The sequence below is a fragment of the Pseudophryne corroboree genome, chromosome 9 (genome assembly GCF_028390025.1).
Source record: "Pseudophryne corroboree isolate aPseCor3 chromosome 9, aPseCor3.hap2, whole genome shotgun sequence".
NCBI classification, from domain to species: Eukaryota; Metazoa; Chordata; class Amphibia; order Anura; family Myobatrachidae; genus Pseudophryne; species Pseudophryne corroboree.
The window spans coordinates 104,714,555-104,858,733 of NC_086452.1; positions in this window are offsets into that span (position 1 = coordinate 104,714,555).

Here is a 144,179-nt window from a genome sequence, read left to right on the forward strand (position 1 = left end):
GATACACATTGCCCCACAGTGCCAGATACAGAAATGCCCCCAGAGTGCCATACATTGCCTCACAGTGTCAGATACACATTGCCCCACAGTGCTAGATACACAAATGCCCCCACTGTGTCAGATATACATTGCCCCCCGTGCCAGATACAGAAATGCCCCTACAGTGCCAGATATGCCCCCAGTGCCAGATATCCTCCAGTGCCAGCTATACATGCCCCCCTGTGCCAGATATCCCCCAGTGCCAGGTATATATGCCCCCCTGTGCCAGATATGCCCCCAGTGCCAGATATCCCCCAGTGCCAGGTATACATGCCCCCCCCAGTGCCAGATATCCCCCAGTGCTAGAGATGAGCGCCGGAAATTTTTCGGGTTTTGTGTTTTGGTTTTGGGTTCGGTTCCGCGGCCGTGTTTTGGGTTCGACCGCGTTTTGGCAAAACCTCACCGAATTTTTTTTGTCGGATTCGGGTGTGTTTTGGATTCGGGTGTTTTTTTAAAAAACACTAAAAAACAGCTTAAATCATAGAATTTGGGGGTCATTTTGATCCCAAAGTATTATTAACCTCAAAAACCATAATTTACACTCATTTTCAGTCTATTCTGAATACCTCACACCTCACAATATTATTTTTAGTCCTAAAATTTGCACCTAGGTCGCTGGATGACTAAGCTAAGCGACCCTAGTGGCCGACACAAACACCGGGCCCATCTAGGAGTGTCACTGCAGTGTCACGCAGGATGTCCCTTCCAAAAAACCCTCCCCAAACAGCACATGACGCAAAGAAAAAAAGAGGCGCAATGAGGTAGCTGTGTGAGTAAGATAAGCGACCCTAGTGGCCGACACAAACACCGGGCCCATCTGTCACTGCAGTGTCACGCAGGATGTCCCTTCCAAAAAACCCTCCCCAAACAGCACATGACGCAAAGAAAAAAAGAGGCGCAATGAGGTAGCTGTGTGAGTAAGATAAGCGACCCTAGTGGCCGACACAAACACCGGGCCCATCTAGGAGTGTCACTGCAGTGTCACGCAGGATGTCCCTTCCAAAAAACCCTCCCCAAACAGCACATGACGCAAAGAAAAAAAGAGGCGCAATGAGGTAGCTGTGTGAGTAAGATAAGCGACCCTAGTGGCCGACACAAACATCGGGCCCATCTAGGATTGTCACTGCAGTGTCACGCAGGATGTCCCTTCCAAAAAACCCTCCCCAAACAGCACATGACGCAAAGAAAAAAAGAGGCGCAATGAGGTAGCTGTGTGAGTAAGATAAGCGACCCTAGTGGCCGACACAAACACCGGGCCCATCTAGGAGTGTCACTGCAGTGTCACGCAGGATGTCCCTTCCAAAAAACCCTCCCCAAACAGCACATGACGCAAAGAAAAAAAGAGGCGCAATGAGGTAGCTGTGTGAGTAAGATAAGCGACCCTAGTGGCCGACACAAACACCGGGCCCATCTAGGAGTGTCACTGCAGTGTCACGCAGGATGTCCCTTCCAAAAAACCCTCCCCAAACAGCACATGACGCAAAGAAAAAAAGAGGCGCAATGAGGTAGCTGTGTGAGTAAGATAAGCGACCCTAGTGGCCGACACAAACACCGGGCCCATCTAGGAGTGTCACTGCAGTGTCACGCAGGATGTCCCTTCCAAAAAACCCTCCCCAAACAGCACATGACGCAAAGAAAAAAAGAGGCGCAATGAGGTAGCTGTGTGAGTAAGATAAGCGACCCTAGTGGCCGACACAAACACCGGGCCCATCTAGGAGTGTCACTGCAGTGTCACGCAGGATGTCCCTTCCAAAAAACCCTCCCCAAACAGCACATGACGCAAAGAAAAAAAGAGGCGCAATGAGGTAGCCGTGTGAGTAAGATAAGCGACCCTAGTGGCCGACACAAACACCGGGCCCATCTAGGAGTGGCACTGCAGTGTCACGCAGGATGTCCCTTCCAAAAAACCCTCCCCAAACAGCACATGACGCAAAGAAAAATTAAAGAAAAAAGAGGTGCAAGATGGAATTGTCCTTGGGCCCTCCCACCCTTATGTTGTATAAACAGGACATGCACACTTTAACCAACCCATCATTTCAGTGACAGGGTCTGCCACACGACTGTGACTGAAATGACGGGTTGGTTTGGACCCCCACCAAAAAAGAAGCAATTAATCTCTCCTTGCACAAACTGGCTCTACAGAGGCAAGATGTCCACCTCATCATCATCCTCCGATATATCACCGTGTACATCCCCCTCCTCACAGATTATCAATTCGTCCCCACTGGAATCCACCATCTCAGCTCCCTGTGTACTTTGTGGAGGCAATTGCTGCTGGTCAATGTCTCCACGGAGGAATTGATTATAATTCATTTTAATGAACATCATCTTCTCCACATTTTCTGGATGTAACCTCGTACGCCGATTGCTGACAAGGTGAGCGGCGGCACTAAACACTCTTTCGGAGTACACACTTGTGGGAGGGCAACTTAGGTAGAATAAAGCCAGTTTGTGCAAGGGCCTCCAAATTGCCTCTTTTTCCTGCCAGTATAAGTACGGACTGTGTGACGTGCCTACTTGGATGCGGTCACTCATATAATCCTCCACCATTCTTTCAATGGTGAGAGAATCATATGCAGTGACAGTAGACGACATGTCCGTAATCGTTGTCAGGTCCTTCAGTCCGGACCAGATGTCAGCATCAGCAGTCGCTCCAGACTGCCCTGCATCACCGCCAGCGGGTGGGCTCGGAATTCTGAGCCTTTTCCTCGCACCCCCAGTTGCGGGAGAATGTGAAGGAGGAGATGTTGACAGGTCGCGTTCCGCTTGACTTGACAATTTTCTCATCAGCAGGTCTTTCAACCCCAGCAGACTTGTGTCTGCCGGAAAGAGAGATCCAAGGTAGGCTTTAAATCTAGGATCGAGCACGGTGGCCAAAATGTAGTGCTCTGATTTCAACAGATTGACCACCCGTGAATCCTTGTTAAGCGAATTAAGGGCTCCATCCACAAGTCCCACATGCCTAGCGGAATCGCTCCGTGTTAGCTCCTCCTTCAATGTCTCCAGCTTCTTCTGCAAAAGCCTGATGAGGGGAATGACCTGACTCAGGCTGGCAGTGTCTGAACTGACTTCACGTGTGGCAAGTTCAAAGGGCATCAGAACCTTGCACAACGTTGAAATCATTCTCCACTGCACTTGAGACAGGTGCATTCCACCTCCTATATCGTGCTCAATTGTATAGGCTTGAATGGCCTTTTGCTGCTCCTCCAACCTCTGAAGCATATAGAGGGTTGAATTCCACCTCGTTACCACTTCTTGCTTCAGATGATGGCAGGGCAGGTTCAGTAGTTTTTGGTGGTGCTCCAGTCTTCTGTACGTGGTGCCTGTACGCCGAAAGTGTCCCGCAATTCTTCTGGCCACCGACAGCATCTCTTGCACGCCCCTGTCGTTTTTTAAAAAATTCTGCACCACCAAATTCAAGGTATGTGCAAAACATGGGACGTGCTGGAATTTGCCCATATTTAATGCACACACAATATTGCTGGCGTTGTCCGATGCCACAAATCCACAGGAGAGTCCAATTGGGGTAAGCCATTCCGCGATGATCTTCCTCAGTTGCCGTAAGAGGTTTTCAGCTGTGTGCGTATTCTGGAAAGCGGTGATACAAAGCGTAGCCTGCCTAGGAAAGAGTTGGCGTTTGCGAGATGCTGCTACTGGTGCCGCCGCTGCTGTTCTTGCGGCGGGAGTCCATACATCTACCCAGTGGGCTGTCACAGTCATATAGTCCTGACCCTGCCCTGCTCCACTTGTCCACATGTCCGTGGTTAAGTGGACATTGGGTACAACTGCATTTTTTAGGACACTGGTGAGTCTTTTTCTGACGTCCGTGTACATTCTCGGTATCGCCTGCCTAGAGAAGTGGAACCTAGATGGTATTTGGTAACGGGGGCACACTGCCTCAATAAATTGTCTAGTTCCCTGTGAACTAACGGCGGATACCAGACGCACGTCTAACACCAACATAGTTGTCAAGGCCTCAGTTATCCGCTTTGCAGCAGGATGACTGCTGTGATATTTCATCTTCCTCGCAAAGGACTGTTGGACAGTCAATTGCTTACTGGAAGTAGTACAAGTGGGCTTACGACTTCCCCTCTGAGATGACCATCGACTCCCAGCAGCAACAACAGCAGCGCCAGCAGCAGTAGGCGTTACACGCAAGGATGCATCGGAGGAATCCCAGGCAGGAGAGGACTCGTCAGAATTGCCAGTGACATGGCCTGCAGGACTATTGGCATTCCTGGGGAAGGAGGAAATTGACACTGAGGGAGTTGGTGGGGTGGTTTGCGTGAGCTTGGTTACAAGAGGAAGGGATTTACTGGTCAGTGGACTGCTTCCGCTGTCGCCCAAAGTTTTTGAACTTGTCACTGACTTATTATGAATGCGCTGCAGGTGACGTATAAGGGAGGATGTTCCGAGGTGGTTAACGTCCTTACCCCTACTTATTACAGCTTGACAAAGGCAACACACGGCTTGACACCTGTTGTCCGCTTTTCTGTTGAAATACCTCCACACTGAAGAGCTGATTTTTTTGGTATTTTCACCAGGCATGTCAACGGCCATATTCCTCCCACGGACAACAGGTGTCTCCCCGGGTGCCTGACTTAAACAAACCACCTCACCATCAGAATCCTCCTGGTCAATTTCCTCCCCAGCGCCAGCAACACCCATATCCTCCTCATCCTGGTGTACTTCAACACTGACATCTTCAATCTGACTATCAGGAACTGGACTGCGGGTGCTCCTTCCAGCACTTGCAGGGGGCGTGCAAATGGTGGAAGGCGCATGCTCTTCACGTCCAGTGTTGGGAAGGTCAGGCATCGCAACCGACACAATTGGACTCTCCTTGTGGATTTGGGATTTCGAAGAACGCACAGTTCTTTGCGGTGCTTTTGCCAGCTTGAGTCTTTTCAGTTTTCTAGCGAGAGGCTGAGTGCTTCCATCCTCATGTGAAGCTGAACCACTAGCCATGAACATAGGCCAGGGCCTCAGCCGTTCCTTGCCACTCCGTGTGGTAAATGGCATATTGGCAAGTTTACGCTTCTCCTCCGACAATTTTATTTTAGGTTTTGGAGTCCTTTTTTTACTGATATTTGGTGTTTTGGATTTGACATGCTCTGTACTATGACATTGGGCATCGGCCTTGGCAGACGACGTTGCTGGCATTTCATCGTCTCGGCCATGACTAGTGGCAGCAGCTTCAGCACGAGGTGGAAGTGGATCTTGATCTTTCCCTAATTTTGGAACCTCAACATTTTTGTTCTCCATATTTTAATAGGCACAACTAAAAGGCACCTCAGGTAAACAATGGAGATGGATGGATACTAGTATACTTATGGATGGACTGCCGAGTGCCGACACAGAGGTAGCTACAGCCGTGGACTACCGTACTGTACTGTGTCTGCTGCTAATATAGACTGGATGATAATGAGATGTAGTATGTATAAAGAAGAAAGAAAAAAAAAAACCACGGGTAGGTGGTATACAATTATGGATGGACTGCCGAGTGCCGACACAGAGGTAGCTACAGCCGTGGACTACCGTACTGTACTGTGTCTGCTGCTAATATAGACTGGTTGATAATGAGATGTAGTATGTATAAAGAAGAAAGAAAAAAAAACCACGGGTAGGTGGTATACAATTATGGATGGACTGCCGAGTGCCGAGTGCCAACACAGAGGTAGCTACAGCCGTGGACTACCGTACTGTACTGTGTCTGCTGCTAATATAGACTGGATGATAATGAGATGTAGTATGTATAAAGAAGAAAGAAAAAAAAAACCACGGGTAGGTGGTATACAATTATGGATGGACTGCCGAGTGCCGACACAGAGGTAGCTACAGCCATGGACTACCGTACTGTACTGTGTCTGCTGCTAATATAGACTGGATGATAATGAGATGTAGTATGTATGTATAAAGAAGAAAGAAAAAAAAAACACGGGTAGGTGGTATACAATTATGGATGGACTGCCGAGTGCTGACACAGAGGTAGCTACAGCCGTGAACTACCGTACTGTGTCTGCTGCTAATATAGACTGGATGATAATGAGATGTAGTATGTATGTATAAAGAAGAAAGAAAAAAAAAAACACGGGTTGGTGGTATACAATTATGGATGGACTGCCGAGTGCCGACACAGAGGTAGCTACAGCCGTGAACTACCGTACTGTGTCTTCTGCTAATATAGACTGGTTGATAATGAGATGTAGTATGTATAAAGAAGAAAGAAAAAAAAAACCACGGGTAGGTGGTATACAATTATGGATGGACTGCCGAGTGCCGACACAGAGGTAGCTACAGCCGTGGACTACCGTACTGTACTGTGTCTGCTGCTAATATAGACTGGTTGATAATGAGATGTAGTATGTATAAAGAAGAAAGAAAAAAAAAACCACGGGTAGGTGGTATACAATTATGGATGGACTGCCGAGTGCCGAGTGCCGACACAGAGGTAGCTACAGCCGTGGACTACCGTACTGTACTGTGTCTGCTGCTAATATAGACTGGATGATAATGAGATGTAGTATGTATAAAGAAGAAAGAAAAAAAAACCCACGGGTAGGTGGTATACAATTATGGATGGACTGCCGAGTGCCGACACAGAGGTAGCTACAGCCGTGGACTACCGTACTGTACTGTGTCTGCTGCTAATATAGACTGGATGATAATGAGATGTAGTATGTATGTATAAAGAAGAAAGAAAAAAAAACCACGGGTAGGTGGTATACAATTATGGATGGACTGCCGAGTGCCGACACAGAGGTAGCTACAGCCGTGAACTACCGTACTGTGTCTGCTGCTAATATAGACTGGTTGATAATGAGATGTAGTATGTATAAAGAAGAAAGAAAAAAAAAACACGGGTAGGTGGTATACAATTATGGATGGACTGCCGAGTGCCGACACAGAGGTAGCTACAGCCGTGGACTACCGTACTGTACTATGTCTGCTGCTAATATAGACTGGATGATAATGAGATGTAGTATGTATAAAGAAGAAAGAAAAAAAAAACCACGGGTAGGTGGTATACAATTATGGATGGACTGCCGAGTGCCGACACAGAGGTAGCTACAGCCGTGAACTACCGTACTGTGTCTGCTGCTAGTAGACTGGATGATAAATAATGATATAAAAAATATATATATATCACTACTGCAGCCGGACAGGTATATATTATATAATGACGGACCTGCTGGAGTGGACACTGTCTGTCAGCAGAATGAGTTTTTTAATTTTTATAGAATAAAAAAACACCACACAAGTCACACGACGAGCGTACTTTTTCAGGCAGACATTCAATCACAATATACTATACTGGTGGTCAGTGTGGTCAGGTCACTGGTCACAGTGGTCAGTGGTCAGTCACACTGGCAGTGGCACTCTGGCAGCAAAAGTGTGCACTGTTTAATATGTACTCCTGGCCCCTGCTATAACCTATAACTGCTCCCCAGTCTCCCCCACAATTAAGCTGTGTGAGCACAGTCAGATATTATACATAGATGATGCAGCACACTGGGCTGAGCACAGATATGGTATGTGAGTGTGACTGAGTCACTGTGTATCGTTTTTTTCAGGCAGAGAACAAGAACAGAACGGATTATTAAATAATAATAAATTATAAAACTGCACTGGTGGTCAGGTCACTGGTCATCAGTCACTAGTATAACTCCTCCTAAGCTCCAGTAAGTAAATGAAGTGTCTCACTCTCACTCTCCTATCTATTTTAATTTCTAAACGGAGAGGACGCCAGCCACGTCCTCTCCCTATCAATCTCAATGCACGTGTGAAAATGGCCGCGACGCGCGGCTCCTTATATAGAATCCGAGTCTCGCGATAGAATCCGAGCCTCGCGAGAATCCGACAGCGCGATTATGACGTTCGGGCGCGCTCGGGTTAACCGAGCAAGGCGGGAAGATCCGAGTCGCTCGGACCCGTGTAAAAAAACATGAAGTTCGGGCGGGTTCGGATTCAGAGAAACCGAACCCGCTCATCTCTACCCAGTGCCAGGTATAACATGCCCCCCCCAGTGCCAGATATCCCCCAGTGCCAGGTATATATGCCCCCCTGTGCCAGATATGCCCCCAGTGCCAGGTATACATGCCCCCCCAGTGTCAGGTATAACATGCCCCCCTCCCCTACTCACCGCTGCCGCTGCCGTCGCTGTCCTCCTGTCTGTCATGTGAGGGAAGGAGAGTGCAGCCTGCGCCTCTCGTTCCCCTCAGTCTCCGGCGGGTGTCTCAGTTTAATTCAGCGCCGATCCATGAGCCAATCAGAGCTCGCGGGTGCGAGCTCTGATTGGCTCACGGATCGGCGCTGAAGTAAACTGAAACACCCACCGGAGACTGAGGGGAACGAGAGGCGCAGGCTGCACTCTCCTGCCCTCACATCAGCGGCGGTGCGGCGTGTGCGGCGGTGCGGCGTGGGGGAGGGAGGGAAGGAAGAGGAGCGGCGGCCCGTCGGTGTGGGTACGGCGTACCCACGACTAAATTCTTACGGGTACGCCGTACCCACCCGTACCCGCCCACTTGCACCACTGAACAGCAGGGTATTTCTATCTGTGGGTTTCGAGAACACTTTTGTTCGCAATCTTTGAGCCTCTACAGTGACCAAAACATCAAATAATGAATAGGCATTTTACTGTACATGCATGTAACCCTAATTGTCGATGATCTAGAATCAATGTAATTATTCATACGTAATAGGGTGATTTCATCCCCTGTCCATAATATAAAGAGGTCGTCAATGAAGCGCATGTACATTTTAATGAACTGTGAGAATTCTGGAAATTCAAAGAACATAGCTTCCTCTTCCATGAAAATAAAAATTTTGCGTAGCTGGGCGCTATGTTACTTCCCATCGCGCACCCCGCTAGTTGTTTGTAAAACTCGCCATTGTAGATTAAATAATTTCGTGTGAGAGTCAATTCTAGCAGTTTCATAAATAGGTCAATGTCCAAATCCTTGATCCCCTCTTTCACATAAAATGATCTGACCGCTGCCAGACCCTGGTTGTGTGGTATAGATGTGTAGAGGCTATTGATGTCCAGTGTTCACCGGATGCTGTCCCGTGGGATCTCCTCCAAAGTTGAAGGCGAGTAAGAAAACTGGTCGTATCTTTAGTAAATCTAGAATGCTTGATGATATAGGGTTGAAGAATACTGTCGACCAGTGGCGGAACTAGCGAGCGGTGGGCCCAGGTGCGACAAAATGCTTTGGGCCCTCCCCCACATCCCATCCAAGTCCAACCCCTCACCCCTGGAGAGGATCTGGTGAGGGGGACCTGCTCAGGGCCAGAGAAATGGATACCTAGCAACAGTGCCGTAACTAGACATTTTAGCACTGTGTGCAAGAAATGGCATCGGTGCCCCACCCCTGCATGCAAAACAGGGGCAGTGCGCGGCGTAGGCGCGCGCAAAAATACATAGTGGCGTGGCTTCGTGGGGAAGGGGTGTGGCCACAAAATAATACCAATTCATAAAACGGTGCACAGTAGTCTCCATTATTCAAATTAACGCCGCACAGTAGCACCACTATACCAGGTAGAGACCCTTTTACACCTTACGGCAGACAGATTCCTCTTTTTACACATTACGGCAGACAGCATCCCCTTTTTACACATTACGGCAGACAGCGTCCCCTTTTTACACATAACGGCAGACAGCGTGCCCTTGTTACACATAGCGGCAGACAGCGCACACTTTTTACACATAACGACAGACAGCGTGCCCTTGTTAAACATAGCGGTAGACATTGTACACTTTTAACACATAACGGCAGACAGCGTCCCCCTTTTTGCACATTACGACAGACAGCGTGCCCTTGTTAAACATTACGGCAGACAGCATCCCCCTTTTTACACATTACGGCAGACAGATTCCCCCTATTTACACATTGCGGCAGGCAGATTCCCCCTTTTTACACATCACGTCAGGCAGATTCCCCCTTTTTACACATTGCGGCAAAGATTTCCTCTTTTTACACATTACGGCAAAGATTCCCCATTTTTACACATTACATCAGGCAGATTCCCCCTTCTTACACATTACATCAGGCAGATTCCCCCTTCTTACACATTACATCAGGCAGATTCCCCCTTTTTACACATTGCGGCAGGCAGATTCCCCATTTTTACACATTGCGGCAGGCAGATTCCCCCTTTTTACACATTGCGGCAGGCAGTCCCAAGAAAGAAAGAAAGAAAGAAAGAAAGAAAGAAAGAAAGAAAGAAAGAAAGAAAGAATGAATTATACTTACCCTCTCCGCTGGCTCAGGCTCCTCGGTGCAGCTTCTGGTCACGATTCCCGGGCAGGAGAGAAGGAGGAGGAGGGAGGTGGAGGAGGGAGCCGCAGCAGCGCTGTGTTATTGGTGGAGGCACTGCTGCTGCTGCCTCTCTGCTTCACTATAGGCTGTTCTCGGAAGACAGCCTATAGTGAAGCAGAGGGACAGCAGCAGCGCCTCCACCAGTAATAAAGCGCTGCTGCGGCTCCCTCCTCCACCTCCCTCCTCCTCCTTACCCCCGTGGCCGCTGCAGTGCACTCCTCTCCTCTCCGGGCAGCTGTGTGCTGCGGGAAACGGTTGCCCGCAGCACATAGCGGCATGTAATGAGTCAGTTTGACTCATTACATGCTTTGGGCCCCTGGACAGAGGCGGGCCCCAGTGCAACGCACTGGTTGCACTGGCGGTAGTTCCGCCTCTGCTGTCGACGTACATAGCGATGGGTTGATAAAGTGAGTTCCGGTAGCACATCATTTTCCACCCTTTAGCATCATTAAGATATATGCTAATAGACCATATCCCAACATCACTACGTGGAGGAGATCGTTTTGGTAAATTGTTACGCTATAAAGGCAAGTGGATATACCATCTGAACACTGTACATCCAGCAGGTGTCAATGAGCGTCATAATTGGAATGCCTTCTTGTGAATATCTGTGGTGTGACATACTGATCTAATATCTTCAGCACCTATGTTCCAGCAATATTGGCTGGGACAGGGAGATAATATTCATTAGAGCTAGATTGAGGCTGTAGACCATGAGGTAATTTTCAATGTCTGTAGACCATGGGGTAATATTCAATGTCATAGTGGAATTCTGTTGCTCTAGAATTTCTTCTCTGTATTTTTCTCCTTATAGTTTTTTCATTTGGTGAATTTATGCTCCATGTAATGGCCATGACCATTCTATAGATTGGAGGTCAGGCTCCTAATTAATGTGACCCTACATTTATGCTGTATTTATGTTTAATACGTTCAAGGTGTTAAACGTGTTAGTAAGTTTTGTGATTGCAACAGCTTTTTGTAGTTAGTGTTTACATTATATTGTACTGTCCCTTTGTCTGCAGCGGGGGCCGGGGAGGCTGTAGAGCGTCGGAGTGCGGTACCCTAGCAACATAGGACTCATTGCCATGGAGAGGCCGGCACCAGCGGACTGACGTCACTGGAAGTGGCGCCCGCAACCGGAAATCCCGGGAGACGCGTGTCAGGCTCCGGAGCCTTAACTCCGGCGGGTGCTCCGGCGGGTTACCATCCCGCTGGTTGGCGCGGCTGCGGCGGCGGGTCCTTCTGGACGGTTGTGCGGCTGCCAAGGGCCGGGGGCCGAGGGTCTTGAGAGCCGGGCGCTGTGGCGGGGATCGCTGCGGTAAGGTCCTCTAGTGGTTACACAGTATAGTGTGTCAGAGACAGAAGCTGGCTAAAGCTGTGTGCTAACAGCTAAGTATGTCTCCTGTGCTGGGGGCAGCCATGTTGGAGACCAGAGTATTACCAATGAAGTTCCCAATCTGTCCAGCCAATCCTGCGTGTTCTCCCCTTACAAAAGGGGGCTGGCTCAGAGGGAGAGTGCCAGTGCTTCATGTTACCTCCTTGTGAAAGGTTCTCCAGCTCTGTGCTCCCAGGTTACTTCTGGTTCCCTGGTCCTGGTTGCTCTCATCCATCGGTTACCTAAACGTTGCTCCAGTCCTGCTTAGTCCATTGCCACTCGTGGAAGCGCTCACGGGGGACCCAGGTCGTAGAGGAGCTCCAGGTGCTCACGGCGGTTCCCGCAGACGTCTTCATTTCTTCAAAGTCCAAGTTCTTCAGCCTCGTCTTTCAATCACAAACCACAGTCTTCATTTCTTCAAATTCCATGTTCTTCAGCCTTGTCTTTCAATCACAAACCACAGTCTTCATTTCTTCAAAGTCCAAGTTCTTCAGCCTCGTCTTTCAATCACAAACCACAGCCTTTATTTCTTCAAAGACCAAGTTCTTCAGCCTCGTCTTTTAATCATAAAACACAGTCTTCAGTTCTTCTTTACCGGAGTTCTTCAGCTTCACTCTTCAAGCCATTTAACCATAGACTCTAATTCTTCCAGTTTCTTCAATTGCTCCAATATTCATGTACAGCCGGATCATTTATTAAAACTACAGTTATCTTCCTCCGAAGTCCTCCTTTTCTTTACGCTCTCTGGCCAACGATAACACTTAGTTTGGCTTCCACCCCATGAGGAGGAATTACATTCAGCCACCTCGTTTACTCTCCTCACAGGTAGCTGTCCCTTCAGCCAAAACTCGGTTGTCGGAATTCCAATTTACGCCGAGCGTGACAACGCGATCCTGACCCGGCTCCCGCGGCAGACAGCGGCCCTTTTGCTATTTAGGTAAGTTTTACTGACATTGTTCAAGTTGATACATATACTTGTCTGCTTTGAAAAAGGTGCTCTAGTGGCACCGAAACGTCAGCTTTGACTGAGCTGTAATGTAGTCTGTCCACTAAAGATTGTTATCATATTTTGGAGTGCCGCAGTCCTCTTTCCTTACTGCATCCATTATTCACTGAAGGCACCCTGCACACAAAGAAGGAAGCAACGAGTACTGGTTCATTCCAACACAAATTATATATATATATATAGATATTTAGCAATATGTTAAAGTTAATACAGTAAGGTATTTTATTTGGAAAACAAGGGTGAGAACAGCTCCTCCTAGTGCATTAAACAAGACTCATACGTAGGTACCTTTACCAAATCCCAAAACACCATTAGATGAAGCAAGTACCATGTAAAGTGGAAAACATCCACTTGTAATTCGCTTTAGCTTAGGATCATACAGGTGAGTTCAGCAGTCTTGACAAATCAGCTCAACAGCAGGTCAAACCACATATTAATTTCAGTCACACAGACCATATATAGGGGAAGAGAGAAATCCAACAATCGTGTAATACAATTTAACACAATTTATTTGCCAGAAAACTAACAATAAAACCCGTACATCAAAAAGAAGTACTAAAGCAGGTACTAAAGCAGTACTAAAGTAAAGTACTAAAGCAGATAGATAGCAGGTAAGTAGTCCCGCGTTTCATCCATATGGCAGTACATGCCGGACTTCCTCAGTAGGTATTTTATTTGTTTAAACCACAAAACATTTTTTTTAAATGTCCCCAAAATTGTCAAGTTTATCTTTAATCCTTCTAATTATAATATTATGTAAGTAATAGTTATTTAAACTTGATTTGCATTTTTTGTTAAAAACGTATATTGAATTAGGCTTAAATAGTCATTATTTACCTAATTTGATAATAAATAAAATCAACCATTTTGGGGACATTTTTTGAAAAAATATTTGCCAGTTAAGTAGAAAGAATGAGAGAAAGAGTGATGTGGGCGCTCGGAGGGGATAGTAGTACAACGGCTGCTGGTTTTATAAATATAGAGTTTAGTTTATTGGTAAGAAAATTCTAACAAATAGACACTAAATGGCTAGAGTGCCGTTTACAATACATATACACAGTTAAATGAAAAATAAAAAACAAATTAAAACAATGATTAAAAATAATGACTGTGTCCTGGGCCTCAGAACTTGTTAGTGTTTAGGCACCAACCCTAATTAGTGTTAGTTCTCTTGCATGCATAAGCCAGCTGTTAATGGCAATAAGGGTTAGTGCATAATAAGCTCAAACTGCACTTTGAGGGAGAAGAGGCTGGTTAATATTTGATAGAGCCTGTTGATACTTCACCAGAAGGAGCTGATGGACGTAGTATTCAATGGTGTGGCTAGGTGTTAAACGAGCCAATCCCGCATCTGTCTCATGTCCGTGAGGCTTATTTGATCCACTCACTGGTTTGGTGGCTGGCCGCTCAGCGGCGGTTCTCTTAAGCAGTGCCTGCTGTGGATGGTGCGGTGTGATGTCTGCTAGCACTGAGCCCGAGTAGGGACGGAGACAGGGAGTCGCACGTGCAAGTCCTGGGTAGCAGGAATAGTAGAAAGAATAAAATTATTTCTACATGTTTTCATTTAGCCTGTAGCCCGCTATTGCGCACTCTGTGGTTTAATTATTTAGGTGCGAATCACATCACGGAAAACACATTGCACCTATATCACAGATCTTCAGTCATCCCCATAGAGTTGCACATAAAATCTATGATTTTGCTGTAATGCCTGTGGTACTGTATGTGGCAAATACATTTACTGTATACAGTATGTGCCCCCCCTAGAACAGGGAGGGACTGGAACAGGCATGTACATGACACAATTAGATGTGGGCGCATAACCAGATATGTCATTTAGGAAGAGTAGCTCTTGTGGGTGCTGGTGCAATGACATACAATTATGATGATGACTGTTTTGTAGCCACTTCTGATTGGCTGACTGCATATCAACCTCTCCACCTCATAACACTGAAATCATTACTAATATTATATTATATAAAGTCCTGGCCATTTATTTGCATTGCTTAATTGACGTTTGCAATTGGACGACTGCAGGAAAAAAACAAACGTATTGGATTTTAAAAGATGAAAACAGCACATGTATGGAATACAGGGGCTCATTTATCAATAAGTGCTAAAACTCATTGTGCATGATAAAACTTGTTGTGTATGATAAATGGTGCTCCTGCCAATAACTCCTAACTTTTCTGTGTTCAGCTCCTAAATGTCTTGTATTTGAAAAATGACAATTGGGAGCTGATTGGCTGGAGCACCATTTATCATACGCAATGAGTTTTATCATTCGCAATGAGTTTTAACGCTTGATGATAAATGGGCCCAATAATTTGCTTTTGTATTTGTGTTTAGATTTAATAAGATTTTTTTTTTTATGGAGAATGCACGTTTTGCAGTGGTTCTTAAACTCTGTCCTCAGGACCCCACACAGTACACGTTTTGCAGGTAACCCAGCAGGTGCACAGGTGTATTCATTACTCACTGACACATTTTAAAACATCCACAGGTGGAGCTAATTATTTAACTTGTGATTCTGTGAGGAGACCTGGAAAACATGAACTGTTTGGGGTCAAGAGGATCCAGTTTGAGAACCTGTGATGTACAAATGGAGCCACGCTCATTGAGCGTGGCTGCATTGCAGGCGCAGGAGAGCGGTGTGCCCAGGCGCACCTGCGCCTTGGCCTGCCGCGGAGCGTACACAGACGCTCCCATTCAAAGTGCATATGCTGCGTGCACATCTACGATGCACGCACGTCCCATTTGTTCCCGGCGGTGCGCCCAGTGGGGCGCACCTAGTCGCAGACGGAGCCACGATTAGCGTGGCTCCATCTGTATAGTAACACTCAAGTCTAGACACTATTCTCTCTTGTGTATATGACACTTCAGTACATTGTTATTTTACATAGAATATTTAACCATTTACACTAGTCCCTGTCCCAGTGGAGCTTACAATCTAGGATACTGCCTTGAGGAAGAGACTATGGAACTCATTTATCAACAGGTGTTAAAAGTCATTGTGAATGATAAAACTCGTTGCGCATAATAAATGTTGCTCCAGCCAATCAGCTCATGTCATGTGCTCACCTCCTAATTGTCATGTGTTTGAAAAATTACAGTTGGAATCTCCAACTTACTTGCTCTTTTTTTACCGAATGTTTTGAATTTTTTAATGGAATAATAATGTTCTGTGACATATTACACTATGGGCCATATGTACTAAGCCAGGGGTAGTAAACCCTGGTTCTCAAGAGCTACCAACAGTTCACATTTTCCAGGTCTCCTCACAGAATCACAAGTTAAGTAATTAGCTTTACCTGTGGATCTTTTAATATGTGTCAGTGAGTAATGAATACACCTGTGCACCTGCTAGGTGAGCTGGAAAATGTGACCTGTTGGTAGCTCTCGAGGACCAGGGTTGGCTACCACTGTACTAAGCCATGGAGAGTGATATAGTGCAGAGAGATAAAGTACCAGCCAATCTTCTCCTAACTGGCAATGTTTTCTTAACTGTGTCTAAAAATGACAGGAGCTGGTTGGTTGGTACTTTATCTCTCTCCACTTTATCCCTATCCAAGGCTTAGTACGTCTGGCCGTGTAAGTCTCTAATGTGCATACAGATGTGTCTCGCTACACCTTTGCTGCGTATAGCAGTTTGCTGTATAGTGGGGGTCATTCCGAGTTGTTCGCTCGCTAGCTGCTTTTAGCAGCTTTGCACACGCTAAGCCGCCGCCTACTGGGAGTGTATCTTAGCTTATCAAAATTGCGAACAAAAGATTAGCAGAATTGCGAATAGACACTTCTTAGCAGTTTCTGAGTAGCTCCACACTTACTCGCCATCTGCGATCAGTTCAGTGCTTGTCGTTCCTGGTTTGACGTCACAAACACACCCAGCGTTCGCCCAGACACTCCTCCGTTTCTCCAGCCACTCCCGCGTTTTTCCCAGAAACGGCAGCGTTTTTTCACACACACCCATAAAACGACCAGTTTCCGCCCAGAAACACCCACTTCCTGTCAATCACATTACGATCACCAGAACGAAGAAAAATCCTCGTAATGCCGTGAGTAAAATACCTAACTGCATAGCAAATTTACTTGGCGCAGTCGCACTGCGGACATTGCGCATGCGCATTAGCGACTAATCGCTCCGTTGCGAAAAAAAAATAACAACCGAACAACTCGGAATGACCCCCAGGGATCGCAATGCTAACGTATTGTAGCATTCCACGTGTGTACACATTGCTGCTGGCTCCCTTTACACTCAATGGGCGTACACCCTGCTATGCCGAGATCAGTGTGCTGGCAAAACTGCAAGAAGACACATCTGTATATCCTAATATCTATACATATGTTGAGAATTTCTAGGGGCACTATTGGGACAGACCAAGACTTCCTAGAGTAGTACCTTCTCATTATATTTTTACTTTGTGTATTATCAGCGAACCCATCAGGTTTAAATATACACAAGGGTTCATTTTTATTATTGGGAGCCAATTAACCTACTGTACTAGAAAATGTTTGGAATGTGGAAGGAAACTGGAGTACCCAGAGGAAACCCACACAAGTATGGTGGAAATATATACACGTCACTCTATATACAGTCTTACAGCAGGTCTAGCCATCTCTAAATGACCCCCTGTATGTTTACAGCCTACTGCATGATTAGTTTAATTAAATGAAACATGGCATGCGTTTTGTTTCTGACATTTTTTAATTATCCTAATAACCTTATCTCAGGCATTTTGCTGACGCGTTTCATCTAAGAGATATCAGTATGCTCCTGACTGAGATGTCAGTACTAAGTTCAAATCCCTCAGATGAAATAAGTCAGGTTGATGTCTCATCAATATGCATATAGCGTGTGATAATGAGTACCTACAAGAAAATTTGCATGCATTTATTTTACTATTTCCTGTGACCCTTATGGATGGGTTATAGAATCACTGAGCCTCGTTAACACTTAGGGGCAAAAAATGTAATTTCAAATATAAAATTTTTATTCTCGATTTTTTCTATATAAGACTTACAAAGTTATAATGTACAAGCACCACAATAATGGATGGTGATGAATTCCTTGCGAGAAAAAACATTTATCAGACCAACTATGTTTAGATGTGATTTATATATACAGTACGTATGTCATCAATCTCCAGGCTGCTCTAATTAGCCGAACATCGGAGTACCAGACAATAGAAATCACTGCATTGTACCAGGAGTGAGCACAGACGTCTGTGTGGTTGATAATCAGAAATAGTCCTATCGCATAAATGTTCTATCATATAAATGGAAAATGCAATAAATACAAGGGTGAGACAATGTAAAAACAATTTAGTCTTCACTTATCGCACTGTTTCAGAACCCAGTGGGATTATAGTGTGTGTAGGAAGAAAGCATTTCAAATCAATGGCCCTGAATATGTGTGGATGATGTATGCAGTATACACAAATACACGCGCGTACACACACACACACACACACACACACACACACACACACACACACACACACACACACACACACACACACACACACACACACACACACACACACACACACACACACACACACACACACACACTAAGGGTACTGGGGTAAAACTGATGAACCCAATTAGGGAGATGAAGCAATTTTGTTCTAGAGAGTCTGCTGGGATTCTACTCAGTATTTGAAAGCAATAAAATAACAAGGGGGTTTTGGTGTTACAGATCTCTGTTGAACAATTGAAATTCATTCCTATGTGTGCTGAAAATGAACATACTGTACTTTGATAAATCCTATTTAGTGATTATAGGCTGAGGGCTGCTCGTATACTAGAATTGCTGAAAGGTGCAAAGTTGCATTAAATCTACACCAACCAATCAGATATTTGTTTTTGTTTGTTTTATTGATAATTTGCAACAAACAGATAAAGTAAATTAAAAATAATAATAATAATAATTGCTGTTTGGTTGCTATACTTTAATGCAAATTTGTATCTAAATATAAATTTATTGTAATAATAACAATGGTGATTATTATTAATATCCTTATTATTATTATTATTATAATAATAATAATAATAATAATAATAATAATAATATATATATATATTTTTTTTAATATTACAGGTTGAGTATCCCTTATCCAAAATGCTTGGGACCAGAGGTATTTTGGATATCAGATTATTCCATATTTGGGAATAATTACATACCATAATGAGATATCATGGCGATGGGACCAAAGTCCAAGCACAGATTGCATTTATGTTTCATATACACCTTATACACACAGCCTGAAGGTCATTATAGCCAATATTTTTAATAACTTTGTGTATTAAACAAAGTTTGTGTACAATGAGCCATCAGAAAACAAAGGTTTCACTATCTCATTCTCACGCAAAAAAATCCGTATTTCGGAATATTCTGTAATTCGGAATATTTGGATATGGGATACTCAACCTGTATTATTATTAATTTTGGCTGTGTTGGATGGCTGCCTCAGATTGTACTTCCTTGGGCAGTATGTGCTACATGTGGATCTATTCATACAGGGTATATCATACTATTATACACATGTCAGTTTTGCAATTATCTGCCTGAGGCTGTATATGACTTATCTCCCACATCATAACCTCCGTATTGAGCCCAACATGGTTTCCTAATCTGGTACGCTTGTGGACAGAATAAAAAATGACATGGATCTGAATGTTATGTTGGGGCCCTACCCCTAGTGCTAGGACCCTGCAACCACCCATTTTGTGTCATCTCTTCTGGGCGTGATGTATTCCACCCAGGGTAATCCTACGTACAGTAGTGTGCCCAAGATGGCTGCCTCACCTGGTACCTTTCATGGGTGGAATATATAACCCCTAGAAGTTCTTATCCAAAATGTCTACACTAATTTGGCAGAATGCTTATTGTGCTCTAGGTTTAGTTGTTCTTAATTATTTCTGTATGTTTTTCAATTTGATGTAATTCTAATGCCTTTGTACTATGGACCATGTCTTTGATGTATGTAAAGCAACTTTGAGTCCTGCAGGAGAAAAGCTCTATATAAATAACATTATTATTATTATTATTATTATTATTATTATTATTATTATTATATCAATACTTTATATTTAGATACATATTTGCATTAAAGCATAGCAACCAATCATAAGTTATTATTTTTATCTGTTGCAAATGAAAAAGAAAACAACAAAAAAATAACCCAAAACAAATATCTTAATTGCTTACTGTAGCTTTAGTGCAGATGAACTTCTGATGAAGGACTCTGAGTCCAAAAAGCGTTAAGCAAGTGATACTTGGAGCCTTCTGGAAAGCACCAGTGGGACCTACAACAGCCTGACTGGTAGAAGAAGCACAAGTTTCTGGGACTTGATAGCTCCAGCTCTCTATTTCCATACAAGGAGGGTAATTGTTGGCTACATGACTGCCAGTGGCCCCAGGGATATTTCACTATAGGTGGTGATGCATGCTTTTATCAATGTGTTTAATGTGCGTACAATGTATAAATAAATGTGTATAATTTATTTGGCAATATTGCACTGTGCTTGCTGTTTTTCTGTTCGCTTTCCATGAGAATCATTTACACTTTCTATGGGAAATGTGCATTGAAAACGTCACGTCACACAAAGAGAGTCCATTCAACCCCACAAGACACTGAAAAAAGAGACAAAGTCTATCTCTGTGTTTATGCACTAATTAAAGAGTAAGACTTATATAATATACATATTATTTCTCTTACGTCCTAGAGGATGCTGATGTTCCATTTAGTACCATGGGGGTATAGACGGGTCCTTTGGGAGCCAATGGCACTTTAAGAGTTTAACAGTGTGGGCTGGCTCCTCCCTCTATGCCCCTCCTACCAGACTCCGTTTAGAAAATGTGCCCGGAGGAGCCGGTCACAGCTAGGGGAGCTCCTAGGAATTTTCTTAGTTTTATTGTTTTCTAGAGTTTGTTATTTTACAGGCAGGCTGGTGGCAACAGCCTCCCTGCTTCGTGGGATTTAGGGGGGGGAGTAGTGTCCAACCCAAAGAGTTTAATGGCCATTTTCTCCGCTGACAGGACACTGAGCTCCTGAGGGTGATGATCGTTAGCTGCCCGAGGCGACTGCTCACTCCTGCAGCATGCCGCCACCCCCTAACAGAGCCAGAAGAAAGAAGAGTGGTGAATCTGACGCAGGAGTCCCGGTAAGCGGGTCCCCGGCGAGAATGGCGGCACAAGGGTGGGAGCGCAGCTCTGACAGGCTGCGCCCTGGAAGGCTCAGCAGAACACTGTGTATGGCGCTGTGAGGGGCATCCTGGGCCAGCGCGATACCCTACACTGGTCAAACATAGCTTTCAAGGTTTAACCCACTGTTTGCTGCAAAAATTACCTCAGGCCAGTATAATCTCTAAGTGCGGGAAGACGCGCCATTTCAGGGGGTGGAGCTTCTCCTCAGGGCGGATCCAGCACTAACCAGCGCCATTTTCTCCCTGCAGACACACGCTGACAGGGAACGCTGTCCTCCACATAACTACACTGAGGTAAAAGGTGTTATAAACAAGGGGGAGTGATATTATGTACTAGCTACCCTGTTAAGGTTACGCTAGTCAGTGGGGTTTTTATCTTTATAAAAGCCTATAAGGGTGCACTGTGGCTGGCTTCTTGTGCTCTGTGACTCTCTTAAGATGTTCTGGGGGGGGGGGGGAACTGTGTTGACATTCTCCTGTGTATGTACAGTATAATCCACTTTACCATGTTTAAGGGACTTTGTCCTGTACTGCGGAATGTATATCTTCTCCTGGGGAGTCTATACCATGCTCAAAACTGTACACATCTCAGGCTTTGGTGGAAGTTCCCCCCTGGGGTGGCCTCCATAAGGTGTACTTTAAATTATATTGGTTCAAATATATCCCATACTGGGTAGAAACCGCAGTTTTGAGTAGTGGCGGGTTTCAAGCCCCTGCTGTGCATCTCACCCCAACTCCATACCCTAGAAAGCGTACACTTGCCCATATAATGCATATATATGAGGGGTCCAACATATGTTTGAGGCTATTAGGGTTGAGGAATATTATTATATGTATATAATGAATGCCTCCCCACTGTGTAGGGCGTTAAACTCTTTATTTGAGAAAACTTGAGTACATCCAGTGTTATTATCCACATGCCTATAGAGTGTCTAAATTGTCAAATATGGTTGTCTTACCTGTCCCTGGTACAACCTCCTTAGAGGCTGATCACCTATTGAGACTAATTTCTAATACCGTACACTGCTGCAGGTGTGACTCGGACACCCACTTTTGCGTACATCTCTGGGGCTATTGTAACGTGGTCAGGCTCCTTACTTGATGATTTAGATTCTATGTGTAGAAGTGACTTGTACTTATTTCTATGTCACATACAGGATTCTACAGGCTTCACGGCTGGACGCCATGAAGGAGATTGACCTGCATAACGCAGGGACCACTGCTCTGGCAGTTTCGACACGCAGTGGATGGTGGCTACACCAATGGACTGCGGATACAGAATCCGAGTAAGGAATGACAGGTTCGCCCTTCACAGGTAAGACCCTGTTGGGACGCAAGGGATACGTGATTATCCATGTCAACTGCGGGTAAGTCGGTATGTCTTCCTTCCAAAGCTGCACAGACCAGGAAATTATATCCTACACCTACACTGCAATTCCTTCGAACGTGATTCCACATATTCCTCCACTTCCTTTAGAGGACGTTGGGGAATACAGAAAACATGCGCCGCCAGGTTCCCAGGGACGGATTTTAAATTCGGCCTTTTTCAAACCCTTCGGTTTGTTGGTGGACCCTGGGGATCAGGCAGGTGGGAGCGAGACTAAAGAGATTCAGTAACACATCTGGGCGATATCCTGCTTAGACCCCTAGAAACAGTTGGGTTGCCCAGGGGTGCAGACTAGAATTTCTAGTATTCCCGCCTCACAGATTATTCAAATCAGACTTACTAGCTTCTCAGGCAGAAAGTGTACTACTGCTGGAAGTTGTCAAACTAATGTCATTATTCCAGTTCCACCTCAGTTACTTAACAGGGGTTACTATTCAAACCTGGGGTCATTGATTCTCTACTGGTGGGTGTTCAATTCAGGACGGAGTCTGGAAGTGGTGATCTCTGCTCGAGATGTAGAGGAATTCCTGGTATCACGGGATATCAGGGGTGTGTACTTCACATTCCAATCTGGCCGCCTCTCTAGGCCTATCTAAGGTTGCACTACAACTATGTCACTTCCAGTTCCAAACACTGAACTTGGCTTCTACGCAACACCGGTGGTCTTCATCAGGGCCATGGCAGCCTTTATTCTTTTGCTCCACAAAACAGGAGTGGACATAATTCCATATCTAGGCGACCTTAACATCTTCCAGGGAGATGTTGTTACAGAATGTTGCTCACTCAAATCAACTGTCCCGGCATCTTGGGTGGATCCTGAAGTTTCCAATTTTGCATTTGAAGCCGATAAGGAGGCGTTCCTTCCTGGGGATGATTCTCAACACGGAAGTGCAGAGGGTGTTTCTACCGGAGATGAAAGCGTTGGTGATCCAATCAATGGTCCGGGATGTCCTGATGCCAGCCCTGGTATCAGTTCATCAGTGCATTCGCATTCTGGGGAGGATGGTTGCCTCCTAAGAGGCTCGACAGTACTGAAGATTCCTTGCACGATCTTTCCCACTGGATCTCCCTGTCTTATGGTCAGGATCTCATCTTCCACTATGAATGGTAAATTCTGGATACATTTATAAAAATGTTAGTGTTAGGAATGGGTTCGAGGTGTGGGAACCCCATGGTTAGTGGGTGCATCATTATTGTAACACCAAATATAAAACATTTTAACACTTAAACTGATTTTTTTCTTTACTAATCTAACACTTTTAATTACCTTAATTACTACTTCCCACCTACAGTATCTAACACTTAGTTGCTACTTCTTATTAAAACAACACCTTTTAACACTTAGACTAAAAAGGAAAAAATAAATGAAGCGCCTGTGTCTATGACTGACCAATGAAATAAACTATAAAGTATCCATCAGAACCACGCTCGCTGTACTCAAGGGGCTGTATGGACCCCTAGATTGTGCAAAGATAACGAAAAAAAGGGAGAAAGAAGCGCTCATGTGTTCAGAATGGATACTCAATTAATCTATACAGAGCCGGTATAATGATATAAAAATGTATTAAATAATAAGTACACCAATTATAATGTGATTAGTAAACATAATAAAATCGAATGAAATAAATAAAATAATATATTTAACGTGCTGGCCAGCAGTTTTCAGTTAGCACATATAATTCTAAAAAAGTCCCTGTTACCGGACCTGAAAAGTGTCAGCGTATGATAAGCTGTAATAAATGTTCCTTAAGTATCAATAGTTCCACTAGATATAATTGTCCTGGAGAGACATCAGCGTATTGTTACTTTGTAGCAATCAAACAGTAAATGCAGTACGCTGGAATGATAAAGGTAAAATGGCAGATAGCAGCATTAAACAATTTAAGTCCGATTACCTCCCTGTTGAAAATGCGGTGTGGTCCTACCCCCGGTAACCGAGCGTCCTCGGTGTAAGATGTTGCACGGGGGGTGCCTTTTTGGTGTCACCGACTGTAGCTTCCTTCACACTTATAGGAGGAAATGGTACAACGGACTTCTGTGGCTGGAGCCTGCTTCGGCAATGGTGCTGCTGTTGCTGGTAACTGACCACGGGTATATCGTTTTGTGTTCCCGTGTGCTGCTCCCGCTAATCTTTTTAGAATTATATGTGCTAACTGAAAACTGCTGGCCAGCACGTTAAATATATTATTTTATTTATTTCATTCGATTTTATTATGTTTACTAATCACATTATAATTGGTGTACTTATTATTTAATAAATTTTTATATCATTATACCGGCTCTGTATAGATTAATTGAGTACCTTTTAACACTTAAACTGCTACTTCTTATGAGTGTGTTGCCTTGGAGTGGGTGGGTTGTGTGAGCCTGGAGGGTCTCGTGGTCTAGACTTGAACCTTAGAAATGTTAGGGACACACCTGATGAGGTCACTTGGCCAGGGTAAGTAGGCCCATGTTTTTGGCCAGATATTACTGTATACTAAGAACATTCATTTTACTCCATGTTAAATTGCAGAGTTTATTATAATCGTTCTGATTATCAGCATTCTTAATGCTTAGAGTGTGTGCCTGCATTTTTCTTTTTTTCTGTGTAGGACTACAAGTCTTAGCATGGTAGAACCTCTTATTATGTTAAGAATTAGAGCATGCTATCCAACCTCCTCTCATATATTCTATAATGTGTACATGTGTGTACACTTGAAGGTAGAGACTCCTTCAGATTCGACTAGCACCCCTCTCACCTGTCCTTGGGTTTTTAATTAATATGGGTCTTTGCATTGCAATCTACATATTAGTATAGGCACTATGAACGGTAAGTCCAGGATAAAAGTATATCATATTTTACTAATTTAACACTTTTAAACATCTTAATTACTACTTGTCACCTGTGTAACACTTCAAGCACTTAGTTGCTACTTCTTGTTAATGTAACACTTTTTAACACTTAAACTGCTACTTCTTTTTAGTGTAATGCCTTGGAGTGGTTGGGTTGTGCTGGCCCAGTGGGGTCCCATAGTCTGGACTTGAACCTTAGGAATGTTAGGGACCCACCTGATGAGGTAATAATTATTGATAATAATTTTTTATTCTAAATTAAAACATTTATATTAAACTTCTCTTGTGTTACCTCCTGTGAACCACCTTACTTCTCTCACGTGTTCCACAGACTGCTGTCTAAAGGTGCATACACATGGTGTGATGTAGGAAATGTTCAACATTGACTATGCGATGTAGCCGGAGCCCGGCACCACCGATATAGTCAAATGTTGGGCTGCCTGCACAGTCTACTGATACAGACTGTATAGTCCAAATCGCACCGTGTGTATGCACCTTAAGGCCTTATAATGTTATGTGTTTTTCACTTTTAATAATAATAATAATAATAATAATTTTATTTATATAGCGCTCTTTCTCAAACAGGACTCAAGGCGCTTTACAGATATCAAAAACAATGCACATGATACAGAGGATTTGAGTAATACAGCAATAGATAAGCCACACAAACATATAAGAAAACCTTAAGCACACATAAAGCATAATGCAGGATTGGTGTAGGCATTTTGGGTAATAACTTCCAAGGGTTGTGTATTCCACCCTCACAAGGTACCAAGTGCGGCAGCCATCTTGGGCGCTCAGTGTAGGATTACCCAGGGTGGAATAGTCCACCCCTAGAAGAGATGACACAAAATGGGGGTGAATTTAGAGTCCTACAGTTCAGAGTAGGGTTCCAACAAAACCATCAGGCCTATGTATTTTTCATCCCATCCACAAGTGTACCATATGGGGCAGCCATGTTGGGCGCACTTTGAAGGTTACACTGTGGGAGGTGAGGCTGACCATTGACGTGCGGTGAGCTAAATGGCTCAGGAGGCACTGGCTAACCCCAGAGCTAGATTTACATGCAATATATGAGCCAAAGGGTACATCTGGGCATTATACACAGGTGCAGCAGTATAAACTCCTGGAAATATGGTGAGTTTTGATTAGAGATGTGTGGAAAGGATACACAGGTGAGGCACTGCCTCACCTGCCATAGACTTTTTACTCCAGAGTTCGGACTATAAAAATTATTAGAATAATGCAAAGAAGATATTTCAAACAAATTATCAGTATTTTTCATATATATTATTCAGTCAAAACTCTGGTTTAAACGTAAGTACGACTGGAAAGGCTCTGCCTCACCTGCCTCACCCAACCGCACGTCACTGAGGTGAGCCATACAAGGGGCAAGTTCATATATGGGAAAACTGACGCTTATGTAGTAGTATGATGTAGTGATGAGCACCGGAAATTTTTCGGGTTTTGTGTTTTGGTTTTGGGTTCGGTTCCGCGGCCGTGTTTTGGGTTCGAACGCGTTTTGGCAAAACCTCACCGAATTTTTTTTGTCGGATTCGGGTGTGTTTTGGATTCGGGTGTTTTTTTCAAAAAACCCTAAAAAACAGCTTAAATCATAGAATTTGGGGGTCATTTTGATCCCAAAGTATTATTAACCTCAATAACCATAATTTCCACTCATTTTCAGTCTATTCTGAACACCTCACACCTCACAATATTATTTTTAGTCCTAAAATTTGCACCGAGGTCGCTGGATGGCTAAGCTAAGCGACCCAAGTGGCCGACACAAACACCTGGCCCATCTAGGAGTGGCACTGCAGTGTCACGCAGGATGGCCCTTCCAAAAAACACTCCCCAAACAGCACATGACGCAAAGAAAAAAAGAGGCGCAATGAGGTAGCTGTGTGAGTAAGCTAAGCGACCCTAGTGGCCGACACAAACACCTGGCCCATCTAGGAGTGGCACTGCAGTGTCACGCAGGATGGCCCTTCCAAAAAACACTCCCCAAACAGCACATGACGCAAAGAAAAAAAGAGGCGCAATGAGGTAGCTGTGTGAGTAAGCTAAGTGACCCTAGTGGCCGACACAAACACCTGGCCCATCTAGGAGTGGCACTGCAGTGTCACGCAGGATGGCCCTTCCAAAAAACACTCCCCAAACAGCAGCACATGACGCAAAGAAAAAAAGAGGCGCAATGAGGTAGCTGTGTGAGTAAGCTAAGCGACCCTAGTGGCCGACACAAACACCTGGCCCATCTAGGAGTGGCACTGCAGTGTCACGCAGGATGGCCCTTCCAAAAAACACTCCCCAAACAGCAGCACATGACGCAAAGAAGAAAAAAAGAGGCGCAATGAGGTAGCTGTGTGACTAAGATAAGCGACCCTAGTGGCCGACACAAACACCTGGCCCATCTAGGAGAGGCACTGCAGTGTCACGCAGGATGGCCCTTCCAAAAAACACCCCCCAAACAGCACATGACGCAAAGAAAAAAAGAGGCGCAATGAGGTAGCTGTGTGAGTAAGCTAAGCGACCCTAGTGGCCGACACAAACACCTGGCCCATCTAGGAGTGGCACTGCAGTGTCACGCAGGATGGCCCTTCCAAAAAACACTCCCCAAACAGCACATGACGCAAAGAAAAAAGAGGCGCAATGAGGTAGCTGTGTGAGTAAGCTAAGCGACCCTAGTGGCCGACACAAACAGCTGGCCCATCTAGGAGTGGCACTGCAGTGTCACGCAGGATGGCCCTTCCAAAAAACACTCCCCAAACAGCACATGACGCAAAGAAGAAAAAAAAGAGGCGCAATGAGGTAGCTGTGTGAGTAAGCTAAGCGACCCTAGTGGCCGACACAAACACCTGGCCCATCTAGGAGTGGCACTGCAGTGTCACGCAGGATGGCCCTTCCAAAAAACACTCCCCAAACAGCACATGACGCAAAGAAAAAAAGAGGCGCAATGAGGTAGCTGTGTGAGTAAGCTAAGCGACCCTAGTGGCCGACACAAACACCTGGCCCATCTAGGAGTGGCACTGCAGTGTCACGCAGGATGGCCCTTCCAAAAAACACTCCCCAAACAGCAGCACATGACGCAAAGAAGAAAAAAAAGAGGCGCAATGAGGTAGCTGTGTGACTAAGATAAGCGACCCTAGTGGCCGACACAAACACCTGGCCCATCTAGGAGTGGCACTGCAGTGTCACGCAGGATGGCCCTTCCAAAAAACACCCCCCAAACAGCACATGACGCAAAGAAAAAAAGAGGCGCAATGAGGTTGCTGTGTGAGTAAGCTAAGCGACCCTAGTGGCCGACACAAACACCTGGCCCATCTAGGAGTGGCACTGCAGTGTCACGCAGGATGGCCCTTCCAAAAAACACTCCCCAAACAGCAGCACATGACGCAAAGTAGAAATAAAGAGGCGCAATGAGGTAGCTGTGTGACTAAGATAAGCGACCCTAGTGGCCGACACAAACACCTGGCCCATCTAGGAGTGGCACTGCAGTGTCACGCAGGATGGCCCTTCCAAAAAACACTCCCCAAACAGCAGCACATGACGCAAAGAAAAAAAGAGGCGCAATGAGGTAGCTGTGTGAGTAAGCTAAGCGACCCTAGTGGCCGACACAAACACCTGGCCCATCTAGGAGTGGCACTGCAGTGTCACGCAGGATGGCCCTTCCAAAAAACACCCCCCAAACAGCACATGACGCAACGAAAAATGAAAGAAAAAAGAGGTGCAAGATGGAATTGTCCTTGGGCCCTCCCACCCACCCGTATGTTGTATAAACAGGACATGCACACTTTAACCAACCCATCATTTCAGTGACAGGGTCTGCCACACGACTGTGACTGAAATGACGGGTTGGTTTGGACCCCCCACCAAAAAAGAAGCAATTAATCTCTCCTTGCACAAACTAGCTCTACAGAGGCAAGATGTCCACCTCATCATCATCCTCCGATATATCACCGTGTACATCCCCCTCCTCACAGATTATCAATTCGTCCCCACTGGAATCCACCATCTCAGCTCCCTGTGTACTTTGTGGAGGCAATTGCTGCTGGTCAATGTCTCCACGGAGGAATTGATTATAATTCATTTTAATGAACATCATCTTCTCCACATTTTCTGGATGTAACCTCGTACGCCGATTGCTGACAAGGTGAGCGGCGGCACTAAACACTCTTTCGGAGTACACACTTGTGGGTGGGCAACTTAGGTAGAATAAAGCCAGTTTGTGCAAGGGCCTCCAAATTGCCTCTTTTTCCTGCCAGTATAAGTACGGACTGTCTGACGTGCCTACTTGGATGCGGTCACTCATATAATCCTCCACCATTCTTTCAATGGGGAGAGAATCATATGCAGTGACAGTAGACGACATGTCCGTAATCGTTGTCAGGTCCTTCAGTCCGGACCAGATGTCAGCATCAGCAGTCGCTCCAGACTGCCCTGCATCACCGCCAGCGGGTGGGCTCGGAATTCTGAGCCTTTTCCTCACACCCCCAGTTGCGGGAGAATGTGAAGGAGGAGATGTTGACAGGTCGCGTTCCGCTTGACTTGACAATTTTCTCACCAGCAGTTCTTTGAACCCCAGCAGACTTGTGTCTGCCGGAAAGAGAGATCCAAGGTAGGTTTTAAATCTAGGATCGAGCACGGTGGCCAAAATGTAGTGCTCTGATTTCAACAGATTGACCACCCGTGAATCCTTGTTAAGCGAATTAAGGGCTCCATCCACAAGTCCCACATGCCTAGCGGAATCGCTCTGTGTTAGCTCCTCCTTCAATGTCTCCAGCTTCTTCTGCAAAAGCCTGATGAGGGGAATGACCTGACTCAGGCTGGCAGTGTCTGAACTGACTTCACGTGTGGCAAGTTCAAAAGGTTGCAGAACCTTGCACAACGTTGAAATCATTCTCCACTGCGCTTGAGACAGGTGCATTCCACCTCCTATATCGTGGTCAGTTGTATAGGCTTGAATGGCCTTTTGCTGCTCCTCCAACCTCTGAAGCATATAGAGGGTTGAATTCCACCTCGTTACCACTTCTTGCTTCAGATGATGGCAGGGCAGGTTCAGGCGTTTTTGGTGGTGCTCCAGTCTTCTGTACGTGGTGCCTGTTCGCCGAAAGTGTCCCGCAATTCTTCTGGCCACCGACAGCATCTCTTGCACGCCCCTCTCGTTTTTTAAATAATTCTGCACCACCAAATTCAAGGTATGTGCAAAACATGGGACGTGCTGGAATTTGCCCATATTTAATGCACACACAATATTGCTGGCGTTGTCCGATGCCACAAATCCACAGGAGAGTCCAATTGGGGTAAGCCATTCTGCGATGATCTTCCTCAGTTGCCGTAAGAGGTTTTTAGATGTGTGCGTATTCTGGAAAGCGGTGATACAAAGCGTAGCCTGCCTAGGAAAGAGTTGGCGTTTGCGAGATGCTGCTACTGGTGCCGCCGCTGCTGTTCTTGCGGCGGGAGTCCATACATCTACCCAGTGGGCTGTCACAGTCATATAGTCCTGAGCCTGCCCTGCTCCACTTGTCCACATGTCCGTGGTTAAGTGGACATTGGGTACAACTGCATTTTTTAGGACACTGGTGAGTCTTTTTCTGAGGTCTGTGTACATTTTCGGTATCGCCTACCTAGAGAAATGGAACCTAGATGGTATTTGGTACCGGGGACACAGTACCTCCAACAAGTCTCTAGTTGCCTCTGCAGTAATGATGGATACCGGAACCACGTTTCTCACCGCCCAGGATGCCAAGGCCTCAGTTATCCGCTTTGCAGCAGGATGACTGCTGTGATATTTCATCTTCCTCGCAAAGGACTGTTGGACAGTCAATTGCTTGGTGGAAGTAGTAAAAGTGGTCTTACGAGTACGACTTCCCCTCTGGGATGACCATCGACTCCCAGCAGCAACAACAGCAGCGCCAGCAGCAGTAGGCGTTACACGCAAGGATGCATCGGAGGAATCCCAGGCAGGAGAGGACTCGTCAGAATTGCCAGTGACATGGCCTGCAGGACTATTGGCATTCCTGGGGAAGGAGGAAATTGACACTGAGGGAGTTGGTGGGGTGGTTTGCGCGAGCTTGGTTACAAGAGGAAGGGATTTACTGGTCAGTGGACTGCTTCCGCTGTCGCCCAAAGTTTTTGAACTTGTCACTGACTTATGATGAATGCGCTGCAGGTGACGTATAAGGGAGGATGTTCCGAGGTGGTTAACGTCCTTACCCCTACTTATTACAGCTTGACAAAGGCAACACACGGCTTGACAAATGTTGTCCGCATTTCTGTTGAAATACTTCCACACCGAAGAGCTGATTTTTTTTGGTATTTTCACCAGGCATGTCAATGGCCCTATTCCTCCCACGGACAACAGGTGTCTCCCCGGGTGCCTGACTTAAACAAACCACCTCACCATCAGAATCCTCCTGGTCAAGTTCCTCCCCAGCGCCAGCAACACCCATATCCTCCTCATCCTGGTGTACTTCAACACTGACATCTTCAATCTGACTATCAGGAACTGGACTGCGGGTGCTCCTTCCAGCACTTGCAGGGGGCGTGCAAATGGTGGAAGGCGCATGCTCTTCACGTCCAGTGTTAGGAAAGGTCAGGCATCGCAACCGACACAATTTGACTCTCCTTGTGGATTTGTGATTTCGAAGAACGCACAGTTCTTTGCTGTGCTTTTGCCAGCTTGAGTCTTTTCATTTTTCTAGCGAGAGGCTGAGTGCTTCCATCCTCATGTGAAGCTGAACCACTAGCCATGAACATAGGCCAGGGCCTCAGCCGTTCCTTGCCACTCCGTGTGGTAAATGGCATATTGGCAAGTTTACGCTTCTCCTCTGACAATTTTATTTTAGATTTTTGAGTCCTTTTTTTACTGATATTTGGTGTTTTGGATTTTACATGCTCTGTACTATGACATTGGGCATCGGCCTTGGCAGACGACGTTGCTGGCATTTCATCATCTCGGCCATGACTAGTGGCAGCAGCTTCAGCACGAGGTGGAAGTCGAACTTGATCTTTCCCTATTTTTGGAACCTCAACATTTTTGTTCTCCATATTTTAATAGGCACAACTAAAAGGCACCTCAGGTAAACAATGGAGATGGATGGATACTAGTATACTTATGGATGGACGAGCGACTGCCGACACAGAGGTAGCTACAGCCGTGGACTACCGTACTGCGTCTGCTGCTAATATAGACTGGATGATAATGATATAAAAAATATATATATATCACTACTGCAGCCGGACAGGTATATATTATATAATGACGGACCTGCTGGACACTGTCAGCAGAATGCGTTTATAGAATAAAAACACCACACGACGAGTGTTTAACTTTTTCAGGCAGACAATCACAATATACTGGTGGTCAGACAGTGGTCACTGGTCAGTCACACTGGCAGTGGCACTCTGGCAGCAAAAGTGTGCACTGTTAAATAATGGGCAGTACGGATGGTGTAATGGTTAGCATTACTGCCTCACAGCAATGAGGTCATTGGTTCGATTCCCACCATGGTCCTAACTGTGTGGAGTTTGTATATTCTCCCCGTACTTGCGTGGGTTTCCTCCGGGTACTCCGGTTTCCTCCCACATTCCAAAAATATACTGGTAGGTTAATTGGCTTCCAACAAATTAACCCTAGCGTGAATGTGTGTGTACATGTGATAGGGAATTGTAAGCTCCACTGGGGCAAGGACTGATGTGAATGGCCAAATATTCTCTGTAAAGCGCTGCGGAATATGTGTGCGCTATATAAATAACTGGTAATAATAATAATAATAATATGTACTCCTGCTACTGCTCCCCAGTCTCCCCCACAATTAAGCTGTGTGAGCACTGAGCACTCAGCACAGTCAGATATACATAGATGATGCAGCACACTGAGGCTGAGCACAGATATGGTATACTGTTACTGTGTCACTGTGTATCGTTTTTTTTCAGGCAGAGAACGGATTATATTAAATAATAATATAATAAAAAAACTGCACTGGTGGTCACTGGTCAGTCACTAGTAAACTCTGCACTCTCTGAGTACTCCTAAGCTCCAGTAAATCAAGTGTCTCTCACTCTCTCTCTTCTAATCTAAATGGAGAGGACGCCAGCCACGTCCTCTCCCTATGAATCTCAATGCACGTGTGAAAATGGCGGCGACGCGCGGCTCCTTATATAGAATCCGAGTCTCGCAATAGAATCCGAGCCTCGCGAGAATCCGACAGCGGGATGATGACGTTCGGGCGCGCTCGGGTTAGCCGAGCAAGGCGGGAAGATCCGAGTCTGCCTCGGATCCGTGTAAAAAGGCTGAAGTTCGGGGGGGTTCGGATTCCGAGGAACCGAACCCGCTCATCACTAGTATGATGTACCCTGCATGTAGGGCACAATGGCAAGGTGTGCAATCAGTGGAGGTAAACATTACAGGAAAAACACACGGTGGGGTGGAAGAAAGGAATGGAGGAAAAAAACAAAACAATAGCAGGTAACTAGTGGCAGAAGTAGAATATGGATAACATTATTTCTGCTGCGGGGTACACTGGGCTCCACAAGTCTGGACAATGGGGTGTAGAGTAGGATCTTGATCCGAGGCACCAACAGACTCAAAGCTTTGACTGTTCCCAGAATGCACAGCGCCGCCTCCTATATCACCCCGCCTCCCAGCACAGGAGCTCAGTTTGTCAGTTGGTGCTGCAGTAAGCAGGAACTTAACAGAAGGGCTGGTCCAAGCAGCCCTGAAAAAAGCTTTTATGAGGTAAAAAGTGAAGACTTCAAGGGCAGCAGCGGTGGTAAATGTTTTGTTACATTCACTGCTGCAGCTCCAGCTCTCCCCAGCGGCGCTGTACACTCCCGAGCACTGGTTCCCGGGTACCTACAGCGGAGGCTCCGGTTTTCTTCATGTTAGACACACACGGCTGGGGCTCTCCAGGATCGCGTGCCCGCGCTTCGGGAGGTGGTAAGTGGGTCCCGCTCGCGGGACCCGGTCTTTATCGCGATCCAGCGCGGTCAGTGGGAGGCGGGCCGCGCGCGCTGGCGGTGGACACTGTGGCAGTACAGGCGATCCCACCAGATCAAGAGGGCATGGGCGCAGGTCGGGTTTTCTCTCTAAACCACTTCTTATATCGCCCACAGTACCCGGTGGTTTTGCCAGCAAGGGGGACAAGGCTTAGACTTGAAGCCCCTCCCCCAGCCCCAGGGCGCCATTTCCCGCAAATGTTCCCGCCCTGGAGCTGCATATCTGTCTTTTCCTCACTCCCAGTCAGTGTCTGTGGCGCCATTATCCCTCAGCTCACTGTTCCTGGGACTGCTTGGGCAAATCCTCCTATGTAAAGCCGCCTGGTTGTCAGCGCCGTGCCTTTACATGACACTTAAGTATTCTACCTGCCTTTTTAGACAGTGATAGTTAAGAAAGAGTGCATTTAGTCAGGGTTTTATAGTACAATTACCCTGTGATATACATCCAGTTCTTACTGTGTACGGTTATATCTACTGTTATATAGCTGTGTAAGCTTGTCCAGTGCAGTATTATTGTCTGTAATAACCTCTGCATTGTACAAACTGTTACCTTCTGTGTGTGCATTTGATAGCTGAGTGTTGTCCATCTCGTGTCTTTCACTCAACTTGCTATCCCTATATTCTATAACCTGAGGGGGCTTGGTGCATCAGGTGTTATCTAATATAGGATTTTCACAAAGATATACTGTATTACGTATTTTTCTCTGTGATTTGGTCACCATATCTCTCCTTTATCTCTGCTAGTGCTGACTACACTGCGCAGGGGTTTGGGTTTGGGATATTGTGCTGCTGATAATTGTACTGTGTTACCTCATACTGCAAGTTATATCATGTCTGCTTCTGAGGGTAACGGTTCTGGAGCAGAACACACTGCTGGTGTTGCTGAAGCCACAGGCACATATGAGTAGGGGTGTGGTATGGTATGCCGGCGGTCGGGCTCCCGGCGACCAGCACACCGGCGCCGGGAGCCCGACCGCCGGCTTACCGACAGTGTGGCGAGCGCAAATTAGCCCCTTGCGGGCTCGCTGCGCTCGCCGCGCTGTGGGCATGGTGGCGCCCTACGCGCGCCACGCTATTTTATTCTCCCTCCAGGGGGGTCGTGGACCCCCACGAAGGAGAATAAGTGTCGGTATGCCGGCTGTCGTGATTCTGGCGCCGGTATACTGTGTGCCGGGATCCCGACAGCCGGCATACTGAAGACCACCCATGAGGAGAATATAGCAGCTGTGGGCTCTGGTTCTGGGGGCTCCTTGTCCCCCAGTGGGACTGTGGCAACGGAGGCACAAACTGACCCACCGTGGGCCGCTTTTTCCACGCTTCTGCATACGCTAGTTCATAAACTAACACCCCCTATGGGACCCCCAATGCCGGTACAACCGTTTGTGGGCCCTGCAGCTAACCCGCCGTGGGCGGACGATTTATCTGCTCAACTAAAGAAGTTGAACAAGTCCTTGACTACTAAAAAGTCTGACCAACGCTCGCCTAAGTCCAAGAGGTCCTCTAAGCAAGCGTTCGTCTCCTCACAATCCACTGCTGTCACTGACACCTCGTCTGATGAGGACGGCACTTACACTGACCCCACAGGTTCTGACTCAGATACGGCTGATGAGGAGGGTAGTTCACATGTGGATGTTCCTGACCTTTTGGAGGCTATTAAGTTAATTCTGCAGATTACGAATGATCCCGAGCCATCCGTGCTTCCTATGAAACCAGATAGGTTCAAGCGTCAGAAGGTGGTTAAACAGGTTTTACCTCACTCTGATCACCTAGTGGATATACGTCAGAAACCCTGGGAAAACCCGGGTACGAAGTTTGTGCCTCAAAAGAGGATGCTGGCTCGCTATCCCCTCGCACCAGAGCTGTCTAAGAATTGTGAAACACCTCCTCCAGTGGAGTCACATGTGGCTAGGATGGTGGTTTCCTCAGCTCTACCTGTCACTACCGTCATGTCTCTGAAAGAGCCTACGGATAAACGTGTGGAGGGTTGTCTAAAAGCGATTTACACCCTCACGGGTGCTGCACTAAGGCCTACTATTGCAGCTTCATGGGCTGCTGAGGCTATTGAAGCATGGGCCTTGGAGTTAGAAGCTGAAATCTCCTCTGACCATGCTAGACAATGCTTGTCATATATTGTCAAAGCTTCTTGATATATTAAAGAGGCGGCTTCTGATGCCGGTATCCTGGCAGCCAAGGCCTCTACTACGTCAGTCCTGGCTCGCCGGATATTGTGGCTGAGATCTTGGTCTGTGGATCTGGACTCTAGAAAAACCCTGGAGGTACTCCCTTTCAAGGGAGATACTCTGTTTGGGGAGGACTTAAATAAGATAGTGGCTGACTTGGCTACTGCCAAAACGGCCTGTCTACCTAATACCGCTCCTTCTGTGTCAAAGGCTAAAGGTACGTCCTTTCGACCCTTTCGTCCTTCAGGTAAAGCAAAAGGTCAGGCGTACCATAAGCAGGCCCGCACTTCCAAACCTGGTAAGCCGAAGCCCAAAAGAGCCTGGGCTGCCCGTCAGCCAGCTGACAAGACGATAAGCCTGCCGCATGATGGGGCGGGCCTCCCCCTGGGGGATCCCAGGGTGGGAGGACTGCTTCTAGGGTATACCCAGAAATGGTTGAAGACCACTTCAGATGCCTGGGTACGGGAAGTCGTCACTCGAGGTTACACCATTGCCTTCAAAAACCGACCCCCTCATCGATTTTGCCAGACAGACGTCCCTTTGGACCGGACAAAGGCAAAAACTCTACACTCGGTGGTACAGACCCTCCTGGATACAGGAGTCGTAGTACAGGTGCCTCTTGCTCAGAGGGGCCGGGGGTACTATTCTCCGCTGTTTCTAGTCCCGAAACCGAATGGGTCCTCCCGGCCCATTCTCAACCTCAAGACATTGAACAGGTTTGTGAATATTTCCAAGTTCCGTATGGAAACCCTTCGCTCTATAGTTCTGGCCTTGGAACCTGGGGACTACATGGTCTCCTTGGACATACAGGATGCTTACCTGCACATTCCTATAGCAGTGTCACATCAACAATACCTGAGGTTTGCTATTGGCAACATCCATTACCAGTTTCGGGCGTTACCTTTTTGGTTTAACAACGGCTCCGCGAGTCTTCACCAAAGTTATGGCGGTGATGACGGAGGTACTCCGCCGTCAAGGGGTCAGGATACTGCCGTATCTAGACGACTTGTTAATCCTGGCAAATTCCCCAGATCTTCTCCTGTGTCATCTGGATATGACACCAGTTTCTAAAAGCCCATGGGTGGCTCATCAACTGGAAGAAATCCTCCCTGGTCCCTGCTCAGAGCATGGTGCACCTGGGAGCCCTGTTATACACTCACAACCAGAGGTTGTTCTTGTCTCAGGAGAAAGTCCTGAAGCTTCAGGACAGGATTCGTTGCTTCCTTTCTCGTCCGCAAGTGTCGATACATTCGGCTATGCAGGTGCTGGGCCTCATGGTGTCAGCATTCGACATGGTGGAGTATTCACAATTCCATTCTCGCCCCCTCCAGAAGCTGATTCTAGCCAAGTGGGATGGCCTGCCTCACCGGATCAGGTCTCACATGATCGCATTGACTCCGGAGGTCCGTTTGTCGCTGCTCTGGTGGCTCCATTACCAACAATTGTGCAGGGACCGTCCCTTCTGGATATCCAACTGGGTCCTGTTGACGACAGATGCCAGTCTAAGAGGTTGGGGCGCGGTGCTGGAGCAGCACTCCTTACAGGGTCGGTGGACCAAGGAGGAATCTCTCCTCTCGATCAACATTCTGGAGTTGCGAGCGGTCTTCAATGCGTTGAACCTGGCACAGCATTTAATTCAGAACCGTCCTGTTCAAGTACAGTCGGACAACGCCACCACAGTGGCTTACATAAATCATCAAGGCGGCACTCGAAGCCGTTTGGCAATGAAGGAAGCCTCACGGATTCTACAGTGGGCAGAATGCCATCTACCGGCAATATCGGCTATATTCATTCTGAGAGTCCTGAATTGGGAAGCGGACTGTCTCTATCGTCAGGACGTGCATGCCGGCGAGTGGGGCCTCCATCCAGAAATGTTTAAACTCCTCGTGGAAAGTTGGGTTCTTCCAGATGTGGATCTGATGGCGTCTCGACACAATCCCAAGGTTCCGGTCTTCGGAGCAAGGACAAGGGATCCTCAAGCAGCATTCGTGGATGCGCTGGTGGTGCCGTGGAGGTTTCAGCTGCCGTACGTGTTCCCTCCGGTGTCACTCCTGCCCAGGGTAATTCGGAAGTTCAAGCAAGAAAAAGGAAATTTGCTTCTCATAACTCCGGCGTGGCCCAGACGGCACTGGTTCTCAGACCTGCAAGGCCTATCGTCAGAGCTTCCACTTCTACTTCCACAACGCCCAGACCTCCTCGTTCAGGGCCCTCGTGTCTACCAGGACCTAGCCCGGCTGTCTTTGACGGCGTGGCTCTTGAAGTTTCCGTCTTTAGAGCTAAGGGTTTTTCTGAAGAGGTCATTAAAACTATGTTGCGGGCCCGGAAACCGGCTTCTGCTCGGATTTACCATAGGGTCTGGCATTCATACTTTGTTTGGTGCGCATCTAACAATTATGACGCTTCCAAGTTTAGTACAGCCAAACTTTTGGCTTTTCTGCAGCAGGGCCTAGATTTAGGCCTGCGTCTGGCCTCCCTCAAGGTTCATATTTCTGCCTTGTCGGTGTGGTTTCAGAGAAAAATTGCGACTTTACCTGATGTTCATACTTTCACTCAGGGTGTGTTGCGTATCCAACCTCCCTATGTCCCGCCTGTGGCTCCTTGGGACTTGTCGGTGGTTTTGGAGGCATTGCAAGAGCCTCCATTTGAACCTCTTGGTTCAGCTGACCTTAAGTGGCTTTCCCTTAAGGTGGTGTTCTTGCTGGCTATTGCCTCTGCTAGAAGAGTGTCGGATCTGGGTGCCTTGTCTTGTAGTTCCCCATATCTGATTTTTCTCCGTGACCGGGAGGTTCTTAGGACTTGTCCCGGATATTTACCTAAGGTGGTTTCTTCGTTCCACCTTAATCAGGAAATTGTGGTTCCAGCTTTTGTCTCTCCTGATTTGTCTCCCAAAGAGCGGTCTTTGGATGTGGTACGGGCTCTCCGTATCTATGTGAAGAGAACTGCTTCTATTCAAAAATCTGATTCTCTCTTTGTATTGTTTGGATTTCACAAACGTGGCTGGCCTGCTCACAAGCAGACCCTGGCCAGATGGATTAGAATGGTGATTGCACATGCTTATGTGAAGGCTGGTCTGTCAGCTCCTGCTCACATTACGGCCCATTCTACTCGGTCTGTTAGACCTTCTTGGGCGGCCCACCGTGGTGCGACCCTTGATCAATTGTGCAAGGGGGCTACGTGGTCCTCCGGGAACACGTTCATAAGGTTCTATGCCTTCGATACTGCCGCTTCCCAGGATGCTTCCTTTGGACGCCGGGTTCTTGTGCCTGCTACAGTGCGTCCCCTCCCATAAGGAACTGCTTTAGGACATCCCCATTGTCCAGACTTGTGGAGCTTAGTGTACCACGCAGCAGAAAATGAGTTTCATGGTAAGAACTTACCTTTGTTAAAACTCTTTCTGCGAGGTACACTGGGCTCCACAATGCGCCCACCCTGACGCACTTAGCTTCTTTGGGTTGATATGGCATTAGCCGCTGACACTTCTCTTGTCGTGAGAGTGTGGTGTATGTGGCTACTAACCGTTGTCGTCTCTTTTCCTGCTACTGCAATGGGCTGGTTAACTAAAACTGAGCTCCTGTGCTGGTTGGCGGGGTGATATAGGAGGCGGTGCTGTGCATTCTGGGAACAGTCAAAGCTTTGAGTCTGTTGGTGCCTCGGATCAAGATCCTACTCTACACCCCATTGTCCAGACTTGTGGAGCCCAGTGTACCTCGCAGAAAGAGTTTTAACAAAGGTAAGTTCTTACCATAAAACTCATTTTTGATAAGATCATAATACGGGTGGGTATGAGAATGTGGGGGGCATACTCAGAAGCAGTGGGGATGTCCCTGCTGAGCCTGGTCCTGTTGCTCTGACCTCACAGTTCCCTGTTCATCTTGAGGGTTAGGCCCAGGGGCAGACTTGCTGTTCTCAGCCAGAGATGTGGTAAGCCTGGTCCTGGAGTTCTCATGTTAGAGGTGAGGAGAAGCCTTATAAAGATACTCAGTTTTGTGGTTGTAATGCAGTCCCTCTGTTATCTTGTTAGTTTGTTTGCCTTCTGTTTTCCTTCGGTTTAACACAGGTATAACACTGCTATTGATTTTAGCTGCCACTTAATAACTAGTCACTTCATATACTAGCCACTGCAGCGTCCTATAGGACTGGCGTCCTGATCTATACTGATTAAATAAGTCTACAAACACATGTCCTTTCTGATTACAACCACCTCCCCCATACAGCAACCCTCCACCTCCACCAAAAGGTGTTAATCACAACTAACAAATGTGAGCTCAGTAAACCCCACTCAATTAAGTTTTTTGCAGATTACAGATATTAATCCAGTTAGAACAACTTTCTAAACTTTTAACCATATAATGTAATGTGCAATAGTCTGCAATATTTACCGAATATAACTTTAGCAAGAAAGTTGCAATAGTCTGAAATATTTACCAAATATAACTTTAGCAAGAAAGTTGCAATAGTCTGCAATATTTACCGAATATAACTTTAGCAAGAAAGTTGCAATAGTCTGCAATATTTACCGAATATAACTTTAGCAAGAAAGTTGCAATAGTCTGCAATAGTTACCTGTTGACGAAAAGGAGAGACAGGAGTCAATTTTGAATATCAGTTGAAGATGTAACTAATGACATACAGGTATAACACTGCTATTGATTTTAGCTGCCACTTAATAACTAGCCACTTCATATACTAGCCACTGCAGCGTCCTATAGGACTAGCGTTTGGGAAATTAGGCGTTAACCAAAGTGATACCCGTATTTGAAAAGTTATCACTGAAGCAGACTCCATGAAGGCTGGCACAAACACATATAAACCCCTTAAAAGCTGGTTCAATTGGTTCAAACACATATACTCAATCATTCATATGATGGTAAGAGTCTTTTTAGATAAACAGTAAAAGTATATATTGCATTCATTGTCCATTGTCCGGTTAATAATTAGAAGATAATAATTTTTACTTATACTTAACATTTCATGAACAGAACTACAAATACAACAAAATATAGTGAAAGCATTTATAGTTACGTGTCCCAGCTGTCCCAAGTCTTCCTATGAGTTTAGCCCACTTGAGTTCTGATATTTATACTAATCTTATCAGATGATACCATCAGGAGTCATCTGCATATCCCATGGAAATTAACCTTGATGTAACACGTGAAAGTCTATGAGCATGTCTTACTTTACTGGACATTTGTCCATTTTTCCCCAAGAGACCTTGACAGTGTCCATTTTATAACTTGTAACTTCATACATTTCTAGGGGCCATTTTAAAGAACTTTTTAGGACTTAATGAGATGTCTTCCATTATTTATATATTCTACAATTCCTAAAAAGAACTAGTCTTTTATTAAAACTACATTATTGTTCACATGTTGCCAATATACAGTATCTCGGTAAAGCATATCTTTCAACTATAAAATAAGTTCTTATCTTTATTAATACCTACATATGTATGTATGTATGTATGTATGTATCTATCTATCTATCTATCTATCTATCTATCTATCTATCTATCTATCTATCTATCTAAGCACATTTATATATATATATATATATATATAGGGAACCTTCACCTACCTCATTTAAGATAAGAAAAAATTCTTATACTTGCTCTTATACTTGCTTTTATTGTAGTTTTATATAATTCATTTAAGTGCTTTTAGTTCAGTTGTGTTTTATCATTGTCCCATTTTTTTTAGATGTTTCTTATATTTGTAATTGTACGTGAATAAATACCTTTTAATATATTAAAATTGGCAACTATATACTTATTATACTGACACCTGGGTCGCTATATATCCTTCATCCTCCCCGTTTTTAACAAATCTCATTCAGGGAATCACCATCCCTGTACTTATTTGAAGGATCCAGCTGACGCCCCATTAGATACACAGGGGAGTGTCATTCAAGATTGCCAAATTTCACTCTTATTACATATCTGTCTGTATCACAAGTGGCGCAATATTAATCCCTGTTTTCCTAACATATATATATATATATATATATATATATATACTGTATATATAATAAATGTTTGATCAAAAATCCTCTTTAATAATGAAATAATCTTCTTATCCATGCTTCTTTATGTCCCATAGCTATCTTCCGCCATGAAGTGCCTGCTGCAGTCCCGTTATGTTTAAACAAATAATTTCTTTCTCAAGGTTATTCTAATAGAACACACTACACTATTTTATTTATCTATGGTTCTTTATACATTTCAGTTACTAAAAAAATACTTACTAAACAGAAGGACTAGAGAAAGCTATTAACTTTCATCATTATGTTAGCAAAATACATACTTTTAATGTTTTTATTCATTTAATGTTTGTTTTACATGTATAAATAACTAGAGATTTATTTCTACTTTATCCAATGTTACTTTTCCGTGGTAGGTGGGCCCATATTTTTGGCCAAAAATTATGCTAAGAACCTCAATTTTACTCAATGTTAAATTGCAGAGTTATTATAATTGCACTGGTTGACATTGTTCATAGTGTTTTCAGTGTGCACATGCATTTTTTTCTTTTTTCTACATGGCACTACAAGTCTCAGCAAGGTAGCACCTCTTATTATGTTGAAAACGTAGTGATTCATCACTTACCTGTACCACAGGTCAGTTTTTCTAGTTATTCTTGTATTGTAGAGCTAATGCATGGGTGCCGCCATATTAGATCTTGCAGCTGTCCTCATCTCCTCCAAATGGATTCAGTATGATTTACCGGTGGGCAGAATGCCGACTGTCCATATCCCAACAGCGGCATCCCGTCTGCCAGAATGCCGTCAGTGAGGTGAGTGCAAAGAGTGTCCTTGCGGACTCGCTGCACTTGACACACTGCGGGGTCAGTGGCTCACTGCACTCATCACAGGATCTTTTCCCACCGTGAGTGGGATTCCTGTTAGCAGTATTGTCAGGGTCGGTATCCTGACTGCCAGGATCCCTGCAGCTGGCAAATTGAACGTATCCCCTCCAAACAGTATGCTTCTTTACCTCAGCTGACTCTGAGAGTCAATTTGTTATCTGCAGTTCCTATTTAAACCCTTCCTGGTCACCTGCACACTGCCAGATCAACAAGTCACATTAATGAATTACTGGCTCCTGGTCTACAGCAATTCTGCAGATTTATTCTGTGATTCCTTGGTTCTAAAGTACTCAGCTCTGGTGTAAACTAATCTCCAATTCTACAGATTTTGTTAATGTGCCACTGCCTTCTGTGAGTTTCGTTTCTCTCATACAGTAATTGTGATTTCCACCTGTGGCTCTTCAGCTAATCTACACCTGTGTGCTCCTGCCTCCTGTTTTCAAGTTCTGCAAGCAAGTTATTCCTCTGCAGTGTGCTTTTATTTTAGCGTATTCATTTCCACAGCTGCCTACTACAGTGTTAGCACTGCATACACAAATGCAGCCTTTAAGTTGTCTGAGACTCCACTACTGCTACCAACAATAGCAGTTTCAGTCTGGTTAATACAGCTTCCAGTTCTAACATGCTTTGCAGTACTACTGATACCAGCAATACCAATTCCAGTCTGGTTAATACAGCTTCCAGGTCTGACCTGCTGTGCAGCACTACTGTTACCAGCAATACCAGTTCCAGTCTGGTTAATACAGCTTCCAGGTCTGACCTGCTGTGCAGCACTACTGTTACCAGCAATACCAGTTCCAGTCTGGTTAATACAGCTTCCAGTTCTGACCTGCTGTGAGGCACTACTGTTACCAGCAATACCAGTTCCAGGCTGGTTAATACAGCTTCCAGTTCTGACCTGCTCTGTAGCAAGTCAGATTCCTGCAACCCTTTTTTATCCCAAGCTGGTCCAGCCCAGCATCCATCACAGCTGGTTCCAGCCCGGTCAGAGGCATTTATGGTCCTAGCCTGGTCTTCAGTGTCACCAATCCCAATCCAGTCTCCAGTGTCACCGGTCCCAACCCAGTCTCCAGTATCACCAGTTCCAGTTTGGACTTCCAATCTTCCTCCATCTAGTATCATTCAGCCCTGCCTCTCCACCTGAGAGTCCTATACAGCGAGTAACATAATTTGTGTACTTTGCAATAATCCATAATCAGCTTTCATCAATACAGCCCATTGGTCCCTGTGCCCACAAATTCAGAGTCTGATGGATCCTGACATTGTGAATTCGAGTACAGTCACTGGGAAATGTGTGTACACAGTAACACCACCAGATGTTACATTACATAACACAATTCCTATCTTCTTGTTCTTTGATTTCTTCTTTATGGGGAGTTGACATGTGGAAGCACATGCTGGGACTCTCTCAGTGTATTATTTTGATACATACTTACCGACATTTCTAATCTCCTTTCCGGGAGATGCCCAGAGAGAAGAAGCAGGTGGGCGGTGATGAGGGCGGAGCCAAGCTAATTGTGTCATTAGGCCCCACCCACTCACTGAGAAAAATATGCGATTAGACAATATTTGCATAGGGGCAGAGCTAAAATGATGCAATTAGCATATAATAGCGTCCTTAGGCTCCTGACGGGTCCGCAATTTCACTGTATGTTTCTCCCCACTTCACTAGGAAGTGGGCAGAATGCGGGAGGGATGCCTACTCTTCCAGGGCTGCAGGGGACTATCTGAGAAACCAGGTGTCTCCCGCACAATCCGGGAGAGTAGATAAGTATGTTTTGATAACCTGTAGATTAATTAATCGTTAGACCCATATAGATGAGGACTTAATCAGGAATACCATATATTGTTGACAAATAGTGATTGACCAGTAAATTAAAGAAAAAAGAAAATCTTGTGTATTTTCCCTTTCATGTTGTAGCAAAGCTTGCAGGATACAGCTTACTCTGCGGTTGAGACATCTGCTTTCTCATTTTATTAACTTATTCCCTGTTATTTAAAAAAAAGAAAACGATAAAAACAGTAACAGTGAGAACCGAGCTGTCTGCCAACCTCCTGCTTCCACTTTCTCTCATCTGCTTGGATTGTTTGCTGATGGTTGGGGCTCAGTGATCCTCTGACTTTCTATCCATGAGACCTCAGCATAGCAGGTCATGCACTAATTGTCCAGGTTTATTCACACTTTTCATTTTCCCAGCTGACTGCACAATCAATTCCGGCTTCAGACCACATCCAGCCCACTGCTCAGCCAGCCGTCCCTGCTTCACATATTTATCATGCACCATACCACGCTTTGACTCTATAATATTTCACTCTATCAGCATTTTAATGTTTAATACGACACTTCATCAGAACATTAATTATATATGCAGCTTGAATGGAAATTATGGCGCGGGTACTTTAAGAAAGCATTGGGTTAAACACGCTGGGCCATTTAGTACTTTCTGGCCGCCTGTCATCTTGGAGCTGTGCCCTAAAAGAAGATATATTGTTCGCAAGTGAAACACACTGATTACCCCAGCAGTCATTTTTCTTTTAGAGAGGTTTGCAGAACGTTGCATCTCTGACCTATCACTAATGCAGGCCCTTTGAGAACAATGTTGGCACAGCCACAAACTTTTACTTTATGTATATATTGAAGATGTCCAGCTACTGTGCTCCCATTCAGAGCCACACACTGTACTTGCTTTCAATTGAATATTTTCTTTCTTGATTTACAGCCAAAGTCAACACCAAGTAGTGGCAGGCTTGGCACAGAAGTGAAAACCATATAACTCTTTCCTGATCAATCTCAATGAAGCAGAAGCTCATTTTACCATTTAATCAGATTTTTTCACTTTATAGATTTAAGACATATTTTTTGTTAACGTATTTGTTTATTTATCTGCAAAGATCATATGTTGGAAGGGAAGATTGGGCATCTCCTTGGGTGTCCCTTCAGTTCTTCGATCGGATACTTTCCCACGTTTCCACTTCTTACCTTAGGTTGCTCAGGTGAGGCAGCCTCTTCTTATGCTTGGATTGGGTGGGTGGGTGGTGCTGTGCTGCAATGTTACACTCTCAGCCAGGGCCGGCCTGACTGTTATGCCTGGTACGCAGTCGCGTAGAGCGCCACACTGTAGAGGGCACCACTACTGTTAATTGGCCCACTGCCTGCAGTTTTATGAGTCAAACAGACTCACTAGTACGCTATGCGCCGCTCCATGGGCAGAGATTAAAGGGGTAAATGTATGAAGCAATGATAAGAGTGGAGAAGTGAGCCAGTGGAGAAATTGCCCCATCAACCAATCAGCAGCTCTGTATCATTTTATAGTATGCAAATTATAGATGTTACTTCAGTGCTGATTGAGTGGAGAAATGAGCCAGTGGAGAAGTTGACAATGGCAACCAGTCAGCATTGATGTAACATTTATAATTTGCATACTATAAAATTATACAGAGCAGCTGCTTTGTTGGCATGGCCAACTTCTCCACTGGCTCACTTCTCCACTCTTATCACTGCTTCATACATTTACTCCAAAGACCCTTGAGACGTGTTCCAGACTGAGTTCAGGGTGAGGAGGGCAAAGGGGCCTCCCCTCTCATCTCAACCTGGGAGACTAGCCTCTCTGTCCACCTCTTCAGGAGCAGGGACCACTCCAACACTATGCTGATCCAGAGCTGCCTGATGCTAGGAACACTGCCTGAGATCACCGCTGCTGCTATGCAGCTTCCAGCTCTACTCAGCCTCACACTGGCTGCCGGGATTTACAGAGGATCACTACTATTCAAGGGTTTGCCGCTAAGCCGGGCCACTTCTGGATATCACCAGGAGACTGTGAGATCACTGCTGTGCCACATTGCTACTTCCTTACTACTCCCAGGGAACCTGTGCTGGCAGACTGGATTGCTGGATCTGAGGGGGAGGCAGTGCTACCGTGGATGATGATCGCAGCCACGTAGAGAAGACGAACAGCCCTGCCTGGAAAAATGAGATGCTGCCATCCCATCTCAAAGACTACCACACTGATCTGAAGTAGACCTGGCCCCAGGAGTAAGTGATCTTGCAGGCACCTCACAGCTGTCACCATCTGCCTCCCTGTCACCCACTATCTCCCAGTCACCCACTATCTCCATCACCTACTATCTCCCTGTCACCCCTGCTTACACATTCACCTACAGTACTATCTCCCTGTCACCCCTGCCTCTCTAGTCACCGACTATCTCCCTGTCACCCATTATCTCCCTGTCACCCCTGCCTCCCTAGTCACCTACTATCTCCCTGTCAGTCACTATCTCCCTGTCACCCCTGCCTCCCCAGTCACCTACTATCTCCCTGTCACCCACTATCTCCCTGTCACCCCTGCCTCCCTAGTCACCTACTATCTCCCTGTTACCCACTATCTCCCTGTCACACCTGCCTCCCCAGTCACCTACTATCTCCCTGTCACCCACTATCTCCATGTACCCTTGGGGGTGCTACTGTGTGGTCATGCCCCTTCCTTGTGAAACCGCACCCCTTTTCTGCAATGGGGGTGCTGTCCCTTTATAAAGTTTATCCCATCAAGGAGTGTCAAAATCTATATTGCCAAAAAAATTATGCTCAGCTTGGCCCTGCTCTCACTGTGTCACGGACATGGAGTTGCTGCCTCCAGCAGCTTCACACGATAAGAAGCCACCAGGTGCTATTCCATGTCAGCAGTCTATGTACCCTATTTACCATGCGGTAAATGAAAACATTGACTGAGTAACATTATGTGTTTGCTTTTAAGCATCCCATAAACCTTGGCACCCTATTCTGCTCTAGTTTTGCCTAATGACAGTTTCAGCCCTGTATGCAGATCTTGCCTACTGCTTTTGCATATATCCCTTAATGCACTTCATCTTACAGCTTGTAACTTACCAAGATATACAGAATAGTGGCTGCAACTGTTATAGCAATGGATATACGTAGCGAGTTTCCTGTGTGCGGGTGGGCTAGCTTGTACAGTACATTTTGGGGCTTGTAGATTTGATCACAAACAGAACTGTTCCCCACAAATTGCCCTTTTTTTCAACTGCCTATGTACAGCAAAAATCTTACGCATGGTCCTGCCAGCTGAGAATCATGTTGCAGGTGCTAACCCTTCCGTTAAGGGGCAAGAGCTGCGGTTGATTGGAGAAGATGTGTGAGCACAGCCAAAGTTCAGTAAGGGTGTGTTCTGCAAAGTGCATCTAATGCTGATCACAAGAAAGACACATACAGTATGCTCCTGTTTGGAGGTGAATCACTTGCAGGTACAAGATAAGAACAAATGGTGGTGGTAGTGATGATGATGATGATGATGATGATGAAGATGATAATGGAAGGCAGCTTCTGATTGGCTGAATGTATCTGAATATATCCCATTTATTCAAATACTATAGTAATGTGAATGTTACAAGCTATTTGTATTTTCACTGTAATTTTATTAATTGGCTGCAGCAAACACCCAGTATTGTTTTTCTTTTTCTTTTCTTTTTTTACTTACTATGCTCTGCATTGGATTATGCTAGTGCTACATAAATAACTGTTAAGAAATCTTAATAAATCTCAATGTCATCTTTTAAAGGGGAATGCAATAGATGTGTATGTATTGATTTGAACTCTTGTTCTTGCATCTTATTCTTAGTTCCTTTTATAATGTGAATATTCATTTTTCCGTTATAAATTACCCTGTCTGGGCATGTACTGTATTGTGCATGCATTTTGTTCTGTATGTTTAGCATTTACTATGTGAAGTCACATCCCTGTTGTAACTTTTGTACATATACTTCTGTTGTCACCAGGAGACAAGCAAAGAAGAGCAGAGAGGAGAGGGGGAGTGGGTACTGATTACCCGGGGCCCGAAGCACCACGCATAGTGTTTTACAATTTTTCCCCCCAAAAGATTTATGACCACACATCCTGAATTTGGCCACACCCCATAGTACACAGGCCTCATGGAGCTCTCAACTCAATTGGTCAATCAAGCGCATATGCTAAATTTGTTGACCTAAATGCATCTTGCATATGCAATTAAGTTTGTGAACTCTTCGCGGTAAAAGTGCTCTATACCTGATTGCTCATTACTGTGGCTGCCTTCAAATTACTTCCTTTGGGAAGTTAAGTGCTGACACCAGTGCCTAGTCCACCCTTCAAAACAATTTTGGAACTGGTTTTGTGGAATAGCCTTCAGAGCTACAGTCGTATTACTATTGATGTCATCAATGTCATCAAAATGCCTTTCATTTAACATTTCCTTTATTCTCAGGAACAGAAAAATGTAATTGGGGCCTAGATCCAGTAATAGGGAGGGTGTTCCAACACAGTTATTTGTATACTCGCTAAGACAGGCATGTCCAAACTGCGGCCCTGCAGCTGTTGTGAAACTACATATCCCAGCATGCCCTGACACAGTTTTGCCTACAGAGAATGCTAAAACTGTGTCAGAGCATGCTGGGATGTGTAGTTTCTCAGCAGCTGGAGGGCCACAGTTTGGACATGCCTGCTCTAAGAATTACATCATGGACAGTGCTGTGTGAGCAGATGCATTGTCATTATGCAAGATCCATGAGTTTTTGGCAAAAAATTTAGATAATTTCCATCTAACTTTTTCATGCAGCCTTTTCAGTACTTCCAAAAAGTAAACTAGGTTGACTATTTGTCCAGTTGGTACAAACACATAGTGAACAAAATAAAAAAAAAATATCAAAATGTTTTTGACTCTGATTTGGACTGATGGAACTTTTTTGGTTGTGGAGAATCCCTTGTGCACTTTGCAACTTCATTTCAGGGTCGCATTGGTAGACCCCAGTTTCATCACCTGTGATGACACGGCCCATAAAGTCATCTTGTCTCTCCAAAAGGTCTTAGCAAATTTTGACTCTTCTTTGCTTTTGTTCTTGAGTGAGATCCTTTGGGACTATTTTTTGCACACACCTTCCACATGTCAAGATCCTCAATTTCCTGTTTTTCTGTTGATGCTCACGCACAATTTATTGAACTTTTGCAATGTTTTCTTCAGTTCTACTCGTTGCTGGCCGTCCAGACCTTTCTTCATCAGTGACACTTTCTCTTACCTCAGAACAACCTTTCACCCACTTGTAAAGTGCTGTTTTCTTCATAGCTTTATCCAGGAAAACTTGCACTCAGCTCTCTGATTTTGCTTCCACTCTTGCCAAGTTTACCAAGAAATTTAATGTTCTAATTCAAGATCTGACATTGTCGCAACAGCACACCAAAACACACAAATAATAGTAGGCGCCATTCAGCAAAAGCTGTGAAACTCTGATCTGACAATGTCATCAAATCATACTGAGGTTTCTGTTCAGTTATGTTATGGCACGCACATGGTGGCGAGTATGCAAACTTTATTGTCAATCCTTGTATACGGCCAGCTCAGCAAAACTAGCTACTGTTAGTTGGAGGGCAGGACCTGTCCCGACACCAGCTGAAATACCGGCGGTTGGATTACCGACTGCCGGCTGGTTACCTTTCTTGGGAGGAGGTCCACGCCACCACCCGGAGGGGGATAGAACCCTGTGGCGACCGAAGGTCACCACCGGGCCCAAAGCATGGGGAGCGCAGCGAGGCCACTATGAGACATGCTGTGCTTACCGCCAGGATCCTGGCTATCAGTCTTCCAGCGTTGGTCTCCTGACCGCTGGGATCCTGACTGCCGGGATCTCGTACTGATCCCAGTTGGAGTTACCTGTAATATGCTTAAGCTGGGTACACACTGATCGATATATTGTGTCAAAGTCAAAAAATATTGCAGAACACAAAGCACGTATAAACTGCACACACATGCCCACTGCGCGTGCACTTGTTCTGCAGTGCGTGCACATGTACGCACTTTGCGTATGGTCGCTCCCGCAGTCCTGCGCATCGGCGCGTGGTATGGGCATTTACGGCAGAGTTTGTGTACATATGGAGGGCCATTAGAACACATTACATACTTAATCCAAATAGTGCACAATGTACACATAGTCTCCTGGCACCACATCAGAAAGTTATAGCTGTTTAAATGGTTGCAGAACAAAGGGATTCACCTTTACAGGATAAGAGGGGACAGACTAAGGTTATAAGGTGATATTTGGTATCCAGCTGTAGGGTATTTTAAGGGAAACATTCCGGTGTTGGTCTGCGGAAGATCGCATGTTCCTGCGGATAGTTATGTGCAGAAGCAGAATATAGATATAAACTGTATTTACTGTATATTATGTATGCAGCGGGAATCCAGAGGAGACCACCCACAAGAGCAGTTGAGAAAGACATCGCCTACCTTCTCAAATCAACCTATGACCTCTCCTGTACTGTAAAAGTGCATCCCTGTGTCCAATGGACAAAGGGAACAGTATCCATTGTATTGCTTTTGGAAGACTTGTATAAATAAAGCCTGCTGCAGGCCGGCCAGCCACAAGACTCACAACGTTATCTATTTGATTACGAAGGACTGGACCAGGAAGCGCACGCGAATATTCTCACGTTTGTACATTGACTGTAGCCATTGTTCTGTTATATATATTGTCTTGTATTGTAGTGTATAATTTGTATTGTAAACCCCCTTTCAGAAATAATCCACTGTGGTGTCGGAAACCAGCGGTTAATCACAATTGGTGTCGTGTGCTCATTGCTGCATAAGGTTTAAAGTGTAATAGCATCTCACTGCATTGCTGCATAAGGTTTAAAGTGTAATAGCATCACACTGCATTGCTGCATAAGGTTTAGAGTGTAATATCATTGCATTGCCTTACTGTGAAGGTTTAAAGTGTATCTCTGGGTGTGTATGCGCTGCGAGTACTTTGTACCGTCAGCGCGGCGTGTGTACGCAAAGTCCGTACACTACGGAAACCTTTTACGCTAATAGCATAAAAGGTGCGTAGTGTGAATTAAGTATAGCGGCCACAGCGGCTAAAGGTTTAAAGTGTATTTAAGGTGTGTTTAAGGTGTAGCTTTTATTCCTGTAAAGATAATTGACATTATCAATTGCCTGTTCGATCGAACAGCCGATATATATTGCAAGGCTGCCACCGGTGTGTACCCCCGATATGTCTGTGAATGATGGTTGATATGTCTTCAGATATACTGACGCAACTGGCTGTGTGTGCTGGTATTCCACCAATGGTCCATACACTTGCTGCAGGGGGATGACATCACAGCTGGATGGACATATTCAAATGCTTGACCAGCTGGGTATCCTGACCGACGTGTTGGGTGGGCAATCGGTAAGTGTGTATACTTACCTGGATCGGACAGTGCGACGGCGGGTCCGCCATGCCGTTCAGGTGTGTACCCAGATTTATATTTCTAACTAAATCTAGAGGAGATTTATCAAAGCTTGGAGAGAGATAAGTACCAAACAGTCAACTTGTAACTAGAGATGTGCTCCGGGCACTTTTCATGTTTTGTGTTTTGGTTCTAATTCCCAGCTCGTGTTTTAGTTTCGGATTGGTTTTGCCAAAGCCACCCTTCCGTATTTTGGTTTTGGATCTGGATGATTTTTGAAAAAAACATAAAAACGGCTAAAATCACAAAATTTGTGGGTAATTTTGATCCTACGGTATTATTAACCTCAATAACATTTGTTTCCACTCATTTCCAGTCTATTCTGAACACCTCACAACTCCCAATATTGTTTTTAGGCCAAACGGTTGCACCGAGGTGGCTGTATGACTAAGGTAAGCGACACAAGTGTGCGGCACAAACACCTGGCCCATCTAGAAGTGGCATTGCAGTGGCAGACAGAATGGCAGATTTAAAAAATAGGCCCCAAAGAGCACATCATGCAAAGAAGAAAAAAGCAGCAAAAACAGCAGCAGCAGGCAGCAGGCGTACCACTCAAGGATCCTCTGGAGGAATCCCGGTTAGGAGAGGACTCCTCAGTCTTGCCAGTGACATGGCCTGCAGGACTACTGACATTCCTGACTGAGGAGGAAGTTGGTCTTGAGGGAGTTGGTGGTGTGGCTTGCAGGAGCTTGGGTACAAGAGGAAGAAGGGATTTAGGTGTCAGTGGACTGCTTACACTCTTACCCAAAGTTTCACAACTTGACACTGACTTCTGATGAATGCTCAGCAGGTGACATATAAGGGAGGATGTTCCTAGGTGGTTAACATCCTTACCCCTACTTATTGCAGATTGACAGAGGCAACAGATGGCTTGACACCTGTTGTCCGGATTTGTGGAGAAATAATTCCACACCGAAGAGGTGGCTTTTTTTAGTATTTTGCCCAAGCATCACAATGGGTTTCTTTATCCCACAGACAACAGGTGTCTCCCCCAGTGCCTGAGTCAAACAAGCCACATCACCATCAGAATCCTCATTGTCAACTTCCTCCTCAGCGCCAGCAACACCCATATCCTCATCCTGGTGTACTTCAACAGTGACATCTTCAATTTGAATATCAGAAACTGGACTGTGGGTTCTCCTTCCAGTACTCGCAGGGGGCGTGCAAATGGTGGAAGGAGACACCTCTTCCCATCCACTGTTGGGAAGGTCAGGCATCGCAACCACCGACACACTTGGACTCTCCTTGGGATTTGTGATACCATCTTAGAATGCACAGTTCTTTTCTGTGCTTTTTCCAGCTTAACTATTATCATTTTTCTAGCGGGAGGATGAGGGCTTCCATCGTCATGTGAAGCTGAACCACTAGTCATGAACATAGGCCAGGGCCTTAGCCGTTCCTTGCCACTCCGTGTCGTAAATGGCATATTGGCAAGTTTACATTTCTCGTCAGACCATTTAAATTTCTTTTTTTGGGTCTTTTTACTGAACTTTGACTGTTTAAATTTTACATGCCCTCTACTATCACATTGGGCATCGGCCTTGGTAGACGACGTTGATGGGATTTCATCATCTATGTCATGACTAGTGGAAGCAGCTTCAGCACTAGGAGGAAGTGGTTCTTGATCTTTCCCTATTTTATCCTCCAAATTTTTGTTCTCCATTATTTTTCTGGAGTTATATAACTATATGCGGTACAGGAGAGCGTACCTCTACACCACACAGGGCAAACCCAGTGAAAATAGTTTGGATTAAATATTAATAACCCCTTTATTTGGAGTAAATAATATACAGCACAGGACAGCACCACTGAACTTATATGGCAGCACCACTGGACTGGATTTATACAGTATTATATGGATTTATATGGAATTTTATGTCAGGATCACTGGATCTATGCGGCTGTAGCGCTGGAATTATACGGCAGGATCACTGGACTTATACGCCAGTACCACTGCAATTATACGGCAGGATCACTGGATTTATACAGCAGTACTGCTGGACATATATGGCAGTATCAATGGACATATACGGCAGTATCACTGAACATTTACGGCAGTATCACTGTACTGGATTTATACGCCAGTACCACTGGAATTATATGGCAGTATAACTGGACTTATACGCCAGTACCACTGGAATTATATGGCAGTATCAATGGACATATATGCTAGTACCACTGGAATTATACAACAATATCACTCGAATTATATGGCAGGATCATTAGATTTATGCGGCAGTACCACTGGACATATACGGCAGTATCAATGGACATATACGGCAGTATCACTGGACATATACGGCAGTATCACTGGACTGGACTTATACACCAGTATCACTGTAATTATACGGCAGGATCACTGGAATTATATGGCAGGATCATTGGATTTATACGGCAGTACTGCTGGACATATACGGCAGTATCAATGGACATATACGGCAGTATCACTGGACATATACGTCAGTATCACTGGACTGGATTTACATGCCAGTACCACTGGAATTATACAGCAGGATCACTGGATTTATACGGCAGGATCACTGGATTTATACGGCAGTACCGCTGGACATATACGGCAGTATCAATGGACATATATGGCAGTATCACTGGACATATACGGCAGGATCACTGGACTTATACGCCAGTACCACTTGAATTATACGGCAGGATCACTGGATTTATACGCCAGTACCACTGGAATTATACAGCAGGGTCACTGGAATTATACTGCAGGATCACTGGATTTATACGGCAGTACCGCTGGGCATATACGGCAGTATCAATGGACATATATGGCAGTATCACTGGACATATACAGCAGGATCACTGGACACATACGGCAGTATCACTGGACATATACAGCAGTATCACTGGACAGGACTTATACGCCAGTACCACTGGAATTATACGGCAGTATCACTGGACTTATACGCCAGTATCACTGGAATTATATAGCAGGACCACTCAAATTATACGGCAGGATCACTGGATTTATATGGCAGGATCACTGGATTTATACGGCAGTACCGCTGGACATATACGGCAGTATCACTGGACATATACGGCAGGATCACTGGATTTTTACGCCAGTACCACTGGAATTATACGGCAGGATCACTGGAATTATACAGTAGGATCACTGGATTTATACGGCAGTACCGCTGGATATATACGGCAGTATCAATGGACATATACAGTAGAGATGAGCGGGTTCGGTTTCTTTGAATCCGAACCCGCACGAACTTCACTTTTTTTTTCACGGGTCCGAGCGACTCGGATCTTCCCGCCTTGCTCGGTTAACCCGAGCGCGCCCGAACGTCATCATGGCGCTGTCGGATTCTCGCGAGACTCGGATTCTATATAAGGAGCCGCGCGTCGCCGCCATTTTCACACGTGCATTGAGATTGATAGGGAGAGGACGTGGCTGGCGTCCTCTCCATTTAGATTAGATTTAGAAGAGAGAGAGAGAGAGAGATTGCTGTGATACTGTAGATTAGAAGAGAGTGCAGACAGAGTTTAGTGACTGACGACCACAGTGACCAGTGACCACCAGAGACAGTGCAGTTGTTTGTTTTATTTAATATATCCGTTCTCTGCCTGAAAAAAACGATACACAGTCACACAGTGACTCAGTCTGTGTGCACTGCTCAGCCCAGTGTGCTGCACATCAATGTATTGTATATAAAGCTTATAATTGTGGGGGAGACTGGGGAGCACTGCAGGTTGTTATAGCAGGAGCCAGGAGTACATGATAAATAATATTATATTAAAATTAAACAGTGCACACTTTTGCTGCAGGAGTGCCACTGCCAGTGTGACTAGTGGTGACCAGTGCCTGACCACCAGTATATTAGTAGTATTGTATACTATCTCTTTATCAACCAGTCTATATTAGCAGCAGACACAGTACAGTGCGGTAGTTCACGGCTGTGGCTACCTCTGTGTCGGCACTCGGCAGGCAGTCCGTCCATCCATAATTGTATTATAATATATACCACCTAACCGTGGTTTTTTTTTCATTCTTTATACCGTCGTCATACTAGTTGTTACGAGTATACTACTATCTCTTTATCAACCAGTGTACAGTGCGGTAGTTCACGGCTGTGGCTACCTCTGTGTCGGCACTCGGCAGGCAGTCCGTCCATCCATAATTGTATTATAATATATACCACCTAACCGTGGTTTTTTTTCCATTCTTTATACCGTCGTCATACTAGTTGTTACGAGTATACTACTATCTCTTTATCAACCAGTGTACAGTGCGGTAGTTCACGGCTGTGGCTACCTCTGTGTCGGCACTCGGCAGGCAGTCCGTCCAACCATAATTGTATTATATACCACCTAACCGTGGTTATTTTTTCATTCTTTATACCGTCGTCATACTAGTTGTTACGAGTATACTACTATCTCTTTATCAACCAGTGTACAGTGCGGTAGTTCACGGCTGTGGCTACCTCTGTGTCGGCACTCGGCAGGCAGTCCGTCCATCCATAATTGTATTATAATATATACCACCTAACCGTGGTTTTTTTTCATTCTTTATACCGTCGTCATACTAGTTGTTACGAGTATACTACTATCTCTTTATCAACCAGTGTACAGTGCGGTAGTTCACGGCTGTGGCTACCTCTGTGTCGGCACTCGGCAGGCAGTCCGTCCAACCATAATTGTATTATAATATATACCACCTAACCGTGGTTTTTTTTTCATTCTTTATACCGTCGTCATACTAGTTGTTACGAGTATACTACTATCTCTTTATCAACCAGTGTACAGTGCGGTAGTTCACGGCTGTGGCTACCTCTGTGTCGGCACTCGGCAGGCAGTCCGTCCAACCATAATTGTATTATATACCACCTAACCGTGGTTTTTTTTTCATTCTTTATACCGTCGTCATACTAGTTGTTACGAGTATACTACTATCTCTTTATCAACCAGTGTACAGTGCGGTAGTTCACGGCTGTGGCTACCTCTGTGTCGGCACTCGGCAGGCAGTCCGTCCAACCATAATTGTATTATAATATATACCACCTAACCGTGGTTTTTTTTTCATTCTTTATACCGTCGTCATACTAGTTGTTACGAGTATACTACTATCTCTTTATCAACCAGTGTACAGTGCGGTAGTTCACGGCTGTGGCTACCTCTGTGTCGGCACTCGGCAGGCAGTCCGTCCAACCATAATTGTATTATATACCACCTAACCGTGGTTTTTTTTTCATTCTTTATACCGTCGTCATACTAGTTGTTACGAGTATACTACTATCTCTTTATCAACCAGTGTACAGTGTGGTAGTTCACGGCTGTGGCTACCTCTGTGTCGGCACTCGGCAGGCAGTCCGTCCAACCATAATTGTATTATAATATATACCACCTAACCGTGGTTTTTTTTTCATTCTTTATACCGTCGTCATACTAGTTGTTACGAGTATACTACTATCTCTTTATCAACCAGTGTACAGTGCGGTAGTTCACGGCTGTGGCTACCTCTGTGTCGGCACTCGGCAGGCAGTCCGTCCATCCATAATTGTATTATAATATATACCACCTAACCGTGGTTTTTTTTTCATTCTTTATACCGTCGTCATACTAGTTGTTACGAGTATACTACTATCTCTTTATCAACCAGTGTACAGTGCGGTAGTTCACGGCTGTGGCTACCTCTGTGTCGGCACTCGGCAGGCAGTCCGTCCAACCATAATTGTATTATAATATATACCACCTAACCGTGGTTTTTTTTTCATTCTTTATACCGTCGTCATACTAGTTGTTACGAGTATACTACTATCTCTTTATCAACCAGTGTACAGTGCGGTAGTTCACGGCTGTGGCTACCTCTGTGTCGGCACTCGGCAGGCAGTCCGTCCAACCATAATTGTATTATATACCACCTAACCGTGGTTTTTTTTTCATTCTTTATACCGTCGTCATACTAGTTGTTACGAGTATACTACTATCTCTTTATCAACCAGTGTACAGTGCGGTAGTTCACGGCTGTGGCTACCTCTGTGTCGGCACTCGGCAGGCAGTCCGTCCATCCATAATTGTATTATATACCACCTAACCGTGGTTTTTTTATACCACCTAACCGTGGCAGTCCGTCCATAATTGTATACTAGTATCCAATCCATCCATCTCCATTGTTTACCTGAGGTGCCTTTTAGTTCTGCCTATAAAATATGGAGAACAAAAAAGTTGAGGTTCCAAAATTAGGGAAAGATCAAGATCCACTTCCACCTCGTGCTGAAGCTGCTGCCACTAGTCATGGCCGAGACGATGAAATGCCAGCAACGTCGTCTGCCAAGGCCGATGCCCAATGTCATAGTACAGAGCATGTCAAATCCAAAACACCAAATATCAGAAAAAAAAGGACTCCAAAACCTAAAATAAAATTGTCGGAGGAGAAGCGTAAACTTGCCAATATGCCATTTACCACACGGAGTGGCAAGGAACGGCTGAGGCCCTGGCCTATGTTCATGGCTAGTGGTTCAGCTTCACATGAGGATGGAAGCACTCAGCCTCTCGCTAGAAAACTGAAAAGACTCAAGCTGGCAAAAGCACCGCAAAGAACTGTGCGTTCTTTGAAATCCCAAATCCACAAGGAGAGTCCAATTGTGTCGTTTGCGATGCCTGACCTTCCCAACACTGGACGTGAAGAGCATGCGCCTTCCACTATTTGCATGCCCCCTGCAAGTGCTGGAAGGAGCACCCGCAGTCCAGTTCCTGATAGTCAGATTGAAGATGTCAGTGTTGAAGTACACCAGGATGAGGAGGATATGGGTGTTGCTGGCGCTGGGGAGGAAATTGACCAGGAGGATTCTGATGGTGAGGTGGTTTGTTTGAGTCAGGCACCCGGGGAGACACCTGTTGTCCGTGGGAGGAATATGGCCGTTGACATGCCAGGTGAAAATACCAAAAAAATCAGCTCTTCGGTGTGGAGGTATTTCACCAGAAATGCGGACAACAGGTGTCAAGCCGTGTGTTCCCTTTGTCAAGCTGTAATAAGTAGGGGTAAGGACGTTAACCACCTCGGAACATCCTCCCTTATACGTCACCTGCAGCGCATTCATAATAAGTCAGTGACAAGTTCAAAAACTTTGGGTGACAGCGGAAGCAGTCCACTGACCAGTAAATCCCTTCCTCTTGTAACCAAGCTCACGCAAACCACCCCACCAACTCCCTCAGTGTCAATTTCCTCCTTCCCCAGGAATGCCAATAGTCCTGCAGGCCATGTCACTGGCAAGTCTGACGAGTCCTCTCCTGCCTGGGATTCCTCCGATGCATCCTTGCGTGTAACGCCTACTGCTGCTGGCGCTGCTGTTGTTGCCGCTGGGAGTCGATGGTCATCCCAGAGGGGAAGTCGTAAGCCCACTTGTACTACTTCCAGTAAGCAATTGACTGTTCAACAGTCCTTTGCGAGGAAGATGAAATATCACAGCAGTCATCCTACTGCAAAGCGGATAACTGAGTCCTTGACAACTATGTTGGTGTTAGACGTGCGTCCGGTATCCGCCGTTAGTTCACAGGGAACTAGACAATTTATTGAGGCAGTGTGCCCCCGTTACCAAATACCATCTAGGTTCCACTTCTCTAGGCAGGCGATACCGAGAATGTACACGGACATCAGAAAAAGACTCACCAGTCTCCTAAAAAATGCAGTTGTACCCAATGTCCACTTAACCACGGACATGTGGACAAGTGGAGCAGGGCAGGGTCAGGACTATATGACTGTGACAGCCCACTGGGTAGATGTATGGACTCCCGCCGCAAGAACAGCAGCGGCGGCACCAGTAGCAGCATCTCGCAAACGCCAACTCTTTCCTAGGCAGGCTACGCTTTGTATCACCGCTTTCCAGAATACGCACACAGCTGAAAACCTCTTACGGCAACTGAGGAAGATCATCGCGGAATGGCTTACCCCAATTGGACTCTCCTGTGGATTTGTGGCATCGGACAACGCCAGCAATATTGTGTGTGCATTAAATATGGGCAAATTCCAGCACGTCCCATGTTTTGCACATACCTTGAATTTGGTGGTGCAGAATTTTTTAAAAAACGACAGGGGCGTGCAAGAGATGCTGTCGGTGGCCAGAAAAATTGCGGGACACTTTCGGCGTACAGGCACCACGTACAGAAGACTGGAGCACCACCAAAAACTACTGAACCTGCCCTGCCATCATCTGAAGCAAGAAGTGGTAACGAGGTGGAATTCAACCCTCTATATGCTTCAGAGGTTGGAGGAGCAGCAAAAGGCCATTCAAGCCTATACAATTGAGCACGATATAGGAGATGGAATGCACCTGTCTCAAGTGCAGTGGAGAATGATTTCAACGTTGTGCAAGGTTCTGATGCCCTTTGAACTTGCCACACGTGAAGTCAGTTCAGACACTGCCAGCCTGAGTCAGGTCATTCCCCTCATCAGGCTTTTGCAGAAGAAGCTGGAGGCATTGAAGAAGGAGCTAACACGGAGCGATTCCGCTAGGCATGTGGGACTTGTGGATGCAGCCCTTAATTCGCTTAACAAGGATTCACGGGTGGTCAATCTGTTGAAATCAGAGCACTACATTTTGGCCACCGTGCTCGATCCTAGATTTAAAGCCTACCTTGGATCTCTCTTTCCGGCAGACACAGGTCTGCTGGGGTTGAAAGACCTGCTGGTGACAAAATTGTCAAGTCAAGCGGAACGCGACCTGTCAACATCTCCTCCTTCACATTCTCCCGCAACTGGGGGTGCGAGGAAAAGGCTCAGAATTCCGAGCCCACCCGCTGGCGGTGATGCAGGGCAGTCTGGAGCGACTGCTGATGCTGACATCTGGTCCGGACTGAAGGACCTGACAACGATTACGGACATGTCGTCTACTGTCACTGCATATGATTCTCTCAACATTGATAGAATGGTGGAGGATTATATGAGTGACCGCATCCAAGTAGGCACGTCACACAGTCCGTACTTATACTGGCAGGAAAAAGAGGCAATTTGGAGGCCCTTGCACAAACTGGCTTTATTCTACCTAAGTTGCCCTCCCACAAGTGTGTACTCCGAAAGAGTGTTTAGTGCCGCCGCTCACCTTGTCAGCAATCGGCGTACGAGGTTACATCCAGAAAATGTGGAGAAGATGATGTTCATTAAAATGAATTATAATCAATTCCTCCGCGGAGACATTGACCAGCAGCAATTGCCTCCACAAAGTACACAGGGAGCTGAGATGGTGGATTCCAGTGGGGACGAATTGATAATCTGTGAGGAGGGGGATGTACACGGTGATATATCGGAGGGTGAAGATGAGGTGGACATCTTGCCTCTGTAGAGCCAGTTTGTGCAAGGAGAGATTAATTGCTTCTTTTTTGGGGGGGGTCCAAACCAACCCGTCATATCAGTCACAGTCGTGTGGCAGACCCTGTCACTGAAATGATGGGTTGGTTAAAGTGTGCATGTCCTGTTTTGTTTATACAACATAAGGGTGGGTGGGAGGGCCCAAGGATAATTCCATCTTGCACCTCTTTTTTCTTTTCTTTTTCTTTGCATCATGTGCTGATTGGGGAGGGTTTTTTGGAAGGGACATCCTGCGTGACACTGCAGTGCCACTCCTAGATGGGCCCGGTGTTTGTGTCGGCCACTAGGGTCGCTAATCTTACTCACACAGCTACCTCATTGCGCCTCTTTTTTTCTTTGCGTCATGTGCTGTTTGGGGAGGGTTTTTTGGAAGGGACATCCTGCGTGACACTGCAGTGCCACTCCTAGATGTGCCCGGTGTTTGTGTCGGCCACTAGGGTCGCTAATCTTACTCACACAGCTACCTCATTGCGCCTCTTTTTTTCTTTGCGTCATGTGCTGTTTGGGGAGGGTTTTTTGGAAGGGACATCCTGCGTGACACTGCAGTGCCACTCCTAGATGTGCCCGGTGTTTGTGTCGGCCACTAGGGTCGCTAATCTTACTCACACAGTCAGCTACCTCATTGCGCCTCTTTTTTTCTTTGCGTCATGTGCTGTTTGGGGAGGGTTTTTTGGAAGGGCCATCCTGCGTGACACTGCAGTGCCACTCCTAGATGGGCCCGGTGTTTGTGTCGGCCACTAGGGTCGCTAATCTTACTCACACAGCTACCTCATTGCGCCTCTTTTTTTCTTTGCGTCATGTGCTGTTTGGGGAGGGTTTTTTGGAAGGGACATCCTGCGTGACACTGCAGTGCCACTCCTAGATGGGCCCGGTGTTTGTGTCGGCCACTAGGGTCGCTTATCTTACTCACACAGCGACCTCGGTGCAAATTTTAGGACTAAAAATAATATTGTGAGGTGTGAGGTATTCAGAATAGACTGAAAATGAGTGTAAATTATGGTTTTTGAGGTTAATAATACTTTGGGATCAAAATGACCCCCAAATTCTATGATTTAAGCTGTTTTTTAGTGTTTTTGGAAAAAAACACCCGAATCCAAAACACACCCGAATCCGACAAAAATAATTCGGTGAGGTTTTGCCAAAACGCGTTCGAACCCAAAACACGGCCGCGGAACCGAACCCAAAACCAAAACACAAAACCCGAAAAATTTCAGGCGCTCATCTCTAATATACAGCAGTATCACTGGACATATATACGCATTTACGGCAGTATCAATGGACATATATACAGCAGTATCACTGGACATATACGGCAGGATCACTGGACTTATACGCCAGTACCTCTGGAATTATATGGCAGTATCACTGGAATTATACGGCAGGATCACTGGATTTATACGGCAGTACTGCTAGACATATACAGCAGGATCACTGGACTTATACGCCAGTACCACTGGAATTATACGGCAGTATCACTGGATTTATACGACAGTACCACTGGACGTATACGGCAGTATCACTGGACATATACGGCAGTATCACTAGACATATACGGCAGTACCACTGGACATATACAGCAGCACAGGGACACCACCACTGGACTGATGTCGGACAACAGAGCACCACTGCAATGGACTGGACTTATACAGCAGCACTGGACATATGACAGCAGAGGACACCACCACTGTGACTGGACTGATGCAGCACAACAGACCACCACTAGACTGATGCAGCACAACACAGCACCCTATACAGCAGCACTGGACTGGACTTATACAGCAGCACTGGACATATGGCAGCAAAGGACACAACCACTGTAACTGGACAGATGCAGCACAAGACACTACCACCGAGGACACTGAGGACGGAGACACGTTCTCTCTCTACACTCTCCAGTGCCAGGGTGAAATTGGCGGGGACGTACGGCTCCTTATATGGAATCCAAACTCCGCGAGAATCCAACAACGGGATGATGACGTTTTGTCTAGTTCTAGTTTCCGAGTCAGGCAGGAAAACCTGAGCCTGATTCGGATCCGGGCTCGTGACGTGAAGTCCGGGGAGGTTCGGTTCTCTGAGAACCGAACCCGCTCATCTCTACTTGTAACTGTCATTTTTCGAACAGAGCCTGCAAAATGACAGTTAGGAGCTGTAAGATAGTGCCTGATTTATGTTTGTAAGTAAAGCAAAAAAAAAAGCAATTAACTTTGTGTCTGGAGCAAACCATGTTGCCAGGGAGCAAATACTTTTTTTATCTGTGTACGGTAAATACTGGCTGCTTTTGCATGTAGCCCACAAATAGTAAACAGCTTTATTTTTACACTGCAATTTAGATTTCAGTTTGAACACACACCAAATCAAAATCTCTCTGCACATGTTACGTCTGCCCCACCTGCAGTGCAACATGGTTTTGCCAAGTTGCTTGATTTTTTGCTTTACTTACAAACGTTGCATGTTAAGATACTGTAGCAATGACCCTGCATGCAAAATATTGCAATGTTGGATGGGAAGAGGTGGGATGATTGGGGCAATCCTTTCTGGATCTGTGATGGATGCAGCAATATATGGGTGGTCTTCAGGTTGCAGGCGGTTGGGGTCCGGGCGACCAGCATACCGGCGTCGGAATTCTGACCGCCGGCATACCGACATCTTTTCTCCCTCTTGGGAGTCCATGACCCCTCTGGAGGGAGAATAGATAGCGTGGTGCGCGTAGCGGGCCACCGTGCCCGCAGCGTGGCGAGCACAGCAAGTCAGCAAGGGGCTCAGTTGCGCTTGCCCAGCTGTCGGTATGCTGGTCGCCGGGACCCCGACCGCCGGCAAACCATACTACACCCCAATATACAGTACCTCATACTCAGTCTAAATGCAAAAATGAATTTATATAACCGAACAAGTTATTCAAATACAATGAAAGATGTGGAGATTGAGTGCTGAAGGCTGTTCCAACCTTTTACAAGTATGAAATCCAAAATTTATAAAATGTAGAAATGTAAAACATAAAAATAGACAGTCCCGATATCACCTTACACTTCTGGCATTTAAAATATAAATGAGGTTCCAAAGAGCAGCATTTTATGAGGAAAATGGTAAAGGGGTGTTCTGAATCTAGTACTAGGCAGAACTTATGTCAGGCTATTTATTCATGATCCTTTTTCTTTCTAACCAGTCCTTTATGAGCTGTAAAAGACTCAAATTGGCCAACCCTATTTTATTACTAATAGATCCAATGCAATTATATGATTTTGTGCAAGCTATTGTGCCACACCTAACTACCAGAAGTAATCCATAATGATGGCACCTGGTGTCAAAACAAGGATCAGCGTGCCTGGCTACCACACAAAATCCCTAGTCATGGCACCTGGTGGTGATCCAGGATTCCCATGTCTGTCTCTCAGGAGAAATCCCTAGTGATCTCACCTGGTGGTGATACTAGGATTCCCATGCCTATTAGAGGAAATCCCTACTGATGTCACTCGGTGGTGATACTAGGATGCCCATGCCTGAGGCAAAGGCGGTCGCTGGGCGGGAGGGGGCTGGACAGCGGCGTTAAGCCGCCGTTTAGGGGGCGCGGTCCAGCCATTGCAGGCAGCCGCTGCAACCCGGGGCAGCGTAAAGGTACTCCCAGCCAGTCGCAGGGGCTGCGCTGGCTAGGAGTAACTCCGGAGATGCAAAAGCATCGCCGCTGTGCGATGCTTTTGCATTTCAGCGGGGAAGGGGGGGGGGGGGCACTGACATGCGGGGTGGACTAGCCCTGTGCTGGGCGTCCCCCCGCATGTCTGAGTGCCTGATCGTAGCTGTGCTAAATTTAGCACAGCTACGATCAACTCGGAATGACCCCCATTGTCACAGCATCTCATTACATTAAGGAGGCAGCTTCTGATGCCGGTATTCTGGCATTTTGGCCCGCCGGGTTCTCTGGTTATGGCCCTGGTCTGTGGATCTGGACTCTAAGAAAACCCTGGACCCCTTTTAAGGGAGACATTCTTTTTGGAGAGGACCTTAACAAGATAGTGGCTGACTTAGCTTCTGCTAAAACAGCGTGTCTACCTAGTACTTCTCCTTCGGTACCGACGGCTAAGAGTACTTCCTTTCGCTCCTTTCATCCTTCAGGTAAAGCAAAAGGTCAGGTGTACCCGAAACAGGCTTGCACTTCCAAAACCGGTAAGCCCGAACCTAAACAGGCCTGGGCTGCCCGTCAGCCTGCTTCCAAAATGGACAAGCCTGCTGCATGACAGGGTGGGCCTCCCCCTGGGGGATCCCAGGGTGGGGGGACGACTTCTAGGGTTTACCCAGGAATGGTTGAAGAACACTTCCGATGCCTGGGTACGGGAAGTTGTCTCTCAAGGTTACGCCGTATCCTTCAAGAATCGTCCCCCTCATCAATTTTTCCTGACAGACGTCCCTTCGGATCAGATGAAGGCAAAAACTCTTCATTCGGTGGTACAGTCCCTCCTGGACACAGGAGTGGTAGTACAGGTGCCTATGGCTAAGAGAGGCAAGGGGTACTATTCACCGCTATTCCTAGTCCCGAAACCGAATGGGTCCTCTCAGCCCATTTTCAATCTCAAGTCCTTGAACAATTATGTGAGAGTCTCCAAGTTTCGTATGGAAACTCTTAGCTCTATTGTTCTGGCTTTGGAACCAGGGGATTATATGGTCTCCCTAGACATACAAGATGCTTACCTGCATATTCCTATTGCAATGTCGCATCAACAGTATCTGAGGTTTGCTGTTGGCAACCTCCATTACCAAGTTCGGGCATTACCCTTTGGCTTGACCACGGCCCCGCAGGTCTTCACCAAGGTCATGGCGGTAATGATGGCTGTACTCCGCTGTCAAGGGGTCAGGATCCTCCCATATCTGGACGACTTGTTGATCCTGGCAAATTCCCAGAAATTCTCCTACACCATCTAGATCTGACGCTCCAGTTTTTGCAAGCCCAGGGGTGGCTCATTAACTGGAAGATATCTTCCCTGGTCCCTGCACAGAGCATGGTGCACCTGGAGGCGTTGTTAGACACTCACAACCAGCGGTTGTTCTTGTCTCAGGAAAAGGTCCTGAAACTTCAGGACAGAATTTGATGCTTCCTATCTCATCGATACATTCGGCAATGCAAGTGCTAGGTCTCATGGTGTCGGATTTCGACATGGTGGAGTATGCTCAATTCCATTCCCGCCCTCTATAGAAATTGATTCTTGCCAAGTGGGACGGCCTGCCTCACCGGATCAGGTCTCACATGATCTCCTTGTCTCCAGAGGTCCGTCTGTCACTGAGCTGGTGGCTTCAAGACCAACGATTGAGCAGGGGTCGTCCCTTCTGGATCTCCAACTGGGTCCTTCTGACAGCGGATGCCAGTCTGAGAGGTTGGGCCACGGTGTTGGAGCAACACTCCCTTCAGGGTCGGTGGACCAAGGAGGAGTCTCTCCTCCCGATAAACATTCTGGAACTGCGGGCGGTGTTCAATGCTCTGAACTTGGCCCAGCATTTAATACAGAACAGACCTGTTCAAGTACAGTCGGACAACGCCACCAAGGTGGCGTACATAAATTATCAAGGCAGCACTCAAAGCCACATGGCAATGAGGGAAGTATCCAGAATTCTTCAGTGGGCAGAACGCCATCTGCCAGCCATATCGGCAGTGTTCATCCCGGGGGTCCTAAACTGGGAAGCGGATTTCCTCAGTTGTCAGGACGTACACACCGGAGAGTGGAGCCTCCATCCAGAAGTATTTCAACTCCTAGTGGACAAATGGGGCCTCCCAGATGTGGAACTGATGGCGTCTCGACACAATCACAAGGTTCCGGTCTTCGGAGCAAGGACAAGGGATCCTCAAGCAGTGTTCGTGGACGCTCTGGCAATTCCATGGAATTTTCGGCTGCCGTACGTGTTCCCTCCGGTGTCACTCGTGCCCAGAGTAATAAGGAAGTTCAAGCAAGAAGGAGCTCCAGCATGGCCCAGACAGCATTGGTTCTCAGACCTTCAGGGTCTCTCATTGGAGCGTCCACTTCTGCTTCCACAACATCCAGATCTCCTCGTTCAGGGCCCTTGTGTTTACCAAGATTTGGCCCAGCTGGCTTTGACAGCGTGGCTCTTGAAGCTTCCGTACTAAGGGACAAGGGTTTTTCTTTGGTGGTCATTCAAACTATGTTGAAGGCCCGTAAGCTGGCTTCTGCTCGGATTTACCATGGGGTCTTCAATTCTTACTTTGCTTGGTGTGCATCTAATAATCATGATGCTTACAAGTTTAGTACGGCCAAACTTTGGCCTTTCTGCAACAGGGCTTGGACTTAGGCCTTCGTCTGGCCTCCATCAAGGTTCATATTTCTGCCTTGTCGGTTTGGTTTCAGAGAAAAATTGCCACTCTGCCTGATGTTCATACGTTCACTCAGGGTGTGTTACGGATTCAACCTCCTTACATCCCGCCTCTGGCTCCTTGGGATTTGTCGGTGGTTCTGGAGGCTTTACAAGAGTCTCCGTTTGAGCCTCTTGAATCTGCAGACCTTAAGTGGCTTTCCCTTAAGGTATTGTTTCTGCTGGCTATTGCCTCTGCTATACGGGTGTCGGATTTGGATGCCTTGTCTTGTAGGTCCCCTATCTGATTTTTCACTATGACCGGGCGGCTCTTAGAACACGTCCCGGGTACCTACCTAAGGTGGTGTCCTCTTGCCTCCTTAATCAGGAGTTTGTGGTTCCGGCCTTTATCTCTCCGGAATTGTCTTCCAAAGAGCGGCCTTTGGATGTGGTACAGGCTCTCCGTATCTAGGTGAAGAGGACAGCTCCTATCAGGAAGTCTGATTCTCTCTTTGTACTGTTTGGTTTTCACAAACGTGGCTGGCCTGCTCACAAGCAGACCCAGGCCAAATAGATTAGAATGGTGATTGCATATGCTTATGTACAGGCTGGCCTTCCAGCTCCTGCTACCATCAAGGCCCATTCTACTCGGTCAGTTGGACCTTCTTGGGCTGCCCGACGTGGTGCGACCCTTGTACAATTGTTCAGGGCAGCTACATGGTCCTCAGTGAACACGTTCATAAGGTTCTATGCCTTTGATACATCCGCCTCCCGGGATGCTTCCTTTTGACGCCGGGTTCTTGTGCCCGCTACAGTGCGTCCCCTCCCATAAGGAAGGACATACTCGATGTTATTCCCTGTGGAGTCCAGTGTACCCAGCAGCAGAAAACAAGATTTATGGTAAGAACTTACCTTTGTTAAATCTTTCTGCGAGGTACACTGGGCTCCACAGGGCGCCCACCCTGACGCACTTAGCTTCTTTGGGTCTGTATGGCATTAGCCGCTGACACCTTCTCCTGTTGTGAGAATGTGGTGTATGTGGCTACTAACGGTTGTCGTCTCTTTTTACCTAGTACTGCATTGGACTGGTTAACAAAATTGAGCTCCTGTGCACGGAGGCGGGGTTATAGAGGAGGCAGTGCTATGCATTCTGGGAACAGTTAAAGCTTTTAGCCTGTTGGTGCCTCGGATCAAGATCCTACTCTATACCCTGATGTTATTCCCTGTGGAGCCCAGTGTACCTCGCAGAAAGAGATTTAACAAAGGTAAGTTCTTACCATAAATCTCATTATCACTGGAGAAGCCATATTGTAAAATGTTCAGTACTGGTCTCCACTTCTTACAGATACTAGGATTTCTATGCTTGACTAGCTGACATATACCTAGTGATGTCCCCTTGTGGTGATACTAAGATTCTCATACCTGACAGCAAGAAGAAATCCCTAGTGATGCCAACTGTTATTGTTACTAGAATTTCCATGCCGGAGTAAGAAATTGTATGTGATGTAACTTGATGGCTGTGCTAAGATGTCATTTCATCGACACAAGGGGCTCTTCAGTATTTTACAGTGTTTAGTTCGCAATCAGAAAACAAAAACAGCATCTGACATACAGTATGTCATTGATGATGACATTTAAAAATTAGAAAATACAATATAGCAGTATGACAAATGGAACATCTGTAAATGTCATTTTGCATGATGTGGTGTGACAGGAATGACTTCAGTTAAAGTGAAGCTAATATTATATATGTAACACAAGACATTCATGTGCCTCTGATGTTTCACCTGACAGGTGCAGGTATAATTATATTCAAGCCTTAAAGCAAATATATCTGCACATAGAGTAGATATAGATATTTGGTCTTATTAAACATTGTATGTATGAGTGACTGTACTATACATTACTTGCTTTATGTATAAATCTGTCGCTGTATAATTCTGCAGCTTAAACTCACAGAGATAAGTGAATGTTTGCAAATTCTTCTAGTACTAGACGTAGATTAGATAAGAGATTTAAAAATGAAACATTGGATAGTTAGTGATAGACTGTGTATTGTTCTTTGTTTTACTAGAATAGATCAGCAATATCTTTATACTGTAAATCCTAGGTGATATCCTGCTGTCTGCACTTAATGTCAAATTGAGTTTATCCAGCAAGCAGTAAAATTATTGCACAGTTGTGGCTTCTCCTTGCAGTTCCAGCACGCTAAAAATATACAAAAGAAGAGAAAAAAATCACCACACATTTAGAAATATTAGTACTAGACAATCAGTGGCACCAAGAGGGGGAGGGGGAAAAGGATATTAATAACCCGGGTCCAGGTCAGATGGAGGGCCCAGGGCCCCCCTCCTTACCTGGTAAAAGCTTTTCACATCAGCCCAGCGCATGTTGCTGTGTGCCAGGCTGCAGTGTAGCCAGGGAAACACTTAAAATACATGTTTTTCTGTATTTTTTCTAAGGGTGCATGGCCACGCCTCCTGTGATTAGGTCACACCCCCTGAAATGTACTTGGGCCCAGCCATGCTATATACTGCCCTGCACACAATTGCCTTTTGCAGAGCATTTGGTAGGGTTCACATCAGGTTACCACCAAAGGGAAAAGGGGCAGGTAAATTTCTACTTTATCTATTACTGTATTGTTATTATTACGCTATGCTATCATCACGTAGAACTAAGTGAGGCAGAACGAAGTCCCATGTGGCACAACATGTAGGGACAACAAAGAATAGCAGAAAAAGTAGGTATTTCATTGCAACTGGTATAGATGGGAGTATCTTACTATGATCCTCACTGATACTAGAGATGAGCGGGTTCGGTTCCCTGACCACCGAACCGCCCCGAACTTCACTGCTCGAGTCCGGATCCGAGCTCGGCTCGGGTTTTCCCGCCTGACTCGGAAACCAGAACAATGCAAAACGTCATCATCCCGCTGTCAGATTCTCGCAGGTCTTGGATTCCATGTAAGGAGCCGCGCGTCGCCGCCATTTTCACTCCAGTCCTGGAGAGTGTAAAGAGAGGACGTGTCTCCATCCTCAGTGTCTGTGCGGGAGGGAAAGTGGGGTGGCGATTCCAGTGCTGTCTTGTGCTGCTCAGTCCAGTGTAGTGTCTTATGCTGCATCAGTCCAGTCACAGCGGTGGTGTACTCTGCTGCCATATGTCCAGTGCTGCTGTATAAGTCCAGTCCAGTGGTACTGTGTTGTGCTGCATCAGTCCAGTGGTGGTGTGTTGTGCTGCATCAGTCCAGTCACAGTGGTGGTGTCCTCTGCGGCTATATGTCCAGTGCTTCTGTATAAATCCAGTCCATTGCAGTGGTGCTGTGTTGTCCTGCATCAGTCCAGTGGTGGTGTCCCTGTGCTGCTGTATAGGTCCAGTGGTACTGCCGTATATGTCCAGTGATACTGCCGTATATGTCCAGTGATACTGCCGTATAAGTTGTAAATACCAAATTGCTTTCTAACAAATATTTAAAATGCCCGCTCTAATATATATTGTAGACGCCTGCACATCTTATTACCATGTGCCATGAATGTGCGCTATACATCGCAAAACACTGCATCCCATAAGAGAAAACAATACACCCACACATTGTCTGAGTTCCAAAGCTCATTGATGTATATATTTGTTATTAAAAGGTTATGTATTCAATATATATCACAATGTACAATATATATATAGTTACATGGTTACAATTTATACAGTATGCAGCTAATACATACAGTTACAGGCCAGCGATACAATTACTATATCTTTCAATGCATCCTCCTCTTAATATCTCTCTCTCTCTCAGTAAATAAATACAGGAACTGGTCTAGAAGCACCTCCATCATCGTCTGGGACAAAACAGCAACTCACTCCTGTGTGTCTCTGTAATGTGTTATCTAGTTTGGGGGAGGGAACTTTCTCATTCATGATGAGTCACTGTTCTGTTCGTATGCTAAACAGGTTCAGCCTTGAAGACATCAAAAGGGGCTGGCCTGAGTTTCCTGTCCACCACCTGTTTGGAATGTCTATTGTTCTAATAAGAGTGATTTTAGCTTTCATACATTTAATCATAACTCCTTGTTGCAATGTCCTACAACTTAATAACAAGTATCAAATGAATCTACACATTAATCTGCTTGCTATAATATCAAATATGACAGGTCTATCTTGCTTTGTTCCAATAATACACATACATGACAATACTCCATTATATAATTTTAAATCATTATGATGTCTGGCGCTTGATATTATTATAATTATGTGCTGTATGAAATAAGTGTCAAATCCATCTCTGTGGCATGTCCGTGTAAATGCGTGTGTTACCATATACCGCTGTGCTCGCTGCGCGTATTTGCAAGTATAGCGACTTATATGTGTGGAGTCTGTATGTTCTTTCTATGTAATATTTTTGACTTCGACAAAGTCCAGTGATACTGCCGCATAAATCCAGTCCAGTGGTACTGCTGTATAAGTCCAGTGATACTGCCATATATGTCGAGTGATACTGCCGTATATGTCCAGTGGTTCTGCCGTATAAATCCAGTGATACTGCCGTATCTGTCCAGTGGTACTGCCATATAATTCCAGTGATACTGCCATATACAGTATGTCCAGTGGTACTGTCATATAAATTCAGTGGTACTGGCGTATAAATCCAGTCCAGCGATACTGTCGTATATGTCCAGTAATACTGTCCTGTGCTGTATATTATTTACTTCATTTAAAGGGGTTATTAATATTTAATCCAAATAATTTTTACAGAGTTTCCCTGTGTGGTGTAGGGATATGCTGTCCTGTGCCGAATATTGTTATATAACTCCAGAAAAATAATGGAGAACTAAAATTTGGAGGATAAAATAGGGAAAGATCAAGAACCACCTCCTCCTAGTGCTGAAGCTGCTGCCACTGGTCATGACACAGATGATGAAATGCCATCAATGTTGTCTGCCAAGGCCGATGCCCAATGTGATAGTAGAGGGCATGTAAAATCCAAAAAGCCAAAGTTCAGTAAAAAGTCCCCCAAAAAAGAAATTTAAATGGTCTGAGGAGAAACGTAAACTTGCCAATATGCCATTTACGACACTGAGTGGCAAGAAACGGCTAAGGCCCTGGCCTATGTTTATGACTAGTGGTTCAGCTTCACATGACGATGGAAGCCCTCACCCTCCCAATAGAAAAATGATAAGAGTTAAGCTGGCAAAAGCACAGCAAAGAACTGTGCGTTCTAAGATGGTATCACAAATCCCCAAGGAATGTCCAAGTATGTCGGCGGTCGTGATGCCTGACCTTCCCAACATTGGAGGTAGCTCCTTCCACCATTTGCACGCCCTCTGCAAGTGCTGGAAGGAGCACCCACAGTCCAGTTTCTGTTATTCAAATTGAAGATGTCACTGTTGAAGTACACAAGGATGAGGATATGGATGTTGCTGGCGCTGAGGAGGAAGTTGACGATGAGGATTCTGATGGTGATGTGGTTTGTTTAAATTAGGCACCGGGGGAGACAGTTGTTGTCTGTGGCATGAATAAGTCCATTGTGATGCCTGGGCAAAATACCAAAAGAGCCATCTCTTCGGTGTGGAATTATTTATCCATAAATCCGGACAACAGGTGTCAAGCCGTGTGTTGCCTCTGTCAATCTATAATAAGTAGGGGTAAGGACGTTAACCACCTCGGAACATCCTCCCTTATACGTCACCTGCTGCGCATTTATCAGAAGTCAGTGTCAAGTTCTGAAACTTTGGGTAAGAGTGTAAGCAGTACACTGATACCTAAATCCCTTCTTCCTGTTGTACCCAAGCTCCTGCAAGCCACACCACAAACTCCCTCAACGTCAACTTCCTCCTCAGTCAGGAACATCAGTAGTCCTGCAGGCCATGTCACTGGCAAGACTGAGGAGTCCTCTCCTAACCGGGATTCCTCCAGAGGATCCTTGAGTGGTACGCCTACTGCTGCTATTGCTGCTGCTACTGTTGTTGCTACTGGGAGTTGATCGTCATCCCAAGACCACTTGTACTACTTCAACTAAGCAATTGGCTGTCCAACAGTCCTTTTTGTGGAAGATGAAATATGACAGCAGTCATCCTGTTGCAAAGCGTAAAACTGAGGCCTTGACAGCTATGTTGGTGTTAGACGTGCGTCCGGTATCCACCATTAGTTCAGTGGGACTTAGAGAATTGATGGAGGTAGTGTGTCCCTGGTACCAAATCCCATCTAGATTCCACTTCACTAGGCAGGCGATACCGAGAATGTAGAGAGACGTCAGAAAAAGTATCAACAGTGTCCTAAAAAATGCAGTTTTACCCACTGTCCACTTAACCACAGACATGTGGACAAGTGAAAAAGGGCAGACTAAGGACTATATGACTGTGACAGCCCACTGGGTATATGTATTACCTCCCGCACCACCAACAGCAGCAGCAGCATCTCGCAAATGACAACATGTTCCTAGGCAGGCATACGCTATGTATCCCCACTTTCCGTAAGAGGCACACCGCTGACAACCTGTTATGGAAACTGAGGGACATCATCGCACAATGGCTTACCCCACTTTGACTCTTCTGGGAATTTGTGATATCAGACAACACCACCAATATTGTGCATGCATTACATCTGGACAAATTCCAGCACGTCCCATGTTTTCCACATACAATTAATTTGGTGGTGCAGAATTTTTTTTCAAAATGACAGGTGCGTCCAGGAGATGCTGTTGGTGGCCCGAAAAATTGCGACCAATATCGACATTCAGCCACCGCGTGCTGAAGACTGGAGCGCCGGCAAACACTCCTGAACCAGCCCTGCCATCACCTGAAGCAAGAGGTGGTAATGAGGTGGAATTTAACACTCTATATGCTTCAGATGATGGAAGAGCAGCAAAAGGCCATTCAAGCCTATACATCTGCCTACGATATAGGCAAAGGAGGGGGAATGCACCTGACTCAAGCACAGTGGAGAATGCTTTCAATCTTGTGCAAGGTTCTCCAACCCTTCGAACTTGCCACACGTGAAGTCAGTTCAGACACTGCCAGCTTGAGTCAGGTCATTCCCCTTATCAGGCTTTCGAAGAAGCAGCTGGAGAGATTGAAGGAGGAGCTTACACGACGGAGCGAAGTATGTGGGACTTGTGGATGGAGCCCTTCATTCGCTTTGCCAGGATTCAAGGGTGGTCAATCTGTTGAAATCAGAGCACTACATTTTGGCCACCGTGCTCGATCCTAGGTTTAAAGCCTACGTTGTATCTCTCTTTCAAGCAGACACAAGTCTGCAGAGGTTCAAAGACCTGCTGGTGAGAAAATTGTCAACTCAAGCGGAACGTGACCCGTCAACCAGGGACGGATCCAGGAGAAAATGATAGGGGAGGCACCATGGAAGGGGCAAGTACATTTGTGTGCGGCTTCGGTGCATGTGAGGTGGCGCTTCTTATACAATGCCCACAGTTGTAGCGCTTATTATGCAATGTCCACTGTACTGGTAGTGCCCCTTATATAGACCCCATAGTAGTGGTGCCCCTTATGCAATGCCCGTATTACCCCCAGTAGTAATGTTGCCTGTAGTAATGCCCCCAGTCATTTAGCGCCCTAGTAGTTCTGCCCCCAGTGGTAATGCCCCTGCAGTTATGACCCCGGTAGTTTACCCTCGCCCCCTTTAGTTTAGCCTTCCAGTGGTAATGCCCCAGTAGTTTGCCTGCTTGTAGTTTAGCCACCAGTAGTAAAGCCCCCCTGTAGTTTGCCCCATTGTAGTTTAGCCCCTATAGTTATGCCCCCCTTGTAGTTTAGCCCCCAGTAGTAATGCCCCCAGTAGTTTGGCCCCTGTAGTTATGCCCCCAGTAGTTTGCCCCCCCCCCCTGTAGTTTAGCCCCAAGTAGTAATGCCCCTGTAGTTACGCCGCCAGTAGTAATGCCCTCCTGTAGTATGCCCCCAGTAGCTAGCCCCCTTGTAGTTTAGCCCCCAGTAATAATGTCCCCCAGTAGTTTGCCCACAGTAGATACCCCCAGTAATAATGTCCCCAGTAGTTTGCCCCTAGTAGATGCCTCCCAGTAATAATGTCCTCCCAGTAGTTTGCCCCCAGTAGTTTTGCCCCCTAGGAGTTTGTCCCCAATAGATGACCCCCCAGTAGTAATGCCCCCAGTAGATGCCCACCAGTAATAATGCCCCCAGTAGATGGCCCCCAGTAAAAATGTCCCCCAGTAGCTGCCCCCAGTAGTAATGCCCCCAATAGATGACCCCCCAGTAGTAATGCCCCCAATAGATGACCCCTCAGTAGTAATGCCCCCAATAGATGACCCCCCAGTAGTAATGCCCCCAGTAGATGCCCCCCAGTAATAATGCCCCCAGTAGTAATGCCCCCCCCAGTAGTAATGCCTCTTGTTGATGCCCCCCCAGTAGTAATGTCCCCCCGTAGTTTGCCCCCAGTAGATGTCCCTGCTGCACTAAGGAAGAAAAAAACATCATACTTACCGAGCCCCGTTCCCGCTTCCAGACCGCTGCAGTCCTCCTCTTGGCGTCCGCTCCTCAGCACTATGAGAGAGACGTCATGACTGATGTCTCTTCCATAGCGCACGCTGCACAGTGACAGCGCCGGAAGCCGGAGCTCAGTACTGAGCTCCTTCCTCAGGGGGATGGAGGCCACAAATGACAGGAGAGCACGGGCCCGAGTGCCCCCCCACTGGATCCGCCACTGCCGTCAACAGTTCCTCCTTAATTTTCTCCCGCAAACTGTGGCTGCGAGGAAAAGGATAAGATTTCCTAGCCCACCTGCTGGCGGTGATGCAGGGCAGTCAGGAGCGAGTGCTGACATCTGGTCCGGACTGAAGGACCTGCCAATGATTACTGACATGTCTACTGTCACTGCATATGATTCTGTCACCATTGAAAAAATGGTGGATGATGTGAGTGACAGCATCCAAGTAGGCATGTCAGACAGTTCGTATGTATACTGACAGGAAAAAGAGGCAAAGTGCCCCCCGCACATCTCTAACTGATACTATATGCAACATATACTGATTTTGCCAAGTATATCAAGACCCCTTTTAAAACACCCACACACATATATTTATCAACATTTATATCAATTTGCTATATTAAAACAGCTTTCTAGAACCAGCCCATCATCCAGTACTGCACAATAGTTAGGTATCAAACTTTGCTACTATATAATGTTTTATAATAGTGGTTCTCAACTCCAGTCCCAATGTTTCACCAGCAGGTCATGCTATGGTCACATGACCTATTGGGGATGCTTGAGGGTTGAGGTTGAGAGCCTCTCTTCTAAAACAAGTGTATGACTAAGATGTTATTTGGCATATAATCACACTGAGCAAACATCTGTGGAGATGATGTTTGTGCAGCAAATGCTCCATTAGATTACCCAGCAACAGTAGGAGGTGTAAATTGAGCTACAAAATATCAATTAGCTATGTCAGAACAGCTTACAGAGTGGCTGAGGATAAATAATAAACACAGATATCAAAGAAGGTTTATACATTTACTATCAGCTTGTGTGTTAGAACAGTCATGCAACAAATGGGGTACAATGCTGAGTTCATGCATCTCAGCCCATGAATAGATGACTGTGTGGTAAATTTACTAAGACTAGAGTTCTATTTAAGATGGGATGTTGCCCATAGCAACCAATCAGATTCTACTTCTCATTTATGTAGCACCTTCTAGAAGATAATAACTGAAATCTGATTGGTTGCTATTGGCAAAATCCCATCTTAAATAGAACTCCCATCTTAGTAAATTTACCCCTTCGTCTGAGATCTAGAAATAGGGTCAGATGTGCAAAGCCTGCCCGCTGCCATACACATTGGATTGAGCCCAGATCATGGTCCTCTTTATGCCTCCCAGGATAGGGAGGAGTACAGTATGCTTTAACACAAGACCTGCAATACACCTGTAAAGTAGATTTTATGTTGTAGGAGGGGATGAGAATAGAATCTGTAATTCTTATGATATTGATATTTAATTTTTATTACATTGTCCATTTATTAGGCAACATACTTATGCTCTTTTCAGCACATAACTAAGGGCCTGATTCAGAGCTGAACAGCATTGCAGAGCCTCTGCATCCTTGTGTGCTAAAATAAAAGCCACAGGAGTCTGTAGACCCCGACTGCAGCTGCTGCTGCGTCTAAAGATGCAGCATCAGACCATCTGGGTGAATATCAGTCACCTGAGTAGAATGTCTACAAAACAGGGCTGACATGCCCCTGCTTTGCAAAATGCTCCCCTTCGCCTCCCAGCTGCAGACTCTCACTCACCTGGGGTGGAATGTACTTACCTTGCGGTGTACATCCTGCCACACATCGTATCGGTACTAATCGCATATGCACTAACATATGCGATTAGTATCACAAAGGACAGCTCTCTCGATAAGACCTGTCCTTTGCTATGCACTCTAGTCCCTGGACTTCAGGGCTTATGACCTGGGAGTTCATATGCGCATGACACGGCAGCTGCAGGGCATGCTGGGAGGAATCCGATCAGATCACACAGCGCAATGTGGTAAGAAGCCCATAGACTTCTATGGCATTACCCTCCGCATCAGAACCCCGGCGTCTGGGCTTTAGTACATTTGGAAATGCAGTAAAACCCCAATTTTATGGGTTTTTATTGCATTTCCAAATGTAATAAACCCCCAACGTCTATAGTACATCCCGCCCCTGATGTCTGCAGACCCACTGTAGGGCCTGATCTGCACATGCGTAGTATGAGTTCTGCGCATGTGCAATTCATAAACATCAGAGATGTATGTAAACCACCTGGACTGTATACAGTACATCTCTTTATTAATAACTAAATACAAAATAAATTCTCAGACACATTTCTTGGTCTTCTACTAAACTAGTAAACATTCAGATACAATAGTCATTCTTACTGCACCTTAGTTTGAATATACATTTAAATGCATTAAATTGTTGGATATGCTATGTACCACTATTGGGTACAGTGAAATTGTGGATTTTGATTTGTTTTACTCACTTTTAATGAATCATTAATATTGTAACAAAGAATTGCAGCAGGTTCCCTGCAGAGATTTGCTACAATGTGCGTGGTGGTGAAATGATGATGATGATGATGATGATGATGATGATGATGATAATGATTAATGGAGACACACAGGAACAACATGATTAGAATAAAATATATCTTTGTAAAGACAAATGCAATATCACACTTCAGTGTAATTTATAGCATTGGGTATCAACTAAAATACAAATGAAAGTCCTTGGAAAATCAGCAAATTAGGATTCAAGACATATGGAAAGTCGTTTCTCTTAGTATATGCAGCGGCATAATTTCAGCAGGTTTCGCAGTACTGAGACTGCTTCTTCAGGAGTGTATTATGGAGCTATGGGCTTTTAAAGGGCCGCTAGACAACAGGAAAATGCAGTATTATACTATAACTTGCCACCCACAGATGGCCTACAAATAAAACAAAGGCAGTATGTGCTGTCAGCTTCAGAAATCTAAACAATTAGTGACAGATTAAAAATAAAGATAATTATAATATGTACAGTATGTATAAAAGTAAAACACAATCTCATGTAATGTACTGTATTATAATAAATACAATAAATACACACACAATTTAAAGAAATACAGTGTAACGATATAGTATTATAATACTATACAATACATACTCAATTTTGACTCCAAAGCCAATTTTGTGCTCCTTGGGATCCAAATGTAACCCTACACTTGCATTTAATGTTATTTTTGTTCCTATTGACACCACCTCTCCAGTTACTGAATCCTATGGGTGTACTGGGTGCATCTCCTTCTCCTACATCCCCAGACCTGATGGCTGCTGTTCCCCAACTCACTGCTGTCATTGACTCTATTGCCCCAACTGTTACCATCAATCTAGAAGTGCTTTTTCCAAAATTGGTTTTGATCTGCTGCATGTCTCAGGAGAAAGTCTTGCTCCCTTGGTAATATCCTCCATTTCAAGTAGATTTTTTCATCCTATAGCTCTCTCACTCTCTCACTCACTCACTCACTCACTCACTCACTCACTCACTCACTCAAACAATCATACTTAAAAGTCTTAAACTCACAGTATTCCAAAACACAAATGTCCTTATAACTGATGGAATTGTACTTTTCAGATTCCTCAGAAGGCGTCATTCTATATTGCATGAAAAGGGAAAGGTTAAGTACAATATACATAATTCTGATCAGATGTTAAACACCCAACAAGTATCCAGATGAGAAAGAGAAGTGGTGACTAAGGGGCATATTTATAAAAAAAAAAAAAAAATTCACCAAAATAAGTGGAAAAAGGGTGATCTCATAACCTTTTCACATTATTTTAGTATCACCTGAATGTATTAACCCCTTCGGTGGTATGCACAGGAATCTTCCGGGCTAGCCAGCGCTGACAGCACTGACTACCCTGGAAGATTTCCATGCATACCACCTCATGATTCCCTGGGGACAGCCGTGCAGTGTGCACAGTGCTGGGAATCAGCATACTCCATTATGAATCTTAGTCCGCCCCCTTGACTCCTATTGGCCGGGAGGCAGGCTTAGCTGTAAAATGGCAGCCGGGAATCAGTGCTGGGGCTGGTAATCCCTGTGGGCGATCACCAGGCGATAACCTCGCCCTGCACTGTCACTCACCACCCCTACACCTTCCATCCCGCTGCTATGCCAATTTAAAAACACACCCATGCCAATTTTAAATTGAAAACTAACCACTGAAGGGGTTAAAGGGTTTTGGGGCAGTTTTCATAAAAAATAGCTCCAAACCGTTTAATTAATTTTGTTTAGTAAGCAAGATCGCATTTCCCATACTTATAATTGCTAAAAAAATTTTTTTTAAAAACACTGCAGTGAGCCCTGTGATAATTACGCCAGACTCTGATAACCACAGGGCTCACCGCAATATGCAGCCTTCTGCACAGCTTTCTCTGCCCCAGAAAACTGCATGGACCCGGCCAGTGTGATCAGCTGTGTGTGTCCGATGGACTCAAAAGCTGATCAATGTGTAAAAAAATAAAAAGAGTAAAATAAAATAAAATACATACTCACCTACCCAGGGATCGGTGATCAGGGTTCCCAGCTGTTTCTGTGACCTCCAGTGCAGTAAAGTGGTGCTGCAAAGTGGCAGCTCACTTTACAGCACTGGAGGTTACAGCAAGCAGGGATGTTGGCGGTGGCGGCGCATGCGCAGCACATAATCGAGGTATTTTTATAGTAAAAATACCCCGATAATGCTCTGTCCCTGCATTCGATAATTGATACATCCGTGTGATGTAATCAATTATCACAGTGTGGATTGGTTCGATTTTATCACATGTGATAAATCTGCCCCAAAGTCCTTTTCTCAGGGTTGTGTCCCGTGGTCCACTATATGGCACCAAAGTGTGCGCACCAAAGTGTGATTAAAAAAGACTAATATCGATTGCAGAAGCTTCAACACGATGTTTATGGTCACATATAGGTTTCTTTAAGGGTTCTCTGACTTTCAATACCATACAATAAAGTGTGTTAAAAAATAGAACCAAAACAAATCAAGGGACAGTATTCCCAGTATAAAACAAAGATTTTTTGGAAAAAAAAATGGAGCAAGTACAGTATCCATACCACAAAGTTGGAAATATCACAAAATCCACATTGCTCATTGCCATAAGCCTTTCCATGCAACTGCAGGCAGTGTTTAGTTTATGTTTCTTTTTTCTGTGTTTTTTCTCTAAAATTCACTGCAATTATTGTTATCATGTTTTACCTGAAAAAGATCTTGTAAAGGGAGACAATGAGAATTTTTTTACATGCAGAGGCGTAACTAGGGTTTTCGGAGCCCAGGGCAAGATGGAAAATGGCGCCCCCCAGAAAAAAACACACAAAAAAGAAGCATGTGCGCGGGCTGAAGGCCCGCGCGCGGCGAAAAAATGGGCGTGACCACACACCAGAAGGGGTGTGGCTACACTCCAGAAGGGGTGTGGCCACTGAAAATGGCCCACAGTGCCAGTTACATTGCCCCACAGTGCCGGATACATGCCCCACAGTGCCAGTTACATTGCCCCACAGTGCCGGATACATGCCCCACGGTGCCGGATACATTGCCCCACAGTGCCGGATACATTGCCCCACAGTGCCAGATACATGCCCCACAGTGCCAGATACATGCCCCACTCAGTGCCAGTTACATTGCCCCACAGTGCCAGTTACATTGCCCCACAGTGCCAGTTACATTGCCCCACAGTGCCGGATACATGCCCCACAGTGCCGGATACATGCCCCACGGTGCCGGATACATTGCCCCACAGTGCCGGAAACATTGCCCCACAGTGCCAGATACATGCCCCACAGTGCCAGATACATGCCCCACAGTGCCAGATACATGCCCCAGGCAGCGCAGCGCCTCTCCTTCCCCTCACCGCTTCAGGTCTCCGCTAGTGCTGGCAGTGGCGGTGAGGGGAGGGAGAGACGCTGCGCTCTCCTTCCCTCACAATTAGGGTTGACGGGGGCGAATGGGGCATGATGCCCTGGACGCCGGCGGCGCCCCCATCTCCTGGGCCTGCCAAGTCGCCCAGGGCACATGCCCCACTCACCCTACCCTAGATACGCCTCTGTTTACATGACCTTTTTTTTTTTTTTTATACATGACCTTTACCAATGGAAGTAGGACTTCCCCCTGTACCAGTCATGAGATGTTCCTGTGCAATAGCCTGATCCATGACAACAGCAGTAGGGTTACTGTATGTACTGCGGTGTCGCTGGCATACTCTTTATTATTTTGCTACAGTGAGGCAGGGGAAGGAGGCACTACACAATAGCTTTACTGTATCTTGCCAATTAGCCACCGACAGACAATGCTGTTTAATGTTTTTTGTTTACGCTCTCTAATTACTTTATGAGTATCATAAATTTAATTTAGATAGTGATTTGCACTAACTTTTTTCTGTGTGTGAGCTCCACTGAGTGATCTATAAATGTTGTTTTCTCCTCTGTGCTTTTTTCCCGCCTGCTCTGCCACATGATATTGATTTGGTTAATTTGACACATTTGCAATGAAATACATTGAAATCAACAATAACTGTCCTTGACTATGGTGCTTTGTTCTGGCACTGACACAGCATTGTTTAATAATGTGAGAAGATTTTCAACTTAGCAATCAATAATATTTCATAATAGTTCAACTAGTAGCTGGCTTGGCTTGAATAGCTTTTTCTTATGCTATGATTGCTTTTCTCAGTGTTTCATAAATGTATTTCAGTTAGTGTTTTGCTTAACTAATGTTTTGCTGCTGCATTAACTACACTGTTCAACACTCATTTTATTGCCAATCATACTACAGCTAGAGATGTGCACCGGAAATTTTTGGGGTTTTGTGTTTTGGTTTTGGATTCGGTTCCTCGGCCGTGTTTTTGATTCGGACGCGTTTTGGCAAAACCTCCCTGAAAATTTTTTGTCGGATTCGGGTGTGTTTTTTTAAAAAAAAACCTCAAAACAGCTTAAATCATAAAATTTGGGGGTCATTTTGATCCCATTGTATTATTAACCTCAATAACCATAATTTCCACTAATATCCAGTCTATTCTGAACACCTCACAATATTATTTTTAGTCCTAAAATTAGCACCGAGGTCGCTGGATGACTAAGCTTATCGACCCAAGTGGGCGGCGCAAACACCTGGCCCATCTAGGAGTGGCACTGCAGTGTTAGACAGGATGGCACTTCAAAAAATTAGCCCCAAACATCACATGATGCAAAGATAAATAAATAAATAAAAAGAGATGCAAGATGGAATTCTCCTTGGTCCCTCCCACCCACCCTTATGTTGTATAAACAGGACATGCACACTTTAACAAACCCATCATTTCAGCGACAGGGTCTGCCACACGACTGTGGCTGAAATGACTGCTTGGTTTGGGCCCCCACCAAAAAAGAAGCAATCAATCTCTCCTTGCACAAACTGGCTCTACAGAGGCAAGATGTCCACCTCCTCCTCATCGTCCGATTGATCACCCCTTTCACTGTGTACATCCCCCTCCTCACAGAGTATTAATTCGTCTCCACTGGAATCCACCATCTCAGGCCCCTGTGTACTTTCTGGAGGCAATTGCTGGTGAATGTCTCCATGGAGAAATTGATTATAATTCATTTTGATGAACATCATCTTCTCCACATTTTGTGGAAGTAACCTCGTACGCCGATCGCTGACAAGGTGACCGGCTGCACTAAACACTCTTTTGGAGTACACACTGGAGGGGGGGGGGGGGGGGCAACTTAGATAAAATAAAGCCAGTTTGTGCAAGCGCCTCCAAATTACCTCATTATCCTGCCAGTATACGTACAGACTGTCTGACGTGACTACTTGGATGCTGTCACTCATATAATCCTCCACCATTCTACTGTACTGTACTGTATGTATACTGCTGGTCACCAAAATGCTGCACTGTCCTACTATATACTGCTCACAATAATGCAGCACAGATATGGATAGTATACTTGACACAGAGCTGCAAGACACAGCAATGGCCTACTGTACTGTACTCCTATAATTATATACTGGTGGTCCCCACAATGCAGCACACTGAGCACAGATATTTGCAGCACACTGAGCACAGATATGGAGCGTTTTCAGGCAGAGAACATACAGTAGATATTTGCAGCACACTGAGCACAGATATTTGCAGCACACTGAGCACAGATTACGGAGCTTTTCAGGGAGAGAACGCAGCCACGTCCTCTCCGTTCAATCTCCAATGCACAAGTGAAAATGGCGGCAACGCGCGGCTCTTTATATAGAATACGAATCTTGCGAGAATCCGACAGCGGGATGATGACGTTTGGGTGCGTTCGGGTTAACCGAGCAAGGCGGGAAGATCCAAGGCTGCCTCAGACCCGTGTAAAATAGGTGAAGTTCGGGGGGAGTTCGGATCTCAACGAACTCCGCAGTTACCTCCGCTATGCTGTGCCCGGTGCCCGTCCCGGCTAATACATTTAGCCACGTACACTCCACTGTCTGGCGGCACTCCCTGGGCTGAAATAAATTCTCCACAACGTGTATTACATCAACGTTTTAGGATCCTGAAGACAAAGTAAAACTTTGAAACGTTGATGTAATACACGTTGTGGAGAATTTATGCTTGGATGGGGGGGACAGCCTCGGGCTTCACCCCTGGCCCTTGGGTGGCTGGAGGGGGGGGGGACCTCTTGATTTAAGGGGTCCCCACTCCTCCAGGGTACCCAGGCCAGGGGTGACTAGTTGGGGATTTAATGCCACGGCCGCAGGGACCGGTCTAAAAGTGTCCCCCGGCTGTGGCATTATCTCTCCAGCTAGTGGAGCCCGGTGCTGGTGTTAAAAATACGGGGGACCCCTACGCTTTTTGTCCCCTGTATTTTTTGCACCAGGACCGGATGCAGAGCCCGGTGCTGGTTCTAAAAATACGGGGGATCCCCAGTCAATTTTTTCCACATATTTTTACAACCAAAACTGGCTCAGTTATGGTTATGCTTAGGAGGGTGGACCCCACGCATTATTTTTCTTGATTTTAACCCATTCCCACCCCTTCCCACTGAAAACCATGCTCTCTCTATTTTAGTCAGTTAAAAAAAATAATATTATTTTAAAAAATATATAAGTAATAGTTGTGTCTCCTAATAGACAAACCAAGTACCTAATCCCTTCTAATATAAATAGATATGCTATTAGCAATAAAACAAAAACACACAAAAAACATGTTTTTAATTTTTTTTATTAGATTCCGCCAGCAAATTGAGGCGGAATGAAATTGACGAAATTACTGTCGAATCGACATTCTTCAATTGAATATACTTTTGTCGAAAAGCCGCATTTTTACCATTGCAGACATGTCGAATTTGTCAACTGTCGAATTTCAAAAAGTCGAATCTGAAAAGTCCGTTTTTTTGTCGAAAAGTACTGTATTGCATTGTCGAATATTTTTTTTGTGTCGAAAATGCCCCGTTTTTCGACATTTGCGGCAATTCGACCGCAATTGCATATACCCCTATGGCAGGTGATGCAGTGCCTCACCTGTCTATCTTTTCCGAACATCTCTGATCAAAACTCACCAAATTTCCAGGAGTTTATACTGCTGTACCTGTGTATAATGCCCAGATGTACGCTTTGGCTCGTATATTGCGTGTAAATCTGTCTCTGGGGCTTGCCAGTGCCTCCTGAGCCATTTAGCTCACCACACGTCCCATTATATATATATATATATATATATATATATATATCTATCTATCAGGGTTATCAAACAAGCAGCGGCACTCTGAGATTCAATGCAGGAATACGAATGGTACAAACATGTAGTCTATTTCATTGTGCATTGTGTACAGAATTTTCTCTCCTCTATCCGCAGCGAGTGCCCACGTGTCCTATATAGAGTTCTTTTAATGAACAAATCCCCTGCTAACTCCTTGTAATGACCCTTTACATATTTGAAGATATTAATAATGTCACCTCTTAGTCGCCGCTTTTCTAGTGTATATATATTTAACTTAGCAAGCCTTTCCTTGTACTCCAGTATCTCTAGCCCTTTAATCAATTTGTTAGCGGTGTAATAAATCAATGAACTTTTAATTATTAACAAGAAAAAACAAAGATAAAAGAAAAAAAGAAAAAATAAAATAAAAAGAAAAACAATATTAATGACACCAATAATAAAATATATTGCTGAGATGGAATACCAGATCAGAATTGTTTTGTCTAATTACCATAAAACATGTGAAAAACCTGTGCAGGTTATATTAGTATTGGAGGAGGATATTTTTCCGTATGTGCTCCGTGGTCCCGTTCTCTTCACTGACGTCAGTACTGTGTGTGGGTAATGTGCTCAGCGGCACTCCGATGCTCTCTTGTTACGCGTTTCTCCGCCTTTAAGCTCGGCGGCTTCCTCAGGTCCATTGTTGAAAAACGCTGGCAGGTCCAGTAGGAGTTAAATAGAGGAACAGCACCAGTGCCGTGGGACCCAGGTAACTCTATTCCAGAGACTGTGTGATTAAAGGGATCCTTTCTCTAAAGGACATTGCATTCAGCTGGATCCGTACTGCCACATTGTGGTACATGTGGACGATAGTGAATCAAATGATTTAAATCTTCATGAAAAATGAAACTATGTTTCTTTTTGGCTAGCAACAAGTAACCATCTGAACTACCCTACGGGACTATGCTACTAAGCGAGGGCATTGTGCAATACTAATATAACCTGCACAGGTTTTTCACATGTTTTATGGTAATTAGACAAAACAATTCTGATCTGGTATTCCATCTCAGCAATATATTTTATTATTGGTGTCATTAATATTGTTTTTCTTTTTATTTTCTTTTTTATTTTTTTCTTTTATCTTTGTTTTTTCTTGTTAATAATTAAAAGTTCATTGATTTATTACACCGCTAATGAGTATTAATTATACGATTAAAGAAAGTTTTATTTTGTAGTAATTCCAGCAGCGCTCCCACTTTTTTTGTTTTTTTGTTTCTATCATAATCACGAGGGGCGCAAAACATCCCTCACTGTGGGCAGCAGCAGCAGTATTACTATTAAAATACCCCTGAAAGGGAATTGTAAGAAAGTAATTTCTCCACCGGTGAGTCAGCGCAATACCTTATTGTTTTAAAATATTCTTTAATCAATTTAGTAGCCTGCCTTTGAACCCTTTCTAGTTCCCCGATATCTTTTTTATAATATGGTGCCAAAAATTTAACACAATATTCCAGATGCGGACATACCAATGATTTGTACAGTGGCAGGATTACATCCACGTCCCTTGACTCAATGCCCTGTTTTATGCACGCAATCATTTTATGTTTGCAGCATTTTGACATTGTGTACTGTTATTAAGCCTATTATCTATGAGCACCGCCAAATCTTTTTCCAGCACAGTTACCCCTATAATTTCCCCATTTAGAGTGTAAGATGCTTCTGTGTTTTTTGTTCCAAATTGCATAATTTTGCATTTTTCTATATTGAACCTCATTCCCCATTTAGATGCCTAGGCTTCAAGTTTAAATAAGTCATTTTGTAGAGACTCCACATCACTATCTGATTTAATTACCTTACACAGCTTAGTATCACCCACAAATATTGACACTGTGCTTTCCAGGCCTATTCCTAGATCATTAATAAATATATTGAACAGTAGCGGGTCAAGTATGGACCCTTGTGGTATTCCGCTGACTACTGGTGCCCAGCTGGACAACATCCCGTTGACCACTACTCGTTGTACTCTGTTATCCAGGCAATTACCTATCCATGTACAAATAGTATATATTAGACCAAGTTCCCTTAATTTGATGATCATGCTCCACATCCACTGCTTTTCCCTGATCAAGATTCTCGCTCACTTCCTCGTAGAAGCTAATTAAGTTAGTAAAGTTAGTAAAACGTGAGGTTATGTGGACTGTACAGAGAGGATGTAATTGGATAGGCCCTGTGTTTAACCGCAAGACAACTGGAAGATGATTATTGCTCAGTGGATGTGTCTCTATAAGCACAGTTACTCTATAGCATTTAGGGTGATACCGAAGTACAGTACACTTCTCTTAAGATGGTCATAAGCAGAGGCGGAACTACCGCCAGTGCAACCAGTGCGTTGCACTGGGGCCCGCCTCTGTCCAGGGGCCCAAAGCATGTAATGAGTCAAATTGACTCATTACATGCCGCTGTGTGCTGCGGGCAACCGCTGCCCGCAGCACACAGCCGCCCGGACAGAGAGGAGAGGAGCGGTACGGGGGTAAGGAGAAGGAGGGAGGTGGAGGAGGGAGCCGCAGCAGCGCTTTACTACTGGTTGAGGCGCTGCTGCTGCTGTCCCTCTGCTTCACTATAGGCTGTCTTCCGAGAACAGCCTATAGTGAAGCAGAGGGGCAGCAGCAGCAGCGCCTCCACCAATAACAGCAGTACGGATGGTGTAATGGTTAGCATTACTGCCTCACAGCAATGAGGTCATGGGTTCGATTCCCACCATGGTCCTAACTGTGTGGAGTTTGTATATTCTCCCTGTACTTGCGTGGGTTTCCTCCGGGTACTCCGGTTTCCTCCCACATTCCAAAAATATACTGGTAGGTTAATTGGTTTCCAACAAATTAACCCTAGCGTGAATGTGTGTGTACATGTGGTAGGGAATATAGATTGGAAGCTCCACTGGGGCAGGGACTGATGTGAATGGGCAAATATTCTCTGTAAAGCGCTGCGGAATATGTGTGCGCTATATAAATAACTGGTAGTAATAATAATAATAATAATAATAACACAGCGCTGCTGCGGCTCCCTCCTCCACCTCCCTCCTCCTCCTTCTCTCCTGCCCGGGAATCGTGACCAGAAGCTGCACCGAGGAGCCTGAGCCAGCGGAGAGGGTAAGTATAATTCTTTCTGTCTTTCTGTCTTTCTGTCTTTCTTGGGACTGCCTGCCGTAATGTGTAAAAAGGGGGACGCTGTCTGCCGTTATGGGTAAAAAGAGCACGCTGTCTGTCGCTATGTGTAACAAGGGGACACTGTCTGCCGTAATGTGTAAAAAGTGCACGCTGTCTGCAGTAATGTGTAAAAAGGGGGACGCTGTCTGCCGTAATGTGTAAAAAGGGGGACGCTGTCTGCCGTAATGTGTAAAAAGGGGACGCTGTCTGCCGTAATGTGTAAAAAGAGGAATCTGTCCACCGTAAGGTGTAAAAGGGTCTCTACCTGGTGTAGTGGTGCTACTGTGCGGCGTAATTTGAATAATGGAGACTACTGTGCACCGTATTATGAATTGGTATTATTTTGTGGCCACACCCCTTCCCCATGAAGCCACACCCCTGCCCCTGTTTTGCATGCAGGGGTGGGGCTCCGATGACGTTTCTTGCACACAGTGCTAAAATGTCTAGTTATGGCACTGTTGCTAGGTATCCATTTCTCTGGCCCTGAGCAGGTCCCCCTCACCAGATCCTCTCCAGGGGTGAGGGGGTGGACTTGGATGGGATGGGGAGGGGGGGGGGGCAAAGCATTTTGTTGCACCTGGGCCCACCGCTCGCTAGTTCCGCCACTGGTCATAAGAAATATATTTTGTAACTAACTGATCTATTTGTTATTTAGTTCAAATGCACAATACTGCATTGAGTAAGCCTACTCTGGTCTCGTTCACCAATAATAGCTATGAGCATGTGCTAAAGCATTGTGCTGTGCACTTAATTTAGACGTTTATTATTATTATTATTATTATTATAATTATTATTATGTTTTTTTAAAAAGGCTCCACAAGTGATGTGAAGCACCATACCTAGGGAGGTCAATCCCGTGATCGAGATCGGCGGGATCCCGGATTTTAGGCCCAAAAACGGCCGGGATTCAATCCCGGGGATTGAGAGATCAGCGTTGAGCGTCCTCAGCACGCTCAGACGCTGCCCGGCACCCTCCTCCTGTCTCCCCCTGCGCAGCGTGACCTGTGCCTGTGAGGTCACGCTGCGCTGTCAGCACCCGCAGAGCCGGAAAGTACGGCGGACTTCACCCGCCGCCTCCTCCCGACTCCCCAGCACTCACCCGCCGGCTCCCCAGCACTCACCTGCCGGATCCTCCTCACCCGCTACCTCTCTGTGCAGGTTTGTAGGTTTTTTTTTTATGTCTGCAGGGCGGGTGGGGAGGGGCGGGGCGACGGACGCTCACAGTCTAAAGCCAATCCCGGGTATCCCGGGAATCCCGGGAATCCCGGGATTGACCATTTTTCAATCCCGATACCCAGGATTGAAAAAAGGGCCCGGGATTGGCTTTCCTAACCATACCAATGTAGCAGCCGCAGCATTTTTCCAATACAAGTTCCATTGTGCTCTGTATACAGACTCAGTCATGCACAATATACAAGTGTCGCATATCAAATTAATCAGTACAGTCATTTGGTGCGACCTGCTTGCATCGCATTGAGGTGTTTATTTACTAAGCCTTGGATGGAGATAAAGTGGACAGAAATAATGCACCAGCCAATCAGCTCCTAACTGACATTTTTCAAACACAGCCTGTAACATGGCAGTTAGGAGCTAATTAGCTGGAACTTTATCCACGTCCACTTCATCTCCGTCCAAGGCTTAGTAAATAGACCCCTCAGACTGTATCAAATGCATTTTTTGGCAAAAAAGATGTCCGACAGAGTTGCACAGAGCTTGGCGGTTCACTTGCGCCAGGTAAAGTATTTCACACTGTGTGGCATATTGAGATGAGATGTATGAGGACACATCTGTATGCACCACACAGTGTGCACTACGCAGTGCCATCTGCCACTGCAATTGAAAGCAAAGACACTGTGCAAATATCACTGGAAAGATGGTGCTGGCCAAGGTGAAGGGACTTGCTTCCCAGGGCAAACATGGTAGGAAGCGTGTGACTTCCCACTGCACCCCACCCCCATCCCTGCATGAGAATGGTGCCCCCTGTGGAGCATGTGAAGCGGCCCTGTCATTATTATATTTTAAATAAAAATTATTTTATGGGATGTTGACAAGCCCACTTTATAGTAGAGATGAGCGCCTGAAATTTTTCGGGTTTTGTGTTTTGGTTTTGGGTTCGGTTCCGCGGCCGTGTTTTGGGTTCGACCGCGTTTTGGCAAAACCTCACCGAATTTTTTTTGTCGGATTCGGGTGTGTTTTGGATTCGGGTGTTTTTTTAAAAAAACACTAAAAAACAGCTTAAATCATAGAATTTGGGGGTCATTTTGATCCCATATTATTATTAACCTCAAAAACCATAATTTCCACTCATTTTCTGTCTATTCTGAATACCTCACACCTCACAATATTATTTTTAGTCCTAAAATTTGCACCAAGGTCGCTGGATGACTAAGCTAAGCGACACTAGTGGCCGACACAAACACCTGGCCCATCTAGGAGTGGCACTGCAGTGTCACGCAGGATGTCCCTTCCAAAAAACCCTCCCCAATCAGCACATGACGCAAAGAAAAAAAGAGGCGCAATGAGGTAGCTGACTGTGTGAGTAAGATAAGCGACCCTAGTGGCCGACACAAACACCGGGCCCATTTAGGAGTGGCACTGCAGTGTCACGCAGGATGTCCCTTCCAAAAAACCCTCCCCAATCAGCACATGACGCAAAGAAAAAAAGAGGCGCAATGAGGTAGCTGACTGTGTGAGTAAGATTAGCGACCCTAGTGGCCGACACAAACACCGGGCCCATTTAGGAGTGGCACTGCAGTGTCACGCAGGATGTCCCTTCCAAAAAACCCTCCCCAATCAGCACATGACGCAAAGAAAAAAAGAGGCGCAATGAGGTAGCTGACTGTGTGAGTAAGATTAGCGACCCTAGTGGCCGACACAAACACCGGGCCCATTTAGGAGTGGCACTGCAGTGTCACGCAGGATGTCCCTTCCAAAAAACCCTCCCCAATCAGCACATGACGCAAAGAAAAAAAGAGGCGCAATGAGGTAGCTGACTGTGTGAGTAAGATTAGCGACCCTAGTGGCCGACACAAACACCGGGCCCATTTAGGAGTGGCACTGCAGTGTCACGCAGGATGTCCCTTCCAAAAAACCCTCCCCAAACAGCACATGACGCAAAGAAAAATAAAAGAAAAAAGAGGTGCAAGATGGAATTGTCCTTGGGCCCTCCCACCCACCCTTATGTTGTATAAACAAAACAGGACATGCACACTTTAACCAACCCATCATTTCAGTGACAGGGTCTGCCACACGACTGTGACTGATATGACGGGTTGGTTTGGACCCCCCCCAAAAAAGAAGCAATTAATCTCTCCTTGCACAAACTGGCTCTACAGAGGCAAGATGTCCACCTCATCATCACCCTCCGATATATCACCGTGTACATCCCCCTCCTCACAGATTATCAATTCGTCCCCACTGGAATCCACCATCTCAGCTCCCTGTGTACTTTGTGGAGGCAATTGCTGCTGGTCAATGTCTCCGCGGAGGAATTGATTATAATTCATTTTAATGAACATCATCTTCTCCACATTTTCTGGATGTAACCTCGTACGCCGATTGCTGACAAGGTGAGCGGCGGCACTAAACACTCTTTCGGAGTACACACTTGTGGGAGGGCAACTTAGGTAGAATAAAGCCAGTTTGTGCAATGGCCTCCAAATTGCCTCTATTTCCTGCCAGTATAAGTATGGACTGTGTGACGTGCCTACTTGGATGCGGTCACTCATATAATCCTCCACCATTCTTTCAATGGTGAGAGAATCATATGCAGTGACAGTAGACGACATGTCCGTAATCGTTGTCAGGTCCTTCAGTCCGGACCAGATGTCAGCATCAGCAGTCGCTCCAGACTGCCCTGCATCACCGCCAGCGGGTGGGCTCGGAATTCTGAGCCTTTTCCTCGCACCCCCAGTTGCGGGAGAATGTGAAGGAGGAGATGTTGACAGGTCGCGTTCCGCTTGACTTGACAATTTTCTCACCAGCAGGTCTTTCAACCCCAGCAGACTTGTGTCTGCCGGAAAGAGAGATCCAAGGTAGGCTTTAAATCTAGGATCGAGCACGGTGGCCAAAATGTAGTGCTCTGATTTCAACAGATTGACCACCCGTGAATCCTTGTTAAGCGAATTAAGGGCTCCATCCACAAGTCCCACATGCCTAGCGGAATCGCTCCGTGTTAGCTCCTCCTTCAATGTCTCCAGCTTCTTCTGCAAAAGCCTGATGAGGGGAATGACCTGACTCAGGCTGGCAGTGTCTGAACTGACTTCACGTGTGGCAAGTTCAAAGGGCATCAGAACCTTGCACAACGTTGAAATCATTCTCCACTGCGCTTGAGACAGGTGCTTTCCACCTCCTATATCGTGCTCAATTGTATAGGCTTGAATGGCCTTTTGCTGCTCCTCCAACCTCTGAAGCATATAGAGGGTTGAATTCCACCTCGTTACCACTTCTTGCTTCAGATGATGGCAGGGCAGGTTCAGGCGTTTTTGGTGGTGCTCCAGTCTTCTGTACGTGGTGCCTGTACGCCGAAAGTGTCCCGCAATTTTTCTGGCCACCGACAGCATCTCTTGCACGCCCCTGTCGTTTTTTAAATAATTCTGCACCACCAAATTCAAGGTATGTGCAAAACATGGGACGTGCTGGAATTTTCCCATATTTAATGCACACACAATATTGCTGGCGTTGTCCGATGCCACAAATCCACAGGAGAGTCCAATTGGGGTAAGCCATTCCGCGATGATCTTCCTCAGTTGCCGTAAGAGGTTTTCAGCTGTGTGCGTATTCTGGAAACCGGTGATACAAAGCGTAGCCTGCCTAGGAAAGAGTTGGCGTTTGCGAGATGCTGCTACTGGTGCCGCCGCTGCTGTTCTTGCGGCGGGAGTCCATACATCTACCCAGTGGGCTGTCACAGTCATATAGTCCTGACCCTGCCCTGCTCCACTTGTCCACATGTCCGTGGTTAAGTGGACATTGGGTACAACTGCATTTTTTAGGACACTGGTGAGTCTTTTTCTGAGGTCCGTGTACATTCTCGGTATCGCCTGCCTAGAGAAGTGGAACCTAGATGGTATTTGGTAACGGGGGCACACTGCCTCAATAAATTGTCTAGTTCCCTGTGAACTAACGGCGGATACCGGACGCACGTCTAACACCAACATAGTTGTCAAGGCCTCAGTTATCCGCTTTGCAGCAGGATGACTGCTGTGATATTTCATCTTCCTCGCAAAGGACTGTTGAACAGTCAATTGCTTACTGGAAGTAGTACAAGTGGGCTTACGACTTCCCCTCTGGGATGACCATCGACTCCCAGCAGCAACAACAGCAGCGCCAGCAGCAGTAGGCGTTACACGCAAGGATGCATCGGAGGAATCCCAGGCAGGAGAGGACTCGTCAGAATTGCCAGTGACATTGCCTGCAGGACTATTGGCATTCCTGGGGAAGGAGGAAATTGACACTGAGGGAGTTGGTGGGGTGGTTTGCGTGAGCTTGGTTACAAGAGGAAGGGATTTACTGGTCAGTGGACTGCTTCCGCTGTCACCCAAAGTTTTTGAACTTGTCACTGACTTATTATGAATGCGCTGCAGGTGACGTATAAGGGAGGATGTTCCGAGGTGGTTAACGTCCTTACCCCTACTTATTACAGCTTGACAAAGGGAACACACGGCTTGACACCTGTTGTCCGCATTTCTGTTGAAATAGTTCCACACCGAAGAGCTGATTTTTTTGGTATTTTCACCAGGCATGTCAACGGCCATATTCCTCCCACGGACAACAGGTGTCTCCCCGGGTGCCTGACTTAAACAAACCACCTCACCATCAGAATCCTCCTGGTCAATTTCCTCCCCAGCGCCAGCAACACCCATATCCTCCTCATCCTGGTGTACTTCAACACTGACATCTTCAATCTGACTATCAGGAACTGGACTGCGGGTGCTCCTTCCAGCACTTGCAGGGGGCGTGCAAATGGTGGAAGGCGCATGCTCTTCACGTCCAGTGTTGGGAAGGTCAGGCATCGCAACCGACACAATTGGACTCTCCTTGTGGATTTGGGATTTCGAAGAACGCACAGTTCTTTGCGGTGCTACTGCTTTTGCCAGCTTGAGTCTTTTCATTTTTCTAGCGAGAGGCTGAGTGCCTCCATCCTCATGTGAAGCTGAACCACTAGCCATGAACATAGGCCAGGGCCTCAGCCGTTCCTTGCCACTCCGTGTGGTAAATGGCATATTGGCAAGTTTACGCTTCTCCTCCGACAATTTTATTTTAGGTTTTGGAGTCCTTTTTTTACTGATATTTGGTGTTTTGGATTTGACATGCTCTGTACTATGACATTGGGCATCGGCCTTGGCAGACGACGTTGCTGGCATTTCATCGTCTCGGCCATGACTAGTGGCAGCAGCTTCAGCACGAGGTGGAAGTGGATCTTGATCTTTCCCTAATTTTGGAACCTCAACATTTTTGTTCTCCATATTTTAATAGGCACAACTAAAAGGCACCTCAGGTAAACAATGGAGATGGATGGATACTAGTATACAATTATGGACGGACTGCCGAGTGCTGACACAGAGGTAGCCACAGCCGTGAACTACCGTACTGTACTGTGTCTGCTGCTAATATAGACTGGTTGATAAAGAGATGTAGTAGTATGTATGTATGAAGAAGAAAGAAAAAAAAACCACGGGTAGGTGGTATACAATTATGGACGGACTGCCGAGTGCCGACACAGAGGTAGCCACAGCCGTGAACTACCGTACTGTACTGTGTCTGCTGCTAATATAGACTGGTTGATAAAGAGATGTCGTAGTATGTATGTATGAAGAAGAAAGAAAAAAAAACCACGGTTAGGTGGTATACAATTATGGACGGACTGCCGAGTGCCGACACAGAGGTAGCCACAGCCGTGAACTACCGTACTGTACTGTGTCTGCTGCTAATATAGACTGGTTGATAAAGAGATGTCGTAGTATGTATGTATAAAGAAGAAAGAAAAAAAAACCACGGTTAGGTGGTATACAATTATGGACGGACTGCCGAGTGCCGACACAGAGGTAGCCACAGCCGTGAACTACCGTACTGTACTGTGTCTGCTGCTAATATAGACTGGTTGATAAAGAGATGTCGTAGTATGTATGTATGAAGAAGAAAGAAAAAAAAACCACGGTTAGGTGGTATACAATTATGGACGGACTGCCGAGTGCCGACACAGAGGTAGCCACAGCCGTGAACTACCGTACTGTACTGTGTCTGCTGCTAATATAGACTGGTTGATAAAGAGATGTCGTAGTATGTATGTATAAAGAAGAAAGAAAAAAAAACCACGGTTAGGTGGTATACAATTATGGACGGACTGCCGAGTGCCGACACAGAGGTAGCCACAGCCGTGAACTACCGTACTGTACTGTGTCTGCTGCTAATATAGACTGGTTGATAAAGAGATGTAGTAGTATGTATGTATAAAGAAGAAAGAAAAAAACCCCACGGGTAGGTGGTATACAATTATGGATGGACTGCCGAGTGCCGACACAGAGGTAGCTACAGCCGTGAACTACCGTACTGTGTCTGCTGCGACTGGATGATAAATAATGATATAAACAATATATATATATCACTACTGCAGCCGGACAGGTATATATATATTATATAATGACTGACCTGCTGGACACTGTCTGTCAGCAGAATTAGTTTTTTATAGAATAAAAAAAAAACACCACACAAGTGAAGTCACACGACGAGTGTTTAACTTTTTCAGGCAATCACAATATAGTATACTACTAACTATACTGGTGGTCAGTGTGGTCAGGTCACTGGTCAGTCACACTGGCAGTGGCACTCCTGCAGCAAAAGTGTGCACTGTTTAATTTTAATATAATATGTACTCCTGGCTCCTGCTATAACCTATAACTGGCACTGCAGTGCTCCCCAGTCTCCCCCACAATTATAAGCTGTGTGAGCTGAGCACAGTCAGATATATAATATATACATAGATGATGCAGCACACTGGGCTGAGCAGTGCACACAGATATGGTATGTGACTGTCTTGTACTCCTGGCTCCTGCTATAACCTATAACTGGCACTGCAGTGCTCCCCAGTCTCCCCCACAATTATAAGCTGTGTGAGCTGAGCACAGTCAGATATATAATATATACATAGATGATGCAGGCATGCAGCACACTGGGCTGAGCAGTGCACACAGATATGGTATGTGACTGAGTCACTGTGTGTACCGTTTTTTTCAGGCAGAGAACGGATATATTAAATAAAACAACTGCACTGCTGGTGGTCACTGTGGTCAGTCACTAAACTCTGCACTCTCTTCTACAGTATCAGCCTCAGGTCAATCTCTCTCTCTCTCTCCTAATCTAAATGGAGAGGACGCCAGCCACGTCCTCTCCCTATCAATCTCAATGCACGTGTGAAAATGGCGGCGACGCGCGGCTCCTTATATAGAATCCGAGTCTCGCGAGAATCCGACAGCGTCATGATGACGTTCGGGCGCGCTCGGGTTAACCGAGCAAGGCGGGAAGATCCGAGTCGCTCGGACCCGTGAAAAAAAACATGAAGTTCGTGCGGGTTCGGATTCAGAGAAACCGAACCCGCTCATCTCTACTTTATAGGCCACACCCCTATTAATTACCAGGGCCCAGAACGGCTCTCTACACCCCTGAGTACCGCAGCTACAACAAATCTAAGGGAGGAGGGTATTATAATTAGAGATGAGCGGGTTCGGTTTCTCTGAATCCGAACCCGCCAGAACTTCATGTTTTTTTTCACGGGTCCGAGCGACTCGGATCTTCCCGCCTTGCTCGGTTAACCCGAGCGCGCCCGAACGTCATCATGACGCTGTCGGATTCTCGCGAGGCTCGGATTCTATCGCGAGACTCGGATTCTATATAAGGAGCCCGCGTCGCCGCCATTTTCACACGTGCATTGAGATTGATAGGGAGAGGACGTGGCTGGCGTCCTCTCCGTTTAGAATTAGAATAGATTAGAGAGACACTTGATTTACTAATTTTGGGGAGCATTAGGAGTACTCAGTAGTGTACAGTGCAGAGTTTTGCTGATAGTGACCAGTGACCACCACTTTTATTTATAATCCGTTCTCTGCCTGAAAAAAGCGATACACAGCACACAGTGACTCAGTCACATACCATATCTGTGTGCACTGCTCAGGCTCAGGCCAGTGTGCTGCATCATCTATTATCTATATATAATATTATATATATCTGTCTGACTGCTCAGCTCACACAGCTTATAATTGTGGGGGAGACTGGGGAGCACTACTGCAGTGCCAGTTATAGGTTATAGCAGGAGCCAGGAGTACATAATATATTATATAGTGAGTGACCACCAGACACACAGTGCAGTTTATTTAATATATCCGTTCTCTGCCTGAAAAAAGCGATACACACAGTGACTCAGTCAGTCACATACCATATCTGTGTGCACTGCTCAGGCTCAGGCCAGTGTGCTGCATCATCTATATATATATTATATATCTGTCTGACTGCTCAGCTCACACAGCTTATAATTGTGGGGGAGACTGGGGAGCACTACTGCAGTGCCAGTTATAGGTTATAGCAGGAGCCAGGAGTACATAATATTATATTAAAATTAAACAGTGCACACTTTTGCTGCAGGAGTGCCACTGCCAGTGTGACTAGTGACCAGTGACCTGACCACCAGTATATAATATTAGTAGTATACTATCTCTTTATCAACCAGTCTATATTAGCAGCAGACACAGTACAGTGCGGTAGTTCACGGCTGTGGCTACCTCTGTGTCGGCACTCGGCAGCCCGTCCATAATTGTATATACCACCTAACCGTGGTTTTTTTTTCTTTCTTTATACATACATACTAGTTACGAGTATACTATCTCTTTATCAACCAGTCTATATATTAGCAGCAGACACAGTACAGTGCGGTAGTTCACGGCTGTGGCTACCTCTGTGTCGGCACTCGGCAGCCCGTCCATAATTGTATATACCACCTAACCGTGGTTTTTTTTTCTTTCTTTATACATACATACTAGTTACGAGTATACTATCTCTTTATCAACCAGTCTATATATTAGCAGCAGACACAGTACAGTGCGGTAGTTCACGGCTGTGGCTACCTCTGTGTCGGCACTCGGCAGCCCGTCCATAATTGTATATACCACCTAACCGTGGTTTTTTTTTCTTTCTTTATACATACATACTAGTTACGAGTATACTATCTCTTTATCAACCAGTCTATATATTAGCAGCAGACACAGTACAGTGCGGTAGTTCACGGCTGTGGCTACCTCTGTGTCGGCACTCGGCAGCCCGTCCATAATTGTATATACCACCTAACCGTGGTTTTTTTTTCTTTCTTTATACATACATACTAGTTACGAGTATACTATCTCTTTATCAACCAGTCTATATATTAGCAGCAGACACAGTACAGTGCGGTAGTTCACGGCTGTGGCTACCTCTGTGTCGGCACTCGGCAGCCCGTCCATAATTGTATATACCACCTAACCGTGGTTTTTTTTTCTTTCTTTATACATACATACTAGTTTCGAGTATACTATCTCTTTATCAACCAGTCTATATATTAGCAGCAGACACAGTACAGTGCGGTAGTTCACGGCTGTGGCTACCTCTGTGTCGGCACTCGGCAGCCCGTCCATAATTGTATATACCACCTAACCGTGGTTTTTTTTTCTTTCTTTATACATACATACTAGTTACGAGTATACTATCTCTTTATCAACCAGTCTATATATTAGCAGCAGACACAGTACAGTGCGGTAGTTCACGGCTGTGGCTACCTCTGTGTCGGCACTCGGCAGCCCGTCCATAATTGTATATACCACCTAACCGTGGTTTTTTTTTCTTTCTTTATACATACATACTAGTTACGAGTATACTATCTCTTTATCAACCAGTCTATATATTAGCAGCAGACACAGTACAGTGCGGTAGTTCACGGCTGTGGCTACCTCTGTGTCGGCACTCGGCAGCCCGTCCATAATTGTATATACCACCTAACCGTGGTTTTTTTTTCTTTCTTTATACATACATACTAGTTACGAGTATACTATCTCTTTATCAACCAGTCTATATATTAGCAGCAGACACAGTACAGTGCGGTAGTTCACGGCTGTGGCTACCTCTGTGTCGGCACTCGGCAGCCCGTCCATAATTGTATACTAGTATCCAATCCATCCATCTCCATTGTTTACCTGAGGTGCCTTTTAGTTGTGCCTATTAAAATATGGAGAACAAAAATGTTGAGGTTCCAAAATTAGGGAAAGATCAAGATCCACTTCCACCTCGCGCTGAAGCTGCTGCCACTAGTCATGGCCGAGACGATGAAATGCCAGCAACGTCGTCTGCCAAGGCCGATGCCCAATGGCATAGTACAGAGCATGTCAAAACCAAAACACCAAATATCAGTAAAAAAAGGACTCCAAAACCTAAAATAAAATTGTCGGAGGAGAAGCGTAAACTTGCCAATATGCCATTTACCACACGGAGTGGCAAGGAACGGCTGAGGCCCTGGCCTATGTTCATGGCTAGTGGTTCAGCTTCACATGAGGATGGAAGCACTCAGCCTCTCGCTAGAAAACTGAAAAGACTCAAGCTGGCAAAAGGCAAAGCACCGCAAAGAACTGTGCGTTCTTTGAAATCCCAAATCCACAAGGAGAGTCCAATTGTGTCGGTTGCGATGCCTGACCTTCCCAACACTGGACGTGAAGAGCATGCGCCTTCCACCATTTGCACGCCCCCTGCAAGTGCTGGAAGGAGCACCCGCAGTCCAGTTCCTGATAGTCAGATTGAAGATGTCAGTGTTGAAGTACACCAGGATGAGGAGGATATGGGTGTTGCTGGCGCTGGGGAGGAAATTGACCAGGAGGATTCTGATGGTGAGGTGGTTTGTTTAAGTCAGGCACCCGGGGAGACACCTGTTGTCCGTGGGAGGAATATGGCCGTTGACATGCCTGGTGAAAATACCAAAAAAATCAGCTCTTCGGTGTGGAGGTATTTCACCAGAAATGCGGACAACAGGTGTCAAGCCGTGTGTTCCCTTTGTCAAGCTGTAATAAGTAGGGGTAAGGACGTTAACCACCTCGGAACATCCTCCCTTATACGTCACCTGCAGCGCATTCATAATAAGTTAGTGACAAGTTCAAAAACTTTGGGTGACAGCGGAAGCAGTCCACTGACCAGTAAATCCCTTCCTCTTGTAACCAAGCTCACGCAAACCACCCCACCAACTCCCTCAGTGTCAATTTCCTCCTTCCCCAGGAATGCCAATAGTCCTGCAGGCCATGTCACTGGCAATTTTGACGAGTCCTCTCCTGCCTGGGATTCCTCCGATGCATCCTTGCGTGTAACGCCTACTGCTGCTGGCGCTGCTGTTGTTGCCGCTGGGAGTCGATGGTCATCCCAGAGGGGAAGTCGTAAGCCCACTTGTACTACTTCCAGTAAGCAATTGACTGTTCAACAGTCCTTTGCGAGGAAGATGAAATATCACAGCAGTCATCCTACTGCAAAGCGGATAACTGAGGCCTTGGCATCCTGGGTGGTGAGAAACGTGGTTCCGGTATCCATCATTACTGCAGAGCCAACTAGAGACTTGTTGGAGGTACTGTGTCCCCGGTACCAAATACCATCTAGGTTCCATTTCTCTAGGCAGGCGATACCGAAAATGTACACAGACCTCAGAAAAAGAGTCACCAGTGTCCTAAAAAATGCAGCTGTACCCAATGTCCACTTAACAACGGACATGTGGACAAGTGGAGCAGGGCAGGGTCAGGACTATATGACTGTGACAGCCCACTGGGTAGATGTATGGACTCCCGCCGCAAGAACAGCAGCGGCGGCACCAGTAGCAGCATCTCGCAAACGCCAACTCTTTCCTAGGCAGGCTACGCTTTGTATCACCGCTTTCCAGAATACGCACACAGCTGAAAACCTCTTACGGCAACTGAGGAAGATCATCGCGGAATGGCTTACCCCAATTGGACTCTCCTGTGGATTTGTGGCATCGGACAACGCCAGCAATATTGTGTGTGCATTAAATCTGGGCCAATTCCAGCACGTCCCATGTTTTGCACATACCTTGAATTTGGTGGTGCAGAATTTTTTAAAAAACGACAGGGGCGTGCAAGAGATGCTGTCGGTGGCCAGAAGAATTGCGGGACACTTTCGGCGTACAGGCACCACGTACAGAAAACTGGAGCACCACCAAAAACTACTGAACCTGCCCTGCCATCATCTGAAGCAAGAAGTGGTAACGAGGTGGAATTCAACCCTCTATATGCTTCAGAGGTTGGAGGAGCAGCAAAAGGCCATTCAAGCCTATACAATTGAGCACGATATAGTAGGTGGAATGCACCTGTCTCAAGTGCAGTGGAGAATGATTTCAACGTTGTGCAAGGTTCTGATGCCCTTTGAACTTGCCACACGTGAAGTCAGTTCAGACACTGCCAGCCTGAGTCAGGTCATTCCCCTCATCAGGCTTTTGCAGAAGAAGTTGGAGGCATTGAAGAAGGAGCTAAAAGGGAGCGATTCCGCTAGGCATGTGGGACTTGTGGATGCAGCCCTTAATTCGCTTAACAAGGATTCACGGGTGGTCAATCTGTTGAAATCAGAGCACTACATTTTGGCCACCGTGCTCGATCCTAGATTTAAAGCCTACCTTGGATCTCTCTTTCCGGCAGACACAGGTCTGCTGGGGTTGAAAGACCTGCTGGTGACAAAATTGTCAAGTCAAGCGGAACGCGACCTGTCAACATCTCCTCCTTCACATTCTCCCGCAACTGGGGGTGCGAGGAAAAGGCTCAGAATTCCGAGCCCACCCGCTGGCGGTGATGCAGGGCAGTCTGGAGCGACTGCTGATGCTGACATCTGGTCCGGACTGAAGGACCTGACAACGATTACGGACATGTCGTCTACTGTCACTGCATATGATTCTCTCAACATTGATAGAATGGTGGAGGATTATATGAGTGACCGCATCCAAGTAGGCACGTCACACAGTCCGTACTTATACTGGCAGGAAAAAGAGGCAATTTGGAGGCCCTTGCACAAACTGGCTTTATTCTACCTAAGTTGCCCTCCCACAAGTGTGTACTCCGAAAGAGTGTTTAGTGCCGCCGCTCACCTTGTCAGCAATCGGCGTACGAGGTTACATCCAGAAAATGTGGAGAAGATGATGTTCATTAAAATGAATTATAATCAATTCCTCCGCGGAGACATTGACCAGCAGCAATTGCCTCCACAAAGTACACAGGGAGCTGAGATGGTGGATTCCAGTGGGGACGAATTGATAATCTGTGAGGAGGGGGATGTACACGGTGATATATCGGAGGGTGAAGATGAGGTGGACATCTTGCCTCTGTAGAGCCAGTTTGTGCAAGGAGAGATTAATTGCTTCTTTTTTGGGGGGGGTCCAAACCAACCCGTCATATCAGTCACAGTCGTGTGGCAGACCCTGTCACTGAAATGATGGGTTGGTTAAAGTGTGCATGTCCTGTTTTGTTTATACAACATAAGGGTGGGTGGGAGGGCCCAAGGACAATTCCATCTTGCACCTCTTTTTTCTTTTCTTTTTCTTTGCATCATGTGCTGATTGGGGAGGGTTTTTTTGGAAGGGACATCCTGCGTGACACTGCAGTGCCACTCCTAGATGGGCCCGGTGTTTGTGTCGGCCACTAGGGTCGCTAATCTTACTCACACAGTCAGCTACCTCATTGCGCCTCTTTTTTTCTTTGCGTCATGTGCTGTTTGGGGAGGGTTTTTTGGAAGGGACATCCTGCGTGACACTGCAGTGCCACTCCTAGATGGGCCCGGTGTTTGTGTCGGCCACTAGGGTCGCTAATCTTACTCACACAGCTACCTCATTGCGCCTCTTTTTTTCTTTGCGTCATGTGCTGTTTGGGGAGGGTTTTTTGGAAGGGACATCCTGCGTGACACTGCAGTGCCACTCCTAGATGGGCCCGGTGTTTGTGTCGGCCACTAGGGTCGCTAATCTTACTCACACAGCTACCTCATTGCGCCTCTTTTTTTCTTTGCGTCATGTGCTGTTTGGGGAGGGTTTTTTGGAAGGGACATCCTGCGTGACACTGCAGTGCCACTCCTAGATGGGCCCGGTGTTTGTGTCGGCCACTAGGGTCGCTAATCTTACTCACACAGCTACCTCATTGCGCCTCTTTTTTTCTTTGCGTCATGTGCTGTTTGGGGAGGGTTTTTTGGAAGGGCCATCCTGCGTGACACTGCAGTGCCACTCCTAGATGGGCCCGGTGTTTGTGTCGGCCACTAGGGTCGCTAATCTTACTCACACAGCTACCTCATTGCGCCTCTTTTTTTCTTTGCGTCATGTGCTGTTTGGGGAGGGTTTTTTGGAAGGGCCATCCTGCGTGACACTGCAGTGCCACTCCTAGATGGGCCCGGTGTTTGTGTCGGCCACTAGGGTCGCTAATCTTACTCACACAGCTACCTCATTGCGCCTCTTTTTTTCTTTGCGTCATGTGCTGTTTGGGGAGGGTTTTTTGGAAGGGACATCCTGCGTGACACTGCAGTGCCACTCCTAGATGGGCCCGGTGTTTGTGTCGGCCACTAGGGTCGCTTATCTTACTCACACAGCGACCTCGGTGCAAATTTTAGGACTAAAAATAATATTGTGAGGTGTGAGGTATTCAGAATAGACTGAAAATGAGTGTAAATTATGGTTTTTGAGGTTAATAATACTTTGGGATCAAAATGACCCCCAAATTCTATGATTTAAGCTGTTTTATAGTGTTTTTTGAAAAAAACACCCGAATCCAAAACACACCCGAATCCGACAAAAAAAATTCGGTGAGGTTTTGCCAAAACGCGGTCGAACCCAAAACACGGCCGCGGAACCGAACCCAAAACCAAAACACAAAACCCGAAAAATTTCAGGCGCTCATCTCTAATTATAATGCCAGATTGTGTAGTAAGCAGCAACATACCACAATATCAGACACATTTGCAGGGCTGTGGAACAGCACACCACCAGACTTGCCAAGATACCTGAACTTGGTTTTCACTCAGTAGCCCGTTGGGTAGATACTAGTGATGTGCACCGGACATTTTTTGTGTTTTGTGTTTTGGTTTTGGATTCGGTTCCGCGGCCGTGTTTTGGATTCGAACGCGTTTTGGCAAAACCTCACTGAAAATTTTTTGTCGGATTCGGGTGTGTTTTGGATTTGGGTGTTTTTTTTCAAAAAACCCTAAAAAACAGCTTAAATCATAGAATTTGGGGGTCATTTTGATCCCATAGTATTATTAACCTCAATAACCATAATTTCCACTCATTTCCAGTCTATTCTGAACACCTCACACCTCACAATATTATTTTTAGTCCTAAAATTTGCACCGAGGTCGCTGGATGGCTAAGCTAAGCGACACAAGTGGCCGACACAAACACCTGGCCCATCTAGGAGTGGCACTGCAGTGTCAGGCAGGATGGCACTTCAAAAAAATAGTCCCCAAACAGCACATGATGCAAAGAAAAAAAGAGGCGCACCAAGGTCGCTGTGTGACTAAGCTAAGCGACACAAGTGTCTCCTTGCACAAACTGGCTCTACAGAGGCAAGATGTCCTCCTCATCATCATCCTCCGATTCCTCACCCCTTTCACTGTGTACATCCCCCTCCTCACAGATTATTAATTCGTCCTCACTGGAATCCAACATCTCAGATCCCTGTGTACTTTCTGGAGGCAATTGCTGGTGAATGTCTCCACGGAGGAATTGATTATAATTAATTTTGATGAACATCATCTTCTCCACATTTTCTGGAAGTAACCTCGTACGCCGATTGTTGACAAGGTGAGCGGCTGCACTAAACACTCTTTCGGAGTACACACTGGAGGGAGGGCAACTTAGGTAGAATAAAGCCAGTTTGTGCAAGGGCCTCCAAATCGCCTCTTTTTCCTGCCAGTATACGTACGGACTGTCTGATGTGCCTACTTGGATGCGGTCACTCATATAATCCTCCACCATTCTTTCAATGGTGAGAGAATCATATGCAGTGACAGTAGACATGTCAGTAATCGTTGACAGGTCCTTCAGTCCGGACCAGATGTCAGCACTCGCTCCAGACTGCCCTGCATCACCGCCAGCGGGTGGGCTCGGAATTCTTAGCCTTTTCCTTGCACCCCCAGTTGCGGGAGAATGTGAAGGAGGAGATGTTGACGGGTCACGTTCCGCTTGACTTGACAATTTTCTCACCAGCAGGTCTTTGAACCTCTGCAGACTTGTATCTGCCGGAAAGAGAGATCCAACGTAGGTTTTAAATCTAGGATCGAGCACGGTGGCCAAAATGTAGTGCTCTGATTTCAACAGATTGACCACCCGTGAATCCTGGCAAAGCGAATTAAGGGCTCCATCTACAAGTCCCACATGCCTAGCAGAATCGCTCTGTTTTAGCTCCTCCTTCAATGTCTCCAGCTTCTTCTGCAAAAGCCTGATGAGGGGAATGACCTGACTCAGGCTGGCAGTGTCTGAACTGACTTCACGTGTGGCAAGTTCAAAGGGTTGCAGAACCTTGCACAACGTTGAAATCATTCTCCACTGTGCTTGAGTCAGGTGCATTAACCCTCCTTTGCCTGTATCGTGGGCAGATGTATAGGCTTGAATGGCCTTTTGCTGCTCCTCCATCCTCTGAAGCATATAGAGGGTTGAATTCCACCTCGTTACCACCTCTTGCTTCAGATGATGGCAGGGCAGGTTGAGGACTGTTTGGTGGTGCTCCAGTCTTCTGTACACGGTGGCTGAATGCCGAAAGTGGCCCGCAATTCTTCGGGCCACCGACAGCATCTCTTGCACGCCCCTGTCGTTTTTTAAATAATTCTGCACCACCATATTCAATGTATGTGCAAAACATGGGACGTGCTGGAATTTGCCCAGATGTAATGCACGCACAATATTGCTGGCGTTGTCCGATGTCACAAATCCCCAGGAGAGTCCAATTGGGGTAAGCCATTCTGCGATGATCTTCCTCAGTTTCCGTAAGAGGTTGTCAGCTGTGTGCCTCTTCTGGAAAGCGGTGATACAAAGCGTAGCCTGCCTAGGAATGAGTTGGCGTTTGCGAGATGCTGCTACTGGTGCCGCCGCTGCTGTTCTTGCTGTCATCTACCCAGTGGGCTGTCACAGTCATATAGTCCTGAGTCTGCCCTGCTCCACTTGTCCACATGTCCGTGGTTAAGTGGACATTGGGTACAACTGCATTTTTTAGGACACTGGTGACTCTTTTTCTGAGGTCTGTGTACATTTTCGGTATCGCCTGCCTAGAGAAATGGAACCTAGATGGTATTTGGTACCGGGGACACAGTACCTCAATCAAGTCTCTAGTTGCCTCTGAATTAACGGTGGATACCGGAACCACGTTTCTCACCGCCCAGGCTGCCAAGGCCTGAGTTATCTGCTTTGCAGCAGGATGACTGCTGTGATATTTCATCTTCCTCGCAAAGGACTGTTGGACAGTCAATTGCTTACTGGAAGTAGTACAAGTGGTCTTCCGACTTCCCCTCTGGGATGACGATCGACTCCCAGCAGCTACAACAGCAGCGCCAGCAGCAGTAGGTGTTACACTCAAGGATGCATCAGAGGAATCCCAGGCAGGAGAGGACTCGTCAGACTTGCCAGTGACATGGCCTGCAGGCGCATTTTTTTTTTTAAATGACAGGGGTGTACAGGAGATGCAGTCGGTGACCAGAAAAATTGCAGGCCACTTTCGACATTCTGCCACTGCGTGCCAAAGACTGGAGCACCAGCAAAGACTCCTGAACCTGCCCTGCCATCAACTGAAGCAAGAGGTGGTAAAGAGGAGGAATTCAACACTCTATATGCTTCAGAGGATAGAGGAGCAGCAAAAGGCCATTCAAGCCTATACATACACCTACGATATAGGTAAAGGAGAATTAATGCACCTGACTCAAGCGCAGTGGAGAATGATTTCCGTTTTGTGCAAGGTTCTCAAACCCTTTGAACTTGCCACATGTGAAGTCAGCTCAGACACTGCCAGCTTGAGTCAGGTCATTGCCCTCATCAGGCTTTTGCTGAAGCAGCTGGAGAAATTAAAGGAAGAGCTAAGACGGAGCAATTCCACTAAGTATGTGGGACTTGTGGATGGAGCCCTTAATTCGCTTTGCCAGGATTTATGGGTGGTCAATCTGTTGAAATCAGAGGACTACATTTTGGCCCCCGTGCTCGATCCTAGGTTTAAAGCCTACGTTGTATCTCTCTTTCCGGCAGACACAAGTGTGCAGAGGTGCAAAGACCTGCTGGTGAGTAAATTGTCAACTCAAGCGGAATGTGACCCGTCAACAGCTCCTCCTTCAATTTCTCCCACCACTGGGGCTGCAAGGAAAAGGATAAGAATTCCTAGCCCACCCGCTGGCGGTGATGCAGGTCAGTCAGGAGCGAAAGCTGACATTTGGTCCAGATTGAAGGACCTGCCAATGATTACTGACATGTCTACTGTCACTGCATATGATTCTGTCACAATTGAAAGATTGGTGGAGGGTTATATGAGTGACAGCATCCAAGTAGGCATGTAAGACAGTCCGTATTTATACTGGCAGGAAAAAGAGGCAATTTGGAGGCCCTTGCACAAACTGGCTTTATTTTACCTAAGTTGCCCCCCTTCCAGTGTGTACTCCGAAAGAGTGTTTAGTGCAGCCAGTAACCCTGTCAGCGATCGGCGTAGGAGGTTACTTCCACAAAATGTGGAGATGATGATGTTCATCAAAATTAATTATAAATTCCTACAGGAAGACCTTGACCAGCAATTGTCTCCGGAAAGTACACAGGTACCTGTGATGGTGGATTCCAGTGGGGACGAATTAATACTCTGTGATGATGGGGATGTACACAGTGAAAGGGGTGAGGAATTGGAGGATGAGGATGAGGTCGACATCTTGCCTCTGTAGAGCCAGTTTGTGAAAGGAGAGATTGATTGCTTCTTTTTTTGGTCGGGCCCCAAACAAACCAGTCATTTCAGCCACAGTTGTGTGGCAGACCCTGTCGCTGAAATGATTGGTTTGTTAAAGTGTGCATGTCCTGTTTATACAACATAAGGGTGGGTGGGAGGGCCCAAGGACAATTCTATATTGCACCTTTTTTTATTCTTTGCATCATGTGCTGTTTGGGGACTATTTTTTTAAAGTGCTATGCTGTCTCACACTTCCGTATATGTCCAGCGGTACTGCCATATAATTCCAGTGATCCTGCCGTATATGTCCAGTGGTACTGCCATATAATTCCAGTGATATTGCCATAAAATTCCAGTGATAATGCTGTATAATTCCAGTGGGAATTGTTTGTGTCGCTTGGCTTAGTCATACAGCTACCTCATTGCACCTCTTCTACATCTTTGCATGAGGTGTTGTTTGGGGCCTAGTTTTTGAAAAGTGCCATCCTGTCTGATACTGCAGTGCCACTCCTAGATGGACCTGGTGTTTGTGCCGCACACTTGTGTCGCTTGGCTTAGTCATACAGCAACCTCAGTGCACCTCTTTTTCTTCTTTGCATCATGTGCTGTTTGGGGCCTTGTTTTATATCTGCCCTCCTGTCTGACACTGCAATGCCACTGCTAGATGGGCCATGTTTGTGTTGTCCACTTGTGTCGCTTAGCTTAGTCATCCAGCAACCTCGGTGCAACCATTTGGCCTAAAAAATAGTGAGGTGTCCAGAATAGACTGGAAATGAGTGTAAATGAATGTTTATGATATTTAAAAGAAAGCGCTAGGGATGTTTAGATGAAATATTGCACATAATGGTTACTAAAACCGTGAATATAAAAAATGAATGTAAAGCGGTACCTGTAAAAAAGACAAAGTTGTTAATATTAAAATGTTTACACTCTTTTGAGTGAATGTGAAAGAGGAGGTAGCCAGCAACACTTTATTAATGCTGATTGTCCATGAATTCCTACCTTTCCCTGTGCTAAACTCCGGTGCCGTGGAGCACACTGATTGCAGGGACCGCCGGGTGCCAGTTGAGAAGCCGCTGGACGCCGCTGTGAGCACTGCGGCTCCGGTGTTGTTCGTCCGCGGCTGATGGTAATTAGTGGTGCTGGCGGTGCTTCCGAGTACCGCTGAGTCCAGGGCTGGCAGCGTTCCCATGTCCTGCTGTGTCCTTCGAGATGTAATCCGGCATGGTGTTAATATCAGCTGAAGTTGCAGTGTAAAAGATGATCTCCAATGCGTTTCATGCACTTTAATGCACTTCACTCCTCGAAAAAGTGCATTAAAGTGCATGAAACGCGTTGGAGATCATCTTTTACACTTCAAAGAGGAAAATCCATCAAAAGCCGCAACACAAGCAGAACCCGCTGCAACTTCAGCTGATATTAACACCACCGCACCGCCAGCACCACTAATTACCATCAGCCGCGGACGAACAACACCGGAGCCGCAGTGCTCACAGCGGCGTCCAGCGGCTTCTCAACTGGCACCCGGCGGTCCCTGCAATCAGTGTGCTCCACGGCACCGGAGTTTAGCACAGGGAAAGGTAGGAATTCATGGACAATCAGCATTAATAAAGTGTTGCTGGCTACCTCCTCTTTCACATTCACTCAAAAGAGTGTAAACATTTTAATATTAACAACTTTGTCTTTTTTACAGGTACCGCTTTACATTCATTTTTTATATTCACGGTTTTAGTAACCATTATGTGCAATATTTCATCTAAACATCCCTAGCGCTTTCTTTTAAATATCATAAAAATCCAATCTAAGAAAGCAGCTTAATCCCGTAGCGCAGGCAATTAATTACATCTGTAAATGAATGTTATTGAGATTAATAATACCGTAGGATCAAAATTACCCCCAAATTCTGTGATTTTGGGAGTTTTTATTAGAGATGTGCACTTGAAATTTTTCGGGTTTTGTGTTTTGGTTTTGGGTTCGGTTCCGCGGCCGTGTTTTGGGTTCGACCGCGTTTTGGCAAAATATCAAAAAAAATTTTTTTTCGGATTCGGGTGTGTTTTGGATTCGGGTGTTTTTTTCAAAAAACACTAAAAAACAGCTTAAATCATAGAATTTGGGGGTCATTTTGATCCCAAAGTATTATTAACCTCAAAAACCATAATTTCCACTCATTTTCAGTCTATTCTGAACACCTCACACCTCACAATATTATTTTTAGTCCTAAAATTTGCACCGAGGTCGCTGGATGACTAAGCTAAGCGACCCTAGTGGCCGACACAAACACCTGGCCCATCTAGGAGTGGCACTGCAGTGTCACGCAGGATGGCCCGTCCAAAAAACACTCCCCAAACAGCACATGACGCAAAGAAAAAAAGAGGCGCAATGAGGTAGCTGTGTGAGTAAGCTAAGCGACCCTAGTGGCCGACACAAACACCTGGCCCATCTAGGAGTGGCACTGCAGTGTCACGCAGGATGGCCCTTCCAAAAAACACTCCCCAAACAGCACATGACGCAAAGAAAAAAAGAGGTGCAATGAGGTAGCTGTGTGAGTAAGATAAGCGACCCTAGTGGCCGAAACAAACACCTGGCCCATCTAGGAGTGGCACTGCAGTGTCACGCAGGATGGCCCTTCCAAAAAACACTCCCCGGCGACTGCCGACACAGAGGTAGCTACAGCCGTGGACTACCGTACTGTGTCTGCTGCTAATATAGACTGGATGATAATGAGATAAAATTAAAATATATATATATATCACACTAGTACTGCAGCCGGACAGGTATATATTATGTAATGACGGACCTGCTGGACACTGTCTGTCAGACTCAGCACTGCAGACTCCTAAAGTAAGCTACTAGTATCAAGAAGATAGAAAAAAATAAACCACGGGTAGGTGGTATACAATTATGGATGGACGAGCGACTGCCGACACAGAGGTAGCTACAGCCGTGGACTACCGTACTGTGTCTGCTGCTAATATAGACTGGATGATAATGAGATAAAATTAAAATATATATATATATCACACTAGTACTGCAGCCGGACAGGTATATATTATGTAATGACGGACCTGCTGGACACTGTCTGTCAGACTCAGCACTGCAGACTCCTAAAGTAAGCTACTAGTATCAAGAAGATAGAAAAAAAAAAACCACGGGTAGGTGGTATACAATTATGGATGGACGAGCGACTGCCGACACAGAGGTAGCTACAGCCGTGGACTACCGTACTGTGTCTGCTGCTAATATAGACTGGATGATAATGAGATAAAATTAAAATATATATATATATCACACTAGTACTGCAGCCGGACAGGTATATATTATGTAATGACGGACCTGCTGGACACTGTCTGTCAGCACTGCAGACTCCTAAAGTAAGCTACTAGTATCAAGAAGATAGAAAAAAAAAAAACCACGAGTAGGTGGTATACAATTACGGATGGACGAGCGACTGCCGACACAGAGGTAGCTACAGCCATGGACTACCGTACTGTGTCTGCTGCTAATATAGACTGGATGATAATGAGATAAAATTAAAATATATATATATATCACACTAGTACTGCAGCCGGACAGGTATATATTATGTAATGACGGACCTGCTGGACACTGTCTGTCAGACTCAGCACTGCAGACTCCTAAAGTAAGCTACTAGTATCAAGAAGATAGAAAAAAAAAAAAACCACGGGTAGGTGGTATACAATTATGGATGGACGAGCGACTGCCGACACAGAGGTAGCTACAGCCGTGGACTACCGTACTGTGTCTGCTGCTAATATAGACTGGATGATAATGAGATAAAATTAAAATATATATATATATCACACTAGTACTGCAGCCGGACAGGTATATATTATGTAATGACGGACCTGCTGGACACTGTCTGCAGAATGCGTTTATAAAAACACCACACGACGAGTGTTTAACTTTTTCAGGCAGACAATCACAATATACTGGTGGTCAGCAGACAATCACAATACTGGTGGTCAGTGGTCACTGGTCACTGGTCAGTCACACTGGCAGTGGCACTCTGGCAGCAAAAGTGTGCACTGTACTTAAAATATGTACTCCTGCTATAACTGCTCCCCAGTCTCCCCCACAATTAAGCTGTGTGAGCAGTGAGCACTCAGCACAGTCAGATAATGATATACAGTATTACATATGATGCAGCACACTGGGCTGAGCACAGATATGGTATGTGACTGTGTCACACTGTGTATCGTTTTTTTTCAGGCAGAGAACGGATTAATTAAACTGGTGGTCACTGGTCACACTATCAGCAGCAAGTAGTACTCCTCCTAATAATATGCTCCCCAAAATTTGTGTCTCTCTCTAGTACTCTAGTCTAAACGGAGAGGACGCCAGCCACGTCCTCTCCCTATCAATCTCAATGCACGTGTGAAAATGGCGGCGACGCGCGGCTCCTTATATAGAATCCGAGTCTCGCGATAGAATCCGAGCCTCGCGAGAATCCGACAGCGGGATGATGACGTTCAGGCGCGCTCGGGTTAACCGAGCAAGGCGGGAAGATCCGAGTCGCTCGGCCCCGTGTAAAAAAACCTGAAGTTCGGGCGGGTTCGGATTCCGAGGAACCGAACCCGCTCATCTCTAGTTTTTATGTTTTTTTTTTTAAATCATCCAGATCCAAAACCAAAACCAAAACACGAAAGGGTGGTTTTGGCAAAACCAAGCCAAAACCAAAACACGAAAGTGGAATTAGAACCAAAACCAAAACACAAAAAGTGCCAGGCGCACATCTCTAGTTTTTGGTGGTGAGAATGAGCCTGCAGGAGTAGTAGAAGTTAAAGTAACCAAGAGTGACAGCCATTGCCTTAGTCATTTGCCTTATTTTATTCCAAAATATATCAGTATATCTGGGGAATACATGATGCCCAATGTACCAAAGTCTTTCATAGCCAAACCAGAACATGATTTGCTGTCAATGCTTAATAGCAAAGCACTACTATAAAATGGATTATAAAAGCATCAATAATTGCTGCACCTAGTGCACAATGGGGCCTATAGCTGTTGCATCCATTTCCAGTGGGACAAATATAAATGAATTCACTCATATAGTTTTATCATGAAAAAATATAGCTCTGTTGGCTGGCACTTATGTAGCCCAAACCACAGTATTTGGTGCACAAATAAATCTTATCAAAAGAAACCTTAATGAAAGCAAACTACAGCAATAGCAACTCATGATAACCTTTGATACACCGAACAAAGGACTTCATTTAGGAACTGGCTTCATGGTACATTGTGGTACATAAAGCCTCTGATTTCAACTCTGCGAACGCAAACTGTAATTTTCCATTTGTTTCTTGCATTTTGCTTGGTCTGACCTTGTAACTTTGCTTTTAAGTTTAATCATTCTACAGTGTTGGTGCGCTTTTTATTAAATAAATTATTACAAAGACCCTCAATCAGTTTATTATAATGTAAATGCTCTGTTCCAACATATGTCCCTTTGATTTACAAAACGCCATCTTCAGACTTAGAGGCCTATTTATTAAATAATATTTGTGGGATATTCTCTTAAAACAGCCATTTTTGGGAGATGCCCACAAATATCAAATATCCCCCAAACATACCATGGAGGGACCCCATATCTAATAGCAACTGCATCTTCTATAGTTTGTATGGGGACTGGGAAGCTGTCAGATTTACCACGCTACAGATTGCAAAGCATTCCGGAGTTTGGCATTAGCCCACTGTATCCTATGGCCTAAATCTCTCAAAAATTTCGGGGTGAGGGTTCCTACGGTCAGCAGGGTATGCATGCGCAGAAGTTAGAGACAACTGATGCGATTACTTCAATCCTGGCACAATGTACGGACCTGTACCCACACGTATGTGGGTGGGGGACTCTGCGCTGCACTTCTCCAGGGGTACTGGTGTTCTTGGGAGCTACTAGACCCTGTGGGTTACCCAAAACCTATCCGTGTCGGGAATTGCAAATTAAGGGAGGGGGGGGGGGGGGGGCTGCGCTCGCCTTGTCTGTGTCTTATTTGCTGTACCCACATGTATTTATTGATAAATTAAATGGATTTTAATTTCTTATTGTCACAAATAGCCCCTAAAACTATGATTAAAATTCTCGCATAAGAGTTGCGTGTACTTCTGTTTGCATACAGATCTGTGGATGTGTCAGGCTTTCAGATGCGATTTAGGGGGACATTTACTAAGCAGTGATAAGAGGGGAGAAGTAAGCCAGTGGCAACCAATCAGCACTGAAGTAACATCTATAATTTGCATACTATAAAATGATACAGAGCTGCTGATTGGTTGATGGGGCAATTTCTCCACTGGCTCACTTCTCTGCTCTTATCACTGCTCAGTAAATGTCCCCCTAAGAGTCATACCTCCACTTGGGACTGAGTGATTGTAACTGGACTGCAACTGTGCATGACGTTTACATTTGCTGTGGCATGTTAATGGAATTGCAGGCTATTCAAAATTGAGTGTAGGGTTAATGTAAATGTGTGCTGATGCTGACAGCTACTTTCATCAGCATATAGATGGTGGTGAAAATTAACTAGGGCACCATTATGGGACATAAAAGGAACACCTGCTGAAGGAGAGGTGTTTCTCTAGAAGCATTGGGACAGGGGCCCCTTCAATATGTTGCTATGGTGCCAACGAAGTTATGGCTGCACCCCTGGGGAAGGGTAGATGGCAATCTGAGGAACGCCACCAGGAAGTTACAGAGCGTGGAAGTTGACACAGAGATGCATAGAACAAAGAGGCGTACAGTAAGTGGGAGGTCAGAGAAGAACAGACAAGGAGAAGATCAGTGTATTGATAAGGCTTTTGTTGACAAATATAAGAAAGGGCCAATATTAGCAATGTTTTGGACATGGAAGCAGCGGGAAAGATATTGGCCCTCATTCCGAGTTGATCGCTAGCTGCCATTGTTTGCAGCGCAGCGATCAGGCTAAAAATCAGCTGTTCTGCGCATGCATATGGGCCGCAGTACGCACGCGCGAAGTACTTTCACACAAAACTATGCATTTTTACACAAGGTCGAGCGACTGTTTTCACTCGCTCGGCTGATGGGTGAGTGATTGACAGGAAAGGGGCGTTTCTGGGAGGTAACTGACCGTTTTCCGGGAGTGTGCTAAAAAACTCAGGCATGTCAGAAGATAACGCAGGCGTGCAGGGCCGGTGCAAGGTTTCTTGGTACCCTAGGCAAAACTTCAGCCTCCCCCCACCCCCGACCTCTAAGTAAGCTGGCAGCTACAGTATTGATTAGTTGTAAAAGTTACAAAGACTTTTATTTATTATTTTCTGTTCCGTGTTGATGCATACATCTGCAGATCCCTCTGCTGGTATATTAGTCTTGTTGTGCAATTGTATAAAAATATCTACACACACAACCATTGGCGTTTCTATAATGGGTGCAATGTGTGCGGTGCACACGGACCCCTGCCATTACAGGTGGTGGAACTCAGTTCCACCTCATTCCCCCCCAACTTTAACCCCTGACGGTCGCCCATACACACAGCCAGACAGGCCGATATATCTGCAAGATATATCAGCATCAGCTGTGCTGCAGAGTTGATGCAATATGTCTATGAACGGTGCCTTCACAGACATAACAACTAACAAGTGTACACACCCACTGATGCACTACAGACATACATCGCCCGTTCAATAGAACGGGCGATATACCTATTTGTGTGCGATTAGACCACCTGCGATTTGTTTGGAGTGAAGAGACTGCATCAGAAACTACATCATAAATATATACATATATACAGGAAAGACAAAATGTGAGGAGTGATCACGTTCTAGAGGCTGTGTAAATAATGTTTGTGATCATTCTGAAACGGCAAAATAACAGAAAAAGAAAACCTTATGTCATATTACATTAAATGCACACATGTTAAAATGCACCCAGTCCTAAATACACATACTGTCAATGCGCAAAGTGGGAATATGGAAGTATAAATTGAACACCCCCATCATTTTAGGTAATCCTTCTACTCCCCACATGCTCTTCTTTGTGTCTGATCGCCTGCGTCTCTCACCTTTACTTACCCCCTGCAACTGCAACTGCCGGCTATCCTTTCAACCCCTGCACTTCTTACTGCTCCCCTCACCACCGCCCTCATTCCCTGCACCTTGTTTCACTTCCTACCTGCTTCCTTCTCACACCCCGGCACCTCTAATACCCTTTTCAGACCGCCACCTATGAACATGGGTTGTGGGCACATGAGCGCGCATAACCCGTGTTCATCTGCGGTCTGAAAGGAGCAAGGGTTGAAATACCGGGTCGAGCGACCCGGTATTTCAACCCTGGTCGTGAGCAGGGTTGAACATGTCTTCAATCTGGCTCACTGTCCTGTTCACTCTTTATGTACGGGCAGCGCTTTGAGATCATGTCATCTCCAAGCACTGCTCCCGCCACGCCACCGCTAACGTCAATATGCCAGGCTGCTGGCTGCGGTGTGAAAGGTTCTTGAGGCGGGTCGCACCCTGGGTGTCATGCTCTTGGGTGCGACCCACCTCAGACGGTGTGAAAGGGGTATAACTAACCTCTCCTATTTAGCCCCTAGACCCTCTCCCCAGTTCCATTTATCACCCACTGCAGCTCCTTCCCAAGCAGGGACACTGACATCTAAAATCAGGTCCCAGCACCAGGGCAGATGCAGTGGCATACACACTCAGCAGTCACCCACTGTCACACACACTCACACTCAGCAGTCATCCACTGTCACTCATACTCAGCAGTCACCCGCTGTCACACACACTCACCAGTCACTCACACTAACCAGTCACCCACTGTCACACACACTCGCACTCAGCAGTCACCCACTGTCACACACACTAACACAGTAGTGCTCACCTCTCACTGCGCAGCTGGCTGCGATGAGCCCGGGCAGCAGCTCCCTATCATCCGCAGGGGTAATGTTCAGCGCTACACAGGAAACACGTAATTGGTAGAATAGCTGCGCTTGTCAGGATCGGCCACTGCAGGAACAACAAGGGGGAGGGACAGGGAACTGCCGGCTGGGAGGACACAAGGAGGATGTCCCAGGTCCCAGTGCTGCTGAGTTTTGTGAAGCGGGAAGTGTCTGATAGGCCAGGGGGAGGGCACCATGCACGATGATTCCTTGAAGTGCATGGCATGTAAGCAGGGGCGGATTGGGAACTAAAAGTGTCCCTGGAAAAAATTCTAGAAGTGGCCCCATGTGGGCGACACCAAATCAATGGTAGGTGGAACCAACACTAAAGTAGATGGGATCAGTACACAGGGCCATAAATATGGGTTGCGAGCAATGCTGTCACGAAAGGGCCCTGGGGGCAGCACTGCTACTGTGCCTTAGAATTTAAACTTTTTTTTTCATGTGCCTCCAGACCTGCACCTATGCAGGAAATTCAAATTGTGTACTCATTTGTGATTTGCTTTAAGTAAACTAGAAGAATCCCATTAAGTTTATACTAAAATACTCTTCTGCTGGCCATATATTAGTACGACTCGCATTAGATGCGTGTTGTCCGACGAGCTCCCCCGCCAGCTCCCTGACGTACGATAGATCGGAAGTTGCTTATGCACCTTACAATCTATCATATGATCCGCAATTGACCCCCACCCAGATCGAATGATCATATGTGCAGCACACATGATCAGTTGATGCGACGTGTGACCCACGGGGACACGCATCGCATCGTGGAGGTCATTCCGAGTTGTTCGCTCGCAAGCTGCTTTTAGCAGCTTTGCACACGCTAAGCCGCCGCCTACTGGGAGTGAATCTTAGCTTCTCAAAATTGCGAACGACGTATTCGCATTATTGCGATTAGACCTCTCTTAGCATTTTCTGAGTAGCTCGAGACTTACTCTGCCATTGCGATCAGTTTAGTCAGTTTCGTTCCTGGTTTGACGTCACAAACACACCCAGCATTCGCCCAGACACTCCTCCGTTTCTTCAGCCACTCCCGCGTTTTCCCAGAAACCCCAGCGTTTTTTCACACACACCCATAAAACGGTCAGTTTCCGCCCAGAAACACCCACTTCCTATCAATCACATTAAGATCACTAGAACGAAGAAAAATCCTCGTAATGCCGTGAGTAAAATACCTAACTTCATAGCAAATTTACTTGGCGCAGCCGCAGTGCGGACATTGCGCATGTATACTAGCGACTAATCGCTCCGTTGCGATAAAAAATAACGAGCGAACAACTCGGAATGACCACCCGTAATCGCACCCAAAACATGCAATGGGCCGATCCACGCGTCAATATTGTGTATTCGTACCTAGTGTATGGCCAGCATTCTTCTGCACCGATGACCTGTAATTCACTGTGCTGTAATGAATAGGATATCCTATCCAGTAACGCATATGTTGCAGCCTCAGGGTAACCACATAACCAAAATATTGACAGGGTGCACCAAATATGGGGTTGTGGCCACAGAATAGTTCCAATTCACAATACACCACACAGCAGCGTCTGTTATTCACATTACAGCGTACAGCGGCATCACATTACACCGCCCAGCAGCATCCGGTACTCACAATACAACGCCCAGCGACGTCCATTGCTCATATTACAGTGCACAGTGACGTCACATTACAGTGCACAGTGGCGTCACATTACAGCACACAGCAACGTCCGTTACTCACATTACAGCACACAGCGGCATCACATTACAGCACACAGCGGCATCACATTACAGCGCACAGCGGCATCACATTACAGCGCACAGCGATGTCCGTTGTTCACATTACAGAACACAGTGCATCACATTAAAGTGCACAGCGACAACCGTTACTCACATTACAGCGCACAGCGGGCGTCACATTAAAGCGCACAGTGACAAATGTTACTCACATTACAGCGCACAGCAGGCTTCACATTAGAGCGCACAGAAACAACCGTTACTCACATTACAGTGCATATCCACATACGTTATTCAAATTACAGTGCATATCCACATACGTTATTCACATTACTGCGCACAGCGACAACCGTTACTCACATTACAGTGCATATCCACATACGTTATTCACATTACTGCGCACAGCGACAACCGTTACTCACATTACAGCGCACAGCGGCATCACATAACACCACACAGCGATGTCCGTTGTTCACATTACAGAACACAGTGCATCACATTAAAGCGCACAGCGACAAACTTTACTCACATTACAGCGCACAGGAACAACCGTTACTCACATTACAGTGCACAGGAACAACCGTTACTCACATTACAGCGCACAGGAACAACCGTTACTCACATTACAGCGCACAGTGGCGTCACATTACAGCGCACAGAAGTGTCACATTAGGGCACACAGCGGCGTCACATTAAGGTGCACATCCACATACGTTACTCACATTACAGCGCACAGCAGCATCACATTACAGTGCACAGCGACAACCGTTACTCACATTACAGCGCAGAGCGGCGTCACATTACAGCGCACAGCGACAACTGTTACTCACATTACAGCGCATAGTGGCATCACATTACAGCGCACAGCAGCGGCACGTTACAGCACACAGCGACAACCGTTACGCACATTACAGCGCACAGTGGCATCACATTACAGCGCACAGTGGCGTCACATTACAGCGTACAGCAACGTCACGTTACATCGCACAGAGACAACCGTTACTCACATTACAGCACACAGCGGCGACACGTTACAGCACACATCGACATACGCATACCCTCCAACTGTACCTTTTTAATGGGTACAGTACCTTTTTTTTTTAATGGTCTGTACCTATTTTTGGCTCTCCAAACTTCCATTGAAAGTATAGGAGATGGGGCGTGACCACGCCCCCTTTACCCGTGACCACGCCCCTTTTTCTAATGTGTACCGATTTTTGTGTGGAAAATGTTGGAAGGCATGCATACGTTACTCATATTATGCTGCAGGTGGGGGAGGGGGTGCCGTGAGTGGGGGAGGGTGAGTGCCACGAGTGGGGGAGGGGTGCCACAAGTGGGGGATGGGGGGTGCCGCGAGTGGGGGAGGGAACAGATGGGTGTGGAGTATGTGTGAGAAGGGGTTAGGAGTGTTGCAGAGAGAGCAGGAGAGGAGACAGACTCACCCTGCGTGCACTGCTGTGGGGCTGCCGGGAACTGTTACTGGTGACTGGAGAAGCTCTGTCACGTGAGATGACAGACTATCCAGTGACAGAGCTCCTCCAAGCTGCGGCCGGTTCTGGCGGCTGCCAGATATAGTGCTGAGGGACGCGCTATGCAGGGGGCGGAGCCACGTGCGGCAATCGGCCCCACAGTACGGTCGGCCTCCCGGGATCCTTCCGGGTAACCTCATAGGCCAATCCATCCCTGCATGTATGAGCGCTAGTACAAGACCCTCGCCGCGGCCGCCCGTAGGCTAACCTATTATTGAAAAATATATATATATTTTTTAAATGGATTTAAAGGGAGCATGCCGCCCTCTAGTGGCCGGCGCTCATAGGCAGCTGCCTAAAGCTGCCTAATGGTAGCGCCGGCCCTGCAGGCGTGCCTGGGGGAACGGAGGAGTGGCGGGCCGAACGCAGGGTGTGTTTGTGACGTCAAAACAGGAACTAAACTGTCTGCAGTGATCGCAAGGTAGGAGTAGGTTTGGAGCTGCTCAGAAACTGCATGAACATTTTTTCAAGCAGTTCTGCTAACCTTTCGTTCGCACTTCTGCTAAGCTAAGATACACTCCCAGAGGACGGCGGCCTAGCGTTTGCACTGCTGCTAAAAGCAGGTAGCGAGCGATCAACTCGGAATGAGGGCCATAGATTTAATGCAGGAGGTAAAGGACAGGGAGTAGTTGAGGATGACATACAGAGGGAAGAAGATTAGTTCTTTTATGGACATGTTTAATTAATAAAATGCTGGACGTCCAGGATGAGATGTCAGAGAGACAGGTAAAGAACCAAGCAAGAACTGAGGGACAGAGGTCAGTGGATGACAGGTGCATTTGAGAATCATTAACATAGAGGTGTTATTGAAGACAAAAGGTTCTATTTACTAAGCCAGCCTTGGATGGAGATAAAGTTGCTGGAGATAAAGTTCCAGCCAATCGGCTCCTAACTGTCATTTTTCAAACACAGCCTGTGGCATGGCAGTTAGGAGCCGATTGGCTGGCTCTTAATCTCCAGCGACTTTATCTCCATCCAAGGCTTAGTAAATATACCCCTAAAATAGCTGATGAAAAGAAGGTCATTGGTGACACTGACATACACATCCAAAAGGACAATCAAACAAACACCTATTAGGGGTATATTTACTAAAGTGCAAGTTTATAGAAGTGGAGATATAGCCCATAGCAACCTATCAGATTCTACATATCATTTATCTAGCACTTTCTAGAAGATAATAGAATCTGATTGGTTGCTATGGCCAACATCTCCACTTCTATAAAGCCTCACCTTGGTGCTTAGTTTCACCAGAGGTCCCACTTTCTGGTAGCAGAGCATGCTGTTTCCTTGGCAGTCCTGGTGAGACAGATGCATCATACTTCTAGCCTCAATATGACATGCAGCTTGAGATGCCTGGCGTGAGTCGCCAAGTCACGCGCATCTCCGCTAACGCCAGGCTTCTTGTTTTGCAGACAATGCATCTTAGTCACAACACAATGTGACAAGGACACACAAGGAGACTATGCTGATTAATTTGATATGTGACATTTATACAGTATATATGTGTGTAATTGAGTCTGTATATGGAGTAGAACAGAACTTGCATTGGAAAACAGCTGCAGTTGCTACATTGCAGCACTTCATATACAGATTCAGAGACTCAGTAGCACACAGATATTCAAGTGTCATGTATCAAATTAATCAGCACAGTCGCATTGCATTGCGACTGAGATGCATTTTTGGCAAAAAAGAAACAAAAAAGACTCCTGGTGCTAGAAGATTCTCATGCGACTTAGAATGCAAAATGGGGTTGTTTGGCGTGACTGTATTTTGTTACATTTGCATTAACCTGTTTGACACTATAGAGATTATTTAGAATTGGAAGTAAGTACATCAGTTGTATTTGCAGAACATAAATGCATCCAGGAAATGGTCCAGCTTCCCTCAGTCATTATAAAACCTCTTTGGTTACTCCACATTCATATCTTAAAAGCATTTTTCACAATCAACAAAAGCCACTATTAAGGTGCATACACACTGGATGTTTTTGCCCAGTGTTCATGAAGAGTGATGACGTGAACATCGCTGGGCGGAAAATTGCACAGTGCATACACGCTGATTGAACCACTTACCACAGTAGGAATCTGTGGAAAGTGGTTCACTCGGGCAGTAAAACAGGCCGACGGATGGCGACGGACAGCGATGATGCAGGAGCGCGCATCAGCGCTCACCGCTCTTCGCCCGGCCATACACACTAAGTGATTTTGAGCTCAAAGTAGCTCAAAACTCCAAAAGTGACCTACTTTGAGCTGAAAATCACGTGTATGCACCTTTAGGTGTATGTACAGTTCTTAATTTTCCCTTCTTGAGTACAGGTAATAAATGCAGTGTAAAAAATAATTGGCTCTTTAATTGTTAGTGAAACATATTTATCAGTGAACCAAGGGCAGATTATTTATTAATGTATCTGTTAACAGTTCGTTAGACATTGCATGCATATTCTGCAGTGCGTAATCAGTCACATTAGTCCCTATTCCAGCGGGGCTTACAATCTATACTCCCTACCACATGTGAACACACATACACATGAAGGTTCATTATTTATTTATTTTTATTTTTTTAAATCAGAATCCAATTAATCTACTAATATGTTTTTGTATTGTAGGAGGAAACCTGGAGCACCCAGAGGAACCCCATGCAAACATGGGAAGAGCATACAAACTCTGCAGACTGCCTTGGAGGGAATCAAGCTTCAGTCCTGTGAGGTAGTAATATTAACCACCAGGGCCATAGAGAGTGGGGCCGGGCCTGGGTAGTGTAGGGGGTGTAACCTAATCACAGAAGTGTGGCTACGCCCCCTAAAATACATGAAGAAAACTGTCTACATGCACTGGGGGTTGCTGTGGGACCCTCATCTATGGCCAGATCCAGGCGGCATCTCCTCCCCCCTTCAAAAGCAGAGAAGACTGCCTCCCTTGACCCACCATAGCGCAGTGCACTGCAGGGTGTGCTAGGCTGGGGAGACAGACTGCTGACACTGACAGTTACTGCAAGAAAGAAAGGGGGGGGGGGGGGGGGCTGCAGACCTGTGCCCCTGCCAATCTCCTCCAACAAGTCTGAGCCACGGTCATCAGTTCCCATTCCTCCGACCTCTTGGCACCACTGCTAACCACTGCACCAACCTATTTGGGCAGCATTTATCTTTTTTAGCAAATCCCACATGCAAAATTGTAATTAGAGGAGTACCAGCAGCCTGAAATAATTAGAAACCTTTCAGGTTTTTAATAAGAAAAATATTTAGAAAATAGTTTTACATGTATAATAAATATTCACATTCTAGAAAGAGCGAAGAACCTGCAGCTTCCATTTACAATAGCGACACAGAACGCCATGCCCGAGCTACACAATTACACAGCACTGGAGTAATTTACTGGAAACATATTAACATTTAAGCGTTTAACTGTGGCAGATACAAGTCTGGTGCTCGCCAAATCCAAGGCACCCCAAGGCATGTGCCTGATATGCCTAATGCTTGTTAGTATACGTCTCATACACAACAGATGCTGCGATCTCTCAGTCTTACTATATAAATATATATAGAACAGTACGACGGGAACACGCAGCCCATCTCTCTCCTGGGTATGGATTTCTCGAACTCAGCTCATTCAATTCACCTTAACCCTGCTATACAGCTCCTCCTACTGTTCTCATTGCTAAACAGTTATCTGCCAGTGAACTTTAATAATGCAAGACTGCAGATTCTGCCATATCGTTCTTGTCTTTTCTCACATACAGAGCTTCCAATTAGCTTACACCATCGCAGACATCACCCCGCTACTACGCTTATTGCCTTGATCTCAGGGAATTGGACAATATAGTTCATTTTCACTTTCTAACACCCGCTGCTATCTCAATAATCTCTTCTCTCCCTGTCTCTATAAATATATATTCAGATGCAAAGGCAGAAGACTTGCACACGTGCAGATTGTGCCAATGGGCCACATGTATTACAGTATTCAACTATGCAAAGACTGTATATATTTATTTATATCATTTTATGGACAATCTTTTGTGTCTGGCGGCTGGAGATGAAAAATTGAATGCAAGTAACTTTATTCACACTGAATTGTGTTAAATTACAAGGCTGCAAAAGCACTCCGGGTTCCCTTTCATGCGTGTTATCAAATAATATACAGTACGGCCACAGTGCAGTGTACGCAAAATTTAAATGAGCATAGTCCCACGTGTAATGAAAACACGTAGTAGTAGTATAAATATTATATACAATCTCTGTTGCGTGATCTTCATTGTACACCCAATAAATAATGATTGTCTTGTAAAGCGTAGATGATATTACACCCAAGCCAAGAAATACATTTTTATAGACATAGTTACCTTATCTAATGAAGCTTACAATCTAAGTTTGGTAACTAGGGCAGAGGAAAATAAAGTAATTTGTCAAAAGGTCACAAGGATCTGACAGTGACTGTAGATTTAGCATCCAATGCAGGTTCCAAGAGGAAAATAATTCTAAGCACACAACCTCAGCAGTCGCCCACATAGGGCACTTGGACAAAAACAAAAAACATTGGCCCTCATTCCGAGTTGATCGGTCGCAAGGCGAATTTAGCAGAGTTACACACGCTAAGCCGCCGCCTACTGGGAGTGAATCTTAGCTTCTTAAAATTGCGACCGATGTATTCGCAATATTGCGATTACTAACTACTTAGCAGTTTCAGAGTAGCTCCAGACTTACTCTGCCTGTGCGATCATTTCAGTGCTTGTCGTTCCTGGTTGACGTCATAAACACACCCAGCGTTCGCCCAGGCACTCCCACCGTTTCTCCGGCCACTCCTGCGTTTTTTCCGGAAACGGTAGCGTTTTCAGCCACACGCCCCTGAAACGCCGTGTTTCCGCCCAGTAACACCCATTTCCTGTCAATCACATTACGATCGCCGGAGCGAAGAAAAAGCCGTGAGTAAAAATACTTTCTTCATAGTAAAGTTACTTGGCGCAGTCGCAGTGCGAACATTGCGCATGCGTACTAAGCGGATTTTCACTGCGATGCGATGAAAAATACCGAGCGAACAACTCGGAATGAGGGCCTTTGCTTGTTATTTATTTGCTTGCTGAATTGTATTACTTAACAGCCTTAAGAGAATTAAGTTTTATGCACAAAATACACCATTGCTTTCAGTATCTAGGGGATCCCAGCATATCTGGTCCTTCTGCTTAAACCAATGAGCACTACAAATCCCTCCCACCAATACATTTTTTAATACATCCTGAGTGGGCAACAGTGTTCACATTACACACACATGTGGACCACTCAACTGTCCAAATTTAGGAGGAACAGTACAGAAGTGCAGTGCCTAAAAATACCAGTGATGTGCTGTGAGGACAATGGCTGGGGTGGCACTGGCTAGCATCAGAGCCAGAGTTACACACAATTCATGTGGGCATTATACAAAGGTGCAGCAGTATATAGTTCATATATATATATATATATATATATATGCACACACTTATACACACACACACATAGCCACTCACACACACACTACCCATAGCAGCTCATACACACGCTGCCCCATAGCCTTATACACACGCTGCCCCATAGCCACTCACACACAATGCCTATAGGCGCTCACACACACGCTGACCCATAGCCTTATACACACGCAGTAGCAGATCTTGCTACGGGCACACAGGATTTTTGCCCGGGGCGCCGCCTTCCAGAACACGCCGCCGCCATCCGGAGGGCGCCGCTGCCGTGGCAAGATCCGCTACTGTTGGTGCCCCCCGGTGCTGTGCTGTCACTGCTGTATGGTGTGCGATGACGTCATTGCGCACCGCATGGCATTGTGGGACTGTGGGCACATAGACGCTAGGTGTCATAATTGACCTCTAGTGTCTATGCTGTGCTATGGGACAGACGTCATGACGCCTCTCCCATAGACCAGAGGAGCGGCGGCCGGAGACGGAGATGGAGGTCCTCAGCGGTCGTTGAATCAGGAGCGAGGATGGTGAGTATTAGTTTTTTTTTTTTTGGAAGCAGCACAAACAGGGGCACAACTCTACAGGGGGCACAAACAGGGGCACAACTCTACAGGGGGCACAAATGGGGCACAACTCTGCAGGGGGCACAAACAGGGGCACAACTCTACAGGGGGCACAAACGGGGGCACAACTCTACAGGGGGCACAACTCTGCAGGGGGCACAAACAGGGGCACAACTCTACAGGGGACACAAACGGGGACACAACTCTACAGAGGGCACAAATGGGGCGCAACTTTACATGGGGCATACCTGACCATGCCCCTTTATGAGGCCATGCCCCTATTTTCACACGGGGCACCACAAGGGCTAGAACCGGCCCTGTACACACACTGCCCCATAGCCACTCACACACACACTGCCTATAGCCGCTCACACACACTGCCCCATAGCTGCTCACACACACGCTGCCCCATAGCTGCTCACACACACTGCCCCATAGCTGCTCACACACACGCTGCCCTATAGCCTCACACACACTGCCCCATAGCCACTCACACACACTCTGCCCTATAGCCGCTCACACACACTGCCCCATAGCTGCTCACACACACGCTGCCCCATAGCTGCTCACACACACTGCCCCATAGCTGCTCACACACACGCTGCCCTATAGCCTCACACACAAACGCTGCCCTATAGCCTCACACTCACTCTACCCTATAGCCTGACACACACAGATAGGATGCGGTGAAGAAGACGGCTGTCGAGATCCCAGCAGTCAAAATACCAATATGCCTGAATGCTGACACCCTTCAAAATCCCCAAAGGGTCAGGATCCCGACATCCGTCATCCTGACCGTAAGTATACCCGCAATCTTAGGTTTAGGGCCAGGGTGGGTGGGTCAGGGTTAGGCTTCGGGTAGGGTGGGTTTAGGTTAGAGGTGTGGGGAGAGGAGAGAACACCCCTTACTCCCCCCTGTGAGTCTTCTCATTAGTGGGATCCCAGTGTCTGTATTATGATCGCCGGAATATCATACCAATTCCACACAAACACACTGTCCCCATGGCCCAGCACTATTTCAGTTACCTCCTTAAACTGTTTTTTTCACTGGGCAGTGCTGGTCCCCCCCAGTGGCACACTTAGGCCCTTCATAATCTTTAGCTCCAGACACATTTCATGTGGGGGCAAATGTGTGGGGTCTTTTTACCTCTTGGTGCCAATGGGGGGGCCCTTTCAAGATTTTGCTGTGGGGTCCAAAGAGTTCTAGTTCTAGAGTCCAAAGCCCTGTTTTATTGATAGCTAATGGCACACAACATTGTGAGATCTATACATTGGGTCCCCCTTTGTCAGGGTGTGTAAAAGCAAAATGCATAAACAGTCAGGAACATAATCATACATTGGTGACAAATCTAGGTCAAATAACATCCATGCTTTACACAGTGGTACTTAGTAAAAAATAACTAGTGGAAACCGTCAAAATCGACGGTTAGTTTTTTGTTTTAAAGAAATGTAAACTTTATTTGATTGACAAAAAATGTTACAAATTCATTCACAGACATTTCTCCCATATACTTAGGAACTTTGCCGCTCCACAACACCCAAACCGTTGCCCAGTCTCATTTTCCTCTTCGACTGGCACATCTACATATTAAGACCTTTATTTTGTGACCTCAGCCATATTTTTACGTTTAGCCTCAAAATAGGTCTCACAGTAAAAAACCTTATAGAATTAATATATCGATATTCATATCAGCATTAACGCTGCATTCCTAGTTTTATTTACTACTTTTAAATGGCTACAGAGGGGTGGTGAGCAGGAAGACCAATCAGAAGCCACACTCTCCACGATCTCATGGCCTTGGAGCCTCAGTGATTGGCTCCCTGATTGATGCCTTAAATATCATAAATAACTTTATTTTAAAACAACAAGATTCAAACATATTCATATATTCAAAACACCATAACATATTAAAAATATGTCAACATTAGGGTTACCACCTCATCCCTTTAATTCTGGACACATATTAATTACACATGTTCTGTGGCTGATTAAAACCAGGTGAAATGGAGTCTTGAAGTCAGCCAACCACAGAACCTGTGTAATTAATATGTGTCCAGAATTAAAGGAATGAGGTGGTAACCCTAGTAAATAAACATATTAAAATAATTAGCAGCTTAGCAGCAACACACCCATGGGGTGGCTGCCCAGTGTCGTTTTTTTTTAATTGGTGTGTCGCCATTAGCCCTAATCCCCAGATTTTGTTTCTGTTCAAAATATATAGCTCCTTGTCCCGATCTAGAGAGGGGTCACACAAACCTGGCCAGGATCTTACTGGGCCACCTCACGTTGGTTTCATCACAATCGGGATCCTCCTCACCGCCGGAATTCTTTTTACAAATTTAGGCCTCTTCATTTAGATTTTTTTTTATTTTAGCCATTCATCTTCAGTGGGCAATGGTTGACCTTCGGTCCAGACTGTGGCCAATGGTCGGCCTTTGGTCCAGACTGTCAGCAAACTGACGCATATAACAAAGCATCTAAGCATAACTGCCATAGCTATGTCCAGAGACATCCACTCCTATTTCCTATCAAAGGCAAACCATGAGGGAGCAGCAATCTATTGCCTTCTAGTGACTGTGATGTCATAATGATAATATTTTTGTACTTTTTATACAGTTTATCCTCTAACTGCATTTTATACATATTTTTTTATCTCTTGGATGCTGAAAAATAAAAATGTTTTATTTTTAGCTCCACCCCCCCTTTTTTTCAGCTTTGCACAAAAGCATATAACTTCTTTAGTGAATTCAATTCTATTGTGTTGTCCCACCCTACTAATTCTACAATTTATATGAATTTATACAGACAATATCCCTTCCTTGTTTTTTTATATTTTCTTTTAATAGAGTATCCCTTATCCAAAATGCTTGGGACCGGAAGTATTTTGGATATCGTTTTTTTCCGTATTTTGGAATAATTGCATACCATAATGAGATATCATAGTGATGGGACCTAAGTCTAAGCACAGAATGCATTTATGTTTCATATACACCTTATACACACAGCCTGAAGGTCATTTTAGCCAATATTTTTAATAACTTTGTGCATAAAGTGTGTGTACATTCACACAATTCATTTATGTTTCATATACACCTTATACATACAGCCTGAAGGTCATTTAATACAATATTTTAATACCTTTTTGTATTAAACAAAGTTTGTGTACATTGAGCCATCAGAAAACAAAGGTTTCACTATCTCACTCTCACTCAAAAAATTCTGTATTTCGGAATATTTGGATGTGGGATACTCAACCTGTATATATTTTTTCTTAATTGCTATATATGTACTTGTTCTAAAAATACATTTGTGATTTTTTTTTTAAACCCACATAAAATTTCATTTTCTCTTTTTTTATATATATATATATATATATATGGAAAAAGACAAGGGGGGAGGGACAAGCGCCTAATAGTGCAGTGACTTCACAACAAATTAGGTTGTGTATGATGTCGTATCTATAGGTAATATGCGTACCAGAAGTATGATTTATAATGGGCACATCAAACGCTATAGTAGCTGTTGTTTTTGCATCGCAATTGGTCCCCTGGTTAGGTGTCAATATGGATGTTCTCCAAATCGTCAATTTGCAAATTCGTCGGTCTGTAAATAATCAGAGCGAGAGGCGCCTCTCATAGTGCAGAAATCACTTTATAAATATTGAAATTCATAGAAAACGATAGGTATTAAGCGTACCAGAATATAAATACCAAACAGCTTTTAAGTATGGTCTTTTTTGTCAAGAGCGACTTTCCTTCATGTAGTTGGAGAGTATCAGACTTCGTGTATTGCCGTGTATAAATAACTATATCACAGGCTAAAAAATATATGGGTTTTAATTCATATGGTAAAAAGAAACATAAAAAATATTCTCAAGGAGAAAGAGAGTTCATAAAGCTTATCTGGAATAGTCCGAGATTTTCTCAGTGGTCCGGGGTATATCCACCGTATAAGTCTGTGTCAGGGGTGTTCAGAACAGGTCCTCAACGCGTTTCACCTGTAAAAGGCTTCCTCAGGAGTGTCTATATATATATATTTTTACCATATGAATTAAAACCCATATATTTTTTAGCCTGTGATATAGTTATTTATACACGGCAATACACGAAGTCTGATACTCTCCAACTACATGAAGGAAAGTCGCTCTTGACAAAAAAGACCATACTTAAAAGCTGTTTGGTATTTATATTCTGGTACGCTTAATACCTATCGTTTTCTATGAATTTCAATATTTATAAAGTGATTTCTGCACTATGAGAGGCGCCTCTCGCTCTGATTATTTACAGACCGACGAATTTGCAAATTGACGATTTGGAGAACATCCATATTGACACCTAACCAGGGGACCAATTGCGATGCAAAAACAACAGCTACTATAGCGTTTGATGTGCCCATTATAAATCATACTTCTGGTACGCATATTACCTATAGATACGACATCATACACAACCTAATTTGTTGTGAAGTCACTGCACTATTAGGCGCTTGTCCCTCCCCCCTTGTCTTTTTCCAGATTAATTTGTCACTAAACCTAGTGACACCTTGAAGGACTGAGCTGCCAACTACAGGAATACCCTGTGGAACCGAAGTGCAAGTTAATCTACCTTGGACTCTTTTTGAATTCATTAATTGAGAAGGAAAGTAGCGCACCAACTAAATTCTATGTTCATATATATATAGATATATAGATATATAGATAATATATACATATGTTTTTAATTCATAGAGTCTTCCAATAAATTGTTGTTTTATACAAACACCAGTGGTCGCAGAATCCCTAACACATGCCTGGCCAACCTGTGGCTCTCCAGATGTTGTGAAACTACACATCCCAGCATGCCCTGCCACAGTTTTAGAATTCCCTAATAACAAAACTGTGGCAAAGCATGATGGGATTTGTAGTTTTACAGCAGCTGGAGAGCCACAGGTTGGCCAGGCCTGCCCTAACACCTCATAGACTATCCAATACTTTGTGGCACCTTACCAGTGCTGACGCCCTCCACTAAGGGAGTATTTTTCCTGTCAAAGCTCTGAATTTTTCTATCTGAGACTTTTCACTATCACTTGTGGCGCTTCACTTTCATTACATATATATATATACACAAATATTATACGGTGTATAAGGGAAGGGGCTCAGCAAGCGTTTCAGCAAATATCCCTATTTGAAAAAGATGTGGGGGTGGGGTTTTGCCAATGCTATTTCTGGCCCAGGGCACCAAACTGTAGTTGCAGCTCTGACAGCAGTAGTATATAATATGATTTTACAAGGCTGTGGCCACAACATACAGTATAAGCGATAGAATGGAGTTACAGCAGCTTCTCCTGCCAAGTCTGCTGTACTGCAGCAGCAGCACAGGCACAGGGTGTGGTGCAAAAAAGGTGCTCAGGTGACAGTCACCACTCCAGTCTAGTCGTCAGACCTTTGGTGACCTTTCCCTCACTTGAGGGTGGTGAGTGGTTAGTAAAATAAGAATTTTTAATGTATATTAATACAGGTTGAGTATACCATATCTAAATATTCCGAAATACGGAATATTCCGAAATACAGACTTTTTTGAGTGAGAGTGAGATAGTGAAACCTTTGTTTTCTGATGGCTCAATGTACACAAACTTTGTTTAATACACAAAGTTATTAAAAATATTGTATTAAATGACCTTCAGGCTGTGTGAATAGGGTGTATATGAAACATAAATGAATTGTGTGAATGTACACATACTTTGTTTAATGCACAAAGTTATAAAAAATATTGGCTAAAATGACCTTCAGGCTGTGTGTATATGGTGTATATGTAACATAAATGCATTCTGTGCTTAGATTTAGGTCCCATCACCATGATATCTCATTATGGTATGCAATTATTCCAAAATACGGAAAAATCCCATATCCAAAATACCTCTGGTCCCAAGCATTTTGGATAAGGGAGACTCAACCTGTATTATAGTCCACTGATTGGCGAGGGGAGGGGGGAAGGTTGAAGTATCAAGGAAGGTTAGTTCAGGGCCGTAACTATCATTGTGTCAGTGATGCCTGGCACACAGCGCAGATGCACTGTGGGCACAGGACTACCGGCAACACCTGCCTGGATGCTCCACCGCAAAGTGGTGTCTCCCTGGCCACCTGACGCTGCCACCGCTTAGCTGAAGTGCATTGCCCGACTACCTCTTCTCAGATAGGTAACCGGGCAGCGCTTCAGCTCCCTCCCTCACCACCCGGCTCCCCCTTCTCTTCCCCCGTGTTCTTGGAGAGATGATGTCTCTCCCAGACCACCCCCAGACCACAGACCAACAGGGACTGTAATGATATTGTATTCAAATATGTACATATACTTTAATATGGAGTTGGTCCCCCTTTTGCAGCCTTAACAGTTTGCATCTTCTAGGAAGGCTTTCCACAAGATTATGGAGTGTTTCTGTGGGAATCTGTGCCCATTCATTCTCTAGAACATTTATGAGTTCTGGCACTTATGTTGGATAAGTAGGCCTGGCTCCCAGTGTCTATTCCAGTTCATTCCAAAGGTGCTCGATATAATTGAAGTCAGGGCTCTGTGCGAGCCAGTCAAGTACTTCCATATGTAACTCATCAAATCATGTCTTCATAGTCTTTGCTTTGTGCACTAGGGCACAGTCATGTTGGAATAGAAAAGGGCCTTCCCCACACTGTTGCCACAAAGTTGAAAGCATAGCATTGTATAAATAGGCTTGGCATGTTGAAGCATTAAGATTGTCCTTCACTGCAGATGAGCATCCTTTCCCAAATGCTGAAAAACAGCCCCCTCCACCAAACTTCACAGTTGCCATAGTGCTGTCAGGCAGGTAACGTTCTTCCATCCAACCCAGACTTCTCCATCTGACTGCCAAACAGAAAAGCATGATTTGTCGCTCCCCAGATCATGTTTCCACTGCTCTACAGTCCAGTGTTGGTGTGCTTTACACCACTACATCTGACGCTTGGCATTGTACTTAATGATGTGAGGCTCCAATACAGCTGCTCGGCCATGGGAACCCATTCCACTAAGCTCCCGCCGCACAGGTTTTGTGCTTATATTAATGCCAGTGGCAGTTCAGAACTCTTCAGCTATGGAATCAGCAGAGCGTTGTTGAATTTTATGCACCATGCGCCTTAGCAGTTGACCCGCTGTGATTGTACATGGTCTTCTGCTTCATGGCTATTGCTGTTGTTCCTAAATGCCACCAAATAAATATTAAATAAAGCGCTGCATAACCGGAATCACTTCGTTTTTTTTTTATTCACACAATATTAAGACAAATTACATACATATAACACACACACATAGACCCGGCCAGTATTAAAATTCCCTTAAATTGATTAATAATACTCATTAACCCATCAATGCCCAACTTCACAACATACCCTTCATTCCAATTAAGACCTATCAATGATGCATCACTGGTATGTTAATCAATTGATAACATGCATATAATTTAGCTGAGGGGCCCCTTATGGCTATAACTTAACCCTCAATAGCTTTGCAGTATAAAATGCAACAGGACTATAATCGTCCACAATATGTGACATCCAATGTTCAGTCACAGTTATGTCCATATAAACAGATGAAAAGACTTTAAGCACATGTGCATCCAGATATTTTGGGTTAGTCGATTAGTTGATTAGTGTAGCAGCAATGTTCATAACCTAGGTCAATCCACTTTAAGTAAATAAGTCACTTATAATCCACCACAATCAACATGGGCATGCAACCATATTTATATACTGCCCTCTAGCTAGGGCTCTCATGATCTGTCCTGGACACTGGTTACTGAGCGGGCTTGTTTAATAGGAATTCTCACCAACCAGCTGATTGTATACTGGATCAGAGTCTCCGCAGCCGACTTCTTCTTTGAATCCCGCCACACCTCAGGTCCGTTTAATATATGTGTCCAGAAATACAGCCAGGTCCATATGCTGTGAACCTCTCTCAATGCGTTTCTCCGCCTGTGAAATCAGCGGCTTCCTCAGGAGTTTATCTGTTTATATGGACATAACTGTGACTGAACATTGGATGTCACATATTGTGGACGATTATAGCCCAGTTGCATTTTATACTGCAAAGCTATTGAGGGTTAAGTTATAGCCATAAGGAGCCCCTCAGCTAAATTATATGCATGTTATCAATTGATTAACATAGCAGTGATGCATCATTGATAGGTCTTAATTGGAATGAAGGGTATGTTGTGAAGTTGGGCATTGATGGGTTAATGAGTATTATTAATCAATTTAAGGGAATTTTAATACTGGCCGGGTCTATGTGTGTGTGTTATATGTGTGTCATTTGTCTTAATATTGTGTGAATAAAAAAAACACGAAGTGATTCCGGTTATGCAGTGCTTTATTTAATATTTATTTGGTGGTTTTTTACTTTTTGGGAGATTCAGTGATCTCCTTGATAGAGCTGCAGCATATCTGGAAAACTAGTGGTTTATTACAGGAGATTCCCTGTTAAGTCAGCGCCGAGTGTTTTTTTCTGTTCCTAAATGCTTCCACTTTCTAATAATATCACTTAAAGTTGACCTTGGAATATCCAGCAGGGATGAAATGTCATGAACCGTCTTATTGTAAAGGTGGCATCCAAGCACAGTATCATGTTTGAAGTCACTGAGCTCTTCAGAACAATCCATTTTGTATCAAATTTTTCTGCAAATGGAGACTGCATGGCTAGGTGCTTGATTTTATACACCTGTGGCAACGGGTCTGATTGAAACACCTGAAGTCAATAATTAACAGAGGCGGCCTAATAATTATGTCCATATAATGTATATATGTATGTATGATGAAAATTTTGCTTTACAAACATTGAAACGTTGACTACTGAGACTGAGTCTGTGTGGATCACACAGACTCAGTCTCAGTAGTCAACATTTCAATGTTCAATGGAGCATTGAGTGCCACCGACTGCTACATTATATGTATGTTTGTATGTATAAATGTACCTGCCTGTATTTCTCAGCATTGAGGACACCATTAATCCTGACCAAATCCCCAACTCCTTTGCTAAAATGCAGCCCCAAACTGGCAAGGAACCTCCACCATGCTTCACTATTACCTGTAGACACTCATTATTGTACCGTTCTCCAACCCTTCAGTGAACAAACTGCCTTTTGTTACAGTCAAATATTTCACATTTTAACTCATCAGTCCAGAGCACCTGCTGACATTTTTCTTCACCCCAGTTCCTATGTTTTTGTGCATAGTTGAGTCACTTGGCCTTGTTTCCACATCGAAGGTATGCCTTTTAGGCCACAATTATTCCATGAAGACCACTTCTGGCCAGACTTCTCTGAACCGTACATGAGTGTACCTGGGTCCCACAGGTTTTTGCCAGTTCTGAGCTGATGGCACTGCTGGACATCTCCGATTTCAAAGGTAAGTAAGCAAGTCTTTCATCCGATGCACTAAGTTTCCCTGGCCGACCACTGTGTCTACAGTCCTCAAAGTTGTCCATTTCTTTGTGCTTCAATGCTGAGAAATACAGACAGGTACTTATCCATCATGCAGTACCATCAGGGAGGCGTTTCAGTGGCTCCAAATTTATTCTGCAGCAGGACACCGACACCAAACATACAGCCAATGTCATTAAGAACTATCTTCAGTGTAAAGAAGTACAAGGAGTCATAGAAGTGATTATATGGCACCCACAAAACCTTGATCTCAACATCATCAACTCTACCTGGGATTACATGAAGAGACAGAAGTATTTGAGCAAGCCTATATCCACAGAAGATCTGTGGATAGTTGATTAGATGTTTACATTAACTTTTTAAACACATCCTTTTATATACAGAAGAAAAAGGTTTTGATGGCGCTGAGCAGAACTGTGTGTGTTTACACCCTGGGATTAGCTGCCACCTGGTGAGGAGGTAGCCAGCTTTCTCAAACAACAAAACAAATGCAGAAAATTACCAGGTCAGCGCTTAATGCCAATGATGTACACAAAATTAATAAAACAGTTTATTAGACAAACTAAAAACATATAACAATTTAAAATTGGTAAGACCACAACATAGTAATCATATAAAACTGAGGTATCTGAAACCTCTAAAATAAGCAATAATATACACTAATTGTAAGCACTAGAAGGCAGTCGCAAAACCTTGAATGGGAATAACTCTCTGTTTGATTTTATCTCTGTTTACATAATTGCCCACGATATAAACACAAAGAATCTTACACGGCCGTGCATATAAGTGTCCTCAATTATACGGGTTCAATCACAGCTGGAAAAAGTTCATCAACTTAGAGGTCCACTGGATGTATAAACGGTGCAGAAATATGAATTGTATGATAACTGCTACTCACAGTATATATAGAAGTGTCCTTGCTGCACCTCATGTGTTGTATGGAGCCGCTCTATATCACCCTGTGCACGGGTGAGACATCCGTCAGCGGCAAAGTCCATCAGTGGCACAGCCCGTCAGCGGCGCAATCAAGCAGGCAGCCGCTCTCCACCGTCCGGCACAATGTAGATGCACCAGTTCGCCGTTCTGCACCCCCAGCACAAACGGAGTAGTGCTTGGCAGGGTAGGATATAAGGTGTTCCCAGTGTAATGGAGGAAAGTGAGTGGTGCAGTCTCATTAGAGATGAGCAATTGCCGGCAAATGCTGTAGTCAGCTGCTGTGAGGACAAAGTCTTGTTCTTGTGGGCAATAGAGGTATTGGTGACCCCTTCTCTCTGTACCCTCAACGCGTTTCTCCGCACCCCAGGCGGCTTCTTCAAGGGCAGAGTTTTCTCCTCTGAGCATTTCTTTCCTTCTTTTATACCCTGTCCTTTGTAATTAGTGAGAACAGGTGTGTGTAGAGTCTCAGCAGGTGTAATACAATTATCACTCTCATGTAGCAGTGTTTAGCTCAGAGTATCACTAAAGTGGTCTATTTAAATAGTAACAAAAAATAACATTTATAAATACTTAATAATATTATACTAGTACATATACAAAGTACTCATATAAAACAAGATACTTAATGCTATGCGGACAGAATAAGAGACTTTATATTTATATTTATATAATTACTCCAGCCTAGTGCAGCATCTGATAATACGAGTATAATTACTCAATTTTATAAATATCAAATTCATAGTAATAAAATCTTTATTTTATATTCTTTATTTTCTAAACTACACGATCCTCTAATATTTTTGTTACATTTTTTAATAGCGCAGTGCAGGGTATAAGGCTCTACATCTCTGCACATGCGCTCACAGTGTACTATACATATACCAATATCTATTAGAATTAAAACACTTAAAAAACAAAACAACTCCATCGCTATGATGTCTTTATTATCACAAATGTTGGCCCTTCCCATTTAGTTAATTTGGATGACCTCCAGCTGGAAAACTGTTTATAAAATAGAATCATATAAGCCAGTGCCCAAAGCCGCGAGCAGACCCTAGAAAAGACATGTCGGTAGCAATATAGAGACAATGTCAAATCTGGTCGCAGTCGTGGGCACCGGCCAAATAATACACCCACATAAGGGTGCATTTACAGGAGGGGCCATAAAGAGTAAGGGGAGGCCAAGAATAAGAGAGAAGGAGAAAATATATATATGGGAATTATTAGTACAGGGAAAAAGAAACTTTTGGGAAGGCCCAAAATTTGTGATAACAAAGACATCATAGCGATGGAGTTGTTTTGTTTTTTAATTGTTTTAATTCTAATAGATATTGGTATATGTATAGTACACTGTGAGCGCATGTGCAGAGATGCAGAGCCTTATACCCTGCACTGCGCTATAAAAAAATGTAACAAGAATATTAGAGGATCGTGTAGTTTAGAAAATAAAGAATATAAAATAAAGATTTTATTACTATGAATTTGCTATTTATAAAATTTAGTAATTATACTCTTATTATCAGAGGCTGCACTAGGCTGGAGTAATTATATAAATATAAATCTAAAGTCTCTTATTCTGTCCGCATCGCATTAAGTATCTTGTTTTATATGAGTACTTTGTATATGTACTAGTATAATATTATTAAGTATTTCTAAATGTTATTTTTTTGTTACTATTTAAATAGATCACTTTAGTGATACTCTGAGCTAAACACTGCTACATGAGAGTGATAATTGTATTACACCTGCTGAGACTCTACACACACCTGTTCTCACTAATTACAAAGGACAGGGTATAAAAGAAGGAAAGAAATGCTCAGAGGACAACACTCTGCCTCTTGAAGAAGCCGCCTGGGGTGCGGAGAAACGCGTTGAGGGTACAGAGAGAAGGGGTCGCCAATACCTCTATTGCCCACAAGAACAAGACTTTGTCCTCACAGCAGCTGACTACAGCATTTGCCGGCAATTGCTCATCTCTAATGAGACTGCACCACTCACTTTCCTCCATTACACTGGGAACGCCTTATACCTTACCCTGCCGAGCACTACTCTGTTTGTGCTGGGGGTGCAGAACGGCGAACTGGTGCATCTACATTGTGCCGGACGGTGGAGAGCGGCTCCCTGCTTGATTGCACCGCTGACGGGCTGTGCCACTGACGGACTTTGCCGCTGACGGATGTCTCACCCGTGCACAGGGTGATATAGAGCGGCTCCATACAACACATGAGGTGCAGCAAGGACACTTCTATATATACTGTGAGTAGCAGTTATCATACAACTTCATATTTCTGCACCGTTTATACATCCAGTGGACCTCTAAGTTGATGAACTTTTTCCAGCTGTGATTGAACCCGTATAATTGAGGACACTTATATGCACGGCCGTGTAAGATTCTTTGTGCTTATATCGTGGGCAATTATGTAAACAGAGATAAAATCAAACAGAGAGTTATTCCCATTCAAGGTTTTGCGACTGCCTTCTAGTGCTTACAATTAGTGTATATTATTGCTTATTTTAGAGGTTTCAGATACCTCAGTTTTATATGATTACTATGTTGTGGTCTTACCAATTTTAAATTGTTACATGTTTTTAGTTTGTCTAATAAACTGTTTTATTCATTTTGTGTACATCATTGGCATTAAGCGCTGACCTGGTAATTTTCTACATCCTTTTATATACCACACGGACAGAGAACCAAATGTAAAAGTAGTTGCCGTCACTGCTGCACAGGTGGAGATCACGGACAGTGAGATTCAACTTGGGTGAACAGGCCCATACAACAGGCAGATATGGGGGGGGGGAGGGGATTAATGTCCAACATGTTGGAAATCCTTGATTCACCAATTTTGACCAAAAAATTATAAGATCATCGAGTCAGAAAAATTTAGCATGCAGTTTTTTGCTGATTCCCAGATATATCACTGATCATCATTATCCACTAAAATCTTCAACTGAATAATTGTGCAGTACATTGCAAGGTTCTTTCAATAGGGGTGCAATATGGTATGCTGGTGGCCAGGCTCCCGGCGGCCAGCATACTGGCACCGGAATCCCGACCGCCGGCATACCGACAGCTGGGCGAGCGCAAATGAGCCCCTAGTGGGCTCACTGCACTCGCCAAGCTGCGGGCACGGTGGTGTGCTACGCGCGCCACGTTATCTATTTTCCCTCCAGGGGGGTCGTGTACCCCCAAGAGGGAGAAAATGTGTCAGTATGCAAGGTGTCGGGAGTCCGGCGCCGGTATACTGTGCACCAGGATCCCAACAGCTGGCAAACTGAAGACCACCCTTTCAATAGTTAATGTACAATTTTTCTAATTTATTATAGAATAATGTAGCAGTCCTGTTAACATTAGGGATATTCACTTGAAATTTTTCGGGTTTTGTGTTTTGGTTTTGGGTTCGGTTCCGCGGCCGTGTTTTGGGTTCGACCGCGTTTTGGCAAAACCTCACCGAATTTTTTTTGTCGGATTCGGGTGTGTTTTGGATTCGGGTGTTTTTTTCAAAAAAAACTAAAAAACAGCTTAAATCATAGAATTTGGGGGTCATTTTGATCCCAAAGTATTATTAACCTCAAAAACCATAATTTCCACTAATTTTCAGTCTATTCTGAATACCTCACACCTCACAATATTATTTTTAGTCCTAAAATTTGCACCGAGGTCGCTGGATGACTAAGCTAAGCGACCCTAGTGGCCGACACAAACACCTGGCCCATCTAGGAGTGGCACTGCAGTGTCACGCAGGATGGCCCTTCCAAAAAACACTCCCCAAACAGCACATGACGCAAAGAATAAAAGAGGCGCAATGAGGTAGCTGTGTGAGTAAGCTAAGCGACCCTAGTGGCCGACACAAACACCTGGCCCATCTAGGAGTGGCACTGCAGTGTCACGCAGGATGGCCCTTCCAAAAAACACTCCCCAAACAGCACATGACGCAAAGAAGAAAAAAAGAGGCGCAATGAGGTAGCTGTTAGAGATGAGCGGGTTCGGTTTCTCTGAATCCGAACCCGCACGAACTTCATGTTTTTTTTCACGGGTCCGAGCGACTCGGATCTTCCCGCCTTGCTCGGTTAACCCGAGCGCGCCCGAACGTCATCATGACGCTGTCGGATTCTCGCGAGACTCGGATTCTATATAAGGAGCCGCGCGTCACCGCCATTTTCACACGTGCATTGAGATTGATAGGGAGAGGACGTGGCTGGCGTCCTCTCCATTTAGATTAGAAGAGAGAGAGAGAGAGATTGACCTGATTTACTGGAGCTTAGGAGTACTGTAGAACTGTAGAGAGTGCAGAGTTTACTAGTGACTGACCACAGTGACCACCAGACAGTGCAGTTTTATTTAATATATCCGTTCTCTGCCTGAAAAAAACGATACACAGTGACTCAGTCACATACCATATCTGTGTGCACTGCTCAGCCCAGTGTGCTGCATCATCTATGTATATATCTGACTGTGCTCAGCTCACACATCTTATAATTGTGGGGGAGACTGGGGAGCACTGCAGTGCCAGTTATAGGTTATAGCAGGAGCCAGGAGTACATATTATTATTAAAATTAAACAGTGCACACTTTTGCTGCAGGAGTGCCACTGCCAGTGTGACTGACCAGTGACCACCTGACCACACTGACCACCCGTATAGTTAGTAGTATAGTATACTATATTGTGATTGCCTGAAAAAGTTAAACACTCGTCGTGTGACTTCACTTGTGTGGTGTTTTTTTTTTAATTCTATAAAAACCTCATTCTGCTGACAGACAGTGTCCAGCAGGTCCGTCATTATATAATATATACCTGTCCGGCTGCAGTAGTGATATATATATATTTTTTATATCATTATTTATCATCCAGTCGCAGCAGACACAGTACGGTAGTTCACGGCTGTAGCTACCTCTGTGTCGGCACTCGGCAGTCCGTCCATAATTGTATACCACCTACCCGTGGTTTTTTTTTCTTTCTTCTTTATACATACATACTACTACTACATCTCTTTATCAACCAGTCTATATTAGCAGCAGACACAGTACAGTACGGTAGTCCACGGCTGTAGCTACCTCTGTGTCGGCACTGGGCAGTCCGTCCATAATTGTATACCACCTACCCGTGGTTTTTTTTTCTTTCTTCTTTATACATACATACTACTACTACTACATCTCTTTATCAACCAGTCTATATTAGCAGCAGACACAGTACAGTACGGTAGTCCACGGCTGTATCTACCTCTGTGTCGGCACTGGGCAGTCCGTCCATAATTGTATACCACCTACCCGTGGTTTTTTTTTCTTTCTTCTTTATACATACATACTACTACTACATCTCTTTATCAACCAGTCTATATTAGCAGCAGACACAGTACAGTACGGTAGTCCACGGCTGTAGCTACCTCTGTGTCGGCACTGGGCAGTCCGTCCATAATTGTATACCACCTACCCGTGGTTTTTTTTTCTTTCTTCTTTATACATACATACTACTACTACTACATCTCTTTATCAACCAGTCTATATTAGCAGCAGACACAGTACAGTACGGTAGTCCACGGATGTAGCTACCTCTGTGTCGGCACTGGGCAGTCCGTCCATAATTGTATACCACCTACCCGTGTTTTTTTTTTCTTTCTTCTTTATACATACATACTACTACTACATCTCTTTATCAACCAGTCTATATTAGCAGCAGACACAGTACAGTACGGTAGTCCACGGCTGTAGCTACCTCTGTGTCGGCACTGGGCAGTCCGTCCATAATTGTATACCACCTACCCGTGTTTTTTTTTTCTTTCTTCTTTATACATACATACTACTACTACATCTCTTTATCAACCAGTCTATATTAGCAGCAGACACAGTACAGTACGGTAGTCCACGGCTGTAGCTACCTCTGTGTCGGCACTCGGCAGTCCATCCATAATTGTATACCACCTACCCGTGGTTTTTTTTTCTTTCTTCTTTATACATACATACTACTACTACATCTCTTTATCAACCAGTCTATATTAGCAGCAGACACAGTACAGTGCGGTAGTTCACGGCTGTGGCTACCTCTGTGTCGGCACTCGGCAGCCCGTCCATAATTGTATACCACCTACCCGTGGTTTTTTTTTCTTTCTTCTTTATACATACATACTACTACTACATCTCTTTATCAACCAGTCTATATTAGCAGCAGACACAGTACAGTACGGTAGTCCACGGCTGTAGCTACCACTGTGTCGGCACTGGGCAGTCCGTCCATAATTGTATACCACCTACCCGTGGTTTTTTTTTCTTTCTTC